The 125444-nt window shown below is 42.6% G+C and overlaps 3 protein-coding genes and 1 long non-coding RNA gene across 4 annotated transcripts in view; 1 reads left to right on the top strand and 3 right to left on the bottom strand.

Moving 5' to 3' along the window:
* Positions 1 to 11027: 11027 nt before the first annotated feature.
* Positions 11028 to 34781, bottom strand: MOGAT1 (monoacylglycerol O-acyltransferase 1). The gene is made up of 6 exons (XM_014879575.2): positions 34570 to 34781; positions 24578 to 24756; positions 23990 to 24191; positions 21235 to 21409; positions 17567 to 17766; positions 11028 to 14663 (listed from the first exon to the last, which is right to left on the bottom strand). Exons 1-6 carry the CDS (start codon positions 34661 to 34663, stop codon positions 14509 to 14511), a joined length of 1005 nt encoding a protein of 334 aa, XP_014735061.1. The 5' UTR covers positions 34664 to 34781; the 3' UTR covers positions 11028 to 14508.
* A 1200-nt stretch (positions 34782 to 35981) lies between these two features.
* FARSB (phenylalanyl-tRNA synthetase subunit beta) lies at positions 35982 to 72985 on the top strand. Its single transcript, XM_014879574.2, has 17 exons — positions 35982 to 36071; positions 37070 to 37125; positions 38022 to 38176; positions 38682 to 38754; positions 39053 to 39168; positions 39604 to 39754; positions 40898 to 41006; positions 43251 to 43321; positions 44631 to 44692; positions 44779 to 44830; positions 46310 to 46371; positions 46777 to 46984; positions 47408 to 47488; positions 50448 to 50540; positions 52652 to 52769; positions 57969 to 58121; positions 72713 to 72985. Exons 1-17 carry the CDS (start codon positions 36014 to 36016, stop codon positions 72862 to 72864), a joined length of 1770 nt encoding a protein of 589 aa, XP_014735060.2. The 5' UTR covers positions 35982 to 36013; the 3' UTR covers positions 72865 to 72985.
* A 4630-nt stretch (positions 72986 to 77615) lies between these two features.
* Positions 77616 to 112614, bottom strand: SGPP2 (sphingosine-1-phosphate phosphatase 2). The gene is made up of 5 exons (XM_014879564.2): positions 112417 to 112614; positions 98422 to 98580; positions 89025 to 89204; positions 86772 to 86861; positions 77616 to 81025 (listed from the first exon to the last, which is right to left on the bottom strand). The coding sequence occupies exons 1-5, from the start codon at positions 112612 to 112614 to the stop codon at positions 80483 to 80485; spliced, it is 1170 nt and encodes a 389-aa protein (XP_014735050.1). The 3' UTR covers positions 77616 to 80482.
* Positions 112615 to 119076: 6462 nt separating this feature from the next.
* LOC148222628 (uncharacterized) overlaps positions 119077 to 125444 on the bottom strand; it is an 8579-nt gene continuing 2211 nt past the window's right edge. The window contains exons 1-2 of the long non-coding RNA XR_015805649.1: positions 123581 to 125444; positions 119077 to 121761 (exon numbers count right to left, since the gene is read on the bottom strand). The exon at positions 123581 to 125444 is cut by the window's right edge and continues 2211 nt beyond it. This is a non-coding gene — a long non-coding RNA (uncharacterized LOC148222628). The remainder of the gene's footprint in view (positions 121762 to 123580) is intronic.

The raw sequence follows: 125444 nt of genomic DNA, 5'->3' as shown, positions 1-125444 counted from the left end.
TATATATAGGGGATTGGCTAACCTACTGCCCAAAATGTAATGTTTGAGGTGCCAGCTGCAAGGCAGCCCAACTGTGGCCAGCTGGAAATGCAGGCAGGAGAACTGCCTCTGGTATTTCAAGAAGATATTGTATTTCTGCAAGAGCTCAACAAAACTGGCACTGGGGAAGGGCAGGCAAAAACACAGGTAATCCTCCTGTTGAATTAAATGTTTGGGTCCCTCAAAAGTTCTGATTTTTCCCTTTCTGCAAGAGCTGTAGACATCAAGTACAACTTTTTCTGGAGCAGGCTGTTGCCAGCATGTAACTCACGACATCACTCAACTCAGCTGCTGTAACCCCTGCTCTCCATCGTCCCCAGTGCTCGTTGTGCTAAATGGAACACAGCCCTTGATCTCACAGCAGTTGTGCTAGACTAGGATCAGAGTCCCACAGCTGGCAAATTAGCATGTGGGACTCCAACCACAAGGAGAAGCCTTTTCATACTTGAAAAAGAACACGCATACTTCTGCTGCCGTGTAACAGAAAACATAGTTATGGTTAGATACGTGATAATGAGTAACAAGGATACAGATCACTGGCTCTTGAGTGCATGGAAATGTGTTCACATCATCCAAAATGCTGACAGTGCCAGGATTCATCACTTGCTTTTAGTGACACCTCCCTCTACATGTTTTTCTTTTTCTATCATGAGCTAAAATTTAAAAATGTGGCAGTACAAGCTAGTTATGGATGTCCTGAACTGACAAGTTATTCACAGAAAGCCAGATGTATATTAAAAATGGGAAGTTCATGCATGTGTATCCTGTTTTGTCAGCACTACTTGTGGTAACAGTCTCTCTACATGACAGGTTTGGTGATCACCTCTCACCAGCTGCATTCCAGGCCTCTTAGCCTGGCCAGGAGGTGGCTGACAGCTTCTGCTCAAATGAGACAAGGAGGGGAGTTAAAACTGAGCCAGCTTCTTCAGGCCATGGTAGCCCTGAGCAGCTCTTGGTCCTGATTTTCAGTCAGTCCTTCAGTGGGTGATGAGGAACACAGGACAGTGGGCTTTTGATGTCATTGGCAGTGGTAATTCTGGAACCTGCAGCCAGTGTTGGCAGGATGACAATTCTCACTGGGATCAGTGGAAGCACTGCTGCTCCCCAAAGCCAGTTATTTTAAGTCACATCTAAACAAGGAATTATCAGCTTAAGATCAGCCTTTCTCCCCTGCAGGTTCAATTAGATGCAATACTGGGTAACTTAAAAGCAAAATAGCATCCTTCTCACTTGAGCCAGACTGCTCTTGGCTTCAGTGGGTGTTGGCTGCTGCTGAACTGAAGAATTCGCAGCCTGGCCAGAGGTATGTGGGTAAATACCTGGGAGGCTGACATGCCCTGTGTGCCTGTTTGCTTCAGCAAAGGCTCAGCAGCCTCATTTCAGACACTTCCCTGCATGCCAGTGCCTGACATCCCTGCCTATGGGAGGGCAGGTGACTCTCCACCATTTCTTGTACCACCTGCCTGGCAGCACCGTGCTTTCTGCAAGTGGTTGTTTGCCTTCTCTCTTACTCATTTCCTGAGCAAAATTAAGCCAACACACCACCAGAAACTACCACTGGACTCTACACTTCACAGCCTGCCCTCTGCATGCTCCTTTCCCTTCTTCCCTCCATACTCTGCATCTGCAGGGGGTATTTGCTGCTCCAGCCATCGTGTACTTAGTGGCAGCACATCTGCACCAGTAATCTGCATCACTGCTATAGTGCAAGCAGAGACTAAAAGCCCATTGCAGACCAGGTCTTAGAAACATGAAGAAGCTTGAAATAAGTAAAACAAAACAAAAATGCTCTTAACACATCTATGGGGTTTTTTTCCATGAAACTGTTTTATGAGGTTGGGTTTTTAAAATTCATCGCTAGGTCCCTATACAATATTATTGCCCATTAAATACAAATATTTACATACCAAAACAAAAAGACATACTTTATTTACTAACAACCAAATCCCAACACCTTTATAGGTTTCCAGACCAAGCTTAGGAAACCTCTTTCTGGGCTATAGGGCTAAGCACCAGCCAGGGCCCCTGACAGACATTAGAGATACATCTGAGCAGTGATGGCCAGCTCCAGAGTGAAGCTAGGCACTCCTTTTCCCACTGCTGCATTAAAACCAGCGTGAGTAAACCCCCTTCTCCCACAAGTCAGAGCACCTCTGTTAACATCTGTTGGATGAAGACTTCTCTCTATATCCAAATACCTCTGGAGTTGAGGTGGGTGCAGATCCAGGGCTGGCTCTCATGTCTTGCTGAAATCCATGACGTTGCTCCTCAGCTTCCTTGCAGTATTCCCGGCCCACATCTGAGGCTGCAGCTGCACCAAGCTTCTCCTGCAGCGTGCAGGGATCCTGAGAGACCCCGCTCAGCTGCTGTGCCCTGGGCTCTGCTCAGCCCTCTCAGCTCCTCTGGCTATGGCTGCCTTCCCAGCCAGATTTCTGCAATGATTCAGCTCAGGGAATAAACAAAATGGAGTTTCCTCCCTGGGGTAGAGGCATAAGCAGCAGGTGAGCAGTGAGAATACCAGCAACCTGCTGTCACTGCCCAAGACTGTCATTACCTTACACTACATGTAATTAAAGCCACAAATCAGTCACACTGAATTCATTTGTTCAGTTCTCATTCACTTGCTTTTAGTGGAGGGGAATAATTGGAAAGCAGCTGAAACCATGGCATTGGCATGTGAAACCATGGCATGTGAAGTCAGATTCCACATATGTATTCTTCAAACTTAAAATCAGAAAACCTCTGTGAGACCCCTTTCCAGTTCTTTGTGCCTATTTCTTCTGTTGCAAAGATTTGTTTGAAATTACTGATAAATCAGGAAATGTTTGAGGTATCTGAGCAGAACAGAAATCCAGGTGAATTTTGTGTATATATACATTTTTAAATGTTCCATTTAATGTCATCAATATTGCTGTACTAAGTGCAATTGTTTTGAGAATCTAGAAATGCACTTCATTTAAAATGATAGAACAAGCCTGGGACTGATGATGAGAGTGATGATGGGACTAATGCACACTTAAAAAGAAAAGCCTTGCCTTCAGTATTAATTTGATATGAGCTATTGTAGAGCAATCACAGCCCTCAAATTGCTTTATACTCCGGTAAGTTAGACTTAAGTGCTTCATGAGAGAATTAAGAGATATTAAAAGCATAATTCAAAATTTCTAAGAGCTTTTTTTGAGAGCAAATCAGCTACAGAAAGTACTGTCATTTTGTTACATATATACACACACATGCATGTAGAACTACTTATTTACTCATTAATTAATGAGATTTTTGTATCTCCCATCCATTGTAGGTCCTCTGCTGTAATCCCCTAATCCAAAATTAGGGTGGCTATACATCCATTTTCAAACATTAACAGGACCCAGGAATTATGTTCTAATTCTTGTATTTCAAATGCTCATAAATTATTAAAATAGGATATTTAGCTGACTGTGCTGTAGAGAAATCATGTTTTACCTAAGCTCAGACTGTTTTTTTGACAATACTGTTTATTTCAATACCTGATAAATTCAAATATATCACCAGTGAATACATAATAGAAAGCTATTTTTTCTGTTGAGAAATTAATTGAAGGTTATCCCAAATAATAATGAAAGCCCATAGCAGCACTGGCATTACATCAAACAGTGCTGGTGCATTACAAAGGCACCTCTGTACTGTTCATGATCAGAGAAAAGATGAAGTGATACAAAGAGCCGGCTGGGGCTTTTTAATAAATTCTGGCAACAAGGTTACAACTCTGGACAGTGGCCAAGAGTGTAGTTTTCATGTGCAATCAAGGGTATAGCTTAAAACAGAAAAGGAATCAAATCCTCCTTTGCAGCCAGGGCTGGAGAGGGGACAAGCCAGCAGGTGGCCACAGTGGGGACAGTTGTACACTATACTCCAATTAATTCTCATATATTTTTAATGCTAGTGATTAAAAGCACAGCTGTCCCTCTGCACTGCCCAATGACAGCTGGTTTTGCCTTCCCCAGATTAAGTAAAGCCAATCAGTATCCAGAGCCCACTGAGACCACTTCCCACTGATGTCAGTGCCTGGCTCAGCGCCACTCCCACGCCACCACTGACTGGGAGCAGCAGGGGACTCCAGTGGGACATCACCATGGCAAGGGCAATCCAGAGGCCTTTGTCAGGCAGCCCAGGCTGGGGAGGCTGTCCCTGACCTCTCCACCAGCACAGGGCAGAGCTGCCCTCCCGTGTTGTGTAGATGGGTCAGGAGTGGCAGCAAGCTGAAGGGGAATTGTGAATGAAGCAGAAAACATCACACCCAACACAGCCTTTGAGGAGCACCTTCAATCTCAGCACACAGCTAAAACGATGCCCTCTCACAAATACCAGTCTGCCTTGAGCAAAGAAGTTGTATTTATATCAGGAAGGGTTACAGAGGTCCTGCAATATGAATCTTCATTGGAAGCAATATCAGATGTTTCTGATGCAACTGTGTAAGAACTGTAACGGCATGAGATTAGCAATTTCACAGGGAAGGAATCAATTTCATGCTCTTCTCGATATTTTCTAGCTCTTACCATCCTGCACTGTGACATCCTAGACAGCAAACAGCAATACAGTCAAGCAATATTAGAAGAATACCCTTCCAATACTGAAAAGGATATGTCACATATGTTAGCAAAATCTGTAATAATGACATACAAATATCAAGCAGGTCATTATTATTATTTAGCTGCCACCAGAAGACAAATAGTGTAACAAACAGTTTTAGAACTGGTAATTTCCATGCAGGTATCCAAACCAGTTAGGTTTTTCTCAAAGACTAAGAGTGCCAGGCTATCATCAAACAAAATCAGGCGAAGAAATTCTTGTAGAAACAAGACATGGGGTTTAGTGTTCCAGTTCTAAAACAATTATTTGAACTTCAAAGTAATTTTATGTTATTACCTTCATACTTTTGGTTTTGTTCTTTTAAGTGGGGATAATTTTCTTGTACTTTTTAATTTTACTAATATAAATAATGTGTCTACTTAATTTTTCCATCTTTTACACAAAAGAGTATGCAGTTTATATATGGAGTTTATACCAGCTTTTAAAACAAAAATTATTGTCTAAAAGAGGAATCTAGGAACTCTCTCTTCTGTGAAAGTAAATTTCAGTACTCAAAAAAGAAGATCCAAGTTGATGACAGTATCACTTACTAGTTTTACCTCCACTGACAGCATGCTCAGACTGAGATAAAAATCAGAGCATTTCACACCCATGAGTGGTTTTCTTCAGAGGGAAATGAGCTTCTCAAGATACTCCAGGTAGGGCTGCTCACCCTGCAGTGAGGGTCAGGGTTTCAGCACTGGATTTTGAGAGACAAGCAAATTCAGCCACTGAAATGCCTTATTCTCTTCTAGTTTTACAGCAGTGTTTGTACAGATTGGTTGTCAGAAGTGGGGTTCCAGGTGCCAAGGGTGGAGCAGCTGTGACACAGCCATTCCTGCCAGTGAGTGCCAGCAGGATTTAGGATCTGGCTATCAACTTCCAGCATTTTGCAGCAGTAGATATCTGGGAAGCAGTAATCATGCTGTGCCACAGAGTTTAACCAGGCACAGAGGATGAGGGCCCATTCCCAATCCCAAGGCAATCAGTTAATGAACTCCGATTTGTTTATTACAAAATGCTGAGTCTTTTGTAAACCTGTTCCCTGTTTGCCACCCCACTGTCCTGACTTCTGGACCATGTTTAGACTACTGGGCCAGACCTACTGTTAGCTGGTTAAAAGGATTGAGGACAATTTTCCCTTTTGTATTTGCTTTCACATGCTTCAAGCAAATTGTTGCACCATCAGCACCTGTAAGCAGAATCCTCTTGAGCTGATTATTCATTGTCAGTCCCTTCTCACAAGGTCACTTCAGGTTTTCAAGACTGAATGCCTCTCTGATGTGTTTCATGCCCACAGGGTTTGTGACACTTCTCTGAGGTCCATCACACCTAAGGGTTCTGTTTACTTCAGCAGTTCACATTTCTCAATAGCTCCTAAGGCATCTGCACTGCTATGGGACTATATGGGTGATGAGAAAATTTACAGTGCTTTGCTCTGAAATGTCTGGAGACAACACACACAGAAAGGCAAAAAGATCTTGAGAACATTCCTGGGAGGTTTGCAGGAGGACCCTGAGTCTGCAGGTCAAACAAGAAACCCACATGGTCTTCGAGTCAGACTGGATCAACCTTTTTTTCTCAAGGTGTAGAAATTTCAGCTGACCTGCTGGTGACTTCTCACTCTTGTCTCATGTAAAAGTAAAACAAGCTTCACACATGAGACTCAGGATAACACACTGTATAGTGGGAAAGTGAAATCTTCTCAAGTTTTCCTACTTACTTTGAGATCTTTCCCCTGGCACCATATGTTTTCAAAGAAAGAGAAATTGCTACAATTTCAGCCTTCCCTGATTCAGAGCAGATCTAATTGGCTGCATCAGATACATTTAAGAGTGAAAAGACAAATTGCTTTGGACTTATTTCTATAGTGTTTCTTGGGATGTATGCCTTCAAAGTCTACAGACATTTGGTCACTGACCAGAATCCAGCACTCAAGGACAGTGGAGATGATGGACATATCTACATTTTGGTTCAGCTTAGGGTTGCATATTTGAACATAATCTGACAAGCACAGCAGTAAGAATTAGTTAAAGGTATGATTCCTGATGAGTAAAAATTATAAAACTGGAGGAATAAATTCCTAGATACGGCTTCACTTCTCACATAGGAATAATAGAACATAAGACTAGCTGTAGAGACATTTCTTCCATAGTTATTTGGATTTAGTGAGAGCTGTGGATACCTGTGCCCACCCTGCCTTTTCAACACCTTGACTCCTGAAAAAACGACAACAGCTTTTTCGTTGTGACCCTGTGTGCTTCCTCTCTCCTGCTCACTGTTTCCAGCTGAAATTTCATCTTTCTTTGCTTCTCCCCAATTTTCCCCCGTGCTGTGCCCAGCCCATAGAGGCCCTACACCACATATGCAGGACAGGCTGCAATTCAAAGGCCGAAAGTTGCTAAAGCGCTTATGCAAGTTAATTACTGTGCCCGTTTAATGCCATGTAATGCAGATTAGTGCTGTCAGCTACTGTTGGGAGAGCAGTTGATGTAACAGGGCTGGCCCTTCCACAGGGAAACCACTCTCCCCAAGGGTGAGGATATGCTGACCAGTGCTGGGAACAGAAACCTCTTGTGCTGTTCCCCAGCTGCTGTCAGGATGGAGGAGTTGGGCACAAAAGCTGGATATGAAAAGTTTAGAAAGGGTATCACCCCCCTCATTTCAAGAGGAAATCATCAGCTCTGACCCAGCTTTGCCCCACTTCTGCGCCTTGTGATGAAAAATTTTAAGTTCCAGAGGACAGATGCACAAAAGACATCCTTACATCAAGACATAAGCCATGGTGAACTCGAGCCAGGAGTCCCTACTTACATATCAAACAAAAAGTCTGAATACATGTTTCCTTCAAAGTGAATACCAGGAGATCACAAAAGACCATCCAGTTCAAAAGGCCCTATTGACCCTCTGGGCAGGAGAAGATGGAAAGGTGGAGAGATGCCTTCCTGTGAACTTCCACTCAACTTCAGTCCAATCTAACAGGATTAATTTACAGCCATTACTCAGGTGAAATGCCCTTTGGCAGCAAGGTGTGTTTACATAGGGCCTGCTTATTCCCTGAAATAGTGCAAATACACTGTGTTCAGATGGCTCACCCCATATATTAATGGCAGGTTGTATTTCAGCTTTGCCTGTTCTAAAGAGTGAAATATAGGTTGTCTTGATTTGTAAGACATAGCCAGGAGTACAGCATTTCACATGACACCATTGGTAACCCAGCTACATCCATTTTCTCAACCCACACATTATATGACAGTTAAGCAAATATTTTCCATCTCAGCAGGTTTTATGGTCAAATTTTAGACTTTTCTCTTTCTGGCTCAGAGCTCACAAAACTTGGACTGATGGAAGAAATAATGACAGAATATGTGACAAGGTGGTCTGGCACTGGCTGAGTCAGAGCATGGGACACTACACTTCCTTTAAAGCCCTTTTTATTCCACATGACTTACAGATGCAGTAAAATCTAATCATTGTTTTTAAAAGAGTATAATCAAATCTAAATCACATTAATCCTTTGTTTACATTAGAAATCTAAGTCATTTGTATTTTGAAAATTAGATTTTGCAAGCACAAGAGAAGAGAGATTAAAAGATTAAACATTTCTTTCACAGATTTTTTTTTTTCTTTCTGTTGAAGATCAAAAAGTAGTTACATGTTTCAACAGCTTCAGAGTAGCCACGGTTCTGTTACTTGTTCTCTGCCTTCCTTCCTCCTCCCAGCCTCAGGAATTAAAATGTCATGTTATACAGACATGCGTAGACAGAATTTTTTTCAGGTGAGACAGTGAATCAGAAGAAGCACTGGAGCAGCAATGGTTTCATCAGAGCAGGAACACGCCAGGCCGGGGGCAGAGCCCGCGTTCGGCTCCACAAACAAAGGCGCAGCGATCACCAGCGCCACAGCCCCGCGGGGCAGCAGGAGCAGGAGCCGGGGGATGGATTCACCCATTTCCTCCGCCCGCATCCCGCCCGCCTCCCCTTCCTGCTCGGGGAAACAGGGACGCACTGTGAAGCCACGCACTGTAGGGGACGGCTTCGTCCCTCCGCGTCAGCGTGAGCAAGCACGTGCCTAAATCCTGAACCCAGCGACGCGAGTTCCAGAGCATCGCACCCTCTCCCGTCTGGCCGCTCTCCATCCCAGCCCCGAGCCCCAGCCCCAGGCCCGGCCCCACGCGGCTGAGGGCGGCCCCAGCCCTCCCCTCAGCGGGCCTGCGGCGCCACCTGGCGGACACCGAGCTCCCTGCGCCCGCCCCGCGCAGCTCCGCCCCTGCCCACCGCGCATCTCGGCCCCGCCCCGCGCAGCTCCGCCCCTGCCCACCGCGCATCTCGGCCTCGCCCCGCGCAGCTCCGCCCCGCCCCGCGCAGCTCGGCCCCGCCCCGCGCAGCTCGGCCCCGCCCCGCGCAGCTCGGCCCCGCCCCGCGCAGCCCAGCGTTCCCTGCGTTTTTGAAACTTTAAAAGCCAGCGCTGTGTCACTTACCAGAAGCAGCACTGAAATGAGAAATAACATAAATTTTAGCAATAAATCTGTCACCTGGCTTCTTTTTTAACGTGGACCTCAGTGCGTTTTCAAGCACGTACATATCCATATTATTACTTGTAAGACTCAGTCCTAAGCAATTTCCATTGGGAAACGCTCTCATTCACCTCTCTAGAGGACACTCTGTTCTGTAAACAGGGAGAATGCCAGATTTCCAGGTAACACACCTCTTCCATAGGATTAAATACTGCTTGCTGACTGCAGAAGGGAAAGGTGAGCCCACTGTTCATTCATGTTAGCCCATAACAGCTCACAGCCAATGTGACAGGCTCTTGGACTGTTCCTTACGTTTCATCATAGCCATTCCAAAAACAATGGGGCTCCATTTGTGCCAGTGGGAAATTGAACTGAAAATAAATTGGGCAAGGAGTTGTCAGCTGGCCAACAGTTTTAGTTTGTAACTACTGCCCAAGGTGGAAAAGGATCCAGGCTAGATATCCACCAAATTGGGCAAGAAGTATTTCTTGATCCCAGAATGCTTTAAGGGAGTCTCTTCCTCTTTGCACTGGAAAAGGCTTTTCCCAAGCTTGTGCTATTTGTGAAACTTAATGTTAGGGTATGAAAAGCAATCATAAAGGATATGGTTCCTCACTTATGGTTCTTAGTTATTTTTTTAAATGGATATATTTCTCTGGGTATGACTACATTAAGCAAATCTATCTCCTCTTTTTTCCCCTCTCCTCATCCTTTTCTGCATCCCTATTCTGTCTGTTAAACTGGGATCTGCACTGTAGGCACTGCTCGAGCAGTTCAGCTGACATGGAATTGATACCAACCTTAAGAAACCTCAGCTGACACACCATCTGCATCTCTCACAGCACCCAACTGCCTTCAGAATCCACTACCTGGCTGAGGAGGTCACATCACCTACCTATCACAAGCAATGGTGATGAGGATAAGTGTTGCTGCAGCACCTTGGGAAGCATGAATGTCCAGTTCTTCTCCATTCCTTGTTTTTCTCCATTTCTTGCTTTACAGGTATAACTTGCTTCTTTTTTTGTATTTCAGCAAAACCAGGATGTGATGTTGATCCATTGATGAACCATGACGCATCTCCAATTTACACATGTGCACATACATAATGGGGCTACTTCAAAACAATCCAAGGCCACTTTTAACCCACTTTTCCTCTTTATACTCTTCTGAGATGCAAGGTGGCATCATTCCATAAAAAATGTATTGAGCTACTAACAAAATACAATTAGCCTTTGCCAGTCTTTGGAATTGATACTTGTCACTACAGCTGTGAGTGCTGCATTAAGCTGCCGTACTTGAAAAAAAACAAACAAATAAATCTCACTAAATCTGTCACTGTTGTCAGGTGAGTGGTTTTCCTCTTCCCAACAGAAAAATGTCACTCATTTTTTACTCCAAGCAGCTGTTTAGCTCCCTAGTTCCTAGAGTGAAGCAGAGCCTCTGCACGGCTTTTTCTCTCTAGGGTACTAAGATTTGGACTCCTTCATGCAACTTTTACTTAAAATTCAAACGTTTCTTCAAACTGAAGTTGAATTAAACTCCAAAAGGTGTTATTTCACTAGTTCCTCAGAAGATTGCCCACCCTCCCATGCTCCAGCATGCCTGCTGTGCCCCCTTGGCAGTGACTGAGGGCTGCTGCAGCCCAGCCCTTCCCTGCTGTGGCTCACTTCTTCCTCAGACCCTTTGGAACCCCATTAGGAACCTGGCTTCAGGCTCTCCTCAGGAGACTGCAGCAAGCAATCCACCCAGATTTCTCAGTGTGACATGAGCACAACCAGGCTAATGTGGCCCCTTGAGTTCAGCCAGGACCCTCACCCAACAGCAGCGAATTCCAGTACCTGAGTTCCAGTCAGCACAAGCCCACTTTGGTACAAACCTTTATTATCTCACACCTCCTTGCCACAGCTATCATTGAAACGACTGACATTCATATTTTACAGGTACCATAAAAAGTTATGAAGTGTAAACTGTGCTGTGTAGTTCACAAAGTAAAAATACTCGAGGATTGACTTTCTGTCAATGGATTTTGGCACAGAGGTGTTCACTCACACAGAGGGAACAGGCAGGAACTCCATCCTGAGCGTGTCAGGGAGGCAGTGTTGGCACAGCTGAGGCAGAGCAGCTCCTGCTGATGGATGGCTGCCTTCCCTGGAACTACCTGTGGCATTAAAAGGCACCAAGAGAACACCCCAAGAAGCAGGCCCCAGGCAGTGTGGCATCCCCCCAGGAATGTGATTGCTGCCCAGTTCTTCCAGTTGCAGCTGGGAGAGGGTGTGTCACCATTCCTGCCAGCTCCTTGCTCTTGCTTTGCCCAGCATGAACTGACACTGGAGACACTTACTCCAACAAACAAATGGGCTGGCTCCTTGTGCCTGCAGCAGTGCTGGGATTGGTGCCTATGGTAGCCAAAATGGGTCTGTGGCTGCCAGGCTCAGGATTGCAGGGCTGCTTTACAGATCCACACACTAACATAGAGGTAAATATTTTACATGACACCATGTCTATCATGTTTAGAGACAGTCCTGGGTACACTAGACAATTGGTTAATAAAAGGTAGTTTGGAAGGACCAACATAACATGCAGTGGTAACTGAGCAACAATGACTATTTGAGTTGTTTGGAGATTTTGTTGGTTTGTTATTTTTTTTGTTGGGTTTTTTAGTTTTTGGGTTTTTTACCATCTCCATTGTTACAAAGCAATGACAACATCAGTAGCCAGAGCAACACAATCCCTACTTGTCCTACCTGAGCCAGTTAGAGATGGTACAAAGAGCTCACAGATAATTTTCTCATGGAATTCAGAGGAAAGCCTGTTTATAGGGTACCCTTTGGACCAGATACTGTCCCAAAATCAATATTCCCTAGAAGTTTTGATTAATTTAATCAACAAAAAACATTGTTACTTTCCATCCTCAACCTCATGCTAATATTTTTTAATTTACAGCCTGATCTTCTGTATCATTAAGGTAATGGAAAAAGAACAGACAGAATGAGAGGAAATATCTCATTAGAGCAGATGATCTATGAGAGACCAGTCTGACATGGATTTAAAATTCTTCTTTCATGAGTACTCATCATTACTCATCAGGGCAGGCAATAAAGAATCAAATCCAAAGGAAATTTCACATAGCTGGTTAAGAAAAAGCAACTGCTCAAGAATCATCACTTTGTACAATCCTCAGGAGCCTGAGACCTCTTCCCAGGTAACAAACCTGCCATGTCTGACCTCTCCAGACACATGCCCTTTCCAGAGCTGAAACAGTCCTGACCTTAAGCTGGTGTCAAATATGCACAGCCACAGTGATTCCTCTTCTCAAACCCTGCTCCTAAACCCCATTTTTGCTGAATGATGAGCCATCACTCAGTATTTTCCATGCATAGAGACTAGAGATCTCTACCCAGGGAAAGGTGAGCAGAAAGTGAGGAAGCAAGATGTTTACACCACGGTAATCATCAGCGATCAGCAAAGGTGTGGGAAGGGAGGGCAAGCACACAAGGCACCAAGAAAGCTCAGGTAGAGGTGAATTGAGGGCACACTGACAGCAGTCTGTCAGGGAAGAGGGGGTTCTTCAGGCACTGCAAATTCCAGCCCTGGTTCCCAGAATGATTGTGTCACTGTAGAGAAAATGAGAGCACAACTCAGTGTTGGCTCAGTGTTGTTTACATCTGGATGACAAACAGGCACAAGAAGGAAGAGCCCTCGTAAGGAAAACAATTTGTTGCTGGAGGGTTTTTGAAGCACATAAATCTGCTCTGTCTGGCAAATACTTGTTTGGCTTTGGGGCGTTGGTTCAGTTGGAGTTCACTTCATAGAAGTAATTTCCACTCTTGTCTTTAAACACCTTCATCTTCCTGAGATATTTTCTTTCCAGAGCTCTACCTTGTTCTTAAAGCCTCAGCTGTGTTTCTTCTAAGAGCCTCCAGCCCATCAAATACATGAGGTGTCCAGTGCTGCTGTTCCTGGAGCACCTCAGTGCTCAACTGAGCCAACTGAAGATGAGCAGGCTGCCTGACAAGCCCATGCATAACCCGTCAGAGCACCTAACTGATAAAATATTCAGGCACCAAAACAGCTTAAAGCAGAGCAAAGTTTTCACTAACACCAGATCTGCAAAGTCCATAGGCAGACAGAAAGCATGTACAAATAAAAGGATTTATCTCATAAAAATTCAGTAATATATTACAATTCTTTCCATACATACACAATAATCTCCAAGACCTAGGCATTTTCACTGAAAAATAGTTTGGCTAAGATTTTTTCTTTTCTTTTCTGAAGTGGATATCCACATGTAGGATAAACCTTTTCTCAAATTCAGGTACCTGCTTTCTACACAATGCATCCTCCTAACCTGCTGTACCCTAGAGCTATGCTCACACTGCCTTGGCACTGCAGCTGTGTCACCCTGCAGCTCCAGCTTAACACATACTTCCCTACATCTGTGAGTGGGGAAAAAAGGCATTATCAAGAACAATTTCCTTGGTGAAATTTCAGAATTGACTGAACAAATTTGGCTCCCTTTCCTTTTGTGCAAGTGCTTGACATAGGATCATTTTTAATTTGCACAGGATGAAGAGTTCACATGATTCCCTCACTTCTCCTGCCATCTCTTCTGAGGCTGAAACTACCAAAGCTGCTTCATCTTCCAAACTTATGATCCAAAGCACAGATTGTCCAGAAAAGTCACATCATTCAGTGCTTCCCACCACCCAGCACACACATGCACACAAAAATCTCAACACACTGTTCTCCAAACAAAAGGTTTGCTCTGCTCCATGACTTGGACAAATCATTTTTGCCAATATCCTATTCAAGGCTGAAGGCTCCTATTTATTCTTGAATTCTCATGTAAGCTGTTTACAGTAGCCATCTGCTGAAAACATACACCTTCATTCCTGTGGAAGAGCAGCAGGGTTTCTGTCGTTCAGAAAACAACCTGATGTAATGTTTGATAAATGCTGGTAAATCTCTCAACCTCTAATCAAAGACTTCTTGAGTTTATACTTCTGCTACTGATCTCACGCTGTGGCAATTTCCTGTGCTCAAGCTGTGAGCAGGTACCATGGTGGTAAGAACATCTGAGTGGAGTCTCTCACTCGTATTCCTGGCACACATGAACCTGAAAGAACAACTCAAAACAGCACTGGCTTCGAGGCTTACATCTCAATGATCCCTCCCCCCACCGCCCAAGAAAAAGATAAAAATCAATAAATCATCTAATAATCCCTTCTTAAAAGTATTCCTTACATAAGGATAATTACAGGTTGCAAACTATGGATTGCAAGAAAGACATCTTTCAGCAGACACTGTTTCTTCGCATGAAATTCAGAATTACAAATTGTAATTTGCTACTCGAAGATGAGAGATTTATGTGCAGGGATGCCATAATTGCTTTTATGTTCTTCAAATAATTTCTTTAGTTTCTGTAGATACAATGCATGTAGCTGATCAATGTCTTCAGTGGTGGGGTTCAAGTTCTGTTTTACAGGGATGGGGCTTCCCACTGTAAATCAAACACAACAGCATTAGCTTAATTGACATCTCTTTTTAAGCAGAATTGCTGTCTCTTCTATAAGTGCTCCACCACAGCTCCCACCCAGATGGCAGAATCACAGCACCATTTTCTTGGGGCCTGATCGTGCCTTTCACAAGCCTAAGTCCTAGGTCTGGTTTTTCATTTCCTTTTGCTCAAGTTCAGGTAAAATGAATTAAACCTCCCCCCAACATTTCAGTTTGGCAGCAAAAGAGCAAATGAGAAGAGTAATAAGCTCTAACTTGAGGGAGCAGTTTACACTTCAAGATACAATCCTATGTGTTATGTGCTGCCTACAAGTTCAACACAGTATTTTAAAAAATGTACTTTCTCACTCTTCTGTTCTGATCTGAATAGTAAAACTACTCAGTGTGAGGGACATGCTTAAGAGGACAGTGATGCCCTCAACCACACAGTCACATGAACAGGACTGAAGGAAATATTTATCTTCCAATGTATTCAAAATGTGTATCACTGCACTAGGAATATTGTTGGTGACCTCAGCCTAGGGAGGGGTAGCACATAAATCCCCTAAACCCTCTGAGGTGTCTCTGAACCATCCATTGCCCATATATGTCAATGGAACCAAAATGTTCTCCAGGCACTGTGCAAAGCCTGCTACCTGCACCATGGGAGGTGACTCCATGGAATTCCAGCCTTCTCTTCTACAAAGAGCTGTGGCTAGAAAGTGGATTGCTAAGAGAAGCTTCCCATGATCTCAGTCTTTCCTGTGTTGTTCAATCACCAGATTTTCACTGCTGTTTTTGTACTGGAAGCACCAAGATCTTAACAGACCTGACTAGGACTACAGAGGAACTCTAGAAAAACAGAGAGCTAAAAGCACCCTGAGGATTTTTCCAAAGGCACCTGAAAATTCCTTTTAACACATGTTGCCACTTTAGATTGGATGGTGATGACTAAAGGGAAGCCTAGCCAGAACCACAAAGAGCTGAGCCTGCATTTTCCTGCAGTTCCAGCTGCCATCAGCTCTCAGGCCCTGTGTGGTGCTGAAACTCAGACTTTACATGGCTGAGGTGGGAACCCAGCCCTGGATTGAGCAATACCTTAGAGGGGTGTGAAATCAATATAAATACAATACAGGATTTCCAGAGGCAGGACTGGAAACAGTCAACAGCCCCCAAACCCTTCTGCAACAGTCTCTGTTCCCAAGAGTGAAGATTTCTTGTGGAATTGAAAACTACACTCATCTCTCTAATGTTATGTGCAGCTTTAAGGAACTTCCTTAATTTGATAGAGTTGTTTCTACTTCTGAAAAGCAGTTATTAAAAAAAAAAAAAAAGGAAAAACAAAAGTACTTCACTCATCAAGCCTAAAACACTCAAACGTCACAATCTTGGCTTAGCTGAATGGCTCTTGGATCCATGGCTTCTGAACCAGGACTGAAATCAGCCATACCTGGCCACAGTTCATCACCTCAGGTGAGCTCACTGTGCCTCTGCAGCTCACAGGAGCTGAGCCAATGCTTTCAAAGCCATGTTGAGCCACACCAAGAACACCCCACACACTTCCAAGGACACAGGGACATTGTGATAGCTCTCAAACACAGGGAAAGAGACACAGAAGGCAAAGGACCTAGTGAGATCTTACAAGTTCTGTTGCAAGACTCTGGTCTTGCTAATTTGTAGCACCCCTGTGCTTTTGTCATGATGAAGAAATGCCTCAATGAATAAGACATTTTAAGCTTCAGAACAATCCTTTTTTTGAGCCTCCTCCAAAAAACTTGCAGATTATAGATCTCATCCAATACATCTCATTCTAAAACTTTTTGGCTTTAAAATAAGTGAAACTTTTAGCCTGCCTGTGTACAATGTGGGCTTTAAAAATGTAATATTTTCCAAAATATTCAACTGCATGAACTGATAAAACACAGATCTGCTTGAAATGTAACATAAAAAGAGCTATGTTTTTGTCTTAAACATTTTCTATGTTTCATATTATAATCAAACGAACCCCATAAAAAGGGAGGGAGCACCTTCAAAGACCCATGTGGAACACCAGAAAAGCTCAATTTTCTTCAGTTCACTCAGGTCAGAATCTGTCTAAAAATGATTTATCAAAAAATTTACAGACAGACAGCTATTACCTTTGCATGAGATCCAGCATCACCTATTTTGTAAAGGTGTGGTTGTCAATAGCACTAGTAAAACTATTAAATATATGTTCAGTTCCACACTTCAGTGAGAGTAGATGAGCAGTAATGAAAGCTTTTGGGGAAAAACACTCTCCCAAACTGCCTGGCGACGTGGCATGCACACTCACAATTCAACATGACAGGATCTTTCCAAGGCAAAGCCATCTAAGTGGCAGCCTGCCCAAGGGCTGTGGCACCACAATGTGTACACTCCCTTTCCTCCTGCATCTCTCCCTCTGTCCTGATGAGAACCATGCAAGCTCCTTCCTGTAGCCCTGCTCCAGAGCTCTGCTGGGCTGACTGTGCATCAGCTGGAACATCCAACTGCTACTTCTCTGCAGAGCTAAGAAATCAAGGTTCTGGGCTTCTCACAAAACAACTGCAGCATCCAGAACCCACAGCAACAGGTGCAGAGCTGTGGCAGCCCTCTCATAAAAACTGGACAACTCTTGGATTTCTTTATGGATTGCTAAGGATAGAATGAAGAGTAAGATTTGGGCTGGAACAGAAAGGGGAAAGGGAGAAAAGAATTGCCCCCTTTAATTGGGAAGGACAGTAAACTTCACATACTTGTTTTAGATGCACAGTAATAAATTATGTTAGATTTATAAATTTACAGATATTAGCAGCATACTAATGTTTAGATGTTTAATATTTAGGTGTAAATGTTTAGAATTTCTAAACATTTTCAAACACACTAGAAAAGATGCAGAGAACTTACCAACTGTATTAATAGGTTGCCTGTAAGGTATTAAGCCAAAACTGTATTGGAATACTCCTCTAGCATGAAATAGTGGTAAAGCAAAGCCCATTATCTTTTGTAACTTCTCCTGTACATTCCTGAGCCATGAACCTTTGGGGTTTGCAACTTGCTTGAATAGTTCATTTTCACCAAAGGAAAACACCGGGACCAGATGAGCCCTGTAAAACAAAGAAGACACTGAGAATTCTACATCAGCCTGCACTTGCACTGCACTTCACATTAGCAGCATGGAAACAGTTTCACAACAACCAGCGCAGAGAGTTTCAGCAGCTTTGGATTTCATCAGCAACAGGCATTCAACTCTTCTCATGTGCAGCAGCTTTTTGGATGCCTTGGCTGATTGGTGTTTATTAAAAAAATAAAGTGATTGGCACACAACTAGCAACTCGCTTTTGGCAGTATTTAGTTGGTCAGTACCTATTGAAATTTGTGACTGTTTGGAATTATGAAAATGAGTAATTGCATATATCATAAGTATGTCTTTATCCACCACTATTTCAGCAAGTCCACTCGTGTTCCACTACATTTTTTCTCTTGGCAAGAAAAGGAGCCTCATTGCTAACCTTATAATGCTCCCAGCTGGGTGGCATCAAAAACAGATCTTGGCTTTCCCTTGTCTTTTGACCAGAGTAATGCGTGCCCTTGATTTCAGCACAAAAACCATGACAAAAACCAGACATCCTCACAGACATGACTTCAATGCCAAATTCCTCCTCTGCTGCCCAATTCCCAGTGAAACCCTGCTTCCTCTGGACTTCTTTGAAAACAGTAGCCTTAATCCATTATTACTAGAGGTCACATCTTACCCACAGAAATTATATGAACCCACTTTGGCTCTTGCACAGCCTAATGAATTTTCATTCAGTTCATTAACTGGCCTGGGAAGAAAGGCACTGACTAGTTCCTGGATAAACTACTTGAGTGGATAGAGTCAGTGCAGCTGTCTCCAGCAGGTAAACCCATCATTGTATTTAAAATCTTGGCTGCAGTATGGTTTTTGATTAATGCTTAGTTTCATTAAGTATTCTACAGAGTTTAGAGAAGAAAAAGCAGGGTAATCCTAAGCAGTCTCTGAAGGATTCAGGGTTGTTTTTTAGTTTCTGTATCTTAGCTCTATTCTGCCCCCACTACCTTTGAGAAAAACCTTACTGTAAAATAGCAGTATTGCTAGAACATTGTCAGAATTAATTTCTGCAGAGCTGTGAATGCTTGAGGAGGATGCACTGAGGACAGAGCTGGCTGGAAAGCACTGTGGACAGTCAGAATCCACCTGCACAGTAAAAAATAACTGCTCCAACAGCTTCTTTAGCCTGGAGACTCACACAGACTATCATTCTCACATACTATTCTGACTAGTGTCTGCTCAAAGGTTCTTTCTCCAGAGGGTTTATTGCCCTGCCAGCTGTAAAAGAAATATCATAAAGCCTGGTACTTACTGTGGCTGTGTAAACGCTCCACTTTTTACTACAACACTAAGACAAACAGGAACATCTTGTGGTGCAATAGCTGTGGTGCCCTGACACTGTGGGATTTGTTTTAATCTAGTGAAGGCTTTTGCAAGATGCTATGTAGGAGGCTGAGACAGAGAAATAAGTAACTTATGATTGTGAAATTAAAGATAAGTTATCTGATTCATCATTTGTTTTGTGTCTTTAGGATTTCTTCACTTCATAGCAGGTATTTGTACTACCTTGGACCAAGATGTCCTTTGCAGAAGTGCAGAGGACTTTTGCTGACATATTCAGGCCACATTTGACAAGCTCCTAGCTGAGGAACATGGCTTCTCTGTGCTGGCAGCACAGGAGCCAGGGCCAGAGAGAACAACCCTCTGCCTTGCCCCTTTCTTCCTGTGTTGGTATTTGCTGCTGGAAATGATGAGCACCAGGAATGTGTGCAGGCACTGGTGGCAGATGGGTCTTCTCATCTGCATCCCACAAGCCTCCCTTGCCCTTTCATTTCCACTTGAGTTGGAAACTTTCTTCCCATTTTGTTAATTGTTAAAAACAATTGTTAAAAACAAAGACATGAAAACCAGAAGCAATTACTGGATGCTGGCTCTTTAGGCAAGAGCTCTGTTAGGTTTGCATTGTCCCACAGCTGTGCTGGACAAGTGAGAAGTCAGAATTTCTATGCTTCACACAAAAGCAGGTTTTTGTGCTGCTCTTGGTAGGAATGACTTGGAGCCTGCTGGTTACAGTGACCATGTAGTTGTAGCCCTTGGCCACTCAGGCAGAGATGGGCACTGCCACCCAGAGGAGGGCTCTGGACAGCCATGACCCTTTCAGAAAGACGAGAACCATCACTGGAGTCTAAGTAAGTGAAGGGGTAAAGGGGCCATTCTGGTGTTTTGTAAGTGTCCCACTCATGCTGTTAGGTGTTGGAGATACTTTTGAAATCAATGTCATGAGAGGCACAGGTGTATCTGATTTCTCAATCCAAACCAGTTTAGATGAGAGATAATCACCACCAACCTTTGTGATATGACAGACCAGACATCTATCAACATACTCAGGAAAAAAAAAGTACCTAAATATTTTACCAATCTTTATGGTTAAAACAGATAAAAGCTAGTGAGTGTTGAGGATCCCACTGAATTTATCAACAGTTGAGCAAAAATTGAGTGAAGACTCATTTAGGGAGTAAACTACCAATTCAAATACACAAGAATTTTTTCTGGGTACAAATTAGACTAAAATGTTACATTTTATTAGCAAACAAATTCTTTATGAGAATCCTAGTGATATGTATAAGAAATACCCTTGGAATTTTGGCACAGAACAGTTTCTAGTTTTTTGCACTCTGTGTAAAAGCAGAGAGCTCCTCAGAGACCACCTTTTCTCCAGTTAATAGCTTAAAAAGCTCTTACAGATTTCTCAAGACTAGTATTTTTTCTCATTGCTTCACGTGTCAATGTATAATCCTGGGAGCTGTTCAGAAAGTGTAGCTGGAACAGATCATTGGTTTCAATTTTTCTAATATACAAACCACCTAGACCAGTCCAGAACAAACACAGTATCTTACACGGTGTAAATCACTCAAAAGATATTGATACCATCTCTGCTTAATTACACACTGATGGCTGCTTGATAGTTAAAAGTTATCTAGTTTTTCTTGAGATTTTCACCAAAAATTCCCAGGAATTTACTTTCACAAACAGCAATCTTCGAAAGAAAATCTTTAGAATAATAGCGAAAACAAATCTTCCTACACCATAATTTTCAGTGATTTAATGAAACAGGGCCTGGCTATCCAATTTGTTTGTTTGTTTGCTTAAAATGATAAGAAAATTCTACCTTAATGTATCTTCAATTTACAGAACAGAAAGCAGAATGTTTGCCCTGCTTAGCAAAACCAGCCAAGATTTACTAATATTGTTTGATAATTCTTACTCTTTGCTAGTGCAAGAAACAACCGAAATAAAACAAAATATGCTAATAACACCTACTGTAACAAATTATGAAAGTCAAGTTTTCAACTCCCAGATTGGATCTAGGTGAACAGACTGGCTCCTGTAAATCTGCATGTTCTTAGACACTTAGACTCTTTTCAAATTCTCTAATTTTATCTAATATGAACTATATTTATGAATCAATCTGCATTCAAAGCATGCTGCATGGAAGACCTACCCATGTTTCAGGGCCATTTTAATAAAGCCCTTCCTGTTGAGGATGTTCAAGGTCAGACTTCCAGGATGTGCATTCAGAGATTCCTCTGCTCCTCCGATCACAATGACGGATGCATGGCCACCTCCTTTATTGCTCAGCACGTGTGAGACACTTTCCTTGGATGCAGAAACCATTCCTTCAGGAGGAAACATTTTAAGAGTGACCACTGAATCTTCATGTACAAGTACAGTGGAATTTAAGGATATTTTTAAATATATAAATGATGTTTCAAAATTGTAGCAGCACAGAACAGATTTCAAAGGTTTAGGCTCAATCTTCTCACTGCAACAGATTTGGTTTTGGGCATGTGCTTTGACTTTATACTGATGAGTTAAATGCTATTGCCTATTGCAAGAGTTTTGAGTTCTTCAGGGTGTGCTCTTCTGGCAACTTAACTCCCCTTCAGAGAGACTCTGTGTCCAAGAACAGAGGAGGTGTATGGCAGCAGATTCTGCTGAGAGGCAGCAGCTAAAGCTGTACAGCAGGTGCATATAAAGACAGGCACAGAGGAGTCAACAGAAGGTATAGAGGACTTGTTAACTCAAACTTGGAGCTACAGTGCCAAGCAGACACCTCCATCCTATCCAAAGCTATAAAGTAGCAGCTCCATCTAAGGCAATAGCATGACAGAGTTAGAAGAAGGGAAGACTCAATTCTACCATTCCTCACAACTGCACCAGCTCATTCTCTAGTACAAAGGCCCAGGCACTCATCAATATTTAGGCTAAAATAGCAAATTATATGAAGCTTTTCTGCTGATCCAGACACTTCTAAACAGAAGCATACTGCTGTACAAGACTTTATCATTTCCTTAGGTCTTGCTCTGGACTTCGTGCTTTGAAAAATCCTTTTTCCAACAGATATGCACCTAATCTTTCAAAGGTTCTTTTTCCTTCTTGCCCTAAGTTTTATTTCAAAGGCTTATAGTGGTCCCATTTACCCAGAAGCTACGTTTAATTACACTGTGTTGAATTAATATAATCTAAGTGACAATTTAGAGATCAAGTCTAGTTTATGTTGTTGGTTTTACAGAGCTGGTATCAAAATGCTCTTTTGGACGTCCTGCTCCCTACCTGGTCTTTTTTCCAATAGAGACATTACAATGTGGATCATAAAAATTTTGTAAGAGAGGGAAGATGACTGTGATCTACTTTTGAGAGCCGGCCACCAAGAGGAATAGCTTGCAACTGGAGCAAGTCCAGACCTCAGTAAAAAGCTACATCCATTTGCCACATATGCCTTCACAGTCACTGTTACTCTGAAAATGCCGCTGACCTGGGACTCACAAATAATTCAAGTGATTCTCATTCATGTCACCATGCACTTTCCCTGGAAAGGAAAGCAGGAGCTGCTGCCTTTCCCCAGGACAAACGTGTCTGCTGCTGAAGCTGAGCTGTCAGCCTGCACACAGGGCACTGCTCTGTGCTCACACCACAGCCCAGGAGTGCCACAGCTGCACTGCCACAGGCAACAACTGCAGCTGGGAGACAGGCAGGAAAACACTGGGACACGAGACATTGTGCCAGGAGCATGGCTTTCAGGACATGGAAGGTTTTGCAAGTGTTTTATGATTTGACTGGTGACCTGTATTGCACCAAAGGTCCCATCTCATCTATCAGCTGCATACCTGTGAAAACTGAGCTCCAATGCTGGCTGTTCTTTAGTGTGCTTTTTACTGCAGTTATTTCTCATTCTGCAGGTAAATATTTGTTCCCATGGGTCAAGATGCCAAAAACATGTAAATCTGACTTCCAGACAGTATTTAAAATTGCAACGTTCTACCCCTGCCAAGCCCTCACTTAGCAAGTCTTAAAGAACACCCTCAGAAATTACATTTACATGGAAAGGCATTCTCTGATATGTTGAAGAATACATAGATAAATAATCCTGATATTAATCTGGGCAACATCCTAGGCATGTTTCTGTGGATGGAGCAGTGGAACAGCTTCTCTGAGATCACAAGGTCTGTGTTGCAGTCATGAATAAGGTTAGATCTCTGTCTCCTGACCTTAGTCTCGTGCATCAGAACATGCTTAAATGCTATAGTTGAGTGAATTAAAGTAAAATAACTCCTGTATTAAACCACTGGGGGGGAGCACTAGTTCTTATTTCATTCTTCTCATTTTTCTGTTTTCCTAACTTGATTGCTTGTTATTTTTATTTTTTATTACTGTAGTACCAGTCATTAATTACTGACAAATGCTTCTCAGAACAGAGAAAAAAGGTCACTCTCTTTAGTGTTTACATCTCAATTAAAATTACATAAATTTGCAACATGGGACTTCAATCAGGAGCAGGTAATTAAGTTCTGAGTATAAAGATATTTGTAATGTATAAGATTAAGCCCTTCAAGTAAGAGATTAGCCTGAATTTGTTTTACAAATGCCTTCTAATGACTAAAAAAAATTACAAATTATTATGCCCTTCTCTTCCTGTATATAATGGGTACTCAGGACTGCTCTCTAATAGTTCAAAGGAAAATCAGCAATTTCTTTTCAGAAAGAAAAAACAACTCAGTGATATAGTTTACAAAACTATTAATAAAACCTTCCAAATTTTTTTTCCACAACAGTTCATCATAAAATAGAGGTTAAATTTAGCACCAACACTGATTTTTCTGATATTACTTACCATATGTAAGTAGAGTAATAGACTCTACATTTGTAACAGAAGCTAAAATACGGAGCAACAGCTGAGACATTCTGCTTTTACCTACCAGCACTCATTATGTATTCTCTGAAGAAGGGACAGCCAAACCAGATGGGCATGATATGAAGATATGGAGTAAGCCCAGGAAATAAATTTTTGAAAGGAGGATCGGTGCAAAAGTTTCCAAAGGCTCCAGCTACCAGGACCCCATGAGGGTGAAAGCCAAGTAAGTAGTTGTGATTTGGGTTCAGTTCTGAAGTTTTTATAAGCTGAAAAATAGAGTCAGTGGTGGGCATTATAATATTTACCTCAAAAACAACAGCTATGGAGATTGCACATTGACAGGATATAGAAGCAATGACAAGGGATTTCCTTCTGAGCACTTAAAACTACTGTCCTGCTTTACAGATAAACAAAGCTTAAATAGACGTGTCAGGATACCATGTCTAGCATTTACTGTGCTGAAGTGCTATGTTGTCACCCAACAGTCCAACTAGAAAACCAGGCTTTTGTCATTGAATCTCAGATTTTCCAAGTTTTAAAAAGGAATTAAGTTCACCCTGGAGTGAGTACTAGAATTTTAGCAAAGATGGGTCATAGATGTTTGCCCATGCTTATGGCTATTCAAGCTGTTTGTGAGAAACCTTTTACCCACATGAATGGGGAAGTATTCCCTGAAGTACTTCCAGACAGTCCAGCCTCTGACCCACTGGGACCGTCTGCCCCCAGCACATGGTGTTTCCCAGTCCAGGTAGAGCCACAGCAGGTACAGAACAGCAAGGAACCAGAACTTGCCCAGGATCAGGATCACGAAGAATCCACAGCAAAACTCTGCTACAATAGACAAAAAGTGAAAGCATAGCAAGCATTAATCACACCTGTGTCCTTTTAACACTCTGAATGCCCAGCCCTGATATGTTTTTACAGATTTACTCAAAATGCACACAAATTGAACTCAGCTTATTCCACATTGTGTTGTTACAGTGAGGGTGAAACATCACAAGGGTGATCACCTCCGTCTATTATTTCTCCCTCTACTGCACAACTAGATGTTTGGTAGAGAGCATCTGGTTTACCTAAGGCAAAATAAAAGGAGACAGCAAGAGCTAACAAGGATGTAATGGTTCAGGGAGTGACAGGAAAGCTGGGGAAGGAAAGAAGGGAAAGGAAGTCATAGCAACATCTCTTTTTTAATTCTAGGGGTGTTGGGCAATGGTTTTCTATTTTCTTTCTCAGGTTCTCTACCTATAATATGGGGGTGGTAGTTCTACTCCCAGCCAAAAGTGCTGTCACTGGCCAAGGAGATGTACTAGACAAAATCAAAACATGAGGAGGTTCCACTACAGCCATCAAACATGTCAGTCAAAGGCGAAGTTCAGTGCTGCTAGGGGAAAACAGCAGCAGGTAAGTCCTGATACTTTTAAATCTAATTAAGTAAGAATTGTAACATCCTGCTACAATAGTGATACATAAGAATTGCATTGTACACAATTCAAAGAGCAAGAAAAAGTTGTTTGGTTAAATGTAATGTGTTACTTGGGGCTCAACCTTGAGATAATTACCCAGGGAAATCCTATGGAAACTTTAAATTTGTAGAACTTGCAGAATTTTAGTCTTGCAGCATGTTGAACAGCCCTGGGCTGAGATGTCTGAGGAGTAGGAGCTGCCCTGTGGTACCCCTGCAGAAGCCTGCTTGCTCTGCCACCTCCTGAACAAACCCCGTCACGCTCAGGAATCAGATGCTGAAGTCCAGGTTGCTCGGGAGTCAGGGCTTTAGCACCATAAATATACACAATAGCAAGTAAAACAGAGCCTAGTTCTCACTGGAAGACTCAATGGGCAGAGTTGCAGGAACCCAGCATTTTTCAGAGATATTTTACAATGCAGAAGCAGTCTTTTATATCTCACAATTGACTGGCTTTCATGAGGGCATTATCCTGTGATGCCCTAGAAGCTACCCCAGTGAAACATACTGAGCTAAAGAAACAGCAGAAGCACTTGAGCCAATAATTTGGCTCACACAATGCAAAATATCACCAGAACTGAAAACTTCAGAATAAGCAGATGAACGAAGAGTAAAACCCCTTCCTCTTGGTTCAGATCATCTTCATATTACTTGGGTGTTGAAAAGTCAGCAGATTCCCTGAACTATGCAGGTTTTGAGATGAGATCTCAACTTGGTCTACAGGCAGACTTGCATTTCCTCCAATCTGAATGTTTACTTTTTCAGATCTTCAACCAGCTTGTTCCTGTGCCTAGTCTGACTGTGCCTTCAGAATAGAATTGGATATCTTGTCTTCAGGGGAATGAACATGCACACTCCCAGCGGGAATATGAGCAGAAAAATAAGGAATTACATTTGCTCTGAGGAAGGGAGAAGGAAATGACCATAAACAAAAGCAGGAGCAGGATAAAACCTACCATTTTCAAGCATACTCCATTCTTCAATACAGAAGCTCACTGCTTCCTCCTCAAGCAAGCAACCCCAGTCTTGCCCAGAAAAGCACTTGAGTAAGAGCTCTTGAAAAACACAACAGCTAACTGAAGCCCACAGACCCCCAAAATCAACGTGGTAAATTCACAAGAACTGAAACAAGTTCTAAGGAACATCTTTAATGCAGGACAAGTAACATGGGTGAAATATGACACTCAATTTCACAGGAAATCCTACATTAGCATTACTCCAAAATAGGGCACAGAAATCTATTGAGAAAAAGGCATTACCTGTTCCTTGACAAAGAGATCCTGAAGCTAAAGAAATTTCTAAGAATGCTAATCTGGACAGGATGTCAAGGTTCTTGGTTTAATGAGAAGTTTTTTCTAGCTGCTATAAATCAATTAATTTGTTATGCAATAAATAGTAAGTATTTATATTTCCTACCCTTCCTTTCAGAAGCACTTTCAGCTTAACACAGAATCAATCACATGGCTTTTTTAACACAGAATCACATGGCTTTTTACCATCAGTTTGCTAGCAAACAGCTGAAAAGTGCTTTGTAGCCAAGCATCTTTGCTGTGAGAGCTAATTACATCAGCAGTAAGCAGGCCCAGATAGATGTACTTAATCCTATGCAGACAAACATACACCAGATCAACAAGCTGCTGCTTTGCTTTGGCTAGGACACATTCCTGAGTGCACTGCGAGGTATGGGCAGGTAAGTATGCTGTTAGCACTTCCTAAGGGGAGCTCAGCATCTTCTAGGACAAAGTTGATTACTACATTCCCAGTGAGACATGTGAGGCAAATTCCTTTTACCATACCTCCTCATTATTTCAACAAATTAGCAGCCTGCAAGATGGCTAAACACTGATGACTCAAAAACAATAAGCCTATAAACACAAACGTGATGTTTTCTCCTTCAGACAAGACAGTGAGTAAATAAACAGCAACCATTTTAACTAAATTAATAAACAAATTCCAGGCAAAAGCTGAATAACTTGGGATTTGCTACTCTACTGCATAATTGTGTCCTTGGATGTAGTTCCAGTGTACATTCTAAGTGTAAATTATTTGGTTGAACTTGAATTAGAGCTTTGAAAAATATCTCTGTGATATACAGGATTTTGGGGGTGGGTGAGGGGGCAGGAGAAAATATAAATTAAAAGACAAATCACTGCCATGGAATTCTGAACACTGGGTTTGTGAACTAATGTTGGTGTGTCACTTCTCCTCCATTTCCCATTTAAACACATGGATACTCATATTTTGCAACAAATGGATGAAAACCACTCTGTGTAGTGTTAGCTACCAGCACTGGCAGCCATCCTGCCAATGATGTGTGTATATCGGATTCTTCAACCATTAATCAGCCCCTGAGTTTGCAACTGGGGACACCAAATTTATAAAACAGTTAAACACCAGAGGTAGGAAGCAGGAAAATAGCACAGATTAAATCTGGAAATTGGAAGCTTCAAATGCATTTGAAGTTACAAAGGCATAAAAAATGTTTGATTAGTATCTGTTGTGAAAGCCACCAAATGCAAGATTGTTTGTGGAAGAGAAGGCTCCCATTGTGCTTAGAGCAGCCATGGGCAGCATGCCTGGGCAGTGCAGGGGTGTCCCTGGTGCAGGGGTGTCCCTGGTGCAGGGGTGTCCCTGGCGCAGGGATGCTGGTCTCACCCCAAGCAGCACCACAGGCTCTCTGCACTGTTCCAAAAACCATGCAAAGGAGCTCACTCTGAAACCTCAGGACTGCCCAGCAACTCAGGACAGCTCTGAACTCTGAGCCAGCTCCTGCCACGTCCCACATACAATTAGCAAAGTTTCTCTAAACACATTATGCTGCTCTGCCTTAAATAAGCTGGAGACGTTCAGAGTTCAGCAATTTGAACCTCATCCCACCAAGGAAGCAGTAAAAAAACATCTTTAACCCCCTGGCATCCTAGCAAATACAAAATACACAGGTGGAGAAGTATTAGTAGTACTTGTATTGCTCCTCCCTGGGCTTTATGAGTATGCGTGTGTATCAATACACACAGCAAGGTGAAAAGCTCATTTCTTACATCAGGGGGGAAAAAAAACAAAAGAAAAAAGAAACAAGACATTCTTCAACAACTATGTTGATGTATCTACAAAGTGGTTTTCTCATCCTTAGTTTTCAGAGCAGCAATGTCTCTGAGCTGGGTTGGGAACAGAACTTTGGAGGGAACACAGAAGAATTGTACCATGATTATTTCATCCCTAATGAACATTTGCTCCTCTCTATTATCCCTCAAGCTACAACTGATCCGTTGATTTTGGCATTAGAATAAATTATTTTCCCCATTTATGGGATACTTTCATGCAAAGAAAATGAATTAATTAGCCTTAATTTCTGAAAATACTCTCTAAATTTTTTATCTATCATGAAGAAAATGACAGAAATTCAAATGAAGGAACAGCTACAGCAAATGGACTCCAGTAAAGTAAGACCTGAGACAATAGGCCACACCTGAGAATAGGCAGGCTGCCAAGGCAACAGTAAGCAAGCTCATGCCTCTGCACAGTATTGCTCTGCAGCTTTTATATAGGAAGCCTCTTTAAAAAAAAATGAGACATAATGTTTGTATTGTCCTGTTTAAAGCCCACTACTCTGTGCAATTCTGTCAATGTACAGTTTTCCACCAATAACACAGGAACCCACTGACACTTTTTATCCATGGTAGATAACTAACTCCACTTGAAAACTGTTGGCATCCCCAGGAATTTGGTAGACATGTCCAGAACTGAGGTGGTTGGGCAACCAGCATTTATTGGGTATGGATCAGCCTCCTGTGAGGTTATTGGTTACAAATGGGAGCCACAAACATATCTGAGCATTCCTACAAGGAAGCTCTATCTTAACAGTGCTGTGATAGCAAACACAAATCCTCAGATGCCAAGCTTTAGAGGCCTGATTATGCTGAAATTTGGTTCCAAGTTCCCAAGACCTTCCACTGGCAAATACTGATAACTAGAGATACAGAGCATTACACACAACTGACTTGGAGGTAGAGTGGTCTGGATACCATAAATCCCCAAGTTACTAATTGCCATATCCCAAGACAGCATGCCAAATTTAGTCTACATATTTCCCATTTCTTTTCTTTCTTCTTAGGCATTCACTGTCACTTACGTTCACATCAAGGTTGTCAAGCTAGGGTCTCTGGCCTGACACAGCAGAGCCATTGTTTCTTACTATTTTTGAGAGATTTAAACAAATAGACACATGGTTAAATTCCCTCTCTAATATGTAGCTAACTGAGGCAGCATTCCTAGAAATACTAGTCAGTAAGTACCCTGTTATTCTCTGTGATCACACTTCAGTCCTACCCATAGGCCACCAATAAACTTCACAGATAGATGAGTACAGAGTGACAAAAACAAGTAGCAACACCAGCCAGCTTGTTAGGAAAGGCTGGTGGAGCTTAGCTGAGTTTTTTTAAGCCTCAAAAGAGTTCTTTTTTAAAAAGACTTTGAGGAAGAAAAAACCTATATTAGTTATCCAGCTATAGCTGATTAATTAAATCAGCACTAGATAACAAACCATCATGGTATGTTTGCAGAAAAGGCTAATATTTGCTTTAGCATGTTACACTGACACCTTTCTCAACACAGAAATCACTTATTATTCCAGCAGCAATCTCTCACTCTGGCAACTGTTTCATAATTTCTATTCTTTCGGGGAATACAGATCCACAACTCAAAACTGTCTCCAGCAAGTTCAATTAACAGACTGCTTCATCCTACATGCACAGAAGTTTAATCACTAGTGAACAGGATGTAGTTTAATATGTCTCCAGCATATTATTTTGTGGTTTTGTGCATATTAAAGTGTACCTTATATTATATACTAATTTTGCATTATTAAGGGTTTTGCAAATAAATACAGGGGTGCCTGCACAACAATCGCTTCCTAAATCCTCAGTGACGGATCAGGGACACTGCTGGGCCCCAAAAGTGGACCTTAGAAGATGCACCATTCTCCCCTACCATCACCTTTTCTCAGAGAAATACCCTGGTATCCCTGCTGCAGAGCTAAAACTCTCATTTCCTTCTCTCATTGTCTGGCCCAAGACACCACCACCCTAACCAAGTTACTCGGTTTTGCATTTGATTTTGTACATGCTCAAACTCCACCGTCCATTTTCACATCAGGGGCACACAAGTTAGCAGGAGCACATAACTCACCAACTCACCTTCTAACTTTACTTTCTCCAAAAATGCTGTCATTTGATTTTGTACGTTAGAGAGAAAGGAAAACAAAAGGCTAAAGCACTGGGAAAGCAGCATGTCAACAAAATCAGACTGATTTTTCTTTGTTTTAATGGTTTTGCCTTCAAATGAACCCTTTGATCTACCTCCTACCTGGGTGCTACTCACCTCCTGATACAAACTGAACCTCTCTGACAGATGTGCAGTACTGAGGCACACAGCTCACACACACCAAGGATAAATGCCCAACTGCTGCGTGAGAAACAGAAAACCTACACCTGTTCCCAATAGAAGGATATCAGACATACTGGTAAATGCAGCAAAATTAATCCAAAGTTCTCTAGAAAAATATTTCCAAGCTTAAAACCAAAGATTTCCTGCAAACACCAGGCACGTCCATTGCATTCATTGACACTGACAAATTCTTTAGTGCACAATGAACCTATGATACAAAAGTGGGGGTTATGTAACCTCTTTGCTTTGTCAGTCCAGCAGCACTTACAGGCGTGGAGATATTATTTCTGCAGGTGACTTTCTGCCTGGGGTTGGGTTGGACAATGGCACAGAGCGATCAAGAGCAGATAGCACACAGCCAGCACACAGCCTCACAGGCAGACCTGTGTGGGTGTTGCACAGGCTCGGAACAGGGCCAGACCTGCCCCAGGACCGTCAGCCCTCGGCCAGGCAAACTAATCTCTAATAACTGCAATCACAGGCATAAAACTACTGTCTGTAAAAATTGTCTGGTTTGGCCTTTTATCCAAAGTAGATACTACCACACTGCAAAACTTCATGTATTTGCTGTTTCAGCAGAAAAACACTAATAGCTTGACATTATGCCTGAAGCTGTTTTGGATTTGTGCTTAATACAGTGAGAAATAGCAGGATTTTAGCATTTGCCAGTTTTCAGTTTTAACAGCTTTAGTTTTCTGGACTCAAGACTGATAATACTTGTTTTTCACAAGACAGAGGCCAAATTAAAACACTTTTCTCTTTCATGGAACTTATACCCAAACTTTTCTGGTCTGCTGCACTTGGAATACATAAGATAGAAAATCACATGGCATTTTCAGCCAACACACGGTGGGAATCTGTTAATGGACATTTCTCTCATCTAACCCAGAAACTCTTACATACACATGCCACTATTACAGAACTTATTTTTGCTTCTGGTGTCATGCCCCTGGATAATGAACAGGCAAATCACTGTTAGAATGAAAACTTGTCTTTTCCCTTTGAGGGTGAACTTTGGCAGCTTGCAACACAGAACAAGGAAGCACAGGAACTTACAGGCAGAATTTTAAAGAGGTTCCTTTTGTATATAATGAAATTCTGTGCACATCTGTACAGCTTTTTTGAGACAGAGGAATGTTTACTCTGCGTACACTGCACAGCAGAAGCAATGGATCTGTAGTCCAGGTTCAGCCTAAGCTGGTACACTGCATGAAGAAGCAGAACTTTGCTTCTACCAAGCTGCTGCTGCTGCTATTTTTTTAGTATTTGTAGACTGATTCACTCTTTCTACAGTTGGGATGAGATTCAGGCTTCAACAACTATTGTATGTCTGTGTTTCAGGCCAGCTCGTGAGCTGCACAAGAGAGCATTTTCAGACACCAATTCCACAGTCTCAGAAAACCATGCAGCATTTCAACAAAGCAAGCCTGGAGAGCAAGGCCTTTTTACATTTTTCAGCCAGGAAGATAAAACCAAGAGTCTTCTATCCAAGTCCCATTGTGAATTCTAAGTTGTAATAGGCTCACATTTCCCTTACAGTTTACTCAGTGTGTGAAATCACTTTTTCACACGTTACTCCCCAGATATGAAGCATATCATTGACCAATTCAGCTTTTGTCATTCAGGGCACTAATTTTCAGAGTTATCTTTCTTCATCTGCTAGTCCTATAGTTCATTTTACTAAGCTATGGCACATTACAACATGCCTAGATGGACAACTTTAGCAGCTAAGCCAGTACCCCATTTATTGACTGCTCTAAACAGAATCCCTCTATCTATATCATGAATCATTAGTTGTCATAGGGCATTATCTGTTCAAGTTTTCACATGCAGATATGTAACACAAGACAATCAAGATGGTGTTTGGCATAAACTAGTTGCAGCCACACACAAACCCCCAAAGAACACCTAAGCCTCCAACCTATTCTGTGATGAACTTATGCAGTATTTCACTTGTCCTGAGGTATCCCCTCATTTGAAATTGATTTGAAAGTGTCACTACTGAATCCAAAGCTTACAAACAATGTCTGTTCAGGAAAAAAAAAAAAAAAAAAGCAAGCTATAAAATCCAGACAATCCGGGGTAGTCCAGAACATCAGAAACCAGCCCATTTCTCACTGCTTTAATTCATTTAGGATTCATCCACCTGAATTTTCCTGAAGCTAAGTGAAACTTTTTTTGGCCAGGTCACTGGCTGCCATATCACTCAAAGTGTCTGCCTACGAAATGACAAGGTCACCTTGGTCAGCTCTAAAGATAAACATCCCCCGTGGTGCACAAACAGATAATTATTATTAGAATCAAATTGTTAATCAAGCATTTTTGCAAATCCATTTTTTCATGATCACATAAACTCACTATATTCAACATAACCAGCCATAAGACCATTTCTGAGCTGATTTTCCTTGACATTCCCAGGCAGTGCCAGCTGCAGATGACAGCTCCCTACTTTGCCTGCTAAACTACAGAGAGGATTTTCTGCATCCCAATCATTTCTAGTAAGCACAGGAAGATGTGGTTTTCTGCAGCAGTATTGCTACATTATGGTGGGAAAAAAAAAATTTTCTTCCACTGCCCCCGAACTTCCAGTGCTTATGAGACCGAAATAACGGCTCATGCCAAGACTTAATTCAATAAGAGAAAAATAAAAGTACAGCCTACGTACAATGTAGCCAGAGACATAAACTGTTTATCATTTAACTACATATAATTTAGAGGTAACAGAACATCTGCTGATTAATCTGTGAAGATGCTTCATACCTTCCATGTCTTTATATCCATATACCCCAAATCTTTCATGTGTGGGCTAACAACCTAAAAAAAGAAGTAATCTGAAAGACATCACACCATCTGAAGGATAATATATTTGCAAGACATAGAAGGAAGATATGTGCACACTCCTTTCCTCTTGTAAATTCTAGAGCATAGATGATCAAGAAGTGTTCCAGCATTTCCAGCACTACACAGGTGGCTCTGTACCTCAGAACAGACTATTCAATAACCACTTCCCAATTTATACAATCCATGGATTTAGTCTCATAAAGTTAAGGCTTATCTTACCTTGTCAAGTGATTAATTTCATCATATTCGAGAATGTGAATACAATTTGCTGCTGTGAATGGGTGTTTAGTGATAGGTGTCTTTTAAGATATTAGGAACATTAATTATAGAGGAATAATCAGTGGAAAAAGATTACCAAGTAGAATTAGCAACACTTTCTTAAAGCCAATGAGGATATTTTTCATACATTTACAGAAGTGTCTGCATTTGAGTCAATTCACTGGCAATGCCCATTAATTTTCATTACCTTGTTAAATGAGAATTTTATTGAACTACAGCATATAAAGTTATTTTACGAAATTACGAATGAAAACAGCATCAGTCATGTACCAGACTTTATGCTCATATTCGATAAAAAAGTTGCTGTCGGAAACCTACTGGGCATCTCAATGAGGAGCCACAGACACTAGCTATTTAGGATCATATTTGAAGAACCCATAGAAAGAAATAGAGCCCCCCAAAAGAGGAAAAGCCATCCAAAGCTTCCAGAGAAGAAAGAAGTGCGATGCTCTTGCCCGCCCGAGGGTCGCCGGGGAGCCGCTCGCCCCCGGCCGCTTCTGCACCCACGTGGAGCCACGGGCTGGCACCGAGCGATGCCCACGGGTAACACTGGTCACGGAAAAAGCCGCTTCTCGCAATTTTCTCTCTGGGGCAGGGGCATGAAGGAGGAAGGTTGTTACCCAGCAGGAGGAAGGAGAAAATCCACTGCAGCACGGCGACTGTCTGAATCCTCCTCTTTAGGGGAATATTGATGGGGGCGAACTCAACCTTCATGATGACGGAGAGCAGCGCAGGAGGCACGGACCTGCCGGCTCCGGCTCAGCTCCAGCCGCCGCACCTGCCCGCTGCGCGCCGCTCTGCCGCGGCCCCGGCCCTGCAGGACGCGCCCCTCCCGCCGCCGGCGCTGCCCACGGCCGCGGGTCCGGCAGGCGGGGACGGGGAGGCGGTGCCGCCCGCCCCGGCCGCGGGAAACCTGATCCCGGAGCACGAGCGGGCACAGCCCGGGCGCGGCTGCAGGGGCCGGCGGCTGCGACGCCCCCTCCTCCCACAGGTGGCCGGCACGGCTTCCGCTGCCCGCTAGCGCTCGGCACAGGGCGGAGGCACCGCGGCTCTGTCGGACCGAGCCCCGCGCCTGCGGATCCAGGTGCGTCCGCACACTCAGCACCTGCGCTGCCCTGGCGGGCCGGGCGGGCTGTTTCCCTCGGAGCGGCCGGAGACCCGGCACGCCAGGGCGTGCTTAAGGCTCTTACCCTTAAAGAGCTTACGGAGCTGACCCAGAACTTAGAGCTCCTGTAGTGTTTGGGGTCAAGCGTTTCGTTTTTAATTAAACCAGCACACGCACAGACTCCTGCCCGCGGCGCTTCGCCCGGGCTGTGCGTGATAGGGACCGTCCAAATAAACTTTGGAGTGAAAAAGAAAACACCCCCCGAAACTTGCACAGCGTTGCCCCAGCTGACCCCCCCCTTCTCCATACGGACCGCGGCACCGCCGGGATTCACCATCCCCGCGGTGACAGGGACAGCGGTGGGACCTGCGGTGCACAAATGGGGACGGGAACGGCGGCAGAGCCGGGATTCACCATCCCCGCGGTGACAGGGACAGCGGTGGGACCTGCGGTGCACAAATGGGGACGGGAACGGCGGCAGAGCCGGGATTCACCATCCCCGCGGTGACAGGGACAGCGGTGGGACCTGCGGTGCACAAATGGGGACGGGAACGGCGGCAGCGCCGGGATTCACCATCCCCGCGGCGCACAGGGACAGCGGTGGGACCTGCGTTGCCCACGCGGGGACGGGGACAGCGGCACCTCCGGCACACGCAGTCCCACACGGGCCGCCCGTCCCGCCCAGCGCCCGTGACAGCGCGGGGTCCCGGCGCGGGCTGATGTCACCGCCGTAGGTGCCCGCCGCGCTGCCGGGGCTCGGCACGCCGCCCACCCGTTCCCCAGGCGCAGGCCGGGATCGGAGCAGCCGCCGGGCCGCCCGGGCGCGGTGTCAGGGCGCGGGGAGCGCGGGGGGCGGCGGGCGCGGGCGGGGGTCTGAGGGCGGCCCGCGGGCAGCGCGGCGGCAGCGCGGCGGGGCCTGGCGGGAGCGCGGCGCAGGCGCAGCGCGGGCCCGGGCCGCCATGCCGACCATCAGCGTGAAGCGGGAGCTGCTGTTCCAGGCGCTGGGCAGGAGCTACAGTGAGTGCTCGCCATCCCCGCCCTGCTGCGGGACGCGCCCGCCCTGCACCGCGGCCGCCGGGCTGACGTCGCCGCGGCGTCTCCGCCGCTGTCCGCTCCGGCCGGAGCGCAGCCCTGAGCGCGCACGGTGCCGGCGGCCGCGCCCTCCGCGCCCTGCGTGTACCGGGGCTGCGCTGGGACTCTCGGGGAAGCTCAGGCCTCAGAGCGCCGGCGGCTCTCCTGTCGCCTGCTCCTCGCCAGCCCTCGGCACGCCAGGCACAGCCATGTGTTATCCCTGGCCCTCTCAGCCCATTGCCCCGACACGCGCTGCTTTGAGCCCAAATCTCTCGGGAAATTGCAACCACGCGTCTCCACATGGTGGTTTCTGGCTGGAGTTTCAGTGTCTGGTTTAGGATCTGGTTAAACGAAGAAGGAGAGAGAAAAGAGAGGGGAGCAGGCAAAGCGAGCAGTGAATAGTGTGGGTTTATTAATTTCCTTCTTGGCTCAGGAAGCAGATTTAAGAGCTGCTCGGCTGAAGGAGCATTCAGGATGTGCAGTGGTTCAGAGCAGACGGGAGCTGTGGCTCGTCAGACAGCCCGGTGCGGATCTGCACTGTCAGCTCAGGGCTGTGTTACTCACATGGTACCACGCAGTTGATGCAACCTCTGTAGAACAACCTGACTAATCAGAATAGGAACACTTAGCAGAAGCTTCCCAGTTATTCCCTTCTGATTTCATTATCTGTTCAGGCCAGAGTTGCTCCGACAGACTTGGCTGAGGAGCTGAGCTCCAAAGACCAGAAGCCCTCCCTTGTGACTCTCAGAATACCATGTCAATAAATCGAATATATACTAAAGAAGCTGCTACTCAGATGCAAATATAAGGAAAATTCTTTAAGTTACTTTTTCTTTTTTTTTTTAATAGCATTTATTACCTTGTTTGAAAACATTCCAAACACGCACACAAAAATTAGGTCTGAGGTCTGCTTGTTAACCAAAATTCACCCTCTTCCTTCACAGCGGATGAAGAATTTGATGAGCTTTGCTTTGAGTTTGGTTTGGAGCTTGATGAAATTGTAAGTAATGTTTTTATTTGTTGCTTTTTGACAGCATATTGACATCATTGCTTTTTGGTAAGAGTTTGTATAGCATATAGTTGTTTTCAGCATATCCCCTGGTACAGGGACTGTATTAACAAAGGTATTTTGAATTTGGATAAAACCCCTCAGACTTACAAAAGTTACTGCTTTGGAAGCAAGCGACTCCAAGATGGCATATTGCAAGGTCAGCACTGTGTGCTGCTTATCTTCAGTCTAAGGCACTATTTTATTTAGCAGCATAAATATGGCCACAGAGCATGTATTGATCATATTTTACAAGATCTGTTTGGCTTTGTTTGATATACAGTCGTCCATACACTATCAAAAAAAATGTATTTGTCCTGGACATTATTATCTGAGTTGTAACTAATGTTTATTTAACATTTTGATTTAGGTTCTGTGCTTGTGGTGATTTTCTAGCCCTGATAACTCTATCCATGCAAATCTTGTTCAAGCAGATCTGTTTTGGTTTTGCCATTTAGTTTTAATTTATTGGCCTTTTAATGATGTTTATGAAAAGGCATCTGAACATTTATTTCAGAATAAATTTGATTATGACAAGTCATTTGCCAATCTGTTGCCAAAAATAAGGTCTCAGATCTCTGCTGGGATCTGACAGCCTGGAGGTTCTTAGTTCTATAATCTTCTTTCTTAAAATTTTAATACTGAATTTTTCTTTTGGCACACTGCTCTACAGTTTCTGAATTTGAGGTTTTATGCCATTTCTTGTATTTGGTGTGTCCATTTGCTGTATAAATACAAATTACAGTGTTAAACTTTTAATTAATACAGTTTCTCCTATGATATCACTATCATACTGCTGCCAATGTTAAGATGTATCAGGTTAAAAGTGCATTTTTGCTTCATTTCAGACATCTGAGAAGGACATTATAAGTAAAGAAAAAGGCGAAGAAAAGGCAAAGGGTGCATCTGATGTTGTTCTCTATAAAATTGATGTCCCTGCCAACCGCTATGATCTGCTTTGCCTGGAAGGGTTGGTCCGAGGACTGCAGGTCTTTAAAGAAAGGTAAGGCAGAGTTCTGAGATTTCTGTGTAGTTTGTTATTTGTTGAAATACGGGTCCATTTCTGGTCAATAAACAGAAGTTCCTACTTGCTTGGATTTTGAGTATGGTTACGTGTAAAGATCAGATTCATCATCCTCTGGAGAGGATCGCCTGCATAACTTAAAAATGACTGGACTAGAATGTTACTGTATTTTGTATTTGTTCTAAAAAGTTTTCAATTGCTGTTCCATTTGAGACTTATACTCTGTAAAGAACTCCTGCAGAGAAACTTCCTTGTGGTCCTTTGTAGTAAATACCAAAACAAGTAATTTATTTCCCTTTTCTGCAACAACGTGATCTTGCTGAGTTCTTCCGTTCTGGTTCAGTAATCTGTTTGCCATCCCATAAAAAACAAGTTTTGCACAATTAACTAATTATATTATCAAAAAAGCTTTCTACATATAGTTGTTGCTGCATTTCTGGAGTTTGCTGCATTTCAGCTATAGACTTACTTGTTTTTGTTTTAGGATAAATATCCCTAGGTTCGAAAAGATAATACCAGCTGAGGGTGAAGGTCAGAGGCTGATTATCACTGAACAGGTAAAAGTGTTTACTTCACCTTTGTAAATGTATTGAGAGTTGCTGAAGCAGCAAGATACATATCAGTATGATTTTGTAAGAGCAGTGAGACTGGAAATCTTATTCGCAGAACAAGAGCTAAAGAAATTTAAATATCTCTACTCGTTGTAGTCTATTCTTAGGAATGAGGAGGGGGAGAAACAACAGACAAATTGATTTGGGTGAACCTAGTAGCAGATCAAATCAAAGTTTCAGATGGAGCTCAGATCAAAGTTTCAGAGCTCTCTTGAAATCTGCATGCTGCTGTTGTGAATTGCAGACTGCCCAGATCCGGCCTCACGCTGTAGCTGCTGTCCTCCGCAATATAACTTTTACCAAGGACCGCTATGACAGTTTCATCGACCTCCAAGAGAAGCTACACCAAAATATTTGCAGGTTAGTGCTTAAATTTAAAATGGTATATAGTGTCTGTGTGTATGATTTTATCACAAGACTGCACATTCCTATTGCAGAGAGGCATTATGGTTATGCCAAGGAAAATCTTCTCTAGGAGCTATCTTGATCCTTTGCATTTCCTTGCCTGTTCTTGTCTGCTGCCAATATTGTTCAACATAAATAGCTGTTACCGTTCATTTCAACATTGAAACCAAAGTGTGTAGCAACATTCCCTTTGGATTTGCCTTGACAGTGTGTTGTTATTCATAATAATATTTATTAAAATGTTATTCATCAAGCAATTTTTGGGCTCTTCAAAATTATCCTTTTGCTTTTTCAGTAAGCTCTGTGAATGCATAGAAGTATAGAGCATCATACTCTAAAAAACTCCAAGTATTACTAGTAAAAACATTATTTTGCCTTCTTTATTTCTAGGAAAAGAGCATTAGTAGCAATAGGTACCCATGACTTGGACACCATCACTGGTCCATTTACTTTTACAGCCAAAGCACCTTCTGAAATTAAATTTAAGCCCTTGAATCAATCCCAGGAGTACACAGCCTCACAAATTATGGATCTGTATAGGGTAAGTGTTGCTCTAAATGAGGAAGATAAATTACCAAGGCTAAATATCTCCCTTATCCTTGTTACTAAAAGTTATTCTTACAAATAAAACACAGTTATCTTCTGTAGCTTAACAGCCAGTGAACATTCCATATTTTACTTATCATGAGCAATGCGTGGTAATATTTTATTTTATTGTCTGTGAAAGAGACATTGCGGTGTTTTGGGACTAAGAGCAACTCTTAGAATGGGTTTGGTAGAAAACTGATTTATCCACATGAAGATTGATTTTCATGATGCTCTTAATACTGTAAAAGGCTTGTGTATTTATCTATGCATAAATATTTGGTGTACAAAGGTAGGAAAATTTTGAGTAGATATTACCAAATTTTTTAATGTTACCTTCATTTGTCCAGTTTGCTTGGGGAAGATGTTGGATTGTTTACCCAGCTGCATATTAGGCAAGCATAGCTGTGTAAAATGCTCAAGTCTGGCACTGCTCCTGGCTCAGCATCCTGGTGAAACCAGGCAAGTGCTAGGAAAGATCCTATCAAGTCTGATTTTACAATGTTTATGTGGACCAGTTCCAATGTCAGCATTTGAAAATGTTACTGTTTATCACAGTCATGACAGTGTACAGCTCTGCTGGAGCACACATACTGGCCATGGAGACAAATCCTCAAGTATTTCTGACTAAAGAGTAAGAGAGCTCAGAAACAAGAGATACTAAAAGGAAATTAGGTTTTTGATACAGCACATACTTATATCATTAGAAGAAATGTAAATTTTGATTCAAATTTAGGTATAAATTTGTCAATATCCAGCAATTTATGACTAAAAGTATTGCAGTGCTAATTTTTATCACTTTTAAAAAGAGTTCCAGTAGACTAAGGATATTTGGCAATGTTTGCTGTGGTGAACAAGGGTGTCATTTGGACAGCATGGCCTACACATGTTTGAGAGAATCCTTAAATAAAAAACCCCAAAAATCCAGTTCTCTCGAACTTTTCCTGCTGCTGGGAGCAAACACCCTTTGCTAGTAAAGTATCTAACCCAATCCTTCCCACCTTCAAAATTCCCCTTAATCACTCACCAAAGGATTGTGGCTCTGTGGAAGGTCACTCGTGAGCTGAAGTGAAATTCAGGCTGTGCTTTGTTTCTCCAGACTGACAGCCACCTTCGACACTACTTGCACCTGATTGAAAACAAGCCACGTTACCCTGTCATTTATGACAGCAATGGGGTTGTTCTGTCCATGCCACCAATCATCAATGGTAAGATTAATTTGTGATTAATGTAATATTAATCTGCTTTGTACTGCTCTTTTGTGTGTGAATTAGTCTGACAGAAGCACTGATGTGTTGTTGGAATTATTATGGTTTCTTAAAATTGTTTCACTTACAATTTCGTAAAGTCTTCTTTCCTTCTTTCAGTTTAAAGGTAGTAAAATTTTTTGCTCCCTCCCTAGGCTGCTAGTTTTCCTTTTTCTCATCTTCATCAGAAGGGTGTAAAAGTCATACTGCAAACCTCTGCATTGAGCTTGTCATACTCTTCCCCAACTCAATACTGAGTTCCTCATGGCAGGAGCTTTCCTTAGGAAAGCATTTTGTTTAGCTGAAAGAGGCCTGCAAGAAACTATTTTGTAAGCTGGTAACTGTAACTAGTAACTGCAACTTTGTACTCCATTTATAAGGTCACAGCAGGGAGCTTACCAGCAATGGGAACTAGTTTTTGTGGCTCCAATTGGTGTCGCACTAAGTGATTTCAGGAGACTTTAATTGCTTAAAAAGAATAAATTTACTTTTTTTGCATCGTTTCTAAACATGGGTTTTTTCTGAATGCAATAGAAACCATGGGTGATTTTTGAGAACCAGGTTTACTGAAGCCATTTAATGGTATGATAAGGATTACTCCTTAAAGAAGGATAATTCAGTATACCTGTATACTGAAGTATAGGTCAGGAATCAGTAAATTTGCCTATACTGACCAATAAATCTGCAGAGATAATGTCTTTGGACGTATGCTTCCTAATAGACCTTATCCAGCTAACCCAAATCTTCTTAAAAGGCAGCTCAAACTCTCTGGCAGGGACTGGTAACAGTAACTGTTCTGAATTGAAGGTGGTGTCACAACCACTGTGCCTGATCCTTCTCTGTTAGGCTCATTCCAGCTTGGGGGTGTTTCATGTGTAAGCAATGCATATTGTTTATATTTTATCAATTAAAAAGATTGAGCTAAATTTAGCACCTATCTCTGCTTTAGAGAACAGTATCTAAGAGAGGCTTCCAGGTCAGAGGAGCTTTTTAAACAGATAATGCAATGTAAACATCTGTATTGGTTGTTTGGATTATCTACAAGCACTGAAGTGAAGGCTTCTATTTGCTTTGAAGTGAGTCCAGAAATGCTGAATACATTCCATCTGCAAAGAGATACAGCACAGCTGTAAGGGAGTACAAGATCCTTCAGTCCTAAGATCTCTGGTGCACCTAACTTCCAGTCTGGCTGTGACCTAATTTCTCAGATAGGAAACTAAAACAGAGAAGCTAAGTCAGGGTCAACCAGAGGAAGCAGGAATTCTCATGTATATCCAACTGCTTTCTTTGGTTCTGGTGAGGTGCATCTGCATTAATAAATGGTGCAAGGAATGGCAACAAAGAGGCTGGATTTGGCATGATCCCACATGGTTCTAGGACTGTGTGTGCCCATTCCTGCATGGTTCCCAGCCATGGAATTCACTCCAAGTGTGCACTGCCCAACTGTACCTAACAGACAGAATGGGATCTCTGTACAGCTGCTCCAGATTGCTTGTGGCTTACTAACAGACCCCACTTTTGTAGGGAACTAGCTACTGGGGGCCTTCACACTCAGTTTGCAAAAGAGACACTGCAGGCACTTCTTCCAGACAAGAACATTTTTGAGTGCAACAGGGATGTGCTTCGGAGCACACATCATAACTCCCAGTATAGATAAAGCAAATTCATGCTTAGAAGGGACCCATACTAGGACCTAAATCACTACTGCAGAGCAACTTACAGGGTATCAGCAGACAGTGTCAGGAGACCCCAGAATGGCTATTGATAGTCATTAGTCTACATCACTTTTTAAAGACCATTTCAGTTGTTCCTGTCCAAGCAAATGACATACATCACACGTGTGATGTGACTGTGACACTAAACCCAGGGAAGATGGGATGCTGTGGCAGTGCAGAGCCCTTTGCTAACAGCAGATGGCCACTGTTCTGTTAGCTGACTTCCAGGATACCTGGAGATCCCTGTGTCTTGCAGTGTAAAGCATAACCCAGTCAGTGTGTCTGATCTGCATTTTGCTTTTATTTGATTCATATTCAAAAATAAAAAGAGCTGCTTTTCTGCCAACAGCAGTGGATGCTGGTGCAGTAGATAGTAGCTTTTTTAACCTATGGAAGATGGCTGATCTTTCTGACACAAAATGAATCAGTATTGGTGCTAGTGCAATAAAACTAATATTTCTTATTATGTTTTTGTTTTCACATGTTTTAGGAGATCATACAAAAATAACCCTAAATACCAGAAATGTGTTTATTGAATGTACAGGCACAGATATTACAAAGGTAAATCAATCTTTCCTGCTTTTGATATGCTTTAATGTAATTGTTTTCTCTTTGGGTAATGGAGCTCTAATACAAAGACCTATAACAACAAGGCATTTATTGTATGGAGCCAATCTTCCAATACAAAAGATGTTGGACTGTGGAATTCCCTGGAAACAGTTTCAGGCTTGCTCTAAAGATAGCATTGTGTTTTCACTGACTTTTGATTTCACTGTATCTTTATGTTGACACTAAGTGTTCAGCTTGTATGAGAAAATAATTTAAGTAAATTAGAGACTGTTTGTTCTTTTTGAGCACTTTTTCTAAATCTGAAAGGCTTAGAAAAGAGTAAAATTTACCAAGACTTCCTGTTTTGGCAGAATACTCTTTGTAAAGATTCATTTTTGTCTCCTACTGAAAAGTTGGGCTGAGGGAAGAAAGACAAGGATTTTTCTACTTAGTTATCTTTATCAAGCAGGAATGCTGTGCAAATAATTGCTAAATTCAAGTCTTTGCATATGCAAATTCTGTAACTCAAAGCTGAAGCATGAAAGCTGAGGAGTTATAATTGCCTGTTCTTGCATATAGGCTGTGCATTCATTGATAGTTTCCCTAAAATGTGTAACTTGATGCTTAAGAGAAAAACTGCTTTTAACTTACCCTACTACAAAATGGTATGTTAACAACACAAATAAATTTGCATGTTGAGTGGCTTCTAATACTAATAAGCAAACCGATAAAGCAAACTAATAAATAACTGTTTCTTGCTTGTCTTGATAGTGAAAATAAGTATAGTGTTCTGTTTACATTAAGGAAATTACATTGTCAGGCATCAAAAAAATCCCTTTGTGGATTAAGAAGTTCATCTGAATCTCATTATTATGTTCCATTATATAATCTCTAAAAATAATAATTGTAAAACAAAAAAAAATTTCAAACGAGGTTATTTGTTAATGTATTGCTAAACAATGCAGTCCTTCAGCCTCTCCATTCTCCCTAGAACTTCAGTAAAATGACTAGACAGAAGGTTAGGAAGACCCAGCTGCAAATGGTAATAAAAACCCTGTGTGTCTAAAGAACAGAGTTTAGAAAAGATACACAAAGGCTTCAGAACTTTGAAAACCAAAGATTTTCAAGCTTTTGCACAGATGTCTGCATCAGAAGGAAAATATTTTTTAAAATTCAGTCTAGTATTCTAGACTACTAGGAAATCAGAATAGAATGGAGAGAATGTAAGATAAGAAATTTTCCTTATTTTTTGTTAAGATATTTTGTCTACTTCAACACAAGTAGATGACATTTCAATATGATTATTATGTTTGTTTTGTAGGCAAAAATCGTTCTTGATGTCATAGTCACGATGTTCAGTGAATATTGTGAGAAGCCATTCACGTGAGTAGAAATCTCCAGGCAGAGAGCCATTACATTTGGGCCATGTGTTAAAAACAGTTTTACTTATATTTTTCTGTCTCTCTCAGTGTTGAAGCAGTAGAAGTGGTTTATCCCAATGGGAAGACCCACATCTATCCGGTGAGCACAGCATTGGGATGTCTCTGTGTCCTTAGGGGGAGGGCTTTATTTCCACAGAGTCTGGTAAGGGTGACATTGTTTTCTTTTCCTGCAGTGCCAGCATGTGCAGATTCTCATGTGTAGTGTAAAAATCCAGCTTGGCATTTTCTCTATATTAGTGAGTCAGAACCTTCTCTAACCCCATGAAAAATAACTCCACCTTCTCCTTGTCTAGGAAAGCCATTCTGAAGCTCCACGGAATTATGATGAGGTTAAAAATACACTATTATGGTTTAGAGTGCCTGTGATAGGAACTTTTTCAGGAACAAGTAAAGATTGCAGTCAAAGGTCATCATCTGTGTCTAAAGCTTTTAAAACCTACATGTTCCAAATTAGGAAAAATGAATGCAGGAAGAGGTCCTTCAGCCTTAAGCCTATAGACAACTGAAATCAGCCTCAGCATAATGTACTTATCAGATCTGGAAGCTTTAATGCCCTTCAGTTAAAATAATCTTGTAACACTGCATTTTTCAGTCTTTCACTTTAGAGACACCAGCTATGTAAAGGTCTAAAAGGCAGAATGTTGACTTCAAGTTCAGTTCAGAGCCCCAGACAGACCTCTTCACAGTAATGGAGTCTTACATTTTTATTCTCTTAATAAGTATAAAGAAAGCAATTCCTCCTGTTTCCTGAAAGTAACTGAAGACAGATCTGGTTGAGTTAATAAAATCAGATATACCAAGGGAGTACAAACTGTTTAGAGGGAAAGAAACTTAGTTTTGCTGAGAGGTTTTCTAGTGAGGTTTTTTAGCTTTTTCTCTTCACAATGTCAGTTTTAATCACCAGAGGAAAGATGTAGAATCCTCAAAAAAATCTACTCTCCAACAAGACAGAAATCTCTGCAGTAACCAAAGGAGCTTCCCTAGATAAAATAGAGAAAAAAAATCCCCAAGTTTCAGATGCTGTGGTTTTTAAGGATTTGAATATCCAGAAGTTTAGAAACACATGAAATACATAAATACATACAAAATAACTTCCTTAACTACGTTGCTAAGTAAAATACTGGTAGGTATTTGCGTACCAATAAAGAAATAGAAAGTTTTCCTTCCTTTTCCTCCTAAAAGTCATTTGATCTGTACAAGACCATGAGATCTCATGCATGACCATTCTGTGCTTTAGGGCTTTGACTTAGGATGAACTGCTCACCAGAAACTTTCAGTGACTCTGTTCCTTGCATATATCAGAAATTATCGGAAGTTTCAATAACGGGGATTTCATGCTGCATTCATCCTTCCAGCTTAACCAAGAACAGCTTTTGCATCACATACTAGAGTATATTTTCAACAATTCTGTTAACTTTAGAATGCTAAATAGCCTAATATTCCACATTTGTCTTCTGTGGGTGTCATTTTGGTATGGCAATTAGAAGGTAGATTACTGAGATTGAATCCTCTTAGAAATGGCAGGCACTGTGTGTACTTAAAATCTTTTTCTTTTTAGGAGCTGGCTTATCGAACAGAGAAGGTGAAACCTGAATACATTAACAAGAAAGTAGGAATCAGGTGTGTTACTGCAAATGAAAACATAGTTTTTATTAACTATGGCAAAGGTACTAGATTATTGCATTGTTTTAAAAATGTTTAGACTATGTGATTTTTCTTAATTTATCAAAAATTCAGGGGTTATCTTGGGTAATTAGATCGACCCTATAACAGAATCCCCTGCTTTCAGAAAAAGTGAATAATTCTTTATGGCTTCTCACAACTGTTATGAAGTAAAGGAAAATGACCATCTCATAAGTGAGAATCTGAGCTGGTTCTCTTTGAATGCTAAGTCTGTGTACAGTCCATAAAACACTTGCAAATTTTTCAGGATATGAGGCAATGCAGAAAAAACATTGATTACTTTACAAAGCCAGTCAATACAGTGCAAAATCCATAAATTACCACTCTCTTGTTTTGTTTCAGTGAAACTCCATCAAGCCTGGCAAAGCTGCTGACTAGGATGTGTTTGAAGTCACACGTCGCAGGGAATGGGAACCATCTCGAGATTGAAATCCCTCCTACCAGAGCAGACATTATCCATGCCTGTGATATCGTAGAAGATGCAGCAATAGCTTATGGTTATAACAACATTCAGATGGTGATTCCGAAAACGTACACCATAGCTAATCAAGTAAGATTGCCCCTTCAAATGAATGCTCTGTTGTCAGTAAACGACTGCTGCATGCCAGAAGGGCTTTGGGGAAAACAGAACCTAGGAATTAAATATTTTGACATGCTTTGCCTTGAGAAGTATTTACCACGGATGGGATACAAAACAGATGCCCCACTGATTTGAATAAGTCTAAGACCAGTGGTTGCTGGTACTTGAAAAAAGACAGGGTTTAAGTAGGGAGCCCATATTAAATCTCTAATTGGGAGATTCATTTCCTCAGGCAAGCCTAAAGGCAGCTGGCTAATGCTTTCAAAAATTTTAAGCACACAAGCATAGTCCCTCCCTAGTGAATTCACCATCACGTAACAGGCAGAATCACCTTGGGAAAGAATAGCAAAATGCTTTTAGATGGAAGCTGAAAACTGTTCTGTTTCATTTTAGCTCCCCCTCAATAAGCTCACAGAACTTCTGAGACTGGACTTGGCAGCTGCTGGATTCACTGAGGCGCTCACTTTTGCCCTGGTATATTACATTGATTTCACATTTTTCTTTAATTGCATGTTCAAATAGTGATGCAATCAAAACTGCAGAGGGTGGTCTGAGGATATGTTGTATAAATGTACCAGTATTATCCAGTACTGTTTTGGCAGCTGATTGTTTACTAGGGCTTTGGAATCACAGTATAATTTTTGATGAGTTTGTAGGTCAGAGAAATTAAATGAGTCACTGTTAATGTGGTGTGTAGTTCTAAGTATAGAGAGGAAAATAGCTGCTGAAGGACTGGTTTTAGTTTAACTTGATAGGATGAAGTTGTAAGACAGCAAATCTCTCTCAAGACTTTGGTCACCAATTTAAATTCATCATAATTCAATAATCTGGGAAAACAACATGAAAATTTAGTGCTTTCTGGTTAATATTCCTACAGTATATTGAGATTTACCTGTTTCTATATTTTCCTTTAATATTGTCACTTGCCCATGATTGCTTGCATTAGATAATTCAGTCTGCAAAGAGCTTATTTTAAGAATACCTATAAAAAAGTTACAATGCACAGACGCTAAGGGAACATCCTTTGTAAATTTCACCACAGGTAGGGTTTTGAATATAGATAACAAATAGATACATAGTATATATAAAAACAAATACAGATAAAAAATATAGAATTGTTATCACTGGTTTTAGGTATTATTTGTTGCAGTCATGGCAGTAGTGTGGCCAAGAATTAGAACTCTGCAGCAGCAAGTGCCACTCTGGTACTAACTGATGCCATAGTTTTTACTATGGAAATTATACAGCAGGATTGTTGTGCTAAAATGGAATGTACAGTAGGAAACAACATCTTTGTCATAGCTACTTGCTTATACCCCTTACTTGTCAACTGGATCAGAGAACCTAATCTACTATTAAAAACAAAAAAGTTAAATATGCTCCCATGCCATCCAAATGTATATGATAATTGTCCATATATGGAGACTGGCATAGGCTGCTATTGAAAATATACTATACATTTTTAAAAATCCTTTCTGTTGCAAGATCTGCTCAAAGCCTTTGCCTGAATGTCCAATTTGTGCACATTTTAGCATATGGGGAGCTACCATCACATATGCTGTTAAAATCTCTGTGGAATTTCTCATCTTCTTCCTGAATCTGTAACTTACTAGATGGCCCGAGGTATAAATCCTTGAAAGTACACAACCTCTTAAGAGAGTGATCTGCTCACAAATTATTTTTTACTAATTTACTCAAGTATTTTAAGATGCAGCATTTCAGGCTCATAAAACACTTTTGGTAGTTGAAAAGTTCAAGTATTGCAACCAGATTTAGTAATTTGACTGGACTGAATAAAGTTTTAACACCTTCAGATTTCAAAGAGCTTCAAAAGCAAAATTTGGACTCATTCTGCAAAATACTAATATTTAGTTATTAACTCATTTAAGTAACCAGGACAATAAGTAGTATTGCCTCCTGCAGTGCTAATATCTGACAGAGGTATTCAGGCCCGTGCTTACTACTATGTTGAGGAAACAGTACATATAGTCAAGCTTTAAAAGTTTTTCTTTATTTATTAATATTATTATCCAAAATTAATGTTTCCTAATTCATTATTCATTTTTGAGTGCTGCACTCTTGCTTTGTTATTTGAACACATAGTTCATTTTTTTTTCAGCACCAAATAGGTAATATATCTGGAACATTTAATATATTACATTTCTACAACTGAGAACCTTTATGAACTACAACAGTAGAATTTTTGAAGGTCATGCAGTGTGTCATGGTATCACATTTCATATTTGTATTTCTGCTGTGGCAGGATGAAACTCACGGTCTGCTGTTTCCCCAACACTTCATTAAAACAACAGTGTGAGGCTTATGACTTTGATAATTTTGGTATAATTTATGCTATACTCCAGTGTTATATGACAAACACTGCTTATGTATTTGTGCACTCAATCTGTTTGTTGGTTAGAGCTCCAAATTACACTTGTACACAGAAACATTGCCTTCTGTGAGGAGCTCCAGTTTAGCCAGAATGCATTTAGTTAAATCACAGTAACATGCTGTAGTTTAGATACACATCTGAAAAGTGTTTAACACAGTTCTCTCCTCCTAAGTTCAGCATTCCTTGTGTTATTTGGGATTTTTTAAAATGATTATTCAATAATCCACTCATCTGCTCATTTTTCTCACAGTTGGTTTATCAACACGCTTTGTGAGTGCTGCCAGTGCAAAGGGAACACTTCTGGGAGACTGCAGTACACAAGCAAATCCTCAATTACATGCCTAGTCTGCTAATGGTTTCTTTATTACTCTAATAAAGATATAAATTCTGGAAATCTGAAGTGTGGATCTTAGAAGTAGCATCTATTGCACTATGTGCACAGACATTGACTGAGCCTGATAAAGTGAAGGCATATTGTTTTACTGAGCAGCTTAAAAATACGCCTTTAGAATACAGCCTTTAAAAACACTTCAACCCCAAAAATTGAACAAACTAAAAGAATCTTATGGAGCTTTGAAAATTGAAGGCTTGGGCATATGAGCTGTTTTTCATAGACAGTACTGTACTGTACTTTATGTAAGTGTCCCTCAAGGGATTGTTTTACTTTGTGTGAAAGAACAGATACCAGTCCCTCTACAAGTGCTATTTTCAGAATAAAATACTTCACCTACTGCAAGTCAGGATGCAGAATCTGAGCCTGTTTTTAAAATAAATGACAACAATCCGTGACTGAAACCTAAATAAACACTTTTTTTTTTTAACCCAGCTGTATTTTATTTAGTAATTAATACTTGTAAATAAACCAGTTTGTCTACTTAGTCTTAAGGCTAGGGCTTAATTTGTGTTATGAGTGTTAGGTGTGAGAGGATATTATGGGGCAGTGCTACAATTCCATTGTTCGTTCTTAATATCAAATTTCATCATTGGCTTGCTGTCTATTTTAACTACTTGACCTTGACAGTTTTTTTGTCTCCTTTTCAGTGTTCTCAAGAAGATATTGCAGATAAACTTGGCATGGACATCTCTGCAACAAATGCCGTGCTCATAGCAAACCCCAAAACGGCAGAATTTCAGGTGAGATCATTTACATTTTGAAAGCAATATTGTCATGAATTCTATATTTTAAAAAGGAGAGAAAGGAACCTACAGGAAATAAAATTTATAAGCTATAAACTACATTTCCTGCATTAAAGAGCTTGTGTATATTTATGTGCTGAACGTGTCATCTTCTGTTACTCCACTGAGAAATCTCTCTTCTGGTGTGAAATACTATCAGAAAGCAAAGTACCATGCTCTGTGTGGCAGAATGTGGCAAAACTGAGCAGTCTTATTGCAGAAAATCCCAGATGGATCAGTTCCCTCATCTAGGAAACCTTTTCAACATAGAAGGAACTATTAGACTTGGCAATCTCTAAACTTCCTGAGCTTTGAGTAGGAAACATTTGGGTTGGTTTTTTTTTTAATATTGATCATTATTACTCTTGTTTTGGTTTGTTTGCTTTTGTTTTGGTTTTTTTTACATCTGTGATGCTTTTCAAGTACTTTAATACTCCTTCCTAGATCCTTTGATCTTAGCTAGAGCAGAAAGTCAGAGCTCAAGTATGGTATTCTCAGCAATTCTGAAAATACCAAAGAGTGTACCCATGGGTTTTATATTTCTTTTCAAGAGAAGAGTGTTGTTGTTTTGGTTTTTTTTAAGATGCTTTCTTTAGTTTACAGGGAACATCAATTTAGAGGCCCCTTTTTTTTCTGTCTAGCCTAAGAAATACAAAGGTAAACTCACTTCAGAAAAGCTTTGAAAAGTTTCAGAAGTCTGAGGTATTAATATTTTGTGATTTGTGGTTTTTTTTCCCTGAAGACCTTCAGTACACCTGATTTCTCTGAGTCTCTGAAATACCTTCCTCGATTTTATCTCTAATATTGATGACAGTCTTCTGCTGCTCTGAGATTTAAGAATAGATTTTTTTGCACACCTTTTATTTGGTACCACAGATAAGCAGTCATGCAAGACACTGTTGGAACCTGTTTAGACCATTACCACCTGTTCATTTCTATCGTTTAGCATGGTGATTACAGTGAGCAATATGGAATGTACCCCAACAAACAATAAAGTGTGAACAAAATGAGAAAACATGCCAGCTCCTCTAGCCAGATACAATTTCACACTCCTGTTCTTTCAAGACTGCAGGCCTTTGCAGTAGCAGTGCTGCTGAGCAGGGTTATTATTGGATGGATAATTCCTTGTGGCAAAAACAGCTTCAATCTTTTAAAATCTGTAGGCCTCCCTGAAAATTGGGAATGATCGCTCTTTGTGATGCACTATAAACTTCCAGCTTTAGATGGTAGGTGGGACGAGATTCTCAGGGTGACTCTCCCCATCCCCTGTCCTCTGCCAGCAAGGGAAGGGCAGGATGATGCCAGGCTCCATCCTACACTGAGTGTGCAGCTGGAACTGCTCACTGGTTAAGAAAAGTAGAATAAATAGACAGAAATGCTGCATGAACAAACATAAGAAGTAACTGTGGCTGAGCACATGGTGACTTTTAACCTGCAGTTAAGGAGCAGAGAGTCACTGCCACCCCTCTTACATTAGCTTTACTGAATCAGACTCTTCTAGTTTGACAAATAAAAAAGATGCAACTCAAAGAGAGTACCTGAATGGAGAACACAGGAAATGTTACTGTTTTTAGAGATACATTCACAGGTATGTTTGTCTCTTGCTTGGTTCTTTAAACACATTTTCTGAAGATTTCAGGTGTCCATGACTGAATATTACATAGCTTTTTCCTACAGTATAAAAATAACAATTTAGGTAACACTTGATATTTCCAAAACTGCACTTAGGATTTGCCTTTTGTATAGGTGTGAGTAAATTTATGGGACTTTTTTTCACTTTATATATTATTTTTCTACCCTGCACTGCAACTCAGCCACCTGTGAAATGGTACCAATTCTTAAGCTCATATATGAACTGTTTGAGAAAATGCAGTGTATAGAACATGGAGAGAATGTACATTTCCAAGTCTAATAATTCTAAATCAAAGTTGCTTAAACATAAGAGATAAGTGCAGTATTTGCACTTGACTACTTTTAAATTCTTGTTATGAATGGACAAAACAAAAAAAAGAAGAAAACAAGATATTTTGGAAGATATTTGACTTGCAGCATCTCTGTTTGTCCTGCAGGTGGCACGTACAACCCTCGTTCCTGGGCTGCTGAAAACTATTGCTGCCAACAGAAAGATGCCCTTGCCTCTCAAACTCTTTGAGATTTCTGACATTGTAGTAAAAGATCCTAATACAGGTAAGAAGAGAAGGTTCCTCAGAATCTTTGATAAAGGAAATACATTTATACCAAATGGTAATAGTAAGTAAATATGTATTTCCTTTAAAATAGGCATTTCCATAATAACAGTCATTCCATATTACAATGAGGTTTTGTACTAATGTGCACAGAACAAGTTTTAAGAGCTTGGTTTACAGGCTGGATTTTAGAGTGGCTGGAAACATTGTTCATTTTGGATGCTGTCTCAAAAGTGCAAGGTGATACACTGCAACTATGTTTAGGCATCTAAATATACCTTAAAATCTGTCACAGATACTGAAGAACTGCAAGCATAAACACAAGACAATTTTGCACCAGGAAATAATCTGCTCTAAATTGCTTGTGTTGATGAGCCTATTTATGTGCTTTTAATCTAGTGTGCTTTGGTATTCTTATCAGCAATGTAATTGATATTCTTATCAGGGATGGATCTCATGACAGAAACTACCTGCTGGTAGTGTTTGCAAGTGGCACCAACCCTGGAAAGCAGAAATACCAAAGGCATGCTGCTGTTACAGTTCTAGAGCCTGTTTAGACCACTGCAGTCTCAGTGAGGTGCAGGGCTGTGTCAGCTGGAAAGCAGAATGTCTCTAGCCTGGGAAGAGCAGGTTTTATTATAGGCAGATTCTATCCCAGAGAGCAGTTATTCAGAGGAAGATTTTGGGGTCAGTGTGTCTCAACATGAATCCCTTTTCCATCATCTTTAAACAGGATTGCTTGTATTTGTTCTCACAAATTATTTTTTGGGAAGCTGATAAAAGATACGAAGAATGAGATTGGTAGCAGAGATACAGGGAAGAGAATGGAGCAAGTCTGTGTAAAAACCTATATCCATAAATAAAAAGCTCCACAGTATAAAATTTCCTCTCTCATTAATAAAAATATTATCCTTATCTTTCCACTTCATTCAGCTATGCTAAGAAAGCGTGTCTGCCTTGGAATTGTTCTGTAGCCTTAATTGTTGTACATGAAACAGACATAGCAGCTCGTTCACTTTCCAAAAGCTTCAGCGAAATCCTTCCTGTGTTTTGGGGCCTCTTTGCTCTGATTTCATTGTATATGATCAAAATTTCAAATTATCTTTATCTGGAAAAATATATCATAGTAACTTGAACTGTAAGAACGGATTTTTAAATGTTAAAAATTTGCCTGAATTTTACTGATTCATTACTTTCTCTGTGGTATATTGAGAGAAAAGGAATGCTCAAGCTACAAATTTTGGAAGGAGTTGAATGGAATTTTGCCTCAGTAAAGAGGCTGACAATTACTTTAAATTCAGTAGTAGCAATTGTTCTGTTGTTTAATTATTTGGTTTCAGATTTTAGTGGTTGTGTTTAAAGTATCTGGGATCTGCAAAACAAAGGTTTATATAAGGCCTAAACAAAATGGCAAGTAAATTGCTTTGGTGATGAATTTAATTGGTAGATTACCTTTTTTCCTTTTTGAAGGAAAAAAGAGCCTTGCCAAGCAAAACAAGCAGTTTTAGCAAAACATGTAGGCTCTTTTTTATTAAATACAGACAATTTGGTGGTGCAGCTCATTCCTTGTTGGGCATGCAGTTAGCTAGAATGCAAAAAACGTGGGACAGATGGCAGAATAGCATCAGCATTCTTCAGAACCAAGAGTGGGGCTGTTTATCTTGGACTAAAGAGCACATTTACTCTGGCATTATAAGATTTGTGAGTTAAATTGTTACTTTTATTTCATGTTTGTCAAGTGCAGCTCTTGAAAATTTTCATTTATGTGGATGGCTGCTTAACACTTTTATAAAGAATGATTTTGTGGTGTACTTAATTTTGATGAGAATCATTGCTAAAGACAAAGACTTCTGAGGCAGCAGCTTTGTGCTGTCTGCTCTTGGGCAGCCCTCTCATGGATTGAGCCCCTACAGACTGTGAACAGTACCTGAAATGGGTTTTAATGTTGTATTTAGAATCGCTACTGTCTTCCCTAAATCGACTTCCAAAATTAAACTTGCCTAATAAACAGTTTAGAGGGGGGAGTGGAGAAAGGCAACTGCAAACACTGAAAAATGTGGGACTGTCCTCTCACATATGGAATGAGATTTCCTGCACAAGGCTTATGTCATCAGACTGACTTAATTTAATTTTATTATTTCATGATTTTGGCATGCGGAATTTCCAATTAATAATTTCAAAAATATGGGTCAAAAGAGTACTGACATTAACTGTATTTGAAATGGCATTTTGCAGTCATTCATGTGTGAATGAACCTAGCTCTTTTAAACATGCTGGGTTTTAATAAAGTGCCTTCTTACACAGAGCTTGTGCTTACCAAGATGCACTGAACATGCTGCTCTTCAGACTTATCTGACAAAGTTTTGATGTATTAAGTTAACAAAATGTGTGGCAGATTTAATATAATTAAATGGTACTAAATTTGAGCAAAAATGTTTTTTCTCAGGGCAGAAAGAAATGTGCAGATTTTGAGTATGTTGCACAGCATTTGTGTGGATAATTGTAGCACTAGGTAATCACTTCTGTAGGGTAGTTAAACTAGTTTAGGGTATAAATCAGCACCTTTACCACCAGGCATAAGAGAGAATACCCTTTCTCTCACCACAACAAATTAATCCATTAGAAAATCACCTCTGAGCAGTGATCTTGGAGCACAATTTACATCATCTGTGAATACAGCTGCTGCCATCTTTTGAAGCATATTTCCAACTGTCTGGAAGTGTTGGTTTTCTGCAGAAAATAGTTTGGAAGGCTAAAAGACAAGTTTGCATGAGCAGGTGTCCTTTTTCAGATCACCAGGTCATTTTTCTAAAGCAGCTCTAATTTGGAAGAGAACAGTGTACAACGTTGCTTTATCTTCATCTGCACTCTTTTGGCTCACATATTCCTAAGCAGCTGCCCATCCTTTGGATTGTTTTTCAGCAGCACCCCCAGGAAATGCTTTGAAGTCTCAGAAATATATACATACATATATATATTTATGTGTAATTTGGGTTGACATACTTGGCAAGCTCACTTGAAAAATAGAAATGTTTCATGGCATGACATGAGAGCTCTTAAGTGACTTATAAAGAACTGAAGCATTTCTAACGTCTGCCAGCTTTTGCCTACAATTCTCAATATCTTTTTTCCTTCCTATTGCTTGTAGTGAATGAACTTCTTCTGTTGTGATAGAACTCTGTAAAGGAGTAAGTTTTATAATACTTGAAGAAAACCACCTTTCCTTTACCAAAGATTCCTAAAATTAAAAACATGAGGTATAAAAAATATTGTGTATGTTTATATCTGGTGCTTTAATTAAGAACTCTGGTCTGAAGGCACCACTAACTATTTTAATCATAATGAAATTAAAATTCAGATAGTTGTCACAAAATCTACCATAATGACTCTTAAAAAAAAGGGAAACTGTTCTACTGAACCTCTAGCCCAAAGAACATGCTGTCTTAGGGATGGGAAAATAGTTTTTTCTATTCTGTTGCTCATTATAACATGAAAATAAATTTTTTACCATCTATGACTGCATTCCTTGTTGGTATCTTAGTAAAGCTGGGAAACAGAGATACATGTGACACACAGAGCAGCCAGAGTGCTCAGACCCACAAAAAGACACTGCATTTATTGATATTTTTCCCTGTAGCCTTTACTTTCCTGTGTTGCCATTTTAACTTCAGGATTGGATTCTCCAGCATTATTTAACACTGCACATTATTATAATGACAGGAAAAAAATGCTGAGTGACAAATTGCAGACTTACTGCCACAGCAAGTTCAGCTTTCAGTGACTGATGAGAGAACTTGCAGCTGTGGTACCAAGTAGCTGCCCTGGAAGTTTTGAATGACTTGTGTCTCAAAAAGGCTGAGCTTTCATATTGTGTGTAGGCTCTGCTCCTGTGTTTTACTGTCTGTTTTAACTTGTGTATTTGTGGTCACTTGATAAATTCTTTCCTGTTTAGTTCCTGACAGATTTTTTTGTCACTAAATGTTTAGTTGGAACAAATAAACAAGATGTAAATTTCATTTAATCTCTAGTTTCTCATGTGGTAGATATTAATGCCGTGACTGTAACTCCAGCTAAAAGTGCTTGTCAGAGCAGAAGCAGGAGAGCTTCTGAGGTGGAAATGGATAATGCTGCCAGAGGGCTCCCCTGCTCTATGGCCAGGAGTAGCTCAGGGACTTCCCAGCATAAGTGTGATTCTTTGTAGTAAGAAGCAGTGGATTTATGAGCTATAGACTCCATCTGCCTCCTCAGAGCTGTATAAACTCCTGGCATCCACAAAATCCTGTGGTGAAGAAGTTTCACTGCTCTAACTCTATGCTGCCTGAAAAACCCATTCCTTTTCTTGTTTCTTTGGGCTTGGTTCCTGTTACTTGATCAAAATGTTGAAACCCACGGTGAGTAAAACCCCAAAAGCCACCCTAGTCCTAGACAGTGTGCATTGCAGTGGGGTAGCCTCAAGGTACAAGTATTACAACATGCTACCACATACTCATTCTGAAAATTTTTTAAAAAGGGAAACATTTTGCTGAAATCACTAATGTCAGAAGGCATAAGGCAGGGGTTTGACTTAAGGAGTTGTCCGAAGTGGGAGATACTCGTGTCACTGTCTTGGATTTGTGTAGTGTCATCATCACTTGGTTGCAGGGATGTCCAAGATGATCCCAGAAAGCATCAGTTGCGATTTGGGAACCTCTGTGAATTAAGATCTTTTCCCAGATCACCATGCTAACATTTTTACACTCATTTCAGGGTGTGGGCTGGTTGTTTTGTGCTGGTAGTTGTTCTACAGCCGAGTTCTATAAATATTTAGCTTTCCCACCACCATCACAGGCTTCTCCATGCCTACTGGTTATTTGCATTTTGGCTTGTCTATTTTAAATTTCTTTAACACTTAGCTTTACACTTGGGACCTCATTGCATACAAGATACTTGTATATAACAACCTTCTTTCCTGCTCGAGGCATAGGGTACTTTAAATCTTTCTTTGCATTTCTGACTGCGAGAGTCCAGTGGGTTAAAGAAATTCTGATATTTCCTCAAGCTACATGCCAGATCTGTCAGAGAAGCCATTTTACATACATATTTCTGCTTTTAGCCACAAGTGCCTCACGGGGCAGCAGAAGTAAAGTGATGCAAAAGGCAAAGGTTAGTTAGAAATGTGATAAAGTTTCCCAGGTAATAAAATTGCTTCCTTCTTCTGCAGATGTAGGGGCAAGAAACTACAGACATTTATGTGCAATCTATTACAACAAAAGCCCAGGCTTTGAGATCATCCATGGTTTGCTGGACAGGGTCATGCAAGTCCTGGAAGTACCACCAAATGAAGAGAATGGCTACACCATCAAGGCAGCTGAAGGTAAGGAAGAAAGAACTACAGTGTACAGCAGAGGTTGTTCTGGAACTTAAATGTTCCCCTACAATCTGAGGAGAATTTTTAGTTGTTCTCAGCAGTAGAGACTAAGGATTAACATCATTATATGTGCAGCATGATGGAAAGATAGTGAAAAGGCATTGTCTGCATTCACTGATTGTAAAATGGGATTGCTATCTTTCTGTGAGCTGTCCTGAATAATGTAGTTTGTGAGTTCACAGCTTTTTGAGGGAACTTAAAATATAGCATATGCCCTGAGCTTCATAGACTGTTTATAATGATTTAATCTGGTGATAGCAAGGGTACATAGGAATTCACTGAACTGATGAATATGCCACTCACCCACTGTATCCTCCACGGCTAACACAGCCTGGAAAAGGCAACTTCTTACACCTTAGCTTTTCGTTTCTAGCTTTATTGCTTTTTTTTTTATAGCTACCTTTTATTTATACATTCATGTGAAGATATATGCCTCATATATATATCTTTCATGCAAAGAGCTGCTTTGAGATTGACCCTGCTGCTTAGGTAGTTGTATAACAGCCCTCTTCCTTGTCCATACAGGATGAGCTGCACATGAATTAAAAATAACATCCTTAAGTGCAGAATCTCCTCTGTGTATGTGCCTGTACATGTAAGAGAGAAAGCAAGCAGGCTGACCTGATTCCTTCATTGCAAGAATACAGGTTGATGGAAGAGAGCAGCACTAGCAACTCATCTGTTCTGCTACCTAAAATGACAGTGTAGAAAACACAGAATAAAAAAGCACGGCCGCAGGGATGGCAGCTGTGATTCTACTTCTATGTCGTGCAGTGGTGTTCAGATGTATGAGACACTGACTCAGACTGACTTAGCTTGAAGAAGAGCCTCAATTCTGCACTTCCTGGAACAGTGGCACTGACACAGGGTCCCTAGCAGCCTGACCTAACTCTCCTGTTCATAGAACTTGAATGAAAATTTATCAGGTGTCTCCCTGTTCTGCAGCATGCTGCCAAGATGCCAAACAGAACACTTGAGCTAAGTAGTCTCCTGGCACTTCAGTGCACACTTGTGTCAGACAGATTGATGCTTTTTTTTCCCTGCTTTTTTCAGAAAGTACTATTTTGCTACGTATTATTTAGGCAGACTCTGAATGGGTTAGTTAGAATATTATTAATAGGATTCCCAGGTTGACCAGAAGAATGTTTAATACAATTATATTTCTGGTTCTAATTCTGTCAAGCACAGAACATGTAATAGCAAAGTCTCTTGTTTGGAAGGGGGATGTGGTAGTGGGGAGTTAGGAAGAGCCTCTGGGAGTTGGTTACCCAGCTGCCATTGAAGTCAAACTGAAATGTTCTGTTCCTATTTAAAACTTCCCTGTAGCTGGTTTTTGAGCAGACATATCAAGAGTTTACTTCAGTACTGAGAAATATTTGCAAGTGTTTTATATTCTGTGTTATAACATGACAGCTGATTTCAAGAAGTTGGAAAAAGACCTCAAAAATAATCCTAACACAGGGAAGAAGTTATTTCTAGATATTAGTGCTGCTCAGTATTCCTGATGCTGTGAGATTTACAATGCTTGCTCAAAATCCCTGCATTCCCATGACATTACTCCACAACACATTTAGTGCAGAGGGTGGATTATGCCTTGTCATGTGCAATATATTACAAGCAGTTTGTGGCTCTTAGTTATAGCAAAAAAAAAAAGAAAAAAAAAAAGTATCTACTACTTTCTGTTTCACCAGTGATTCAAAAACTCTCCTGGGATGGCACATGGATTCCTTGCAGTTGTCTTGACATTGGAATTTAACCTTGCTATCAATGCAGATGGTTGATACTCTAGTGCCATAGTAAATGCAGTGTCACTGCACCAACTCAGCTTGAGACCTTCCCTGCAGAGATGGTTGGAAGTCAGAGTAACTTGGAGAATTTTGTTTTGGTTTTTTAGTGGTTGGTTTGCTTATTTGTTTGTTATTTTTGGTTTATTTAAAATTGCTTCACAGTTTGTCAATTAGGCATGTGTGAGAGAGATGTCAGCAGATGATGGAGTAAGGTAGCTGCTCAATACCCTGTAACATCTTAAAGAGACCTCAGGATACTGAAATAATTCATAAGAACAGTGCCAGTTACTTCAGAGGTTTGAAATCAGGACATTACACATGGCACAGATTTTTAGAGGCATCTGCACGAAGCTGTTTTATTGCCTGTGCCAAATTACAAATTTGTACAGAGAGAAGTGGGTTTATCCTAGGGCTGTAATTTAGGGAGATTTAGAGGTATTGTCTCTGTCCATAATCTTAAACAAAGCTTGAGACCAGTAAGCAACACAGTGTAAAGGTAGGGTTAAGGCCAGTTGTTATTACTCCTTGTGTAACTGATTATTGAAAAACAATACAAGGAATAAAATCTAGCTTTAAATGAGCAGCAGAGAATAGACAGAGATGTGTTGGGCACAGATCTGACACTTTTCCAAATTCCCTCTGGAGAATGACATGCCTGTGCTATAGTCCTGCTTGCTCCAGATGTCAAATGAAGGTTATTTGAGCTCCTTCTGTTCTGCCAACACCCAAGTGCCCTGTGATTTGACCTTAAGGTCACAGTGGTTTTGCCTCTCTAGCAACACCTGGGGAAAAAGTACAGATGCTAGAAAATATGGGTGAAATTGTGATGTTCCCCTGGCCTTTGCACTGTGCTTTGGTGTAATCTGAGCTAGGTAATAAATGGAGAAGAGCTGTTCAGAGCAGCCTTAAGGAAGAGAGGCTTTTGAGTGACTGAATTTGAGGATTTCAGCATACATTTGACACTCAATGCTTTCTACTTTCTTAAAAGTTATGGAACCTTTTTATTTTCTTATTACCTTATTACCACTAAACATACAAAATTAAAGTTTTAAAGACAGAAGTCTGAAATGCTCCCCATTGCTTTAAAATGCACAGAATTAACTTCTTGACAGTGAATCCTACTGGCCTAGAAAAGCATTCTGGTTTTTTTCTGTCTTATGGCACAGGCATCCATAATCAAATATAGATGGAAAAGATGTGATCAATCCTCAAACTTATATGTACTCCATAATAATAATTTTAAAAAGCATTAAAATTTTGAGACGAAATCATTCCATACCATTAATAAAATGTAAATATCAGTATGGATGTGTATGGTTAGAAGGTAAACAAATAATTTTTAAAATACATAAATACAGGTGGAAAGGGACAAAAAAGTTCGTTACATGTTTTCAGGTAATTTCAAAAAATTATTTAATTTTTAGTTCACTTCCATTGGTTTCAGTTCCCTTGAACTGAAAACTAGAGGCGTTATTATTATTATTATTATTATTATTATTATTATTATTATATTGGAAGATATTCTTAATTTCAAGTTTTAATCAGGAATGTGTGTGTTTTCTGCAATATTTTAGTGATCTTGTGCTTTTGCATGACCATCTGAGATGACAATTTTCTTCCAGAAATCAGGACAACAGTCACAGGAGGTGATGTTAATCATGGGGTTTGGGTCCATAGTAAAGCCTTACTTAGGCTGAAAAGAATAAAGAAGGGCTTAGGAAATCCTGACAGTGGATTATATATCACAGTCTTCAAAGGAGTGGTGTGAAGTGGAAGGTGTAATTATCTTCACTCCTAATGTAACATTTGAGAGTCCCTTATTTAAGGAAGGAGCCCCTGGTACCTTTCAGGAGTCTCCATACTTTGCACATGGAATTTAACTGAGCACAAACTGTTTGAAAAGGGAAGATAATATCCCTATTTTATCAAAATGAAGCAACTTAACAAGTTCACAGAAAATGTTACAGACAATCTGTGCTGCTCCCCTGTCTGCCCCACTGTCCTCCATGACAAAATTGAAACAGCAATCTCAGGAAAACAAGCAACCCCTAAAGAGAATCAGCTTGTGATATGAGCTTCCTTTTTCTACACTACTGATTCTCAGGGATTTTAGCTGACTCTTGAATTTATTAATTTACTTTTTTTTTAACTAAATGTCGTTCTTTTAAGGTAATGATCAGCTTAGCAAAGCTGGGAAAGTCAGCCTGTTTGTGTTCAACGTGAATGTGTACATGATAAATGCATACTAACTCTTGCTTCACTCAGTAACTGACAGTTGTCTTTCAAAAAAAAAAAAACAAAACAAAACAGAAGTTGCACTCCCTTCTTTTTACTGCCCTTATTTAATTAAATAAAAGGTGTGGTAAAGTGTAGAAAATTTTAATTCCACAGTAAATCATAGTAATAGCTTCCCATTTAGTAAGGTTCAGCTGTGAAATTAGAGGTGTAATAGTTACCTCCATAACTAAGAACATCAATAAACATTGGCTTTTATAGTAATAATTACACAATAAACAACTTTGAAAGAAGATTTAGACCGTGAACCTCAATTCACAGGACAAGAGGAGGGAAATCTGGGACTCATTCCAAGTCAGAGGTATGGAATTGAACTGCAGCATCTATCTCAGTGATCAGCTTAAATTGGGAGACTGAGCTATATGCAGATGTTTAGTGCTCATATTGAGCTGGGCATTATTAATATCTGCCTTACTTTAAGAAATTGTAACTTGATTGCTCTTAATGACAATCCTGGCCTTTCAGCTGCCTGCCTTGGCAGCCACTGCATTGGTCACAAATGTCAATAATTGTCTATTTACTCATAGATTACCAAAGGAAATGTGCCAATTTTACCAGGCCTCCAAGTAGCATATCTGACATGTTGGAAGGTATCAGACAATTCTTAGTCTGCTTAACTGGCATTCTTGTAGGTGCCATTGCATAGTTTTTCAAATTACAAGTTTGGGAGATAATCGCATTTGTTTGAAAATATCTGTTCTTAATAAAACACATCAGCTGGTAATTCACTATTCCTCTCCTGTTAGTTTCACTTTTTCCAATTCCCCACAATTTTTTTTATCACCAAGAATCAACTTAGATCATCCATCTTGGAATACTGGCACCACATGAACATTTTTCTAGTACTGCTGAATTCGCAGTATTGTAACTCCAAGTTAACAGAAGCAGATGGGATACTTGCCCTGAGAATTGCACCACAAGTCTGATGCCTGAGACTCCTTGTGTTTTAGAAACATCCTTGTCCTGGCAGATGTAACCAGGCATATTCTTCATTTTTTTCAGTGGACTGGACACTTAATCTACTCAACAATATCTCCCCCCCACCCCAGATGGAAAGAAATATTTATTAAAAACTTAAAACACTTCTGTCTCTTTAGCCAGTCTTGTTAGTAAATGAAAGTACTCTAACTACAATTTGTTTCCAGTATTCTTAAGTCTTTTTAAAATGCTATCTTTACTGCAGTCAGTAATTAATCTTTCCTAATTTTTTCAGTTCCTTGACGAATTTCAGCCACTGTTATTAATCACATTTTCTGAAGTGCAAATTATTTCTCTCATTTTTGTCTCTAAGGAACTTTCTGATTTTTGACTACATTCACTTCAGCACAAAATATGGATGGGTTTTGGCCAAAAACATTCCTCTTTTTTATTGTGGAACTGCTAGTACTCTTTTATCAAATAAATTGTTCTGGAAGGTCTCCCACTCCTGTTTCTCTGTTTAATCCCCTCCCTACCTCCCAGGCAGCTTAATGAATTAATAGTGAGAGGTAAGAACAGGTGCTTTTTTTTTTTTTTGTTTAAACCTGACCAATTTTAGTACTTTTAAATGTATTGCCCTAATTCTGCAAGAGGTTGCAGAAGTGCCAACAATGATCATTAAAATGGCTTAATTATAAATCATCTTGCAAACTTGGATGTTTGTCACTAGCTCTTGTTGCTTTTCCAGTGTTGGCCAGTACTTTGACATCTAATTAATTTCTCATCTTTTTCTCTTGAACAGATTTTTCTGTAGCATCAAGGGAACTTAGTTACATAAAGAATGACAGGTCTAACAAGTCAAAATTGCATTAAATTATCTAATAAAGTGGGTGTGGCTGCTCACTTAATGTCCCTTTAATTGTCTATTATCTCTGGTCTCACTTTCTGTAATATAGGTCTTCAGATTTAGAGGAAGTAAATCCCTATAAATTTGTGCCAAGCTTATTTCTGTTCTATCAAGTGTCTTCCCACTCTGATGTTAATGCCTCAAATTTGATTTTAACTCCATTAATACCCAAGGAGGTACCCAGGAAAGATATGAAACAAGAGGGTTGCCTATATTATTGATGTAGCCAAAGTAAGAGTCTACAGTATTTGCAGTGTCTCCAGAAAAATCTGGTTTATCAAAATTTGGCAGCACGCTCTGGCACTGGTGATGCAGGTAGGCTAAGCAGCACAGAGTTTGTGGCAAAACCCAGAGTTTGATTTTAGAAATTGGTCTCATTTGGTTAGCTTTGTGTTACACTGTTGGATTTTAGTCTGAAAAAAGAGGCTCTCAGAAGTGAGTTTGTAAAGGACTTTTTCCATGCCTGTGGTCATTTCAGCTCTTCTCTGAAACTTTTTGAATGTTCCTTCTCAATACCCTTCAAGTATCCCAAAAAGGTGTGTGAGTTAAAGTACATTATTTTAGCACAGCATGGGATAATAAAAGGTTTGACAGGCTTAGACTTCTTTGTCTTTTAAACTTTCATCACCAAATGATGTTTGACACGCTTTTTTTCCCCACGTATGAAATAAAAGAAATTCAATTAGAGAACAAAGAAAGTATTAGTTTCTCAAATCCAGAATATTATTTTTGAAGAGAAACTCCTTTTAATTGACTTGTTTAGACGTATGTGTCCTATAGTGGGAGGGGAAAAAAAATCTATGGCAACTGCAAGAACACTGAGGAAAGGTGTCAAGCCAATTTGCAAAGAGGCACAACCTGTCTTCTAGTGTCAAGCCTCTAGTGCCTCTTTTTGCAAGTATTACCTATTAAAGATTACAATATTTTTCTTCCCATTGCATTTTATTCTGACAGGTTAGGCATGCTCCAAGGAGTAGTAGCATTTCTCCTGACAGTTAAGGATTTTCATTTTCTATCAGTTTTTGCCAACCAAAACCATCTAAATCATCTGTGTTCCTTGAGCTCAAGATGTCAGTGTCTTCTCCCTGACAACTCTGTGCTCTTCTGCTGTTCCTTTACTGGAGAGGCCTCTGCAGACTTAAATTCCTTTGGTTTTGCCCCCCAAAGGCAACTATCTTTTTTAATCACACATCATAACAAGTCTTAACAGATAGAAGTCTTCTTTGCATCAAGATTTTTAAATGTCTGGCACAGCTTCACATTGTATAATTACAGATTTAGGTAATTTCCAACGTTTTACATTTTAAAATAGAAAATTATTTCTTAATCATCAGCTATATTTTCAATATTGCAAAGCCTTCTCTATAAAAGAAATTATTCATCCAAGGCAGGAGCAGAAATAGCAGCAATAGCACAGCTCCTTTCTCAGGGGGCAGGGGCAGTGATCTAAGCACTGAGGGGCAGGGTCTGTTCTGGCCTCTCTGAAGAAATGCTACATGTGCCCATCTCCACAGCCTTCATCCTCCAATTCCATTCTCATCGGCTCAGCCTGCTGGGGCTGGAGGCAAACTGAGCATGCATCTCCTTTCATTTTCACTGCCATACTGATATGAATGCCACCAAATGTGAGCATGTCAATTTTATACTTTAGCAGTTCTCCAGTCTGGTATGATTTTTCAACTTTGATATGAAGGCAGAGAGGTGGATGCTTCAAATTTAATCTTGCATTTTTTTTCTTTTTATTTCTGCAATAACATTTTAAACATGAATTTACAAGATATTGGCTCAAATGTTTATATCAGTGTGAATGCAGGCTCCAAAGATATCAGTTGCCCATGGTGGAGGAACTGACTTTATCTTGGCTTGTGGGGCATGTGTTAGAAAAGAGCAGATACACAGAGTTGTGCTGAGCTCACACTCAGCCCAGGCATTTCTGTTCTGCTGGAGCCACTGTGTGCTTCAGCCCTGAGGCATTGCTTTGCAGCATAAGCCTGAGTTGCTAAAACTAAGGGATGAATAGTTCCAGTGACTGCTGAGATTCATTGTTTAATGATGTATAATTCCATGCTAGTTTGTCACATCATTTTCTGAAAGGCATGAGATGGGGGAGCTGTGAAAGCACAGCATCAGGTGGATATTGGTTATCTCAGTCAGGTCACTGGGAGAGGAGGGCAGCTTGGTCTGGGACATGAGTGATTAAACAACATGCAAACCAAATGTGACACACTAAAGTAGACTTGCAGACTGGCTTAGTGCTGGTTCTTGTTATTCTCTAGTCCTGTATGAAAGCAGAGCCTAACAAGCTAAAACCTGCTGCCTTGCTGGGCACACACAGAGTATGTTACACCCCCTGCCAGAAAGCATGTGGTTTATTGTTTCCTAGTTTCTGACAGATTCTGTTGTTTGCAAGGGTGAATCATTCATTTAGATATCCAAAGAGTGATAAAAACACTCATGGACTACAAATAAATTAAGTTTTTTAATGTTCAAAGCTTTGTGTTCTCTAACTCAAGTGAAATAGCAAGACCTTTTTTAAAAAGTGAGCTTTATTTGGGATTAGGAATTCCTTAGTTTTATAGACATAATAGCTGTGACATAATATCAGATTAGGTTTGTGACTTTTAGACAAAGTATAACATTTCAGATAAATCTGGATAAATCAGATAAACCAGCCTAATAGCAATAATTAGCTGTGTAATGGTAACTCTGCAAAGCAAGTAAACTCCAGTGGAGAGTTGCTGTTTCTCACAACTGTCCCACAAAGGCAAATTTTTCAGCTTTATACACGAATACTGATTTCAAGAGAAATACATGGAATCTGATGGATTTTTTTCTAGGTTTCCTACTTAATTTTTTTTTCTGCATGCAGTATTTAATAAGAGAACCCCAAATACCTGCATTCCTTAGCCTCAGCACCCACCCGGGTATTACCTTCCATTAGGAAAGGCAGGAACACAGCGATTTTACCCAGATAATTTTAAATGTCTGAGGCTGCTGTAATCCTGAGGATAACAGAGGTGAATAAAGAGGTGCCTCAAACCTACTGCATTCTTGAACCACTTTCTGACATCCAGCAACACCAAATAACCTCTGTTAAAGCTCCTGCTACACTCCGCAGCAAGAAAAAAAAACAAATCCAGTTTACAGGGTTGTGTATGAGAGTTCTTATGAGACAGAAGATTGTTTTCCTCACACCCTCCCTGAAATACAAATTAATAGAAACTCCAACCATTGACTTAGTTGTAATAGGAGAAGATGATTCACTGACTAACCATTGAAATCTGTGGATGATTCTCTATGTTCCCAGCCTTATTGTCTGCACAAGGACTCTAATATTCAGTTCTATTTTTGGCTATCCAGTGTAGCAGTCCAGGTAAATAATTGATTGTCACTTTACCCTCTTCTGCTATGCCCTGTATGAGGAGGCTTTTGGAAAAACAGAGGACGAGATCAGAATGAAGGATGCCCTTTAGACAAGGACATATTCATTCACATCACCCAGTGATTCTGGGATTTTTGTCAAGTGTTAATCATTTTCCTGAGAGGGGCAATTAAGGCACATGCTTTAAATTTAATAGTACTAATTTGAATTTCCTAGTGTGTCACTCCAGTTAGGTGTGGTCTGGGGAAATGGCAATCGTTCTGGCATAGCTTTAGTCAGGATTTACAGATAAAGAGACTAAAGTTAACAAATATCCCACTGATCCCAAAGTACGGTTTTTCTGGACTTGAGAATATAAGGGAGAAGAACTGCTGACAGTGTGCAACTTATGAGAACAGGTGATCCCTCAGTATGTTCTAGAAATCATGCAAGATTTGAGATGTCTGTGATTTTAAGAATTAGCTGAAGGTAAATCATTCCATGGCAAGATCTGATTTTGGGGTTGCTGTGGGTTTGCATAAGGCTTTGGGAGCCTTTCTGTGCTGTGTTTATGGGCAGAAAAACGGGGCTGCCTTCCAACACACTGCCTGGGCTGATCGTGCCCTCTGACTCTGCATTTGATTTGCATTTTCTGCCAAAAGAAGGAATTGGTCAAAAGCGTGAAGAGCTTGATCCTAAAACCAACATCTAACCTTACAAAAGTAAATTCCATCCAGTGTAGCACAGGGAAAATACTTCCCCAGGTGAGTCGGGATGAGGTAGTGAAAGGGCAGCTGGAGTCACTAAAGGGAGGAGAATTAAGATGAAAGGCTACTGAGGCCAGATAAGCTCTGCTCTGTTACCTTCTTAAGCTTCAGCTTCCAGTGTTCCTTCAAATTACAGGAACAAATAAGTGGGTTTGAAGGCTTAGTGCAACTGCAGGCCTATAATACAACTTTAATCTATTTCTTTTTGAAAGGAAGGGAGAGTAAGGTAGAGAAAAGAAACTGTGCAAGGTGTTTGACAACAAAGAGTGCAGGGAACTCAGAGCTCTTTGAGGGTCAATTAGCCAGAAAATGTGCTAAAGACTACATGCTCTGTTGGATTATTGGCCAAAGAATTACCCCAAAGCAATCAAAGTGGCCCTGTTGCCTGAGTACAGAAAGGCAATTACGGATTTTGAGGACATGCTACAGAAGCTTTAATTAAAGGTATTACTTCTACATCACTGAACATTAGAAATTAAATTCTTACTTGCAGCCACGAGAAGTAGCTTTTGTCTTTGCCTTGCGTGTAGTGTGTCAGTGTAAGACAGGGCTGGCTTTGGCATCCCTTCTTTAGGAATGCATATTGAATTTCACCCCACCCCTTCTCCTAACTACCACTTACACACCTGACATATTAAGAGATGGATTTCCACTGCTAGACCTTCAGGCTTCCTCTGACATCGTCTGGGTCTCTATCAGCAAGGACAATACAATCTCTGACTAGATTTCAAGGTGAAGTTTATTTGTGTGCAGAGCAGAAAGGATTTACCATGTCAAGAGAGATAAATCTGTTATCCATAAAACAGAAGGTACAGTAAACTACAATTTTTAAATGTGTTTTTACTCTCAGTGTAGTTGATGGTACAACCAACCAGTTGGACCTACAAGAGCAACCTTTCAGGGTAATTGCACCAGCAGCAAATACAATCCCTTCCTAACACACCTGCTCAGAGTGGGGCCTCCAGGTGCCTCCCTGACTAGGGACAATTGATTTGGGAAGACCCTGTTCTTCACAACCATGCTACTCCTGGATGATACTGCATAGACAGGCAGGACAAACTGTGGTGAAACCCTGCTCAAAAGCTGCAGGTCACAGCTGCCAGTGATTCTGGAAAGACTAATTTTGGCATCAAGGCTTTATTGAAGCCTAATAGTGCTGGGCTTCAGCTTCTCGTGTAACTTGTACAAAGTAACAGTGTGTGCCCTTTTTGCCAATTTCCCAGGTGTGCATGTAGCTTCAGCACATCTTTCATACAGCCTTGACTCTCACTCTGAAGCTTTTACTCTACTTCAAGAGTTGAAGTCATATAACACTGCCCAGTCCATAACACAAGCTTTGCTAGAAATCCTAGCCACCATTGCCATTGACTTGGTAATACCAGAAACACACAAATTAAGATGAAAAGAGTCCTTACCTTTGTTTCCTGGTTTGCTGCCCTGCTCCATGGGTTTCTCAGGTTCTCCTGCAGCCTGTGTCTCGCCCCAGCACAGCAGGTTCCTCTAGCTCAGGTCTCCTTTTGTGCTTGTGTCTGGTCCCTCAATCAAAGCTCTCCCCTGCAAATGCTTGTTTCTCTTTCCCCCCTTTCTGCTCAGGTTTTTCTGAGTTTGTTTTTCCTTTGCTTTCCTTTCAATGTCTGAATTTTTTAACCTGGAATTTACGTTTGCTCCAAATTCTGGTTCCGTGGCAGACACGTGGAGCAACACCACACAGTCCAATGCATGAGCCAAGCTCCTTCCCTTACCACCTGTGTGGTCAAAGGAAGAGTCACTAAGATGAGGAAGGCTTTAGATCCCCCCTGTGGCATGCAGTCTGGAGGCCCTTTTGGCAGGCAGGAATATACTTTGAAGCATTCTGTAGTGCAGCCAATTACCATAATAATAGTTCCATTATTAAACAGAGTTCATAAACTCTCTGTAAACCTGTTTCTCAGCTCATGTTTCTTTGGTGCAAGAGCCATGTGTTGGCTGGACAGATGGGGGCTCTAAAGTTTTTAACAGGTTCTTTCATTTTTATTTGCTTATTGTCTGATCTTTTTCAGCCACAGAATTGTGCCCTGTAATTGCCATGTCTGCAAAGCTTGGGGCACATTGGTGACTGCCCTGTGAAGCAGCCAACATTTCAGAGTCAGCTTAACTAGAAATTGAGACGTTCTTTGAAGGTCCCGTTTCCTGCACTTTGGGGACCTAAGTGTTCCCCCTTGTTATTAATTATTAATTATTAATTAATTGCTGGAAGGAAGTGCAAAGAAAAGTAACATCATGGTCCAGCATCAGTTGCTGCATGGGATGGAAAATTCTGCTCAGTATCTAACCCATAGCCTGGAGCAGCATGTTCAGAACTCAGTGGGACTAGGAGACCAACAACTGGTGATGGCTAGCAGAGCATTTGTTGTGTATGAAAACAGCGTTGTTTGACACAATGGGAAGTGGCACAGATCTGGGAAAATGCCCTTGTTAGGTTGTCTGAGTACAGTATTATTTTAGACCCCTCAGATATCGACAAATTTAAAAACAGTTAAGTCTCATGACATAGCTGGGTCTAAGATGTGCAGGAAGATAAAATAACTTTCCCAAGACTACACAGAAGGAAGCTCAGAAGAACAGACAAGTCAGACTCACAGCTTTTTAACTGACCATATTGTCAAAGCTCTTTTTTTGCTACAGATTTATGGTGGGGTATCATGCCAACATTATGAACTTCTGCTTGATTCTTGCTCTTGTGCCAGTTCAAGCTTACAGTCAAGTGTCTAAAAGAAAGTCTCTGTGTGCTGCTCACATCTTTGGTACAATACCAGCTTTATTCACAAATAAGAAAGCCTTTGCCACTAAGAAAAGGCAACTTTATTTTTAGGTTATGTTTTCACCTACAATCTGCACACTGATCTGTATGTGTGACATTTGACTCTTTTCTAAATTTGTTTCATCTTGTTTTGAATAGTGCAGCTTGGCAGTGGCAAGTGTCTCTTTGGCTGCAGCCACGTGCCAGTAGCATCCAGGGTGAGGTAATTTCACTGTTGTACGGCCAGTGTAAGTAGTTGGTTTGTGCTTGTAGCTAAGACTGGAACTGGATAATTTAAAAGATTCTGCTTCCAAATGTTTCTAAAACAGCCTTTAAGCAATATTACTGTGGTCATTTACTGCTGTGGTCAGATTTCACAAGGTAGCCAAAATTGAAGTTAATTTGCACTTGCAGCAGCTCGGGCAAGAAAAAGACCTAATTGCTGTTCTTGTAGCTGCAAGTTACAGCTACAAACCTCATAGGAGACACTTCTTAAATTAATGATTTCCACTGTGGAGCTAACAGAGAATATCTCTGGGCTTGACCACTAGTGATCAGAGAATCATGAAAATGTTCTTGAGATTTGAGGTTCATTTGGACATTACTGCCTTTTTAGGTAGCTCCTTGTACACACATTAAAATTCAGGCTGATCCTGAACTTTAAGTAGCATTTGGTGCAACTAGAGAGGAAGTTGCTGTCAGGAAATTCTTGTCATCCTTTTGCAGAGGACACTGAAGGCAGCAGCATTAAATACAAGGTGGAGGAGCTTTCTGAGGATTCAGAATCTGTAGGATTCAGTGGCCTTGTTTCATCCTCTTCCCTTTCCCCCTTTGATGTCACAGCATTGCCTGCAGCACTGCTCATGGGATGTCCCACACACTGTGCTCAGAAAGAGGTCCTTTCAGAAGGAGCAACTGGCTGGTATGGTATGGGTTTGTCTTTAGAAGGGCTATCAGATAAAAGTGCCACTCATCTCAGGACAGAGGCCAAAAAAATGCAGGTTTAGTTGCAACAGACAAGCTTGAACATAGTGCTGGTAGAGCCACCACACATGGGGAAGTTCTCAGGTAGGAAAGTCCATGAAAAAGTCCACACAGCTGCTTTAAGTTCTTTCTTCATGACAAATTTAACTACTTTTTTAGGAAAAAACTTCCATGTAACATTTAAAAATTGGGACTTGGTTTGAGGTAAGAGGAACATAATCTTTGGCTTTCTATGAATGTTCATTGTTTCACAGTTTTATGGTGTATAGGAAACCGCTTAAAAAGTTCTTCTCCAGATGACGAATGCAGGTTGTCTTTAATTATGTGACAGGCAATCAAGGGTGACATGCCTACTTACCCTTTAGATGACAGCAAGCTTTATTTCTTTAAACACACTAAGGTAGGAGACATTCAGATGTTAAATAGCCTAAAGGCTGCAAAAGTTCATTTCAGTAGCCCTCTGACTCAACTGTGCTAATTTCTATTGCAGGAGGAACTTGGTCAAAACAATTGGAGTGTAAAAAATGCCCACGCTTTGGGCTTTACATTTTATTTTTAACTCAGTGTTTTCTCATTCTTTATCAATCGTGACAACTCTTAATGCAAGAATGTGAGAGCCCCTTCTGAGCATCTCAGCACAGAGAACCGTTTAATACTGAGAGCTTTGTTCTGCACGTTAAATGCCTATTGACTCCTCCAGCCCAAAGAAATATTGATTTTTCTCTCACTTTCTTTACAGGCACTGCTTTCTTTCCTGGTCGCTGTGCTGAGGTCTTTGCCAAAGGTCAAAGCATTGGCAAACTTGGAGTCGTACACCCTGATGTTATCACCAAGTTTGAGCTCACCATGCCTTGCTCTGTCCTAGAGATCAATATTGAGCCCTTCCTGTGAAGACGTGACTTTTATCCTCCGACAGCCGTCCACTGTCACATGCAGCACCCTCTTCTCTTTTGTCTGCCTCCCGGGGGACATCCGCTTATGCTTTTATGTTCCAATAAACCAGAAAAACAGATCCTGCCTCCCTGAGTAAATGTGTTCTTTACAGTGCAATCTGGCTGGCTTCTGCAGGGAAGGAATGTGGGATCTCAGGCTAGGCTGTGCCCTCTGTGTTTTCAAAGGGCAGGGGGGAAGAAACAAGTTGGGTCAAAGCCCAGTGTTTTACAAGAGAAATATAATGGCAGAGCACATGATTAGTTTTCAAAATCAGAAATGTTCCACAGACACAGCTTCATACTGTAACTGATTATGGCTGCATAACAGGAATCTCATTCTTTTCTTACTGCATGAAATAAGATAATTGATTAGAGCAAATGTTGAGTGAATGTGAGCAGAACTAAGGAGTTGAGCTTTTATTCTATACGGTTGTCATGTGCTCATCAATGGCTGGGGGAGGAAAATAAACTTGTTTCATGAAAACCAGAGCTATTTTGTAAGCAAGATGTGTGTAATATCTGCTTCCCTGCTCCAGACATAACTGTTGGTCCTTTATCATTCTAAATTCAGAAAGGGGAGGGTGGAATTAAATTTTTTTCATTGCTGATGTCAGCGTCGCGGTTTTTGAAGCTCCAAACCAAATGGGGAAGTGCATTTAAGAGCATATGCCAGTGGTGTTTTGCATGAGTAGCAGAAAACTATCAAAGCCTTTGTCTGCCTGAGGCTGGCATGTTTGCAGAAGTGAGCGTGGGCCTGCTGCACTCCCAGCCCCACCGGGGCTCTCTGGACCCCAGCTGTGCAGCAGGACCACGCAGCTTTTGGGCAGGGTTACTTTTCTGGCAGTTCTACCCCTGCCAGTACATGAGAACCTCTCATGGGTCAGGCTTTTCCTTCTAGGTGGCTTTCTGGCAGCAGTTGTGTCACAGCTTGGTGCATTGTGCCTCTGCTCTCTCTGAAACTGAGAAGCTCCATCCAGCATAGCGATGCCCAGTCCTTCCTTTCTGCAGGAATGTCACCAAGTGGGTGGTCAGCTCAGTACACTGAAGCAGCTCTTGACTGGCAGGCTTGTGGAGCTGGCTGTCCCTCCTTTGCAATATTATAACCATTGCTAATGCTGCAGGCTGACAACAGCCAGTATTTTGTGTTAGGCCAATGCACTGTGGCTCCTTTCTGTGTGAGAGCCAGGAGGGGCCTGTCCAAGAGTGGACATCTGGGAGTTGCTGGAGAGGGGTGTCACAGTGACTGCCCCTCTGAGCAGAGAGATGTGCAGTGGTGAGGTAAGCCTGTAGTTTTACGAGCTGCACAGCCCCCTATCACTGGGCCCACGAGGGCTTTTCAATGGCAGCCCCATCAATAATCTCAACAGGTGGGAAGGCAACAGGCAAGGCTTTTTGGTGCAAGTGATAATCCAGTATGAAATATGTGCTACAGTTACCCATCTGGAAAGCCTGCGGTTCCCCTCAGATGGAAGTGTAGATTTTAATTATCTCTGCATGACAGACATGAAATGAGAATATAGCTATTGCCATACGTTGCACGACTGACTCCAGTGCCCACGGAGAGTGAGAAAACTGCAGCTCACATTTTAAAGCTCCCAGGGGATTAGGCAGCTTGGCGTTTGCAGGATCTCTCTCTTCACGATGCCTACACAACTGTAAGCAGGCAGGCTCGCAGTGTGGGAAGCAATCTGTAATGCAGATGGAAAGTATTAACCCCCCCCTTGTTTATTGGTGTGTCATGCACGGGGATTAGGACGACAATAAGGCAGATTTGCATTGCAGCAGAGCACAAGCATATTTACGTGCACTAAATATATTTCTCTACACAAGATTTTCTGACTCTTTGGGTGTCCCAATTCTCCCGTGAATTTAGCTGTCCTTTGAGTATAAAGACTAGAGTAAGCTGGGACTAAGGGCTTGAGCTGCAATGGCATGTGTTGTGAGGTTTTTAGGGATCACTTCTTTTTCATATCATTTGCTCGTGCATTGGCAGCTAAATGCTCCAAAACCACGAGCTTTGTCCCAGGTAAGTACCATTACTTGCTAAAAGTAGAGGATGAGAATCCAGAGAAAGGTTAAAAAGCCTCTTCAGAGTCTCTGACCCCTCCAGTTAGCTGTGGTGCCAGCAGCCTTGCAATGAAATTCAAGCTCTGCTGTAGTGCTGTGCTCAGGATTAACTGTGATTCCTGATGAGTGGGACACTTCACATAAGTCTTGTGTATTTATTGCAAGGCTTTGTCTTTCATAGCTCCAAAGCAATTATCTGGTATTTACAGCCTGCTCATAGCTGTGTGCAGTACTCGAGGTAGTTATTACACATCTTCGTGCTGGAGCCAGCCACTGTGAGCTCTGAAATTTGCTTTTACCCTTTGCTGCAGCTATGGGCTCTGGCAAAGGAAACCTTTGCTGCTGGTGGGGACTTCTGAGCAGTTTTTAAATATCTTTTGAACTTGGGTATTCTTTTTAAAGAAGAGCTGCAAGTGGGATTTTTAACTACTGCTCCTCAATTATGGATTACTGTTATCCTGCTCCAGCTCCCTGTGGGTTACTGGGTCATTGCTGGAGTTCTGAACACAAGCAGAAGAGGCTGGAGAGCTGGTGGCAGAGAGATCAGAGCTGGTTTGGTGTGCTGCTTGGCGACTGTGGATCCCATTCTGCTGGGTATGAGCTCTGAGCTCTGGGTTTGTCCTTGCTGTGCGTTGGTGGCGGTTTTGCAAAGGGCAGAACCCTGAGACAGGGTGGCTGCAGCTCCCAGCACAGCCCGGTGCCTGCAGGTTACCCTGCTATTGCACAAGGGTGTGTTTACATAAAGGTGACGCCTGGACTGCTTCCATCTCCAGGCTGGCACTGTGCTCGCTTGAAATTTAAATCAGCCTTGCTTTGGCAGGTGAGCGTGGAACAGGCTGGGCAAAGGCGGTGCCGGGGGATCATGGCCTGGCACACACGACACCTCTGACCGCCCAGTGACCTTGAAACCGAGCCTGCTGCCAGGGCGGGGTGGCAGCGGGGTGACAGCGGGGTGACAGCGGGACAGCGGGCAGGTGGGAGGACAGAGACACAGCGGGGAAGCTCTGACAGGAGCAGGAAGCAACCGAGGGCCTTGCTTTACTCAGCTCAGAAATGTGCAAGATCCCACCTAGTGCCCAGCCACGCTTCCACCCTGTTCACAGAGGTACTTGTGTTTTATAACTCCTTCTTGTAGCACAGTTGAGAAGGGTGGAAACTGAAACTGTTTTCTTCTGTTCCCTAAATTATATCAACTACATCCAGAAAAGCAAGTCATGAGCTTGCTTGCAATTTTGCATAGGAACTTGGATGGGTTAAGAGGCTGGGGTCATGACGAAGTTACTGCTGAAAAATTAAAGCAAGGAAATTCAGTGCTTGCTGCTTTAGCTCTTAATCCCTGCCAAAAGGTGCAATATCCATTTGAATCTCACAGAGCAGCTGGTTCTGCACTGGGGCACCAGCACACAGAGATGCCCCAGACAGGAGGAAGCCTGGGTCAGTTCCACGTGCCCAGAAAGTGATTTGCAAAGCAAGTAGGTGAGGAGAAGGCAGCCTCCAGGCAGGACAGAGTGGACTAAGCTATGGGCGAGGTGCCTGCTACATCCCTCTCGACAGCATAACAAAGGCACTCAGACTGTCTTGCATCGCCCCTCCAGCTGTAGGCAGGCACAGCAGGGAGTGCTGTAGTGCTGGACCAGAACAGACAGCACAGACAGTACTGAGTACACAAGAGCCCAGGCTGTGATACTCTGGAAGTTACCTCCCACTCCATTCACATCAAAAGCTGTGTTTTACTCTGAAGCACAAGTGTGCCTACTCGAGAGGATTCAGCTGGTGTCTTTGTCTTACAAAGGAAAGAGCACTGCTCACCACCACACCTCACTCTCTACCAGCACCCTGGAAATGCAGAGGCATCTGCACTGCAGGGGTGAAGAGGTGGGGAACATTTCCAAAGACAGAAAAGACACGGATCTGCAGTGAGGAGCTGGTGCTCCCAGTTAATGAATACAGAAAGGGTGTCTCACCTTGTCAGAAGACCTGGCCCTGCAGGAGTGTCTGTGGTCCCGTGAGCATCCCAGGAGCACAGCCCCAGCCCAGAGCCCAGCTGAAAGCCCTGCCTAACCCAGCTGGCCCAGGGATGCTGCAGCAATTTGGCTGGTCCTGATCAGCCATGGGCACTTGGAGTGACACCACTTCCAGGCAGGATGTGATGCTAAGAGAAGGACGAGGCCCTATCCAGTTTCAAATACACTTATTGACCACAAAACCTTGTTAGGCTTCTCAACTAATGCAAAATATTCTGGAGTTCATGGGCTGTCATGCTATCATTGCACATGTTAAGTTGGTTCCAGTGAACTGTTTAGTCTATTAGAAGCAGATGTTGCAGGTGAAGGAGATTCCAGTGCCCCAGCACTGATTGCATGCAACTCGTTCATTTACATTTGCAAATGTTGCAACAAATAATCATTAGTAGATCAGTAATCTCTTTTAAAAATGTTTTTTAAAAAGCAGCATCCTTCTGGGGGAGCCAAAGCATGGAGCTAGACTGAGCAGGAGACAAGGAGCCACAAGCAGGACAGCTTGGGAGGAGAGGTGGGTGCTTGCACTTCAGAAGCTCTTTCAGCTGGCACTCATTGCCTTGACATCAGTCATTTACAGGCATCAATAGAGGATGCAAAACAAACAGACAAGACAGACACCAAACTCTGCAAAATAGGTTTATTTTTCAATTTGAACCAAATAGAGTTTGTATTTATTGCATGAATCACATGCAGGTGAATACTATAAAAATACCTGTGCAGCATTTATATATTTATAAAATCTTCATAGCATAAAATAACTGTGAATCAGAACGGAAATTTTACACATAAAGCTGCATGAATGTCCCTGTCAAACTATGCCTTTCTTGGGAGTAATTCCAACCCTCAGCTTAAATGCTCACCTTGCTGCTTTTTTTCCCATTTTGTGATGTGGCCCCTCTGCCGGGCTCCAGTTGTGCACTGCACCTGTGTGTCATACAGCACTGTTAACACAAGGGTTTTAAAGGTGTTTTAAACCTGATGGCAGCGCTTCTGTGGTGTATGGGAGGGAGAGAGGCTGAGGATGGAGACCATGGCTGTGGTGGCCCCGTCCAGCACTCACACAGGGGCAGTGTGAGTGGCCTTGTGCCCTACTGAAAGGCTCGCTGGAGCTGTTTGCATGCACCTATAAAGTCCACACAACCTGATATAAAACAGTTTATCCACAGCCTGAGCAAATCTAAAAGTGGTTAAAATTTCTGCCTGCATTTCTTCTGGAAATTGGCAACCTGGGTTTAGAGTGGCAGGGCTCTTTCACGTGCATGCCTTGCACTCCTCAGACACAGCTCCCAGCTACAGTTTTGGAATTGATGATGTTTATCCAGACAGTCAATGGAAGGCAAAGCACCTCCTTTCCATTCTTCAGGGTCATTTTTCTCGCAGCCAGGAAGACAAGTGGACATGGTTAGAAAGCTGGCTCTCACTGTACATTCTGCCAGGCAAGGCACAGGGGCCATGCTGGAAGCTCTGCAGCAGGAGCACAGGACATTTTCCTAGCCAAGCAGACCGTGTTCACTGCTGTAATTCTCAACAGCTCATTGGTCCAACAGCTGAAATACATTGTTTTAAATAAGCAGCATGAGTTGTAGGGATGACCTTCCCATGGACACAGCTCCCTGCTATTCTACAAGTGTACACGGGGTTCCAGGATGCATGGAAGACCAACTGCGATGTTGTGCAGCAGCAGAAAATGATGGCATCTTATCATTGTCACACGCTGTAGTCACCAGAGCCACTACTCAGCTCCTTCCACAGCGCAGTTTATGGACTCTCCTTGCCAGCCTGCACGACAGGAAGGACTTTTTCCTTTCCCCTACCCAGGGGAACTAAATTGGAGTTAAACAGTTTGAACTCAAGCCTCAGTGCTGTGATAAAAATTCTGCTCAGTTGTTTGTAGGCAGAGGATCTTTTAGTGGAGGCTTTCTTATTAATATCCAAGGCAAATTTGTTGCAAAGCACATTAAACATCTTGTGTTAGCTTTTCCTTCTCTTTTATATTTTGGGTTTGTTTTTTTTTTAGATTTTAATAATGAGTAAATCTATCCCCACAGAACTAGCCTCATCTGGCAATGACATCAGAAGACACCATGAGCTCTGCCCAGTGATGGCACTTTGCTCTTGCCTGGTCATCTTTCCCCCCACCCTGCCAGCCACTTTTTCCCTGATGCCCCAAACCTGAGCCCTGCCCTGGCTTGCTCTACTGCTTCAGGAGCAGCCCCACAGGCAGAGGCACATCCCTGCTCCCCAGCAGCCCCAACCCCACAGCAGAGCAGCCACTGCTGCTGCTTTGGCAGGGATCTGGGCTCTGTGCTTGTCATATTTAGTTGCCTGGGCAAAGGACATCTAATTATGGGACACAGTGGGGTCAGTGATTTCTAACCCAAAGTTATCTGTGCTCAGCAATTCCCATGACTCCTCCAAGTCAGATATTTTAGGCCATTACTTTTGTATTTGTGTGGCAAGGGCATGGCAATGGCAGGGAGTGGCTATAAGGGTGACTTCTCTCAGAAGGTGCCAGAAACTTCCCCTGTGTCCAATAGGACCAATGCCAGCTGGCTTCCAGGCAAATCCACTGCTGGCCAAGGCTGAGCCCATCAGTGACAACAGCAGCACCTCTGGGATAACAGAGTTAAGAAGGGAGGAAAAACCTGCACCACTGCGGGCAGACAGAGGAGTGGAGATATAAGAGAAAAACAACTCTGCAGACACCAGGATCACAGAAGAACGAGGAAGAGATGCTCTGGGTGTCAGAGCAGAGATCCCCTGCAGCTCATGAAGGTCCATGGGGAGCAGAGGTCCACCTGCAGACCCTAGAGGAACCCACACAGAAGCAGGGGGCCTAAGAAGGGTTTGACAAGCAGGCTGAAACAGGCTCCTGGCAGGACTTTTGATCCCTCAGGAGACCCATGCTGGATAAAGAACTGCAGCCCATGGAAAAATTCACATCGGAGAAGTTTTTGGAGAGCTGTGTTCTGTGGGAGGGACTCCATGCTGGAGTAGGGGAGGAGTGTGAAGGGTCCTACCCTGAGGAGGCAGGAGCAGCAGCATGTGATGAACTGACTGCAACCTCCATTCCCATCCCCCTGTGATGGTGGGTAGGAGGAGGTAGAGACTTTAGGAGGGAAGTTGAGCCTAGGAAGAAGGGAGGGGTAGGTGGAAGGTGGTTGTAATGTTTGGTTTTATTTATTATCCTACTCTGATTAGTTTGGTAATAAATTAAACTTATTTCCCCAAGTCAAGTCTGTTTTGCCTGTGACAGTAAAACTGCTGAGTGACTCTCCCTGCCCTTGTCTCAAGCCGTGATCCTCTCGTTATATTTTCTCTCCCTGGAGAGAGGGGAGTGATAGAGCAGCTTTGGTGAGCACCTGGCATCCAGCCAGAGCCAAACCCACCACAGCAGTGCAGAAAGGCACAAACCCTTTGTGGTGCAGTGCCCAGCCTGGACGGTGGTGTCTCTGAAGGCGGGGTGCCACGGGCGAGCAGGAGCTGTGCTCACAGCAGTCCCAGCAGCCCGTGCAGCAGCGGCACGACCACGGTGGCCGTGAAACCAACGCAGGAATATGTCACAAACTTATAGGGCACCTCCACCTCCCGGCGTCTGCGGGCTGCCAGGTCCCCCACGGGGAACTTGTACCGATAGCCCAGCATGCCGAGGACCAGGCTCTTCATGGCCCAGCGTGTCAGCAGGACAACCAGGATCCCTACGAGGAACCTGGCCAGCACAAACACCATTGCACGGGTGATCAGAGCAAAGCCAGGCTGAACGCTTTGGCTGGTGTAGGCTGAAGCAGAGTACTGGTTGTTTAACCAAAATCCCACAGTCGCTCCAGCTGCTGCTCCCAAGATCGTAGTGGTGTCTCCCCTGGTGGGGCTGTAATAGTCTAGTTTGGGGTAGTTGTAGCACAAGACAAGAGGCACAGCTATGGAAAACAGTGGGCAGAAGGGGCTGGTTAACAGCAAGTGATCTATTGTGTCCCACGCAGGATACAAGAGCACGAGCAGCCCAGCCGAAATCAGTGCTCCTCCAATCACATCCTGTAAAGAAATCACATTTAGAAGGCTTTGTGAGGCCCGGAAGGTAAACCAGGTATTTGGGTGATGATAAAAGAGTAGTATCTGCGTTGGTGGGGCCAAGCAGTAGAGGAACACCCTGAATCCAGTGATGGCATTATCCACATGCAGGGACAACCTGAAGCCTGTGCTGAACAAAACATGGCAGTGTACAAACCCAGCCTTAGCCTATGCATATGCACGTGTCTGTGGACACACATTCTCCTCCTGCTCTCATGTTTTGAGGGCATTCTCCACTAGGCCCTCGGAAAAGGCACATGCACAACTCCATCTCAGGGACAGCATGGCAGTGAGCTGCCTTCACACAAACCCTGTCCCTCCTCTAACCCTAGGAGCAATTTCATCACATCACTGTGATTATCCCCAGCTTGCTTTGCATAAAGGGGGAGATGCTGTCCTTTGTCAGGGACAGGCTCCCATCCCAGAAACACAAGCTCCAGGGATGGAAAGTGCAGAGCTGTGGGATGTGGTGCGTGTGCCTTGGTTTCTGCCAGCAGGGAGGGAGGCACCTCCGGGCAGGGATATAGCAAGGAGAAATTTGTTGCCCAAGTCTCTGAAATCCAGCTTTCAGTACAGTGCCTGAAGCAAGCATATAGTTAAACCCTAATTTATTAACAGAGGTAAATAAGGTGTTTTGAGAACTTGATTGTTGTCAGCCACAAAGCTGAGAAAGGAGACAGGAGGCAGCCCCTAACAAAAGCCATCTGTATGAGAGCAGACAGGTAAAAAGCAATAAAACAAGTTTCCCTGTGCTGCCCTTGCAGTGTCACGTAGAGGCAGCAGTGTCAGTACAGCCACAAAATGCCCTGCAAAAGCTGAAGTTAGTCACAGACAGAAATATCCTCTTCTAAGGTTGTATGTTTTCCACGAGTTGTGACAGCTGACTACTGCCATGCTTGGTCACACTCTGAAAATTATTTATGTGAGCTTCACTTTGAGTTAGGCAGGAATGAGGGGAGTTTTTCACAACAGAAATATTTAATGACATTCTGGTAAATGCATTACTCCTGTATGGCTGAACTTCAGCAGTTTACAAATTCCATTAGATTCACAGCATATTTGGTTTTAAACAACTCTTACCTATAGCCATTTTGCATATTCCTAATACAAATTTCTGTTTATTCCTTGATCCAAAACATGAGGCTAGCCATGGAAATACACAAACTTGATCATAGATGTCTAGTATGTAAAATATCATTATACTATATACCTTTACTTCACAGTAATTCATGTTTTGATGTCAATTTTTAGATGATACCTTTATACATAAAGCATGTTTTGGCCCAACACTAAGCAACAGCCTCAGCACAAAAGAGCTGGGGGCTGCTCCCAGCACTGATGCTCGGAAATCCCATCCCCACTCTGTACCTCCACACAGATGTTTGTCCATCCCATGTTAGAGGAAAAAGCCCTCGATATCCTTCTATGGGTGATCAAGGAACAATACTCAAAAGCTGTTCACGTGCTTTTCTGTTCCAATTAAAGAACTGCGACCAAACATTAACATTTCCTCACAAAAGCTTTGCTCAGATTTACCCACAGCTGACTCCAGCAGTTCCCAACCCAGTTACAAACAGTCCCTATTTACAAACCTGATTAAAGTTTTCTGAATTTTATCCTCCCATTCAGCCCCAGTACAGTAACCAGGACCCAGACAATCAGCTCCACCCCTGACCAGTGGCATTGTACCTGTGGCCTCCAAACTGGGTGCACAAAGCAACCCATGGGGCTGGGGGGAGAAGATACTTTTTGCACTGCTCATAAATAAAAGGTGCATTTAAAAAAAGTAGTGCTTATTCCATCATTATCTTATATTTGTTAATTTTGTGTGTTTTATAATGTATGTATCAGTACAGTAGTACATGTATACAATTCATAAGTAAATATATATATATACATACATATATAAATATATATGTATATGGTGCCAGTGGTTTATTCCGTTTTCCTCCTATCCACCAATATCTGGGCTTCTCATTTTGGAAACTCCTCACTAGAAGCGGCTGCAGAGCTCAGGATATGTGATGGCTCCCTTCAGTCCTGGTGTGCATGGGCAGGTTTGATTTTTTTGAACACCCAGAGGAGTGGGGCAAGATCCAGCCCAACACTTACATTTAGCAGTGATTAATTATTAATCATTAATTAATGATTTCCCCCTTTGCCCGTTAAACTAAGGGGAAGATGGGAAGAGGAGGGATGGCTCGGAATACCTGCTGTGCCCCCGGAGCAGGACCCGAGTTTTTCCCGGGGGTGGAGCAGCTCTTAGCACACCCAGGAAGCACATTCCTGCCTGTCTGCCTGTGTAAACAGATTAGCCTCTCGCCAAGCCCGCAATTATAAAGGAATTTTTAAATAAGGGCAGGCTCGGATTTTGCTCAAGGTGCAGCACTACCTGCAAAATGTAAAATCTCCGGTGGCCCTGCTGGGATGCTCCAGCTCCCTCGGCACAGACAAGTCCTCCCCAGGCTCCTCTAAAGCCCCTCCACTGCTGAACAGCTCAGCCTTGCTCCTACACAGCACCGAACATCTGCCCTGCCTCCCTGATATTGCCAGTCCAAGCAAAAAGAACACTTTTCCTCTTCTGTCTGCTACATGGGCACTTACTGCCCAGGTTCCCTTACATTTTCCTTTAGTGTGAGACACCACTCACACTGCTGAACTCCACTCCTGAGGACTGCACTGCACAGTGGGTAAGGTACTGTGAGCATGTTGTGTGTTTATCAGCTTTAAAATATCTAAGATGATTTCAGGATTAATGGTAGTATGAAAAAACCTGAAATACAGCCCAGCAAAGGGGCAGGGTGGGAGAACACCCCAGCCATCCTACCCATGGGAGGTGTAATCAGAAATAAATGTATCAACACTAAATGGGTGTATCTCAGGGGGAAAGTCCCTTCAGGGTTTTTATGATGATAAAAAGTGACCATGCTGGTCAGCTCAGGACATTATTACTTGTAATTCAGGGCAGTTGCAAAGTTCTCACCACAGCAGCTCTAGCTCTGGAGGGAATGGCTTCAGCAGATGTGAGACAGGAAAACTTGTTCACTGAGGCAGGGACCAAAAATTGGGCCAGTGCTTTAAGATGGAAAGCAAAGTAATATTTTCTAAAATACAGCTCTCTGGAGAAAAAAGGCAAAGAACAACAATTACCAGTCATATCATCTCCAATTGCTTTTTGCTTCTCAAAAATAACCCCTAAAACCGTACAGATTCACTGCTTCAAAATGTGTCCAAATTTTTACTTTTTTTTTTTACTTTTCCTTTTCCAGGTAACTCCAGATCCCTGCTTTACCAGGTCCTCAGACTCCACCATTTAAGACCCACAGGAAAGGACCCTGCATTTCCCCTGTTTTTCCACACACACAGAGGACACTGTGATGCTGAGGTGGTGGAGATGGGTGGTTGTAACTAAATTACCTGTCAGCAGTGTGAGTGCATTGCTGCCACCCCATCCTCTGGCTGGGAGATGCTGTCCTGGTAACAGCCCAGCCATGGGTGTTTGTTCCCTTTTCCCTGAGCACAGTATTCATTCTGGTACAGCTGGAAGGATGCAGAGAGCTCCCACACCAGCTGACTGCCTCTCCAGGAGACCTGTAATGGTAATATTTCTTCTAATGCCATCACTGCGCTTTCTGATACCACTCCTCATGCAAAAGCAAGGCCAGCAGTGCTGAAATACAAACAGATTTGTAGAGCTGAGACTACAGAAGATGAGATTCTGCACTGGAGCTGCAGGAAAGCACAATGCAACTGCATTTGTCACACCTCTGGTTCCTCAAACAGGAAAAATTCAGTTGCACCAAGTCCGTGGATATTTGTTACCCATTCCTTTGCTTTACTAAAATGCTATTACAAATTAATACATTACTTTATCCTTTCTACTAAGGCCTCAGTTAAAAACCCAGTGGTTCTTTCAGCCAATGGCTTGGCTGGGCACTGCTGTGCCTCAGCCCTGTGACACCACAGCTCTGAACACAGTTCTGACCCCAGGAGCTGTCCCACCAAGGGTCAGACACAGCTCTGAGCTGCACTTCTTCCCCAAAGAACTGCAAGTAGGACTGGTGCCTTGGGTTTTAGCTTTTATATTTTTCAGATTCTCTGCTGCTTAGTGTGTTACTCTGAAACTTCATATTAGGTGTTGGTAAGTTCTCTTCACAGGGTAGTTAGACAAAATAATTCCTTTCTAGCTAGAGAATCAAGGACAACTGGTACCCAAAAGGGAAGGGGGCAATCCAGGGGGCTGGGACTTCATAGCCGGGGGCTGTGGTTGGATAATTGACCCCAATATGTAGATGAACCAAAATTTATACAAGTGTAAAACTCGTGATTGGGATCCATTTTAGATTTGATTTGGGTGTAGCCCCAGCCAGGCTCTTGCACTGCCCAAAGTGTATCCTTTCAATACATACCTGTTTTAGTCCTTTTAATCTATTTAGTCTCTGTTCCAGGTCAGCCTTTCCAGGCATCAGCTCAGTAGAGCCAGTCACTGTGGGTGACCAGCTGCTGCAGAGAGGGGTTGCATGTGGCAGCTGTGATCACTGGGCCTTTCCCCAGCTCCATCCCCACCAAGGCACACACAGGATAAAGATCCCAGACAAGCACATTTGCCCTTTTGAAAGGCAGCATTGCTCACGCTTCAGCTAAGAAGCTTTTTTTAAAATTTTACTTTAAAGCCCTTTTCTATCATGTCAAAAGTACAAAGGTCTTTTTCTTCTTTACCCTAAAATTCATCTAAATTTAGAGGGGTCTTTCATTATTATGGGCCAGCAAGAGAAGTATGCAAAGAATTTTTCTTCATGGACTTAAGGTCAGTAGCTCAGAAAGGATGTCTGCAGCTTCGATGTAAGATGTTGTTTTGATCCACTGGGCCTGAAAGGGAAGGTCAAGCTATATTTTGTAGCTATCCTTAATCTCAGAGGGCTCCCTTTCTTACAGTCATTTAGTCTCATTACAAACATAATTATTACTTAGTAAAAAAGATTCAATTATTTATACATATGAGACCAACAGCTCTAGCCAAAAGTTTTTATCCGTGTTTGGGAAGATCTGACCACTATATATAACAGATCAATAAAGTTTCCTCTTGTCAGAAAAGAACCAGTTATCACAGGCACATTGAAATTTGTTCCTAAAGCAGGTCTGATGTCTCTAAGCAACTGTGCCTGGCGAGCCTATCATATAAATTCACAGATATTTTATAATTATTTTCAGACAAAGTATTCGTGCATCTCAGTCCCTAAAGAATTAATTTCCTCCCAGCTGAAAACAAGAAACCTGTCATTTCTGGGTGCCTTGTGCTGCTGCTGCCCCTCCAGGGCAGCTCACTCGCCACGCTTCACCCCCGTGAGTCAGCGAGCTGCAATTCCTGCCGACACTCCCAGGGTATTTGTGGCTGAAAACAGTGATACTATTGCACAAAGGGCTTAGCTAAGGAGCAGCCGCTTGCCCAAGCGCATTCCTCGCAATTACAATTTCGAAACGGAGAGCTGCGATGGAGATGCCGCCCTGACCTCGCCGGGCTGTAAATCCCTCCCCTGCGGACTCTGACTGCTATAGCCCCAGGCTTTCCTCGCTGCTCCTCTGTGTACAGCCCAAATCCAGTGGCACAACTCATCTGCTCCCGAGAGGCATGGCCAAGGCAGGTCATCCATCACCTGACGAGCTGGGGATGGAGCTGCTCAGGACAGCAGAGCTGGAGGCACATCCTTACCAGGACTGTGTGCATCCCCGTGTAGAGCCTGCTCAGACACACCAACGTCGAGAACACAAACGCTGCTGCCAGGCCGAGCTCAAATGGATACTGTGAAAAGGGGAAAGAAAATTAAATACACCCATTAAATACACCAGCTGGACTGACATAAGGGTCTTGTGCTGGGAAGAGCCTCCTGTACTTTCCTCAAGAGATTAATGTGACCTGAGACAAAGTCCTCAATCAACACACAGTCTGCTAGAAGGTCATTTCATTACCTGTGGTGCCTGCTTCTGGAAGATCTGGTCTCACTCTGGAGAAGTCTGGGAAATAGATGCTATTTGCAGAATTGTTCCCTACAATATCTGTCTGCAAAAACCATGTTAGTGTCAAAAAGCTTAAGGAAAAAGGCACAGCATGTTGTACAAGCCATCCCTGAGGTAGCACTGCAGTCTCAGCTCAGCCAGGGGGATTGTGACAGCTGCAGGGTCTGACCAGAAGTGATCAATAGTCCTCGAGCAGGGGGCTGAGTGGGGAGAATCAATGTCTGGGCTGAAACCACAATCCAGCTATTAGAGCAGTCAGGACTGCTCTTCCCCGTGACACTTAAAGGTTTAATCATCTTATGAAGCTGGCTTTGCTTAATACCCTCTCTGAGTAGCCTAAGTACATGGAAAGAAGCATTTAAATAAATCAACATTTAAAAAATTAAAAAACCCCACATTTGGTAAAGAATAAGCTTAACATATTAGCCCTTAATCCACTCATTCAAACTCTGAAACTGAGTGGGCTGCTGGGCTCCTCTCAGTCCATAAGGGAGATTTTTCTGTAAAAAATAAACCAACTCAAAATATAAATAAATAAATAAATGCAATTAATTCATCCAATTTGACACAAAGTCTCCATCTTCTGCCAGAGGCTGACGACTGACAAGGGCGACCACAGGTCAACACAAAAATGTTTTTGTGGAAATTCTAAGCATAACAGCTCTCCTCTGGCTCTTTCCCCTGGCATACTCCAGCCTCCTGAATAGAGAGCTCAGACCCAGCTGCAGATGTCTCTCCCAGTTCATAAAACACTATTTTTCCTCATTTCTCTAAGCCTTTGGAGCATTTACACCCACTTGACTCCTCCCTCAGCAGGCAGCCTGGGAGTTAGTCCAGATCAGTAATTGATGATTAGGGCATCTTGAGAAGATAGCAGCATAATGTACTGGGAGATTTTTCCATCTTAATAGAGGCAATTAAACCATTTAATTATTTGACAGCAGCTTTATTGTTTCAAGGCCGTTTCCAAGAAGCAGAGGACAGCCTGTGAAGAGCTGCATGTCCCACTGGTCACTAGTGGACTGAGCAGAAGGTGATACTGGCCAGGTCTTCTTGGCAGCTCTGACACATGGGATGGATCTGCCCTTCCAGGGCTGACAAATATGCTCTCTTATGGCTCCTTGTTCCCATCCCACTGTCAAGCTGCTGTGACCAGTTACCACACAGAGAGCAGGAGCCCTCCTGGTTACAACGTTTATGCCTTGAGAGGGCTGAGAAACATTCTTAAATACAACGCAGCCAGGAAGTGATTATTACTAGAGTACAGGAAATACTGGCTTGGAATCCATTAAATTGAATGAAAATAGTCATAATGGAGAAATGAGTTTCCAGGAAATAAACCTTTTAGGAAGATGAGGAGGAAAAATGATGAGACTTCCCCAAGCAGCCTACAGCTGCAGTGCAGTGAAGCTGACAAGCAGGCTTTCCAACCGTGTTGTGTGTGCTGTTAGTCTAACACAGGTTAGAGCCAGGGGATTTCCAAGGATGCTTTTCCTTTCATACAGAAGCCACATGACACAGAGCTCCTTTGGCTTCCCTGGGAGTCAGCATGTCCCAGTGTGCAGCACTGACTTGGTGGGAATGGGGCGAGCACAAAATGCTGGCAACCAGGCACCTTCTCTCCATGGTCACCCCACGTGCAAAAACACAGCAAACCCACCAAACCACAGCAGGGCAGTGCAGCCTGCCAGCAGCTCTGAGAGGAGTCCATGCAAAAAAAAAAAAAAAAAGGACGTTGGCACTAAATTTCTTTTTGTGTCTATTATTGACCAGCTACAGGTAAGCACAGGGAAGAATACACATCTGTGAAAATAAATACTAAACTCCTCTGGAAGTAGCAGCACCTTTGGATTTGCAAACTTTATATGGCTTGCTGGAAGCAGACACAGGCTTTTCTTTTTTTTATCTATTTTCTTTTTCTTCTTCTGTTTTCTTTTGGTACCCCTACCTTGTACTGGTTCATGGTTGCAATGAAAAAGGAGAAGGAGATGGCTGTAGCTGCCATGGCGTGGGTGGAAGGCATCCCATACTCTGCATTCGTCCTCATCTCCAGCTTCACGACAGGTGGTGACAGGGGCCGAGGCCACTTCAGGATGTCCTTGGAGACCTGGCCTATGTACATCACTATCTGGGGACAGGAGAGGCCACAGGGCTGTCAGTCAGCACAGGCAATCCCCATGCAGCCCACCCAAGAACCACCTGCATTTCTGTGCTTTTTCCTGCAGAATCCACCCGTCCAAGTGGAGACTTATCCCCTTAATTATTAAAGGGGTTTCCATTAGCTCAGCCAGCAAAGGAAGTGGTGGTTTTGCTGCTCTGTGTGGTAACCTGAGCAGAAGAGGGCCCAAAAGGAGGATTGGCTGATGAGATTCAGCAATACAGGACAGTGTGAGACAGACAGCTGGCTCCCACCCCATGCCAGAGAAGTTTAAATTTCCTCCCTATCCCTTACAACCCCTCTGCTGCAAAGAAAACAGCCATAAGCAAAATTTTTCCACCCCCACTTTTGAATCACTGCCTTTCCCAGCTGTGTCCAGCACCAGCTCCCCCATTCCCAGCAGCTCCCACCCCACCTAGTGCTGCAGGAGCCCTGCTGGGATGCACCACCCGTGTGGTTATTAAATGACAGCCTCGGCATCCTCGCAGAGGCAGCAGAGGGAAAACTGGACAAGCAGCATGAGGTACCAGTTCTCCTGCCCAGCTCCCCAGTAAAAGGCTTTTATTCCCTGCTTGGGTCACCAGAGGTTTAAGCGAGGGCTGCATTAATTAGCTCCTAACAGCAACACAGTACTTTCAGGGGCAATGTCACATTCTCAAGTCAGCAAGGGCAGTGCTATCCCAGTATCCCTGAGAGCTGCTGCCCATCCAGCCCTGCCCAGGGCATCCTTGGCTCCTTAGCACCCTCTTCCCAAAGGCAGCAGGCTGTCAGCATCCACATCTGAGAAAAGTTAACCAGGCTGCCCCTGTAGGATGTATTTGCTTTCTGTTGTAACCCTCCTCCCTTTAGATAATGTAGCCACACATAGGTGGAGGAGGCTCTTTAAAACAAAGCCAAGTGAAATTTTTTTCTTTTTTTTAATACAAAAATCAGGTTAACTGGTGTCTACCATAAAAGCTCAGTTGCTGTGTGAGACAGCTCTCTCTTCTGCTTCTCATGCTTCCACCAGCAAAGGAGGGGGCTTAAAATAACATCCTTCCCTTGCTACTGGTGTTGGCCATATGCTGGAACAGCAACACAATCACCCACTCCCACATTCGTCACCAGGCACATTGCGTCCTTCTCTCTCCCATCAGCCATTTAAAAAATGGTTTCACATTAAAAGAAAGATGGCAGAATTCAGGATTCACAAGTCAGGACCAGGAAAAGCCAGTCACATTCCTTCATCTTTCTCTCTACAGCAAAACACACACCAGAGAGTGCTAGACTTACAGCCAGCACCAGGGCCTGGAAAAGTGACTGCAGGTGCCTTTGCAGCCTTTATCCCTCAGCATGTGAATCACTTTAGTGCCTTATTATCAGCAGCAGGTGGGACACACAGGGCCCAGGGAAGGCAGTGAATACCCTGCCCCAGACTGCTCACAGCAAACAACGGCTCAAGGAAAAAACATCTTTGAAAAACCTACTTTGTGGGTTTATTTAGTTAATGCCATCAGTTTCCAAATGGATGCAGGCACATGTTTGGAAGTTAATTAAATTCCAGGGTTGAAAGAAAAATTACTCTCTCAGGCAGAACATAAAACATTGAGGCTGCCATTTGTGATACCATCTGAGAGGCAAGGTAGGATGAGCCAGTTTATCAGCAGTCCTCTATAATAATGACTTCCACTTGTGGAAGTATTATTAGTACTAGAACGTAAGAGCATTGCAGAAAAGGAAATGAGTCATCCCAAAAATGAAGGCTATGCTAGGACTCCTGTGACGGGGAAAAACAGACTGAATGCTGGGGGTGGGATGGGTAAGTGAAAATACCAGGCATCCTCACAACACCCTCCCCTTCTTGGCCCCCCAAATTAAATTCTGGCCCTTCTACTTTTTAGAAACACATTGCATAGATGGTAAGGAGAGGTGAGACCGTCATAAAACATGCAGGGGACTCCAGAACATGCTCAGACTAAGCAGTGATCTCTGAAGCACCAGACCTTTGCCTTCAGCTTATCTGGGTACCATGCACGTGACTTTACACACATTGTCCTGAATTCTGTGGCAGAAGCAGCGCTTGTGGGTGGGGTGAAACACCCCCAGCAGCTGGCAGGCTTCCCGAGACAATGATGGCAGGTGCACATTGCTAAAGGCCACCCCGCACAGGTGCTGCTGCTCTGTGTCACTGCTCTGTGTCACTGCTCTGTGTCACCTGCACCCCAGGTGCACAGCGCCTGGGGGAGCACGGCAATGCCCAGGGAATGCCAGGCTGCAGGGACACGGCACTGCCCAGGGAATGCCAGGCTGCAGGGACACGGCACTGCCCAGGGAATGCCCAGGGAATGCCAGGCTGCAGGGACACGGCACTGCCCAGGGAATTCCAGGCTGCAGCACTAGTGGGACCCATCCAGCAGTGCCCACCCCTGCCCTTCTCTCATGCACATCCATGATCTCCAATGCAATGAAAATTACCCTGAGCTCTTCCTGGTTAAATCCTTGCAACAAATGTAAGCAGCAATAAAAATACCAAACAAATGAACAAACAAACAAAAAAACAAACAAAAAAAAAAAAACAAACCAAAAAGAACCCCCAAAACTGTAAGCAGCTTAAACCCAAGATCTTCCTCACACTGGTGCCTCCCACTACAGCTGGGCTGGCCTGTGCTGAGGGCAATAGCAACACTTTACAGTAAGCCCAGACTCCAGGTGAAGGAAAGGCAAGGCTTTATTGCCACTTTGTGTGAACAGCATTACATTTTACTACACAAACGCAATTGGCAGTTGCTATAGCAGCAAGACAGTCTCTGTGGTCTTTTTCTGAGAGCTTCCTCTTAATTTGCTCTGAGTCATGTATACGGTCCATCTCCAAAAATACTTCTTCACCTGAGCCTTTGCATCAGGATAAACAAGACAAATCTATCTTTGTATTTGAACGGATCATGCTTTAGTGAACAACTGCAGAACCAGATTTGAGCATTAGCATCCACACAGATGTGGATACCTCTTCATTTGTTCCAACATCTGCAGGAGATCCCTCTGGGGTGAGGGACTGCTCCCCTCCCTCTGAGCACCTGAGTGCCATGCAGTGACCTGTTTCCCTGACATTCCCACACCTCTGGTGTGTAAATCAGCCATCTAAGAGGAGGTTTTTCTCACCTGCAGGTGTTTGGCATTTGCAATGGTTGCCCCTCACTCCTCACATGCATCACTCCCATGACAGGAAGCAAGAGCTCTGGAAGCAGATTTACCACCACAGTGCAGACATTGTGGAGCACACAGACACAACTAGGCCAGTTCCCTGAGCAGAGGCATGGCAGCACTGCCACAGAGTGGAATTTCCCCTGTGGAACATTCCTATGGCAGCTGCCCAGACCCTGAGCCTGGCAGGATAGAGGAATCCTGCTCATTGCTGCAGCTGTGCTGTGTGTGGGGATCCTCCATCATCCCTGCCCTGCTACAGCCTCTGCACAGCATGGACACACCTGACCCTCCCACTGGCATATGAAGGTCAGGAGAACCAATTCTTTTTGTATTCTGTAATATTTCAGCTAACAAAGAGGAACCAGTTCACATTTGTTTTCAACTTCTGATTTTGCAGCTGTCCTTATCTTCATTATTGATCTATTAAAAGGACAAGACAAAATTCTAGAGAAGACACATGGTCAAATAGCATTGGCAACTTCTTCCCTGAGACTCACAGTGTGACAGCCTGACTTTGAATCTGCTGGTTCAGCTCCAAAATAGAAACTCTATAACCTGGCTCTAGAAACTGTGGCCTGCAGTAATATGTCATCTTCCCAGAAAGGAAATTTACAGTTTGAAAATGATGTTACTTTGGGTTTCTTTCACAAGCACTGTGCACTGATAGGAGTGACCAAGCATATTGAAGAAAAAAAAGAAGGATGCACTATTAATAAACACTTGCAGATTAGTCAAGTAGAAGACTGTATGTGGTTGCCGAGGCAGGCGTGACTTTGATTTAGCATACAGAAATTAAGCCAAGCACCCAGCCTGCACTCATCTATTCTCAGCATCCCCCAGGTTACGTGAACAGATAAACACTGCAGCAGATACTGGCTGTGACTGTGTCCCTCAAGCATCACTTGGTTCAGAGTGAAAGAGGAACAGGGCAAGGAAGAGCCTCTTTTTGTGCAAGTACTCCTCCAATCTCAAGAACTAAGGCTTGGCTTCAGGAAAGCACACCATGAAAGTGACTGAGCAGCAGAGTTGGCCCCTTGCCCTGGCAGCAGCCCAGGTGGAGGAAGCCCAGCAGAGCAGAAGAGCCCCAGACACCACCAGCCTCAGGCTGTGTCCTGCTCCCCATCCCCTCCTGGAGCACCAGGCTGCTCCCCATGTGCCAACACCAGCAGCAGGGCAGGGATCCTCCTCGAGGCACACACACCTTGTGGGAGAGGGTACCTGGCTCTCCTGGAGCTCCAGGACCTGCCATTTCCAGCATGGGCATTGTTTCCAGAAAATACATCAACCTTGTGCTGCTGCACAGGAACTTCTCACGTTTACCAAGGGTTTGGCCAGGGTCAATGGGACATTCAAGGTGGCATTCAGCTGCTGGGATGGGCAAACCCTTGGGCTGGCCCAGCCACCATGGGAACAGCAAATCCAGCAGGCAGGTCTCCAGCCCACCATAGGCAGCACAGCATTCACACCACAGCAAAGGGCAGCAGGAGGCAAGGGGACAGGGAAAACACAGCATGGGCAGCTTCCTAAAAAAGTTTTTTTTATATATATATAAGGAAGGAGGACTTTGTCTGAATTCAGGCTTCAGAAACACAAAACTAGAGCAAGATTAGTAGAACTTTGAGCCTCCGGAAGCACAATCAGAAAACACCCTAACACATTCGCTCTGTCTTTAAAAGAAGCCTTTAGACAAAATCTATAAGGTAGTTGACTATCTTATAATGGGCTTAGAGGAGAAAATTTGGCTCCTGGTAGCAGGGAAAAGTACTGTCACATTGATATAGTTTGTCATCTAACATCTAAAACTGGCAAACTGTTACACCTAGAAGTTCTATTGAAATACAAAAGGTTTCCAATTTAAACTTCACCTGAAATGATTCACAGTTTGTCTCAGTTATGAAAGCCCTATTGGCACTTTTTCTTCGAGGGTGGAGTACAGCTACCAGCTCTTGCAAAATTTCCTTTCAATCAACACTTTATCACCTTGCACACACCATTTATTTTTGTATTCTGACATGTAGTTACTCATGTGTCTGAATACAGTTTTACATGTTCCTGTGCAGTGCAATATTTGATGCTTTAAAGAGCTTGGCTTTCAAGTGACTGTTTGTCAGCAGTTCCAGGCTTGTTTCAGTGAAGTGTTGCAAAGGTGCTAAAACTAACAAACATGAGAATTGTTAAACCAAAAGTTTGCTTTCATGTGTGTTTTCCATCACTGCACAGCAATATCAGCGGCATCACAATTTCAGGTAAACTCCTGGTTACCCTGAGACCGAGTTCACAGCTCATCATTGCTGAGTAACTAAGTGCTGACAGCCTTTAGAAAGCTGTTCCTCTGAAAATCAAGATGGAAAGCTGAACTGCTGTGGGTTCAGACCCAGGACCTTCTCAGAGTTGCTGAAGATGTCCCTGCCCAGCTCTGCTCAGGGAGCCCCGAGGGGCACACACAGCCTGGCATCACCGGACACCCAAACTCTGCCTTCCTTCACAGGTGCCACCTACCCCTGAGTCAGCAGCTTATCACTGTGACATGCCAAAAGCTTCCACACTTGCCCCAACAAAGCCCATACTGGCCAGCTCTTATATACATTGCATAAATTAAAGTTTTATAGACCATAAAGATATGTGGCCTGAGGAAAAAAAAAACCCGGAAAAAGGAGATTTCCAGTCATGCTGAATAGCAAATGAAACAGTATTTTTTTCCTGATCTTTGCCTTTGAAATTCCACACCCAAATAAAGATCTCAAATCTGAAGCAGTGTAAAAAGTAAAAAACAAAAAAACAGAAGCAAAGTGAGCTTTTATCTCTCGAGCTGAGATGTGCAGTAAATTTAAAGTACATTTGGGAACTGTGTGAAGCTATTTTTCATCTCTGCACTTCGTGGCTGAAATTGCAAGAGACACAGGCATCAAAGCCTGGCCTGTGTAGTTTCAAGAGTGTTTATTTCAAATTGCTGGAGAAGAGGAGCAAGACACCAGAGCACCTTCATTCCTGACTCAGCACCTTGCTCAGAGGTTTCATACAGTTATTTCCTCCATCTGTCCACAAAGGTAAAGGTAAAGCCTGCACATGGAGTGTGAATCCTCAGAGACAAAGCCCCATGGAAGCACAACATGCTGCCTTGAGCTGCCAAAGCATCTGGATGCAACAACAGCCAGCATTTCCCAGAGCCATCCACCTGAACAGAAAAGCACAAGCAGCTGGCTCTGGGGACCCAGGGCAGGAGAAGACATTCCAGGGTCTAAGTCCACTCCTCTGCTGCTGCTGAAACAATCTCTTAATAATTTTTCTTTCTGCCCTTCACCCTTCTAGAGCTGTTTCACAACCTTTGGCTTCAACTGAAATTATTTATGACTGCCTTATGCATGCTTCTTCTTGTGACTAGTTTTATTTTAAGAAGCTCCTTCCTTCCCATGGTTTTAGCAGCCAGCCTCATTCTCTCTCCAACTTCATTTTGCTAGGGATTTATCTAAGCTTTCAGTCTCTGCCCAGAAAATAGTCTGTTCTTTAATCATCCCTGGCCCTGCTCCAATTTGAAATTATCTTTCTCAAATGGGGGTGACTGGCTCCGCATAAACTATTACAGATAAGATGGCAGGAAGTCTTTGTAAACAGCATTAATGCTGCTTTAAATTTTAAGGGAAGAAACTCCCCTGATTCATCCCGAGACACCAACATTTTAATTTCCAACTTGCAGCAGAAACTCACAGGTTTAAGTGAGAAACAGCACAAAAATACCACCCTCAGCACCTTCTACTTCTGCAGAGCCACTTCTCCTGGCCATGGGTGTCACTGTGTCACCATCATCCCTGCCAACCATGCTCCCAACATATCTCTGTGCTTTGCCCCTGGCTCTTGAAAAAGCCATTGCTGGTCCACTCTCTCCCTGCTGAAGAGCTTCACTAACAACCTTCCCTCATCCTGAGCACCCCCTTTAGAGGGGAATTACTCCCACCTTTCCCTTAGGGCTCTCCCTTTGATACCTGCTGCTTTTCCCAGATGGACAAGAGAATTCTGCAGAACATGCCTGTGTGCTGCAATTATCCCTTCATGCTCTTCCCAGCCCTCCACTCACAGCTGCTGTCAGACTATCAGGCTGCCAGGATTTTTACTGTCCTCTGACTCAGCTCTTCTTAGCCACACATGACCATCATGCATCCAGAAGCATTTCTTCCAAACTCCATCACCAAAACCTTCCAATTTAGGTAAAAGTACAGCTTTGTCCCACTGCCACCATGGTGTTTCCCATGCAGCTGAGCCAAATGTCACATCCATGACCAAGGCATCCGAGGCCAGGCTGGACAGGGTTTGGAGCAACCTGGAATAGTGGAAGGTGTCCCTGCCCACAGCAGCAGGGAGGGAAGTAGGTGATTTTTATGGAAGTAGGTGATTTTTAAGGTCCCTTGCAACTCAAGGCATTCTATGATTTTATGAGTCTGTTAGACAGACCAACACCAACAAGAGATCCTCCCAGCTGAGCATGGCACAACATTAACACATGGCCTGCACAGACATTTTTTGCCATTTCACTATTACATATAATTAATGTTTTAAAAACACAGATTGTCACAAGCCCATGTATTTAAAAGAGTTTCCTCTTTTCAGTATAAAGTGTAACTCCACAACTCAGTAAATGAAAAATAATATTACTTATCATAATATCAGATACTTGAATACTCTAAGTCAGACTATATCTGGCCAATACTCAGATGAACTCCTTGCAAGGAAAAGGCAAGGCAAGTCTACAAAAATGCATGTAAAGAATTCCAAAGGCTCATTTTTTTGAGCAATATGCAAACCCAGAAGGCAGTGACTACCAATTTTCCCAATTTTCATCTTCTGTGGCACGCTTCCAGAAGCTGTAGGTGTACTCCTGGCCAAAACCCAGCTCTAGTTATGCTGTGTCCACCTACTTCTAAATTTCATCTGCAAGTTATTTTTCATGTTCTCTTTATAAAATGTATTGACTAAGGTTACTGGCACAGAGCAACTGATGTCTTCTGTCCAAGACCGGGTGTATTTGAAGTGTATGACCCAATTCAAGTTGGCTTTATTATTTCTTATCATATTATTTGGTCAAAAGACAAAATACTATTAACCAGAATTGACTAGATCACAGAAAATCTTCACTGTAAAGCAATAAGCTTGGATATAATATTTAACTTTTTACCAGGCTTCAGTTTCTTAAATCAGTGTAGATTGATAGCTAAATCTGCAGGCTCTGCCACCTGGCAGAGGTGCTCCCTACCTCTTTTCTCTGTTCTAAAATGGTCTTATTTGGGCAGCAATATCCGATCAATACCAAGATGAGCAATGGCAGTGACAAAACAGCCAGTCCTGGCCTAAAGTGCTTGGTTTTCTCCTGTTTTTTCAGTGCTATAATGGAAATACATTATTCTGGACACCCCAAACCCATGCTGAAGCAATGTTGAAGTCAGTTAATTTGTGAATGATCTCATATTAATAAAAATCGATGCTTTCAAGTCTTAGCCTTCAACAGACAATCTGATCTTTCCCCCCTCAAATGACTGCAGAATTATTATTATTCCACTGCAGCCTGCATATCCCCTTACTATCAGGCTTATGGTAATTCCAACAAAGCCAGAACTATATGAAATTACACAGAAGAAATGAGAATAAGAGAAAGATTTCCTAAAGTGATGAAAAACAATCCCTGAAATACCATGACACATTGGGAAGGAAGTGTTTTCCCAACTGTTCTGTGTAAACTGTATCAAAAGCAGCTCAGTCAGTGATTGTGCTGAAAAAAAAAAATATCAGTCCAAGATGTGGCAGAGATGAAGAAACCCTGAATCAGAGGATGCCTCTCGCTTCCTCTCTCAGTATTGCAATGCCTTTTCTTCCTAAACATGAGCTACACATGAATAGTGCTGGTGCTTCTTTTGTTTGGAGGGATTTTGTTTGTTTGAAGGGTTGTTCTTGTTCTTAAATATTCATTTGCTATGGATACAGAATTAAAATTTAAATTAATCATAGAAATACTTACAGACCAAACAATTATCATTCTTCTAGACACAGAGTGGTCTATATTCCAGTAGGTAAATGGAAGGAAAGTGATATAAAAAATCTCTTCACCCAAAGCAGCTGAAAACTTGAACAAGTAGTAGTAGAAGTAGTTCTTCACAATATACTTCTGTGTGCAATCCTGGAAATGAGAGAATTTTATCGTTTCAGTGAAGTAGAAAAATATAACAAACACTTAAAATATTAGAAGTGCTATAGTTCCAAGTCCTTAAACCAAATCATTTGTTATAAAAGATGTCAATGAAGTTCAACTTTTACACTAGAATGAAGACTGTAGTGATAGCACAGCTACATTTCCTGCAGAGCAATAATCTATTCAGACTAACTAAGGCAGCAGTCACATGGACAAAGACTCTCAAGAAATGGGATCAGCCTTTCCTCCAGGGTAATCAGGTGTATTTCATAAAAGGTATTGACGTGCTAAGCTTGAAATTTCTACATCAGTAGACAAAGCCACCAGTGCTTTCACTGGAAATGCATTTTGAGGTGAAAAACTTAAACTGCAATTACTGAAGTACTTCATTTAAATTTTGACTTATTATAGCCCCTGAAATTTGCTGCCAGGTGCTGCTGATAAGAGCCCTCGGCAGAATTCTTCCCTGTGCCTCCAGCCCCGTGCTCCTGGTGTCAGGATGTCGTGGGACCACCCCACACTGAGTGCCACAGCTGGAAGATCCAGCTGCTGCACGGGGCTGGGCTCAGCAGCCACAGCTGCACGAGCAGATCCCGGGGAGCACAAGGCTCTGAGTGGGCAGAGCCAAGAGCTGCACCTGCCACCATCACATTTTCACCCCAACATTTCAAGTGACAACAAGGTTGTCTTTTACTAGTAGATGCATTGCAAACAGCTACATGTTAGCACTTTATTTATTCATTTTATTTAGCATGAAATTTCATTCACTCTCTGGATTTGGCAGCTGGATGATTTCATCAGATGTACCCCACCTAACATGCTTGTTTTCCCTCTTCCAAAATGTGACACCCAGCCCTCCAGAGCTGGGAAGCCACACAAGAGCACACATTGCTTAGGCCATGACCTTGGCCATTTGTTGAATGTGTCTAGAAAAGGTTTTCTGCTGCTGCTGCTGCCGTTTGGGACTGGGACACCACTAAGAAGATTCACACTGTGAGCAGGAGCAACAGGCAAGTGAATGACATTTTGTAGGTACACCTGTCATTTCAGGAAATAAGGAGATAGACAGATAGACAGGAGTTTTGATTCAGGAGAGGAGCAATTGGCTTTTGCCAATATAGTCTCACTCCATCTTCCCCCAAAAATCAAAAATATGTACATTGGCTATGTAAATACAAGACGAAAGAACTTCCTAAAGATGAGAACTGAGAATGGATCATGAAGGTCTCAGCACAGACACACTAAGTTAAGATACAGCTTTGACATAAGCTTGTAAAACTCCCCAAATAGGAAAACTTGCTCGGAGCTGGCTGTGTAACTAGTTTACTAAAGAGAAACTCTCATTCTTACATGCTAGTGAGAAAACATAAAAATTGTCTAAGGAGTCTAGACATGCACTTGTGACTCATTGCAAAAGCCATTAGAAGTTCCAGTCTCTTCATCTGCTTTTAATGCAGAGATGAGGCAAACTGCAGGGAGATGACAACAGCAAGATGGAAAGAACTTGCATCCATTCAATTATCATAAAAACCTCACTACTCGAATTGATTTTTACACCAACAAACAGGAAAAGATGAGTCAACATTTTTTGAAATGCCAGGGTCAGAGGAATATTCCCCATTCTATCAGGCACAGAGATCACAGAGGAGTTACTGGCATCCCTCTAGGATAACAGCTCTGCTGTGGCTGGCTGCATGACAGAGCAATCAGCCTGAGTGTCTCAAATCTCTTTGCCACTTAGAAAACACCCCCAGCACAATTAGCAACTCCAATGCTTCTGTCTGAGATCCTGAAACTCTATCTGGTGACACTTAACATAGACTCACAGAAATCTCTCTTCTGGCACCACTAACTTCTCACTTAAGCATTAATCTCCAAGGTATTGGGAATTATGGGCTTGTGTGCTTTAGCTCAGAGAGGATCAGACACATCCCTAAGGTAATGCTTTTATACTTGCAACTTCATGGGATGAGGGATAAAACTTTCTAATTCTAGTAACTGTTTTGTGGGGGAAAGTACGGTTTATCATGTTCTAAAAGAAATGTGGAGTTAAAAAAATATTTCCAGGCTGAAGGCAGGTCCAAGTCCTTCAACATGATTCTTAAAAGCTCTCTTTTTTCTTTCTTCCATTCCTTTTCTACCAGAAATCACATACACACACGCTTGGTTGGGATTTTAGCATCTTTTTTGGCTTTTTAATTCTACACTAGCAGTTGTGCACAGCCAGTGTGTGTGACAGGGGACAAGCAAAGCCTGTCTGTGACACCATGCTGGCAGAGTGCCACAGAATCACTAAACTTGATGCTTGGTAGTGCACGGTAAAAAAGTGATGTTTGCACTTGTTATGATCCCAAAGCACTGTAAGTACAGCAAGCCTCCTCCATGAACCTTCAGACTGCAGTTAGCTCACATTTACTATCTACACCCACTATTTCTGCAGAAAGCAAAGAGTGCAGTGCTTTGTGAAGCACCTTCCCTTTTTATTCTCATTCAAACCCCAGTGCAGAGAAACCCATTATTTGTGTTAACATCTTCTAACATTCCCAGAAATTTATCCAATCTCTAATTTTAAGTAACTCCTATCTTTAGACTAGGTTATTCTTAATGTACTGCAGTGACCTGATGCCTTCCACAATGCCTGAAGCCCTTTCAGCAAATCAGCCCTTCCATCCATCTCCATTGCTATTCAGTCTGGATCAAAGAGGTTTTAATGGACAGCAATTAAGGCTGCAGATAGTCAGAATTTTTAGAGCATTAGAAACAAGATGTAATAAGCCTCAACATTCACAGACACAGGAGACAGGTAATTTCACAAAAATGACCCTTCTCATCAGCTATAAAGCACCTATTTTGAAAAACCTCAAGTGCTCAGTCTACAAGAAACTCTCATGGATGTATGAGTCTCCATAAATAAACTACCCAGCTATTGGCACAGAAATGGCTATTGCAGGTCATCCCAGGGGTGGGTCACCCACGCCAGCTGCTGCCACAGCACCCACCCAGCCTCCCTGGAGCATGGGAGCATCCCCAAAACATTCCTACAGGGCCAGCAGAGCAGGACAAACCCACACTGTGGTGGCCCTGGGGGTACAATAGCACACAATGACACAGCACAGGAGGAATCCATCATTTTAAGAAAGGATGTAGATATGCAGTGTTTAGCCTTCAAAGCTGAAGCAAAGGAAGAGCAGCTGAGCCACTAACATAATAGATTTAAAATGCATTTTAGGGAAAAAACAAACTGGCTGTGCAAAGATACTACTCCTTGCAATTCCTCTGGGAGGTCTCTTGTCAGAGAGCAAAACAGGCCCCAGCTTTTCTTGCCCTGTCTCTAGAGACAAGCTGGGCAGCATCAGACTTCTAAGGCTCAGAGTCTGACCCAGAGATCCCATTAACCAGCACTCTGTTCTCAGCTCTCAATTACTTGGGATCTTTCAGAAGATGTACATGTTTAATTGAAGTTCTTGAAGTCCCTTGCTCCCCTTCCAACAGAATTGCCTTGCAAAAGATTAGGAGTTTCCCTCTCAAAGTCCCTAATTAACACATTACATTCTTTTCACTTTAAGGTCTTTTAATGCAGTAGAAGAAAGGGTTCTAAATTTGGAGAAGCTACCAAAAATCAGTCACAAAACAAAAAAAATCAAATTCCAGTCTAGAGGTTGCTGTACACAAAGACAATATAAATCAGAAAATTCAGGCCCACAGAGCTGTACTGTTTAGAGTAAAACCAGAGGGAAAAAGCCATCTGTACTGGAGTACTCTGCATAAGCAGTCAGTTGTGCATTACTTTATATTTATTAACTGTACCAAGTTAAAAAACGAACCTATCAAGTCACAACAAAAAAAAAAATTAGATACTGGTAATTAGACTTTGGAAAATAAGAAAAAGAAAAACTCATGGTTATCAAAGGCTTCAGCTCTTCCATCCAACTGCACAGCTGCACTTCAAACATGTTGAGTTTCCTGAAGATCCAGCAAGCAGCCAAGAGCAGCCAACACCACTGCAGCACCTATGCATCCACCTTCCCTGGGAGCACCAGCACTGCAACCCATTGCTCCAGGAGGAAGAAATGGTGGCCAGGGAACAGGGGCTGTGCCCCCTGGGAGATCCTGGTGTGGCCATCAGCCCCTGGCAGGGTGCACAGCACCCATGGTAGGGTGAGGGGGGAGCCAGCAAAGGAGCAACCCAGAGTCATGGGAGGGACTGCAGAGAAGTCAGGAGGCAGCAGGGGCAGGACAACAGCACAGAGAGCCCACAGAGCACACACAAGGAGCCTCGAGGCATCAGAAATACACCTAAGCAAGCTCATACATCTGTGCAGCTTCCCACTCAGTTTAAATGCTTTAAAACAAGTAATTAATTTTTTAGTCTCTGCAGAACATGAGGCAGAGTTTTCAATAGCACTCCAGGTTTACAGAGTGCTGCTGGAGGAACAGCTAGAGCCAACCAAAACCTCAGAAATGTGGAAATGGAGACAAACAGAAATCACAAGAAAGTCCTCCATAAATGTTATAACATTTTGTCCAGCTCTGCTGTTGGCAGCATGTCCTTGTTGACCAGCACACAGAGGACACATCCAGCTCCAGCTGTTGTGCAAGCAAAGACAGCAGCAGGCACTCCTGGCCTAATGAGCAGGGATGTGGCCTGGAACCATCAGCTGATACAGAAGACAGTCATTGCATGAGACATAACAATGCTCAAGCTCCAAGCCAGAGAGTCACAGCACCTTCAGTGATCTCAGGTAAAGAACCAGTGGGGAGCCTAAAAATCAAGTAGAATCCTGGCAGTTTCAGCAGTTTCTGAACTCCAAAAGGCCATTAGACCAACTCTCAGCAAGGTACAATAGAAGAGCAGTGCTGCACAGCCAACAGCACCAGGGATGGATGGAAGCAGTCTGAAAGGGTGGAGCTATGCTTTGCAGACCAAAGGCTGAGACCACCCAGAGACAATAGGAAAGGTCCATGAAGGTCTCCCAGCAACACTGTCCCCCTGGGCACAATGCTCATTTAGTCACCACACCTTACATCAGTCCCTGTGTTCCCTTCAGCCTGTACAGGATGGTCAGAGACAGGTACACACATCTGCACATCAACACACCCAGCACACTGAAGCTGGAATGGGTCCAGAACATAGTTCAGACACTTCAGTTTATGTGTGAAGATTGCATTTTTAAACCTTCATATTATTTCCCTTCCACTCTGATTAGTAGTTGGGAGATAGACTGAATTTCAGGTTTTATTTCTGTGTCTTGCTCTCAAAGTAGCCTACTTCCTTGGGCTGAAGGAACACACATAGAAGTAGCAGAATCTGCCAAGTCATTTAAATATAAAGTGGAATAATATAAGACTAGAGTCGACAGAGTATTTGTTTAGGCAATTAATAGGAAGAAAAAATTGATTATGTCGCCTTCCTTAAAGAAACCAAAGTAAGTCTCTTTCAGATCAAAAGGGGAGTGGCTGCTAAGGAGGCTGAGATTGCTTGTGAAGGACCATGCCTGCAGCCACTGGGAAGGACAGCCTCACATTTCCTGACAGACAGCCCAAACCAAGGCTGGTCCAGCTTGTCCACCAAGGATGGATGGCTTACACCCCCTCACTCTGGTGGAAGTTTGTCTAACCTGTGCTTACCAAACCAGAGGTGGAAACTCCACTGCTTGCTCCAGGCCATCTCCAAGTGCTTTGCTCTTCTGCCACTCAGCTTGAAACTTTCTTGCTGAAATTGAAACCTACGGCTGTTTTCTTATCTACTACAGAGAAGGAACAAATTGTTTCCTTCCTGTGAAGGCTGACAAGAAGAAGATTGTTATAAGCATTCAAAAATGACATAACTGTCCTTTCTTCCACTCCCTAATCATCTGGTAATTCTTGCAGGGGGTACTAAACATTTTCCAGACACAGCACCTAATATGCCTGTCTTGAATTATGGAGCCCAAAGATCAGATGTGACTCTTCAGCAGAAGGATCAGTCCTGCACAATAATGCCATTTATTCTGTGGGCAGTTTTCAGAGGTTTGTCACCATTGAACAATGTCAAACCTGTGATTTCAAACAACGGCTTTTCCTCCGTGAAATCTCTACCACATCTATTGTTCCATTCTACAGCTGAGTCTACACCTGCTTCTTCAATAAGTATCTGCACCTATTGAAGTCAATTTTCAATTGCACCTTCAGCTTGACAAGACTGACTTTTGTTCTCATCCTCCAGCCTAACTGCACTTTCTTCTAAATTCATCTCACACCTACATTTCCAGCTGGGGATTTCCACATGGCTCTGAAACGTGTTCTAAAGACATTCTTATCACTTTCCATCATAAGTTGTCCATGGTGGCACTCAAACTCACAGGCCATTTAACTTCCTATATTCCTTTCTCAGCAGATGCCTGGAGAGTTGACATCCATGATTCAGAGAATCATAGAATAGTTTGGGTTGGAAGGGAATCTTTAAAGATCCTCTAGTCAAACCTCAAACCGACCAGCTCATATACTTTGGAGCTTTTGCTTGTTGCTATTGAAAAGGCAAGACAGTCTGACCTTCCTCCACACTGTGGTGTCATGGGATCAGGATTATGTTTCACCCCTTTTTTTGCAGTACAGTTTTGAGGAACTCTAATAGGTCTACCTTCCACCGTGATCTTTTTGAGCACACAGCTCAACACACCATTCCAACATGGAGGGTAACACCTCTGCATTCATTTCCTTGCCTGCTCTTTATGGAAAGCTGTTCCTCTCATGGTTATTCCAGTTGCTGGAGTAACTCCCCAGTTCTGGCACTTTTGTTATGATTCACTGATGTGTGTCAGCAGCTTTTTTTCTGCCAAGAAAGCTGCACAACAGCAGCATAAATAGGGCCATGCACTTCTCCTCCTTGATGAGCTCATCTCCTGCATTCCCTGAGCCCTGCTTTGCCAGGCAGAGGTTGGGCAGCTTGGACAAGGCTGTTTCAGCTGCCCTGACAGGTGTGGGTGAACTTCTCATGCACTTCAGCATCCTCCCACGTTCCAGGAGGAACTGGCCAATTTGTGCAATATAGAAACAACAGGGCAAGAGAGGCAGGCAAGGGAAGGGCAGAAGGAAAAGGCTTCCTTCCTCCCTGTTTTACACTGGAAGAACAGGTTTATTTAATTGCATTTTAATTTACAAGAATTAGGCTGTAATTTTGTGGGGTGCAACACAGAGCCTGCACCTGGAAATGCTTGAGGAAGGTATTTTAAGGATTAGGTAGCACCACTGTCTGTGGACAGAGGGAGGAAGATGTAAGTTAATTTTAGGCAGTTCAGAAAGATAGGGATTTCAGCTTCAAAACAGATATCAGATTCCTCTGAAACTTGCTGTACTTTGTGTTTCCAAAGGTACAGAGTTACTAAAACTGTTTTTGGGTAGAAGGATGTGCCACAAAGAAGCAGTTTTCCAGCAGCACAGCATTAGATGGTCACCCTGCCCACACACTCACCCATCTCCCTCAAGCACCACCACCTCTGAGTTTTGACTTCCTGCCAAAACCAAATGAGTCAGAGTGTTACTAGGGCCTGCCTGGCTGCTGGATAGCCATGGTGTTCTGCAGAGATACTGAGGAGGAGGAACGGGAAGACTCTCACTCAGTTTTGCCCCAGCACACCATATCTGAGGAGATCCTCAATAGGAGCTGAACTCAACCTAACCTAATCCAACCAAACAGAAACTTGCAGCAATGGTAAATGACCAGGAGAACCAGGACTTCACTGTTACATTTCTTTTTAGAGCAAAAAGCTTGTTCTCACCTTAAGATTTTGTTTTAGAAATTAACTATGGCCTGGAAGTTTGATACCATAGATTAATGATTTATTTCTACTCAGCAGCATCATGAATCTAGTCAGCTAATTTTTTCACAAAGATTAGTTCAATGGCAGAGGTCTGTTCTGAGATGCACAGAGCAGTAAGGCTTCTGGAATATAAACATAGTAACACCATACCATTTTCAGACAACTAAACTATTTTAATCTCTTACAATCAGGCACCAGCAGAGGGTGAAGTGACTTCTTTGCCAGCAGATATTTCCAGGACTCGAGTCAAAGAGCAGTTTCCTAGGGTAGTGCTGAATAGAGCTTTGGGTTAAGTACCATCACATAAATAAAAGTGCCTTGTCCATGCACTCCCACAAAGCACAGACCCCTGTAAGGAGGAAGGGATGTGTTCAAATTGCAGCTGCGGCCGTGGAGAGGCACATGGGAGGACAGCTCAGCAGCCAGCCCATTCCTGGGAGGAGAGCTGCAAATAAGGTATTCTTTGTTCTCTTGCTGCCTCATTATTAGTTGCAATTAATGCAAGCCATGCCGATGTCAGCTCTGTTTCTGATGGGGAAGCACACAGGGAGTCCAGCATGTAACCTGATGTTGCCAAGTGCTGCTCCAAGGCTGGATCTCCCACCCCACTGAATGAGACACTCTGTGGCTGCAGCCCCCTTGGCACTCTCCCAGCCAGCAGGGCTTGGCACAGCTCTGGGAACACTTTTTGGCAGGTGCTTGCAAGCTTTAGAGCATTTCAGTCTGTCCCAGTCCAAAATTCACCCTGGCACCTCACACGTGCAGGTGACATGGCTGTGAGCTGCCCTTCTCTAAGGACTCCCTTCCCCTCACTGAACCTTTCTTTCAATCTTTTGCTTGCTCTGCCTTTTGCTTCAGCCACAGATCCCGGTGGGTGGGCTGTGTATTTGCCAGGGAGCAGATTCCTCACTGCTAATGCCCCTTTCCACTGCAAACATCCAGGCTTTGCTCTTGTGGCACAACTGAGGTGTCTGACACTGACTCCTCCTGTAAAATGAAGCACCCCGACATTCTCACTTCTCAAAGGGGAATGGCAATGGGGAACGCTAAAGGCACTACACCTCAAGCTGGTTGACTTAAGAAAGCAGTCATAATTCCATCCAGTGGAGCAAGCTGCAAAGGGGATAAAAAATTACCTGGCCTGGGGTGATAGTGACCAATTCCTGTGTGCCAGAACCCAGAGGCTCAGGGAACCCTAGTAAGAGAGGCTTGCAACTGCCAGCTGTCTTCAAAAGGGAGGACTAAACATATCTAGCAATAAATATTCAAAAATTTAGTAATAAAATAAATAAATTTGCAATTTAGCTCCACATTAAAGCATTTACAGTCCTCTACATCTATACCAATGGCAGTTTACCTTGGGAAAGTAAATTACAGGTGCTATCCAAACTGGACTGATATGAAATCCTTTAAAGAAGGAAAGTGAACAGGCATTTTAAATTAAAATTTCATGGTTTAGACAATACTACCTGTACCCTCTAGACCTCAGATTTACTTCCATAGCAATCATTAGTCACCTTCCACTGCCCAGACGACCCATACACATTCCCTGCAGAGCATAAAAATGAGATAAATTGAAAGAACTGGCTGTCCAAAGGAATATTCCAGAACACATTTTCTCCTGCTTCTTGTCTGTTAAATCTAGTCCTGTTCTCCAGAGAGCCAAATGAGAAAAACGACAGCAGATTAACTTTTATTATTCTGGTTGATATCTGAACTAATGGCCCAAGACATTCAGCAGAATTATAAAGCAGTAAGTGGCTCAACTCCAAGCACTGGAATTAATCTTAGGATCCTGACAGCTCCTCATTATGCGGTCCAGTGGCCTCCAAAAAGATGACTCAGACTGTGAGCCAGGAGGCACTGAGTCATGAAGCATATCATCATCATCGGTGTAAGGACCTGGGCTGGCAGCACAGCCCCTTACAGGTGTGTGCCCCTGTGCCAGCACTCACTCTCTCAGCAGCAGGCACCACACAAGATACCTATTGCAATCAGCAATAAATCACAAACTTTTGTTAGCTTCAGGTGTTTCTGCAGCAAGATCCTGAAGATGAGATGATAACAAACAGCACACACCTGCCTTTGCAGCCTGCTCTCCAGAGGGGATGCAAGGCTGCTCCCTGAGGAGAGGCAAACCCAGTGCTATGAGATTCTCACAGGGTTGCCACACACTACCTGAATCTTGGATGTGACTCTGTCATCTTCCAAAGGACCATCACTCAGGACTGGCCAAAACCCTCCAATGAAACCATCTCATTCATAGAGATTAACACTGTCTCTCACCGGCTGCTAAAACCTCAAACCAAGAGCTGGACACATGCAGGATGGTCCAGCTCCCTCGGCAGCCCTGCCAGGCAGGGGACACGTGCACACAGAGTACCAGAGCACAGGAGTGATGCTGGGCAACCCGAGCCTTGTGCTCAGCCCATTGAAACTGGAAACTGAGTCTCATGTTTCCCCAGCTGCAGCTCCAAACTGAGGAGCTTCCAAAAGTTCAGCTGTATTCTCTAGGGAGATAAAGTGTTAGCACTTGAAGCAGAAATGCCTTGCTGCCTATTCTCTTAGCAGTGCTCGTGGGCTTTTTTCACAAGGGTTTGCCTGTCCTGCTGAACCCACCTTAGCTACCACTAAATTACTGCTGCATGGATAGGGAAACAACATGAAACAAAGTAAGCCTGCAAAACAATTTAAAAAGAAAAAGCAAGATTCCAAAGCAGATGCAAAAATCTATTGCAAGGGACCATCACAGAAGAAAGACCTTGACTCAGGCTCTAGAGCAAGCATGCTTCAAATTACCAGCCATCCCATCACAGCAAAAACAGTGTTTTCATCTATATCCTGCAAGTAAGTGACCACATTTTTGGGGACTGTAATACATCTGAGCTAGATGTGCAGTTTGTACCTACCTTCTCTGTTTCTGTCACCATCACCGGGCAGTTATCCTGATTATTATCCTCCTCACCTACAGCATGAGCAAGAACCACTGAACATCAGCAGGCAGTTTGTAAACATTGCACCAGTTTGGGGCAGTCCTGACAGTTAAGGAATAACTACTGTGTAAACATGAACTGTACTCTCTCAAAGGCAGGAAGACAGATCTCAAAATGATAAAGCATCTGGGAAAGGAAGAATGGAGAAAGACAAACAAATCTCTACAAAGAATTTTGAATAGAAGGCTAGTTTTTTCCTTTGTACCCTTTCATTCAGGCTATCAATTTCAGGAGCAAAAGTCCACCAGGAGATTAGAGATAAGCAAAGCTCCACTTTTTATATATATATGGCTTTTATTTGGCCACTCACAGAACACCAACTTCAGGCAGTAAGTTGGTGTTTTTAAGAGCACAGCTTGAGGATTTCCTACAAAGCATCGGGAAAAGATACCTTTTAGCTGTTCCAGAAATAAATTCCTTGTGAAACAAACTAATAAGAGAAAGCAGTACAGAAAAGAAATTAGTATTAGCCAGAGACAGGATAATTACAAGAAGTTGCTCTCTTGTCTTCTGTAGTAATAAACCCAGACAGTTTCTCCACTAAAAGCCCATAGATAAAATATCTACTCCAAGCCAGGACATAAACCCAGTTAATGTTCTGGTCTAGCACCATTCTGTATCATCCACAGACATCGAAGTTTGCATTTGAGGTATTAAAAAGTGATTCTAAATGATCTGCTAACCAAGGAACATCAAGAACATGGGCTATGTGACTGATTCATTATTTAAGAAACACATGCAGCCACAGCTGTCACATCTAGGCATTTCATTCCTTGTCTCATCTCATGGCATCTCCTGTGGGGCAGGCAGGACTGATTTACAAAGATTCAGACACTCAGCCACTCATGCTGCTGCTGGCCACTGTAATCAGTCCTTGTGGCTTTTTTTTCTTAAACACACATTTAAATCTCCAGGTTATACATAAATGAAGATGCTGAATCGCAAGCAGCACTGCTGGCACAAACGTATGTAATAATTAAAAGCCTCCTTCTTCCAGAGGAAGAGCTGTTCTGTCTTTTTAGCCCTTTGAGACATCCTCTCTCCTCTCCATGCAGTATGGCATCTTCCCCTACCAGGTGTGTCCATCCCCTCCCGAACTACCAGCCCTCAGTTCCTTCTCCCCAGAGCCTCTCCAGCTGGGCCACCCTGGCATATCCAGCCCATGTCAGATGTGCCTCCAGCTGGCACTGGAGGAAGGGGAGATGTCCTGGAGACATGGAGCTGTGGCAGTCCCATTGTCCAATAAGCCATTCACATCTTCTTCACTGCATGCAATATGCTCTGTTTTTACAGGTATAGCCTAGTGGTTGTCAAGAACTTACACAGGAGAACCTTTAAGTCAGTTGCATCAGTAAAGACAAAGCAGTGTGAAAGTTACTGCCTTGTAGAAATCAACTGTCCTGATGACAAGGACTTGGAAACTCCCAAGTTTCAGGAAGGGATGGATAGGCACAGAGCCACACAAGGCTCCAGGAGGGAGATGCAAAAGCAGCACTTCAGCACCTTTCTGCAAACGCCTGCAGCTGGCAGCAAGGAAATGCCACTGTCCATAGAGAATTCATGGCCAAGGAATTTGCTATGCAAATGAGACTCCTAAACCTGCTTATTTGCAGATAAATCAGGGTAATCCCAAGTCATTTAGCAACAAAGCAGGGGGTCTGAGTCTTAGCCTAAGGTAGATCCAGATTTACTTTTCCCATATCTTGTCAGGTTGCAGAAGACCCTCCTTGTAAAAATGGACTTTTCACTTCCAGTTTCGATAAAAAGGAACAGAGAGAGCCTGTCTTTGTAATTCTACCACTTCACTGAAACACTGTTCAATCTATTACTCCCATCTTCATTTTGGGGTGTTTGAACCCAAGTTTCACGTTTCAGAAGCAAATGTCAGAATTCTGTGGAAATAAACCTTCCTGCTTCTACCTCCAAGTTTCACGGAATCTCCCCCAGAACGCATTCATCCTTCACATAAAGGTAATTGTGCCTTACTTCATGAAACCCAAAGCAATTGCTCAAGGTGAACAGCTGCATTCATGGAGCATTAACTTGGACAAGATTTTAGTATCAACACTGCTACATGAACTACGTCACTGTTCAAAAGAAAGCAGTGATAATAAATCTTTTAGTGAATAATCTGTATAGTTTACCCAAAATAGAGCTTACTGTAGTTCAGAAGTGAACAGACTGAACTACATCTAATCGAGAAAGAATCAAGAAGCAGGTAAGGAAGAATTTTAGATGCTTGAAATGGGAAGCTAAGCACTGGATGTGGAAAAGGGAAGAGTAAAATAGTATGGAAGGGAAGGAGAGGTAGAGTTGTGACATTCATGGCTGGTCCATGAATGGTTTATGTTGCAGGTAGAGTGTGGAAACCCATTATCACACCTGCTTTCCAAAAGGCACCACAAAGCGATCTGCTAATGAATCCAAGTCATTACAGTAGAAGCAAAAGCAGGTCGTCCGACCTGTACACATGGGTTGCATCATGCCCTTCCCTGTTCCCTTCTGATACACAGGGGAATTACAGACCGCGCCGGGAAACGCCGCGACCTGCCTGGCCAGCGGGAAGCGCAGGAGCTGAGCCTGTCTCCATCAGCACCTCGGCTGCAATCAGCAGGGCTGAGCCGCTCGGAGCGCACACCGGGCGGCAGGGGCCGGCTCGGGCACAGCCATGCAGAGCGCAGTGGCCGGGGACAGGCGGCAGGTGCGCCCCGCACGGAGAGACACCCGCGGGGAGCAGAGCTGCTCCTTCCCAGCCGCATCCCGGGGCCAGGCTGCGGTGCCCTCCAGGCCCTTCTGCAGGCAACTCCGCTCGCACCGACCGCCCCATCCCGGGGGAGCGCGGAGATCCCAAAGACGCCTCCCCTGCGGGGCCGGGATGCAGCCGGGCTGCGGCAGCGCACAGCGCTCCCCGCCCGCAGCCAGAGCCCTTTTCCCTCCTCCCGGCCCGGCCCGGGCAGGCGGCGGGATGCGAGGGGACCCTCCGGGGGCGGCTCTGCTGAGTCACAGCCGCCCCCCCGCACTCACTCACTCACCTGCGGGCCGGGGACAGCGCGGCCGGAGCCGGCCGGGCAGCGCAGCGCGGCCGCTCCATTGCGGGCACCGCGCTCCCGGAGCCCGTCCGCGGGGTCGCCGCTGCCGCCGCCCTCCTCGCCGGCGGGGAAGAGCCCGCAGGAGCGCTGGAAGCGCGCCACGGGCTGGGAGCTGCGCAGGGTGCCCAGCAGGCGGGCCATACTGCCGCCAGCTCCGCGCAGCGCGGCCGCAGCGCGCCCCGCCGGCCGCGGGGCCGCGGGCAGGTGCGATGGTCCCGCCCCGCCCCTCCCGTACAGGTGCGATGGTCCCGCCCCGCCCCTCCCGTACAGGTGCGATTGTCCCGCCCCGCCCCTCCCGTACAGGTGCGCTGCCCCGCCCGGGAGCGCCCCTTGCCGGCCGGGCCCTGCCCTTCCCCTCCCCGGCTCCCAGCCCCGCGGTCCACCTGGGGAGGACAGGACATTCAGTGTGTTCCTTTTCTTTGGTGTTTTTCCTGCTAGGATGTTTTTCCTGCTGTCTTCTTCACGTGAAGATAGAATGCCCTGAATCACACCAAGATCTTTGGGAAAAACACTTAGGCGTGGATGCTATGCTGCATGGGCTCATCTTCTGTCAATTAATCTCATGGTTGTAAAATACACCTTGACTTGTCCCCGGTTTCATCTTGTCCAGTTTTGGAATTAGCTTTTATTTCTTCTTCCAAATATTTGCACACCTACATTGTATATATCACATGTACACGTGTACCTATAAGGATAGCTCTCTTAATATTTTCTCCATTAAATACAGCTATGAAGTTTCCTAGAGAAAAAGAGGAGTTATCTCTTGGAAGATGCCCCTCAAGTTCTGGGGCTGCAAATCTTGCCACAGGTGATCCCTGCTGATTCCTACTTCTGAAACTTTTAGCATCTTGGTTCCATCAATGCCCATTTCTATTCCCAAGAATATATTTTGTAAAAGGATTGCACAATCATCATTTGCTCAACATAGACTCGTTTAAAGTTTGTTGCTTTTTTTTATTCTCGAATACCCCAAATTATGCAAGATTGCATCAAGGCTTTTTTTTCCAGAGCACTTGGAAAACAAAGCCATGTTCCTTTGCTTTTTAGCCAGTCAGTGTGTCCCTGTGGCAGTTTGGGCTGTCTGTGGGAGATGCTCACCCAGATCCCATGAGTGCCACTGCTCTCGATATGGCAGAGTCATCTCATCATCCTGCCTGGGCTGGGCCAGGCCAGCCCATGGCCACGGGCCACATGGCCTCTGTGAGGAATCCCAGGGACAGCTCTTCATCACTCCCATCCACACTCCAGGGCAGACTCCATGGATGTCATCTAATTGTTTATGTGATTCATTTTCTTTTGTCTTTTCCAAACGCAATCTCCTATCAGTAGAGGTTTGCCCAACCTCCAGGTGACATCACGTGTGGGTGCTTTCCTCACTGCTGGTGTGTGCACACACTCAGCCCTGGCCATGATGACAGGGCTCCCCTGCCAGCAGAACCAGCTCACAGCGACTGAGGAGGGAGCCAGCCTGTGCAGGTTATGTGTTTGTACTCTTTTACTTGGGGGAATTATTTATTTTTTGCCTCTGGGTTTGTTTCTTAACAGTTGTAAAATTTAAAAGGCGCACTCATAAGTATCTGGGAAATATTTTTCTTTTTCCTGTTCCTTGGATGTGTGAAAAATCTACAGGAATTTTAATTTATATTACTTAATTCCTTCTACATAGACTGACTTCAGTAAGGCTCAATGTGTTCAAATCATAGTCCCTTAGTCCCTTCATGGTTATTTTCACTGTGTTGCAGAAAGAGTCTTCAAAACTATTTCATTCTTATTTTGTCCACCTGTACGTCAACATGTACGAAAATCTGTAACGTGTTAATTTGAAGAGTAAAATTACACCCCTGCTGGTGCAGCTGGGAGCCTTGCCACTGATGGCAGTGGGATAGGATCTCATCCAGGGACACAGTGGAAAGCGGGAAGGCAGGAATGAAAGTGCACGGCTGGGGCCAGCCCTGGTGGGTATCTTAAAACATGTCTTTGTCAACCACAAGTCAATATTTATCTGATCTGCCTACATAGTTATGTCATTATAATATTTCCCAGGTATTAAAGTAGAGCTAAGCGTTCACAGCCAACTTCTCCCTAATTCCTCTTCAGGTGCACACTTAGGTTAGTGGGTGTGTGTCTCAGTGAGGATGTCAGCATCCAGCTGAGGAGAGTTCAGGTTTCATTAATCAAAGTTACTCTAAACTTAATAGAGAGAAAAAATAAGGGCAAAATTTCTATTTATTGTTAATTTTAATATACCTTGCCCATGTCTTGGAATCAACATGGATGATTACAAGCACTACATGAGCTGATAATTGAAGTTTGTGACCCTTTTTTTGCTGTGGAAAGTGAAGGGATTTGTGGGAGTTATGTTCCCAATACAGACTGATGTCTGGAGTGAAGGAAACTTTTCAAGTCCATTTTCATAGAATTCTAGAATATCCTGACATGGAAGGGACTCAGAGGGATCATCATACTTTTGCTCAAAGCAAGAATGAATCAATCATTTTCTATTCCCTTTATGAAACAATGTGCTAATGGCCTTTTCCTGAGACCTATCTCCCATTACTCCTGATGGGCAAGAAAAATACTCAGGATTTGGCTCCTTGAAAGACTTGCAGCAGAAAAAACTCCCCAAATTTAACAATTAAAAAGAAAAATTCAAGAACTGTCCCACACTTTGTGTGGCCCATACAGATTTCCAGAGATTTAGAAAGGCAACTTTCTGTAAAACCAGTGGAACCAATGTCACTGCAAAAGAGTAGATTAGTGGAATTCTGAGACTGTTTAAAAGAAGTTATTTATAAACTGTCCAGTAGCAAAAAAAAACCAAAAACCCAAAAAACTTTTAAAGCTTTATTTAGTGAAACTGCCTCATCCAGAGCCAAAATATCTCACTAATAGCTGGTCAGTATTTAGCTACATTTTCACAAGGGAAGAAAATCACCCCTGGGCTGAGGAAAAGCATGAAAGATGAGAATACAAAGGATTACTTTTGAGAAAGCTGAGAATAGTGCCTTGTGCTGAAGGCATTTCCTCAACAACAACGGGTGTCATTGTCATGATGGTGGATAATTTTGCCTTCAGCATCAACAAAGTTAAGAGTGAAGTACAAATTCCAGGGCTGGGGGTGGATGATGATGCTAGGAGAGCACAGCTCAGTTTTCAGATGTCAGCCTGAGTTTGCAATCCTGACAGCCAGATAAGCCTTGTTTTCCCTCATAAACTGAGGGAATGGGTCTGGAGGAGCAAAATACAAGCACAGCTTTTACTGTCACTCTACAGACAGCAACCACATTTCACTGTGCAAGATCACACTCACGAGTTACTTGAGCTGAGATGCCTCTGAGGAGGCTGTGGTTATTAGTTACAAACACATCTGTCAGAACTGCAGTTTTCCAAACAAAAAACCACTGAAATGACAGGAACACAAACAAATCGAAGCCCCTGCTGAAAGTGCTGCAGTGGGTGGAGAGCCACTGCATGATGAGATGTCTCAGGTGCCAGGGAGAGGCCTCAGCACTATCTCTGATACCTGCAGGGGTGGTGAAAATTTGGCAGGGCAGAGCTACAAACATCAGGACCTGGGACCTGGGACCACTGAACTTGGCAGTGAGAAGTGGGCTGTGCCAGAGGGAGGGGTGGCACTCAGAAAACACAGAGATCCTTTGGCCATGAAGACAGGAATCCCACCAAGTCATCAGGTACCACAGCATTGTATTTACACAGGTTTGAACAAATTTTCTCTTCAGCTTCAACCCACTTGTTTTCCTTTCCTCAGTCATTTACTCAACATACTTAGAGCCCAACTCTTACTTTCATCTTCCTTCACCATTTTTGGCAATCTGCATTTTTTACTCTTTATACTGAGAAAGAAACCATTAAATTGTGTATGCTTTAATACCACAAGTAAGTTACAAGTACTCTTTTTATAAGACTTTTGCTTTTTCATTATATATAGTTGACAAGCTAGTGAATACATTATTTTAGATCTGAGATTTTCAGCACTGAATGTCAGACCCAACCACCCACTAACCTTGCAGGCAACAAAACGGAGCTTTCTCAGATCAGCTGGAAGAGCTGAAGATTTTGAAATATGGTGAAGAGATGAAAAAAATCTGTAGAAAGTGCCCTTGGAAAACAACACATGAGAGACTATGGTTTCCACAGCCCTTGAGTTTTTTTGTTTCTGATTTAATGCCTATCAAAGGTCAAATAAAATCCAGTTTGAATAAATGTTTTTAGAAAGTAAAAATTGCAGGAAAGGTCAATAAAGGAGTCTGCACAGCTGTAATGGGTCTCAAGTCTGCATATTTTGCAGGTCTTTTCTGACTAAGAGAAAATGTTTTCTATGCCAACATCTTCATCAGTTTAGCTGAGTGATACAGAAAGATTGGAACCTGTGATACCTCTGCAGCCCTCAATGCACTGAACACACAGAAATTGTCATTGCACAGATGGTGAGAAAATGTAAAGCTCCAGCACAGTGTGTGTTAAATCCATCAGTCCTTTGGGCTTCCAACTGCTCATCAAGTCCTACAACTTTAGACATGAAGGAAAATGGAACTGTAGAGCCATTTATTAATAATTCTCACATATTTTTATTATAATATCCTTATTTTATATATATGTGACTGTATTTTCAGTTTTAGAGAATGTAAGTACAAAAGCAAAGCAAAGTTTAGAATTTGGGAAGATGAAAGCAGCTCCAAAAACTGCAAGAAAGGCAATGTGCTGAAGCTGTGGCTGCTGTCTTGGGTAGAAATAATTAACTTTTCTGTTTGCAGTGTAAGTAACCAGATAATTCCATGTAATTGCTTATGATTAGCATTGCTTGAAATGGTATTGCTAATTTCCAGTGAAGATTAGCATGTTATTTAAATAATTATTCTGCACCATATCACTTGAACACTTCAATTGCATGTATATCTACTGTGAAATTCCTAGAGGTGTTCACAATATTTCTGGTTATTTTTGTCTATGCCGGACTTTTGTTATTGCAGTGGTTTAGGAAACAACAGCAGAAGAAGAATTAATAATGTATTGAAATGTTGAACTTAACCCCTAAGAATTTTAAAAAACTTAACTATCATAAGAATTGACCTGTCTGATTATCTTATTTAAAATACCATATATCAGCTTTCTGAGAAAAAAAAAAAAATCTGATTTTATTGATCTTATCAACAACAGTCTAGGCTTAAAATGGTAAAAACTACTCATTCTCTGGGCTGAGTGCTGTCTCAATGTAGTTGAAACTGTGGAAAGGGCTTTTAGTGGTTTTTTTTGCAGCAGCTCCCATGCTGGTGTCTGGTGATTTCTGCTTACAGCACCCAGTGCCTGCACTGAAGGGATGGCACAAAGACAAGGGAATTGAGCAGGTTCTATAATCATTGCTGTAAAAGGGCCTGGGAGGGTCTTTGCTTAGGGTGTCCAGCTGCAGATCCTTAGAACCAGCTCCCCTGGACATGGTCAGGCTGGTCACCTTTGCTGAAGAGACACAAGCACTGCTGGAAGGACAGAGCTGAGCAAACGTCCTTTCCCTTTGCTTGCTTTATTCTGAGACATCTCCTGGCATGGGCTCTTCATGAATCCTCATTCAGCAAGTGTAAAAATGGAGACAAGGTTCTCAAGTCATTATTATCAAATACAGAGTAATACCCTACTTTTTTACAACTGCCTTTTCCTTGAAGAAAGCCATTATTCTGGAAATGTGAGCTTTGCTCTGAGCCCACATGCACAGCAGGAAGCCTGAGCACAGTGTGCTGCCTTTGAGCAGTCAGCTGCTAATGGGCAGCTCACAGCCAGCACGTACAAAACTGAACAAAAACTGTGGGAAAGGAGCTGCTGATTTCAATCCTGTACCTTTTCTGGGGCACAAGTAATTGATACTCACCAGTGCTGGGGAGCAGGGGGTTTATCTTGCCCTGCCAGAGACCACTTTCAAACCTCTGTACACAGCATGTTCTCCGTGGCTCTTCCTCGTGTTCAGAGCAGAGGATGGATCTGAAAGCCGTGTACCTCTCTGCCCTGCCCCTTGATAGCTTCTCCTTTGTGGCACCTCACATGCATGCATCAAACTTCCTGCCATCATCTCTAAAGCTGCAGCTTTATGTCTTCCAAATGTTTATCCCTGCATTATGGCAGCATGAGTCACTGCTGCCAAACACTTGTTTGGAACACGAGAGATGGAGGGTTCTTTTCTTTTGTCTAAAATCTATTTGCAGTATGGAGCTGGGCACTGCCAGGGCAGGTCAACCTGGCCAGCAGGATTGTTTGCTCCCTGCAGAGACTCGGCCAACAAAAAGCATCCTGTGAAGGGCAACAGAGGCTTCTGCCTCTTCTGCTTCAGCTGGGAGCTGCTCATCTCTTACATTATTTTATTCAGGCAGTTTATGAGTTTCAGCAAAAAGTCTGTTCAAGAGTGAACAGTCCAGAGAAAAAAAGGGTGGGAGTGGAAAATGAGCAAATAAATGGATTGAAATTTGTGCAGCCAGTTCATAGGTTTATCTTTAGTTCATATATTTATTTTGTTTGCATGCTTGAACTTTGCATAACTAATGCCTTTTAAACCACCAGAAAATATATGCTCAGTCAATTCATTCAATTATGAACAGCTTTGAAATTTTCTACTTTTTATTCTATGCCACCCACATTACAGATGTCATCCTAAAAAACATAAATAGCTCTTGGGTTTTTCTGCTTTATTTCTACTATTTACATGACAAACCTTAATGTCATTGATCCTATTTTAAAGACGGCAAAAAATCCCACATCCATATGTCAATGCTTTAACATTGATTGACTGGCAGTAAACCAAGAAGGATACATTTTTTAAGATAAGATAGAGTAGATAGAAGCAACCATTAGGAGGTCTGACAGCATTTACCTTGATTCATTAAAAATAATACAAGTTATCCACTTCAAATATTGGAAGCTGTGAAATTAACTGTACATGGCAGTGGGAAAAACCTTTAATAACCTGTGAATTAGCCCTGATTCTACTACTCAGCTGCTCTTGAAGCAGGGACTCTGCTATTCTGCTATTCTTACACGTGGATAAATGAAGCTGACTGTTTCTTTCAGGTGTGACCAGTGTGTTTCCAGAGCCTGAGCCTGTCCTGCCCTTCCCTCTGAAGCAGTTGGCAAATCCTTAAAAACGTGACCATCTTTGGACCAGTGGAAGGAGAAAAGGAAAAGGGGCCCATATGGAAGCCAGAAACACAGGGCAAAGCTCCATTTAGAGATCTCCTTGTGGAGACATCACTGAACTGGGGCAGGCAGATTGAGCAGGGGGCTTGCCTGGGCAGCTCCCTCATTCCTCTTCAGAATAGAATCATAAATGATCCTTCAGCTCTAATAACTTATAGTAGGGGTGATTTTCTACTATACCTCATTCCAGACCAAACATTTTGCTGTTGAAATGTATTTAAATATCACCAAATGGCAGGCTGGGGGGGTGGGGTAAGAGGTTGAACTTCTTTTTTGCAGGAGAGAAATATGGCCACACTTTGTTATCTCCCTTTAATGCAAACTCTATCAACTGTATATAGGATTATTTTAATATTATTTTTAACTATCTTGGTAAAATATTTCCATCAGGTTTTTGAATGTCAGATGTCATCTGAGAGGTGTTCAACCATACCTGAGAGAAGCTGCTGCACCCTGACTGGGAGGGTGGATGTTAGGGCAGCATTTACTGTGGCTCTTGCACACACACTGTGCAAGCCAACAAGACTTGAGACATCCAGTTTTAGAGAAGATATCCATGCTCATCCCATTATCTCTCTGTTTATTTGTGCTCTTTTGGGGAATATGCAGTTTTGAAAAGCAATGGCAGCACACAGACCTTTTTACTATGATTGTTGATCATCCACCAAGGATCACCCATCTGGCTGGCAGCTTTCCTGGCAATGGCTGAAGAGAAAATCAGGTTTTAACTCCCTTCCTTAGTGGTTATGAGGTCTCTTGTACTGCAGAAGTTGAGAGAAGTTGCATTCCTTGGGAGCTTTCTTGCCTTAGCATCCACAAATCCAAACTACAACCCTTAACAGAAAGCTCAAGCTTTCTGCAGAATTAATACAGAAACTTGGAATAAACTTCTAAAATCTTATTTGAAGCCTTAGGCAGTCAAAAAGACAAGACAACACAAATAAATAAACCAAAAATTTTGATCTAAATATATTGGGTAAAAATGTTTCTCTGAGATAAGGGGATAAGGTTTTTGAGGGCAGAAGTGTTCAGAGAGAAACAAAGCGGTCCTAAGAAAAATTCTCTCAAATATGCTATTTTTCTTTCTACACAAAAATCAGATCTATACAGTCAGTATAGACCAACATATATCTCCTAAAATGAGATATATGAAAGAATGAATTGCCTCCTCTGTTGCTGATAAAATCATCCAAAGGTCTCTTTTGAAGTCTCTGCCAAACTAAGCTTGTTTTATACTGATTTTATAATCTGCATATGAAAGACTTCATCTGGAATGGAACCTCAGCCTGGATCCTGATTATATTCCCCCAGGTCTAAAAGTAGAAAACTTGTGCCTGCAGGGTCTGATTCTATACTTGCCAAGGAAGGTGCAACTAGAATAACTGCAATGAACCCAGTGGAATTCTTCCAAACTGGCATTTACAACTGTGTCTACAAATTTAGTCCACATTTTTATGGGGAAAACAATTGTGAATAAGAAATGGCAATTTAATCAATTTTCAGTTATTCTTACTCATAAAACTCAGGAACCATACACTCTTCAATTACTTTAATTTAGATTTTAAATTAGGATGAAGGAATCTCTTTTTTGACTCAGCTAGGATGGCATTTTTAGCTAATTGAAGAGTTTTCTCTCCAAAGGTTACATCCTGAGTTCTCACGCCCATCAGAAAGACACCCAGTTGTTGGTTTAGTTACAAAATATTTCATATCTAATCAATCCATTAGAATCAGGCTTCTCAACTTCCTTACCAATGCTATGAAAAGGAGTGGGCCAGCAGCAGGGACAATACAGAGGAGTATGCCAAGTAAAAAATCAGATATTCCTCTCCTTCTAGAGTTACAGTCACCCCTGGCAGGGCGAGCTCTGAAGCTGGCAGCATCCCCCTTGGCAGTCTGCATCCCCTGTAATGCTGGAGAGCTCTTCCTGTGCTGAGTCCCTTGGCTTGTTCAGCGTAGCCAATTAACCTGCTCTTGTGTCCCCTCTAAGCCACCTCTTCCAGGGCCGTGCAGTCCTTCCCGGTCAGGTTTCCTTCATATGCAAATCTCCCCGTCCCTGCTCCTTCTTGCTCTTGCCTGAACATTTCCTTCCTAGAGGAGAGGTAGGAAAGTACACACAGTGCTCAGTACATGGTTGATACAGCAACAAAACAATGTTTTCTATTGTCAACTAAAATTGTTTCTAATTCAGCCCTAACATTTGGTTTTTGATTTTCTGACTAATACCTCTTTCAAAAACAGAGGCTAGGGTACTCCAGGGTTGCAAAATACCCAGGTAGGTTTTAGACTCATGTCAAGTTATGTTTAAATTTGCTATTTCTTGTGAGAAAGTGTTAAAAAAAACCAGACAAACCAACTTCCATGTGTTCACTTCAGCTCAAAACAAACAATTTATAATTTTAAAATCTGCATATATACAATAGTATGAATGCAAAAAAATTCACAGATTCTTCACCTGTTTCTCATTCTGAATTGATTCAAGCACATACACATAATACTGTGGTCTGAGCAATAGTAGTTGTTTCCAAGCTGTCTTAAAAAAAAAAAAATGTCCCTGTCATTATCAAGGACAAAAACTTGGCCACTTTGAAGCTGATGACAAAAATTCTTAACCAGCTTCACTGGCTTGGGATTTTACTTCAGAGATAACCATCCATCCCTATTTTGACTCAAGGTTACCAACGATATCCTGAAATAAAATCAGTAACTGGAATGTGTACTGTGTCTTCTAAACAGAGCTCCCAAAGGACAAAGTAATCTTTTAAAGTGATTCCATAGACTATGTCATTGCAATGCAAGGACAATTTGGGTAGCAAAAAGTAACTTCCCAAGAGCTAATAGCCGTGCTGGCATTCACTAATTACTCTAATCACAAATAACAATCATTATTAATCTTGTTTTTATAAATTTTCCTACTCAGCTGCTTTACTGTGGCCAACATAACCATAATTTTGAGCTCCAAAGTGCCACTGAGACACAGCAGTTCCACATCTGAAATCTCTCTCCTTGCAGAGGCTGCTGCTCCAAGCAAGCCCAAACAGGCTCTGCCAGCCCCGCACTGACACCTAATTCAGCACCCAGAACTGGATTAAATTTCCACTATTACTCTGAAATGCAGAAAGCAGAGTGCTGGCTAAAACAAAGGACTTCCCTGAGGATTTCCCTCTTTTTCTCTTTTTAGCTTGGTCTTTTTTGAAAAAAACCCAACAGTTAAATCCAAGAATGAAATTCCTGGATTCTTGATTCAGTTATATCATCACCACAGGGTTTGAAGAAGTGCCATTAGCTTAGGAGAAGGCAAATTTTATACAAACACATTTGATCCAAAAGCTGCAGCTAACCTGGAAATCTGCAGCAGTTTAAATGCTGTTTTCTAAAAGATGAATAAAATCCCTGGGTGCCCTGGAGTCCCACCACAGTTGCTGCTCCAAGGAGCCATGAATAACGTGTCACACCACAGGAGATGGGGACTCCTTTGGTGTGTGTCACTGCTGTGCAGCCCGAGGGACCAAAGGGGTGCACAGGTCTGGACCTCAAACGATCCAACTCAATATTCCCATGGGAATATCAAACCCAGGTGTGCACAGGGAACACCAGAGTCACCTCTGTCCAAACTGCAGAGTCAGCCTGTATCTGCCATCAGCTTAAACATTTCTCAGCTGGGTTTCCTATGGATAGCACATCTGTGGAGATCTCTTTGTGCTGTTCAAGCTTAGCTGTTTGAGGGGATGCACACACTGGACATGCCCTCACAATTTTAAATGGTTCCTCATGATTTCTTAACAAAAGCTTGTAATGCAGTTACCTGTTTGGGATGTGCTGAAAACACATTATGGAAAATAAATGGATGGGAACAACAAGAAATTATTCCCATCAGAAATTATGCTTCACCCCCAGGTTTAATCCTCACCTTTTTATTGCCAATGAACCTGTTGCACAATATGGCATCAGACTGACGTCAACGAGGGTGTGTCTGTGCTTGGGGCTGCAGGTCAACGCTGAGTGAAGAGGAGAAGCTTAAAGCTTAACCTAGCAGAAAAGGGAAAGCAAAACCCTAATCCTCACCTAATGTGAAGGTTAACCAACCTTCCTAACCAACCTAATGTGTCCTTCACACATGTCTCATTCCCTGAGGCAACTGAAATAGGACAGTATTTAACAGATACAACACAAAAAAGGTTTTTCTAGGGGGAGAATGGTGTCAAACATTGTATTCCTGCTTCTACTTCTGCATCTTTCCTATTATATACATTAAGAGATTAACATATTTTTATATGGCTGTGACTGATGTAGAATTGCTCATAATTGTAATCCATTTTCTCTTTTTCAGCTCCCTGAAATGGCCTGCAAATATTTTTGAAAATGAATGCTCCTTTCAGTACTGAATGCAATAGACACACATGCAATAGCATTTACAGAAGTTCCAATACAGAAAAGGTAAAAAAGCACTTTAATTATAAATTATTCAGAAATACTTTATATGAAATAAAATGTCAACGTGAAGCAAGCAGAAGATGATGCAGCATCCTATTGTGCAATGATAGGGCATAAAAATAAGACATATCTTTTGCCATCCATCAAAAGTGAAAAACATACCTATTGTACAAGTACACAGATTTTCTGGGGAATTAAACTAGCTTAACAAGACCTTATTGCTACAGGGGTGTATGTCAATATGTCCCTTGTGAAAAAACAGGAAGATTCTTCTATGACGTTTTGTGCTTGACTCATTGATGAGTTAATTTATACTTGTACAGCTCTTCTGAGACCAAGTCCTGTACCAGCATGAAACTGGCACACTGCACAGGATAAATCAGGCCCAATATTTAGCACTAAAAATCAATTCTTACCAGCTGCAGAATGATTAAGTGGAAAAATGTGTATTTTGTAAGGGTTGTTTGCCACTTTTGCTCTGAATCGCTAACACAACTTCTGCTGAATAACATCCAAAGTCTCCTGTAGTGTTCCAGACAAAAGTCAGTCCTCAGAATCAGCTCAGCTACGTTCTGGGGTTTTCTTACAATAGCTAATACGTGTTTCCCACTAAAAAGCAGTCCCTACAAACCGACAATCCAAATAATAAACGCTCACTGTCATTAAAGTGACTAAAAGGGAGAATATATCTGGATCTCCAGAAATATGGTAACTTTTCCTAAAATATGAAGAAATATTTAATATTGTCAAACCCTGCCTAGGAAGTCTTTAAATTCAGCATAGAGGTGTTTTCCAGTACTCATGCTCCAGCTCCTCTGCTTGTGAAGAATCACAGGGTCAGTCACCAGAAGGATCCAGGTAAGAAGCCACCTTTAATTCCAGGCTGGGCACCCTCTCTGTCCAAGTGGCCAAGGAGCCAGGGCAGCACCACGTCACAGGGAGCAGATATGGCACAAACCCCCTGCCTGCTGAACCCACAGCCTCCCAGAGAGCCACAGTGGGACTCGGAGATAAGGAGAAGGCTGCCAGGGGATACAGCTGATCCTTCAGCTCGTCACAGCAGGTTTTCCAGCCTGGCTCTGGGCTGTACCATCCCATGACACAACTGTAACACACACATGACAGGATGCTGGACTGTGACAGAAGGGCTGAAATCATTAATGGCTTTGTTCCATAGTAAGGTAAACGTACATAAATCAACCACCTCGTTTCCTCTCCTGACCGCACAGCATCTGGCATTTTCCTTCACCCTGGCTGCAGACCTCATGCACCCAGGCAACAACCTGCTTCCCTGAGCTGTTCCAGCAGAAAAAGGCATTTAAAAAGTTTAAAGTGTTCAG

The sequence above is a fragment of the Sturnus vulgaris genome, chromosome 10, assembly GCF_052056855.1.
Source record: "Sturnus vulgaris isolate bStuVul1 chromosome 10, bStuVul1.hap1, whole genome shotgun sequence".
NCBI classification, from domain to species: domain Eukaryota; kingdom Metazoa; phylum Chordata; class Aves; order Passeriformes; family Sturnidae; genus Sturnus; species Sturnus vulgaris.
This window is presented reverse-complemented; position numbering and strand designations above follow the sequence as displayed.

Coding starts and splice junctions, on each gene's coding strand:
- MOGAT1 (XM_014879575.2), bottom strand. CDS start 34,663: ATGAAGGTTGAGTTCGCCCCCATCAATATTCCCCTAAAGAGGAGGATT. Junction 24,757..34,569: donor TTTCTCCTTCCTCCTGCTGG/GTAACAACCTTC, acceptor TGTCTATTGTAG/CAGAGTTTTGCTGTGGATTC. Junction 14,664..17,566: donor GCAACCTATTAATACAGTTG/GTAAGTTCTCTG, acceptor TTTGATTTACAG/TGGGAAGCCCCATCCCTGTA.
- FARSB (XM_014879574.2), top strand. CDS start 36,014: ATGCCGACCATCAGCGTGAAGCGGGAGCTGCTGTTCCAGGCGCTGGGC. Junction 36,072..37,069: donor GGCGCTGGGCAGGAGCTACA/GTGAGTGCTCGC, acceptor CTTCCTTCACAG/CGGATGAAGAATTTGATGAG. Junction 46,372..46,776: donor AACAAGAAAGTAGGAATCAG/GTGTGTTACTGC, acceptor GTTTTGTTTCAG/TGAAACTCCATCAAGCCTGG.
- SGPP2 (XM_014879564.2), bottom strand. CDS start 112,614: ATGGCCCGCCTGCTGGGCACCCTGCGCAGCTCCCAGCCCGTGGCGCGC. Junction 89,205..98,421: donor GAATGATAATTGTTTGGTCT/GTAAGTATTTCT, acceptor TCCTGTCCCCAG/ATAGTGATGTACATAGGCCA. Junction 86,862..89,024: donor CAACCATGAACCAGTACAAG/GTAGGGGTACCA, acceptor CCCTTTTCACAG/TATCCATTTGAGCTCGGCCT.